Source organism: Pituophis catenifer, unplaced genomic scaffold (genome assembly GCF_029215685.1).
Source record: "Pituophis catenifer annectens isolate HBS135680 unplaced genomic scaffold, rPitCat1.0.hap2 SCAF_2, whole genome shotgun sequence".
In the NCBI taxonomy this organism is placed as follows: Eukaryota; Metazoa; Chordata; class Lepidosauria; order Squamata; family Colubridae; genus Pituophis; species Pituophis catenifer.
In genome coordinates this window covers 215784203-215894896 of record NW_027256882.1, presented here as the reverse complement: position 1 = coordinate 215894896, position 110694 = coordinate 215784203, and the positions used below count along the sequence as shown (strand labels likewise).

Genomic DNA, 110694 nt, shown 5'->3' with positions numbered 1-110694 from the left:
AGCTTTTTTCGGAGGTGGTCCAACGATCCTGGACCACGCCCTCCTCCTTGCCCGCTCCTTCGGGACTAGACAAAAAGCTTTATTGTTCGGCGCCTAGTCTCCAAGATCTCCTTCAGTTACCGACTGTAGACGCGCCAGTGGCCAATCTGACGGCTTCCTCTGTAATTTCCAACGACGTCGCCGACGGTTTACGCTCAGAGGACCGAAAAGCTGAGTTTAACTTCCGACGTACTCACAATGCGGCCGCATGGGCGGTTAAAGCAGCCACCTCTGCTTCCTTCTTCAGCCGTGCCTGCTTAATTTGGCTCCGTCAACTCCACGAGCGCCTTCCCTCTGCGGATTCACGCCTCCGCCAAGATGTCAACAAACTGGTGGCGGCCACCGAATATACGGCGGATGCCTCGCTCAACGCCGCGAAGTTTGCTTCGCGCGCCCTGGTGTCCTCCGTTACATCTCGCCGTTTATTATGGCTTAAAAATTGGAGAGCTGATGCCAAGTCTAGGTGGCGCCTCGCCTCAACTCCGTATAAGGGTTCCCGTCTTTTTGGGGAAGCCTTAGACCCCATCCTGGTTGAGGACAAGGATAAACGGAAGGTGATGCCATCCTCGTATAAGAGGGCAGATCGTAGACCATCGTCCTACTTCACCAGGCAGCCCTTTCGGAACGACTCCGGCCCTTCGGGGTCCTTCTCAAGGCCCTATTCTCAGGGATTCGACCGTTCCCTCGATAGATCCTCCTTCAGAGACCGTGGTCGAAAGGCCTCAGCACCCAAACGGCCATTTCGAGGTACAGGATCCCGTACCTTTCGAAGAGGGAAGTGACTACATCCATCTTCCCATTGGCGGCCGTCTGACTCATTTTCTTCCCCAGTGGGAGATCTCGACGTCGGACGCCTGGGTGCTCCAAACAATCCGTCTTGGCCTTACCCTGGAGTTCCGCTCCAGACCTCCCTCACACTTTGTCCAATGCCCTATTTCTCCCAACCTGGACAAGCGCCAGCTAATGGAGGCAGAAATCCGCCACCTGCTTCAAATCCAAGCCATCGAACCGGTTCCCCACCATCATCGCGGGACCGGCTTCTATTCAATTTTCTTCCTGGTCCCCAAATCATCCGGGGGTCACAGGGGCATCCTAGACCTCAAGAGGCTGAACGAATTTATAGTATATCATCAGTTCAAAATGGAGTCCCTCCGATCAATTTTGGCTTCCATTCGACCATCGGACTGGATGACCTCTATCGATTTGAAAGAAGCGTACCTCCACGTACCCATACGGCTGTCCCATCGTCGTTTCCTACGCTTCGCCTACAACAACAGGCATTACCAATACAGAGCAATGCCCTTCGGCCTCTCCTCCGCCCCAAGGACCTTTACAAAGCTCCTGGCAGCAGTGGCGGCCCATCTACGTCAACATCCGATCCGCCTCCACTGCTACTTGGACGATATCCTAGTGCTCTCCCCTTCTCCGGCCCGAGCATCCCGAGACCTAGCAGTGCTGTGTCGCTGCCTTCGTCATCATGGCTTCTCCCTCAACATCCCGAAGAGCCAATTGCAGCCCACTACTTGCATTCTCCATCTCGGGACATTAATAGATTCTGTAAAGGGCCAGGTGTTCCTGTCAACGGACCGGTGTTCCAGTCTCCAGGCATTAACATCCCAGGTCCTCTCCTCTCGGAAGGTGCCCTTGCTGCTCCTGTCCCGCCTGCTCGGCAAAATGATTTCCTGCCTGTCTGTCGTTCCTTGGGCGAGGTTCCATTCACGCCAGCTCCAGTGGTTCCTCCTCCCCTTTCAGAGAGCCAGGAGAAGCAACTCTCCCACACAAGTTTCCCTCCCGCCAGAGGTCTCAAGGTCTCTCCTCTGGTGGTCCTCCCAGAGCCTACATCAGGGCAGCTACTTCCAGAATCTACAGCGCCTGGTAGTGACAACGGACGCCAGCCTGACGGGATGGGGAGGTCATCTTTTATCCCACGTTGCCCAGGGAACGTGGTCAGCAGAGGAGAGCCTCAACGGGATCAATTGGTTGGAACTCCGTGCGATCCGCCTCTCCCTCCAACGGTTCCAGCGGATTGTGTCGGGGCACCATGTCCTGATACGCACGGACAATGTAACCGCAAAGGCGCACGTGAACCGCCAGGGGGGGACTCGCTCGGGTCCATTGATGGAGGAAACGACCCTACTGCTGATCTGGGCGGAAAAGCACGTCCTATCCCTTGTGGCGGAGCACATTGCCGGGACCGCGAACATCACAGCGGACTGGCTCAGCCGACAACACTTGGATCACGCCGAGTGGCGACTTCACCCAGATCTGTTCACCGAGATCGTCTGCAGATTCGGCACGCCTCTAATCGATCTATTTGCCAGCCGCGACAACACTCACCTACCCAGGTTCTTCACCCGGTACCAGTGCCCTCAGGCGGAGGGAGTCGACGCCCTCGCCTCTCCCTGGCCCAGGGGTCTCCTCTATGCCTTTCCCCCTCTACCGCTCCTTCCTCGTCTGATCCGCAGGATAATAGCAGAGAGGGCAGACGTCGTTCTGGTCGCACCCCACTGGCCTCGGAGGTCCTGGTTTGCGGATCTGGTGGACCTGTCGGTGGCACGGCCGTGGAGGATTCCAGGGGACAGGATCGTTCTCAGCCAGGGGGTCATTCTGCACCCAGACCCGCAGTGGTTGCAGTTGACCGCCTGGCGCTTGAACGGATCTTGCTAAGGCGAGCCAACGTGCCTAGCAATGCGATCCCCACGATTCAGGCGTCAAGACGGCCATCAACATGCCGCATTTATAACGCAACCTGGAACTCCTTCTGCTCCTGGTGTGCTAAATTCCACCTGGATCCAACGTCTGCTTCTGTCCCCGAAGTGCTGGGATTCCTTCAGCGGGGCATGGACAAGCACCTTGCGCCTAACACTCTTCGTCGCCAAGTTGCTGCACTTAGTACGGTCCTTTCGACTTCTGCAAAGCTTCCTCTCTCCCAGGACCCGACGATTCGCGACTTTCTGCGAGGGGCATCCAACCTGCGCCCCCCTGTTATACATCGATACCCGACCTGGGATTTGACTCTGGTCCTTCAGGCCCTCATGCACCCTCCATTTGAGCCTCTCGCCTCAATCAGCCTCCGCTTTCTGACTCTTAAGGTGGCGTTTCTGGTCGCAATTACTTCGGCTCGCCGTGTATCCGAACTAGCTGCACTGTCTGTGAGAAGTGACCTTTGTGTCTTCCACGCAAATCGCGTGGTATTAAGACTAGACCCCTCATTCCTGCCTAAAGTAAATTCCACATTCCATCGAGCCCAGGAATTGATCCTTCCGGACTTCTGTCCCGATCCTCGACATCCTCGGGAAGCAGACTGGCACCTCTTAGATGTCCGACGGGCCCTGCGCCGGTATATTAAGCGGACTGAGCATTTCCGAAAATCTGAATCGCTCTTCATTTCCTTTCTGCCCGCTTCCATGGGCCGGAAGGTTTCTTCCACGACAATTGGGAGATGGATTAAATCCTGCATCTCTAGGGCTTATTCGGCTCGGAACAAACCGGTTCCGCAGAGAATTCTTCCACACTCCACCAGGAGCGCCGCCACTACGGCCGCCTGGGCCACTAATGCCTCCATTCCCGACATATGCAGGGCGGCTACCTGGTCATCCTTGAACCCCTTCATCAGGCACTACAAGGTGGATTCCTTTGCCTCGGCGGAGGCATCCTTCGGCCGCCGGGTGCTCCAAGCTGTATGCAACTCTTCAGACGACGTACAGCAGCCGGGTTCCCTCCCTGTCTGAACTTGCTTGGGTAAATCCCGAAGCTTTGGATTCTCCAAGCTGCGCGTTGGAGAACGGACGTTGCTTACCTGAACGTCCCTTCTCGACGCGCAGCTGGAGAATCCAACCCACCCAGCTGGCTGCTGGACATTCCTTCCTGACGCTCTACTGCTCCTTACTTCGTGAACAAAACTGGGACTCTGTTGAGCAAGTGGGCGTGTCTGAAGAGAAATCTCTTAAAGGAACACACTCAGTGTAGGCTATCAACTACTGAACAACCCGAAGCTTTGGATTCTCCAGCTGCGCGTCGAGAAGGGACGTTCAGGTAAGCAACGTCCGTTCTCCCCTTCCTGGGTGGAAAGAAGCAAGCAAATGTTTGTAAATTCTCCATTTTTGGAAATACGTCCTTCAGGAGCCAATCTGGGTCGGTCACCGGGACCAGAGGTTTTGTCTTTCGAGCTATTGGACTCATGTTGGAGGCTCATCTTCAGGGTATGAGGCTCATCTTCAGGGGACTTCTCTCTAGCAGTGTGGTTGTTCTGTGTGTGATATTTATAGTGCCTCTGTTGTATGTGGCTTCTTAGATGTTGATCAGGGTGTGTTGATGAGTGGCTTTTAAGTCAGTTGCTTGTGCTGCCCAGCCCTTGCCTCCTAAGTACTTGGTAGGCTGATGGTAAATCAACACTGTTGACATCTTTCAATTTATATAAGAGAAATTATTATTATTATAGATTTGGTGGTGGGAGCTTTCCAAAGTTCCTCCAAAAGTCTTTTAAACAGCATGTCTTCTTGCCGTATATACACAAAAAAGCAAAACAAGGTGAAAACCAACAACCCAAAACATTTGCTTACCTGGAAGTTAACTTTCATTTCTTCAGACAGAACTTGAAACCCAGATCCACAGCTACAGGTCTGGACCCCAATAGGACAAAGCTATAGATTGCTTCAAAAATTCCAAGTAATTATTTGCCTGCAGAAAGTATGAACTAAAGCAGACATTAAGCAAGTTTCTAAGATGAATTATAAATTTTATACGAACAGTCACTGTAGTTGACATGGATATCAACCTTCATATAACAGTTTCTTTTCTACACACGATAGTTATCCAATAAATCAAGTACAGATAGTCCTGGACTTACAACAGTTCATCCAGTAACTGTTCAAAGTTACAACGGCATTTTAAAAAGTGACTTATGGCCTTTTTTCACACTTACAACTGTTGCAGCATTTCTGTGGTCACATGATCAAAATTGAGAAAGTTAAGCAACTGACTCATATATTTATGATAAGTGGAGGGTCCTGGCGTCATGTGATCACTATTTCTGACAAGCAAAGTCAGCGGGGGAGCCAGATTCATTTAACAACGGTGTTACTAACTTAACCGCAGTGATTCATTTATCAACTGTGGCAAGAAAGGTCGTAAAACGGGGCAAAATTCACTTAACAAATGTTTCACTTAGCAACAGAAATTTTGGGCTCAGTTGCGGTTGTATGTTGAGGATTACCTGTATATTTCTTTCAGATAATTAGCTGCGAATGGGAGGAAGGAGAGAGAATTGATTACTGCTAAAAATAATAATAATAATAAAAGGGGCTGTTGAAAACCGATGGATGGAGTAAACATGCAAATGACTGCAGATATCACTGGTGAAAATGTTTTTGAACTTTAGCCAATGCTTAGAAAAAACTGCTTGCCTGTTAAATTTTAATCCATGCTTAACACCTACAGTAAATAGGACATTTTTTTTCCCCCTGCTCATTTTCATTTTGCCTGTTGCCATAACTCCATTTTTCCTTTTTTTTTTTTTTCTATACCTAAAAGGAGGGATGGGCTTATGTATCTGTGTATATATGAAAGAGGGCAGTTTGTGTTTGGATAGAGATAATAGTTACTGTATTTTTTGGACTATAAAATGCACCTAAATTTAGAAGAGGAAAACAACAACAAAAAGTTTGTGGCCTACCTGTTTTCGGGCCTTTTCCAGTCTTTTCTCAGCCTGTTTCCAGGCCTTTTTCCAGCCCATTTTCGAGGCTTTTTTCACCCCATTTTTGTGGCTTTTTTTGGCCTGCTTTTGATGCTTTTTTGGCCCATTTTCAAGGCTTTTTTGGGGCTGTTTTTGGGGGGCTGTTTGATGCTTTTTTGGCCCGTTTTTGAGGCTTTTTTGGGCCCATTTTTTCCAAATAAACGGGCTGAAAAAAGCCCTAAAATGGGCCCAAAAAAGCCTCAAAAATGGCCCCCCAAAAGGGCCAAAAACAGGGCGTGTAGAGGCCAAAAAATGGCTGGCAGGTGGGCGGGGCTTCGGCAATATTCAGTCTATAAGATGCACAGACATTTTCACCCCCTTTTGGGAGTCAAAAAAGTGTGTCTTATAGTCCGAAAAATACGGTATCTGGATAGGACACTAGTATGTATTTGATTGGTTTCATACACTAGATATGCAGATAAATCTAGAAGAACCCTGAACCCTGCGTATTCCATTTGGAGAAAGAATTAAAATCTAACAAAAGTTAGTGCATCTAAGACTCAGGGAATGTGCACCTCACTCTAATCACTTCTAGAGGGACACAAAATCCCACAAAATAGCTTTTCAGAAGGCAAGAGTGGAGAAAAAATGAAATCAATAAAAATCATTATGAACTTGTTAACAGTATCCCATAAAAATATAAAGATTCTATATGTAACTCTAACCCTAGTTAGATTTTATTTATTTTCATTTCTCTGTTCCTGGGAAGTTCTGAACATTTCCTAAAGGTCCATCCAATGAACCGCCATCATATCAATGGATATGATGGTTTGGTCTAATGGTTTATAAATTCAGACATGACAGCAAATGAAAATTACTATAAGCTAGTGGTTCTCAACCTGTGATCCATGGACCCTGGGAGGGGGGTGCGATGTTGTCACAGGGGTTCCACAAAGGCTTGAAGAAATGTTATGATTTAAACCTTGACTTAAGTCTTGGGGGGTCCATGGCCACAAAAGGTTTTAAAGGGGGTCCCCGGTGAAGAAAAAGTTGAGAACCACTGCTATAAGCTATATTTTACAATTTCAAATGCTTGCTTCAAAAGCTTCAAAGACATTTCAATGCATAGGCAACCTAACGTTTTTAACAGAACATCATTTCCTAATGCATATAACCAGACAATGAATTATTACGAATTTTACAGAAAAAGTAAATTAAGCAACTTAAAATTACAGTTCAAAGTGAGGAATCTAAATCATCAGCTTAGAAAATGGTTTTCAGAAATTTCCATGCTTTTAATAAATGCTTCCCAGAATGAAGACACTCACCATTTAAATGCAGAATATATAATTGAATTTAATACCAAGAAACCTGCATGAAATATAACTACTCTGAATATGTGCCTGAAAAACGTTTTGAAAGATTAGTAATGGCCAATTTAAAGGTTGAATTTGAAATCACATTTATATCTTGTCAATAGAGTTACAAAGTTGTTAATATTATTACAGTGCCTTAATTTTTTTCTCTATTCTTATTGATAATCCAGAAAATTATCAAGCTAATCCAGAATCAATTTGTTTTTTCTTAAAAATGAAATGGAACTAACTAAAGAAGTTCTCTTTAAAAACATGTATTCAGTTATATTTATCTGGTCACAAATCCTCAGATTTTAATTTTCTCCCCCCCCCCATGTTTTATTTGTTTTATTTATATAACATTTAATTTCCATCAGTGTGTGATCTGGGTACAGTTATTTTTAAACAATCATAATCCACATATTTGTTGTAGTATTCATCACCATATTAATAATATTATAGTATAATAACAATAATTTTCTTGAAATATATTATTAAAATGCCAACAGCATCTTCTGCTATAATAGCTTGGGATAAATGCAGTGGTGTGCTGATAAATGAATATAACAACTGGCTGTGCTGACTTCAGTTGCCATTACAAGGCTACATAGCAATAGCAATAGCACTTAGACTTATATACCGCTTCATAGTGCTTTTACAGCTCTCTCTAAGCGGTTTACAGGGTCAGCATATTGCCCCCAACAATCTGGGTCCTACCTGGTGAGATGCCACACACTGATCAATTTAGTAGGTGTTATTGTTCAGTTCTGTTCTCAACTGGATTGCAAAATTCCTGATTTTTTTTTAAAAAATGGCTAGTATAAACTGGCTCCAGCACTCCGGTGGACAGATGACTCATCAGAGTGAAATATGAAATAAAATCCTTAAAACCATATACTGCTGATGTGACTGAGGGGAAAACAGAGAATAGGAGAACATACATAAATAATGAAGAGATAGTGGGCAAGTTAGCTGACAGCTAATCTCACAAAAGGCAATTTAGCTTCTCTGTCAAGAAACCTAGGAAGGAGCATATTAAATCATTTAGAGATGCTGCCTTAATGAATTCAGTAGAAATAAGAATTGGAAATTTTGATTCTGGTTTCCGATTTTATCGGCCTGAAAGTAGTGCAGTGCTGGTACAGTATTCTTAATCCTGTTTAGCTTAATGGGGTTAAATAGGCAATCTTCAATCTATATTGAAAACTTTTTTCTGTCAGACATACAAAGGTTGTAAGAAGAGTATTGCTAAAAAATCAACAGGGTGTTGCCAAACATTGACTGTGCAACTTTCCCTCTAATTGTGATGTTATTAAATCATTTTCACCTAAAACCTATTAAAATGCCCAAAACAGTTCTAAGCAGCTAAACACTGGGGGCAGTTTATCCAGATCTGTTTTTTCCCTTATTCCTTAACCCATAAAATGAATTTAGAATATTATTAATAATGACCCCAACCTAAAAGGAATAAGCACACACATTTTGCATATGTAGAAGTATAGTATGTGGAGTACTGTGTATAATACACAGCTAAAGGATCTTCTGAAGATCACTGCAACTTTACTTATTTCATTTAGTTTTGAAAGCAAACTGTTTAATTGTTTTATTATCGAGAAAATAAGAGCCAACCAGTTTAGTCTAAGGCATCTGGCTAGAAACCAGGAGACTGTGCGTTCACGTCCCATCATAGCTATAAAAGCTGGCTGGGTGACTTAGAGCCAGCCAGTCACTCTCTCTCTCAGCCCAACTCAGGGTTGTGGTTGTGGGGAAAATAGGAGAAAGAAGGATGTATTGGATATGTTTGTTGCCTTGAAATATTTGTAAACATAATAAAGGTGGGATATAAATAAATAAATGGCTAAACAAATACCAGCCTTATACATTAACACCATTGCTCTTAATTTTAATGTTATTTTAATATTAGTATTTTAATAATAGTTGGAGAAAAGTGTCCTCTATGACTTTTTGTCATATTGTAAGCAGCTCAGAGGTGCTGTATTGGGAGATGGGAGGCATCGGTGGAGATAGGAGTTGAATGACATGCAAATTTAATAAATACATAAATGGCTGGTGTTGGGTTTTTTTTTTTTTTTTTTTTTTTTTACTTACCTTACATTTATGTTCTAGTCTATCCTCTATTTGTAATCTGAGAATGAGCATGCTAAGAGATGTAAAAATATAAGATGGGATATTTTTCTGGTAGAAACAAATGACAACTGATTTTCATGCTTAATGAAAATAAATTCCAGGTAGATGCCAGCTCAGTGGTAGAGTATCCATAGCAATAGCACTTAGGCTTATATACCGCTTTACATTCCTCTCTAAGCAGTTTACAGAGTCAGCATATTGCCCCATACAATCTGAGTCCTCATTTTACCGACCTTGGAAAGATGGAAGGCTGAGTCAACCTTGAGCCAGTTAGGATTGAACTGCTGGCAGTCAGCAGAGTCAGCCTGTAAAACTGTATTCTAACCTCTATGCCACCATGTTATGCTGTGTATGTAGAATGCCAACTGACTCTGCTATTTCCCGTTCCACTGATTTTAGGAAGCTGCTGCCAAAAGAAAAAGTCTGACAAGATGGGAGCACAGTATGATTCTATCCAAAATTCTTTCATATGTCACCTATCAAAAATATGTTCAGTTACGAGAACCATGATTTCTATCAGATGAGAGAATCCTTCAACGGTACAATCCAAGAAGCGCTCCTCTACTGGTACAGAAAAAGATTGCCAAATTCTTGTGGAAAAACTGCTTCCTGGTCTTCATTTAAACTTGGCTCTTTTAGGTAAGGAAAAAAAAAACCCTCTCACTGGTATAAGCCATTTAGAAAGTGGCATTGATGAGAAACTTTAAGATGTATTAATAAAATACAGAAAAGGAGGGATGGTAGCTCAGCATTAGTTAAAGTTGATTATGGTCATAGACTAGCATAAATAGTTCACTGGAAAAGTCTTCTCTTTTGTACTCAGAAAATCCCTGGTGTTACTAGATAGGAGTCCCGTTGCCAATTTAGGGGGCAGTGCTCATCTCCATTTCAAGCCCATTGAGATAGCACTGTCCAAAGACATTTCCATGTTCATGTGGCTAGCATGACATCACAGAGCGCTGTTACTTTCCCATCAAAGTGTAAATTACATTACATTTAAATTGGCTGCTGTTCTCTTCAAAGTGGTACCTAGTTATCTACTTGCATTTGCATGCTTTGAAACTGCTAATTTGGCAGGAGCTGGAGCAAGAATGGGAGCTCACCGTGTTGTATGGAGCTCGGGTCTCGAACCTGGGATGCCAACTTTCCAGTCAACAAGCCCAGCATCTTAACTAATGAGCCACCGTGCTATCCTACTAGATAGTGAAGGGAAGGTGAAAAACCCAATCTGAAACTCAGGAAAAACTGTATTTCTGTCGATTTTCTTAATGATGCAGATTTAGAATAATAGTTTATTTCCTTTTCTATTTAGTGTTTATGCCAAATGTATCCTTTTCCAGAAGGCTACAAAGAGTCAAGGTCAGAAACAGAAGTCCCACGAACACCTTCCACATTCTTGTAGTCATGCACACTCCACTGGAGCTCACCCATCCATCCCTGACACAAAGCTTTGTATTGCAATCTGTACTGCGGATTAGGTCATTCCAGATCAAGGTTATAATTTGGGGTGAGGAAGAAAGAAGATGATCTTAGTCCTCTCAAAGTTACAAGAAAGCAACTTTAAGAGTTGTGTCATTGACTGAAAGTCAAAAGTTGAAGTCCTCTACGTCTAAGCCTTGGGGTGGGGTGGGGAGAAGACTACTTTTCATTTTGGCTCTCATGGAAATTGACAAGGAGAAAACGGAAATGAAGAAAGATTGAAGACAAGAACCTACTGTTCTTGTCTTCTTGAACCACACAACCTACTTCTTTCCATGATGTGTGTAAAGAAGCCTTGCCAATTCTACATAGTTTTGTGTTGGGCAAGAATGGGGACTGGAAGGAGAGGGAATTGAAGAGAACATGGGATAGGCTGTGTGAGTATATGTGTGTGTGTTTATTTATACACACACAGTGTGTACTAACAAGCTATAGGCTCCGGGGACAATTGATTATATAAATTACATTACATGCTTGAATTGGTTGTGGTTCTCTTCTAAACACTTCCTTACTTGATTCATGCTTGATCTTGGAACATTCCTACGCACATTAAAATTATTTTTGACGTTTGAAAATTCTAATGTAATGGTCTCCTTTAGATTATCAATTTTGTTTATAAGGTATGTCCTGTATACTGCTAATTTATTAAGAATCGTCTTCTGTATAATTTATTTTTCCTTTCCTGTAACTGTAACGCAAGAAGTATACTTAATTTACAGGCTAATTAAAAGTTACCCCTACCCATTAATTAGGAAGATTTGAGATACTAACCTACTGATTAAATGTTAAAGTTCTACTTATGCTTATGATAAATAAGCAACAGCAAGAAAACCATGTAGTTGTGTATGTGTATGTGCAGCCGTTGATGCACATATAAATAAGGAGACAGAAAACCTTACAATTTAATCTGGTTTAGAAAAGAAATCCTTTTACACTGCCTGAACCTAACACTTAACAGTGAAATTCTCTCTTCATGCAGATGGAAAACCCAGAGGCAGAACAAACTCTAGGCAGAGAGAGAGAGAAATTTTTTTTTTTTGCTAAGTTCTATTTCTTAAATTTCCAAGCCCATGAGCCAAGAAGGGCACTAAATGTACCATCACCGCTTGAAGTGGTACATAAAACTTCGTTTTAATAAAGGACAAAAAGCTCAAGTTGAAAGGAGAGAGCGCTATATGGATAATGTGAAGTTTGTAAGTCTTAAAGAAACAAACAAGTTGGCACTCAGATTGTCAGCTGTTGATAGGCTCTGCAGCTTGAACAATCCCAGCAGATTCCATATTTTACCTCACTTTGATAATCTTACATCACAGCTGAATATATTTTGATCCAGACCCCTATTCAACTGAGCCTTCTAAAAGAGAATTCTAAAATCAGTTTAATATACAAGGTTCCCCACATCAGATGTAACATTTATTCAGCAAATTAGTCAACAAATTTAGAGCATTATACATAATGTGAATTGTCTATGCTTGCCCAGTTAGAATTGTTAACCTATAATCAGAAATGGTTAACATTTCAAAAGTAGTAATCAGCAATTGTACCAGGTCCTCTTTAGTTGATTATGTCACCAGCCACTGAGGAATAGATGATTCAGATGAAATATCATTTTCTCAATTAAGGCTTAATGGACAACCCATGTACAATGACAAAAAATCTATGTGGTTCATTGCAAATTCTCAAAATAGAGACATTTCCAAAGTTCCATTAACAGTAGCAACGATTTTCAACTCAATTAGATGCTAAATGTTTTGCCAACTCTGGTCAAAAATGTCCTGCTTAGTATAAACAACTGTGCACCTGAACTCCAATCTGAAGTAAAGGCCTAGGTGGGACACCTGGAATCTCCCTTGGCACCATAAAGAGGATAGTTCTGAATATTCACTCTTTTTATGTAGGGGGCATTGAGGAAATTTAAGAATAAAATTCAATAAAACCTTAGCTATTAGCCAGGATCTACCAAATTTCCCAGGCAAAACAGAAAGTATAACTGCCCCTAGGCCGGGATGTCAAACTCGCATTGTCATATGACGTATCGTGACTTTTTCCCCTTCGCTAAACCGGACGTGGCCAGAATGTGATGCATCCAGTCCGCAGGCCGTGAATTTGACAGCCCTGATCTAGGCTGAAAATGATACCCAAACCTGATTAAAGCTGATGAATCAACATGCAGAGTTTAAATAGGATGCTTATATCCATAGTTCATTTCCTTAAAAATTGTATGTTATTTTATAGTAGGGCATTATAAACTCTTTATTTATAAAAACTCTTTATTTATTTATAAGCTTTTAAATAAGCTTCTTATTGCAATCGGCAGCAGAAATTCAGTTGATTGGGTCTATGGGTTTGGTTCAGGGAATACCTGTGGTGGGGAAAACGTTTGGGAAGTTACGCTAACCAGAGAATTCATTAACCAAGAAAGAATACAGCCAAATTTCCCTAGGTTCATGCCAAGCCTTATGTTTTTGACGATCCAGAATGTAGTATGGAGAATGCAAGCCAAACTGTTAAGTCAGCCTTTGCCTAACAGTAGCTTGCAAACTGCTTTCATGGGATATATTCTGCCCGAATGTATTTTCCTCTGAAGGAAAGGAAACAAAAACTTTGATCCCAGGTTGTGCATTACCAGTAGCTCACAACTGTTGAATGAGTTGCGCATATGGAGGCCTATGATGTAAGCATGAGTGAGAAACTGAATTAGTATGTAGTAAATGAGATTCTATCATTAGAATTTATATCTCAAAGAGGAAAGAATGAAAACTGATCGTATGGAAGTAAATCTTCTCATCCACTCCACTGCTAAAATCTACCGGATGATTGGTGTCAATTGAGGTCACTTATCCTTGTATTTACTAAAAATAACTCCCTCAAACAAGAAATTTAGCTTGCTCTTCAGGATCTTCTGATCTTCAGAGAAAATCACTAGGCATCCAAATTATATATATATGACATTAGATAAAAGTTGACTGTCTGTTTAAAGAAAAAGCTTTCCCCCAATTTTTTTGTCCTTTCATTCTTTTAAAAGCTTGCATTTATACTTTTTGATTTTTACTCTGCAGGCAATTGTTTTAGCTTTCATTTCATGGTATTTAAGTGCCATTTGAGGAATTACCTCCAAATCTTTGGGGATTCAGCTACCTATCAAACAAATATGTACAGAACAGTAGTGGGTTTCACTTACCTTAGCTACCGGTTCGGAACTGTGAGCATGCGCGCTTCGCACGTGTGGCGCTTCTGCGCGTGCACAGAACCTTCTGCGCATGCGCAGAACGTCCATGATGATGTCCAGGCGGGTGGCCAGGGCGAACTGGTAGAAACCCACCACTGGTACAGAAATGAAAACTATGACATCAGTACCATTTCTTTTGTGGCATATGTTGCTTCTGATTAGGTAAAGTTTTTTCTGTCAGTTGTGTCCGATTCTAGGACACGGTGCTCATCCCCGTTTCTTGTCCGAGTGAGCCAGCACTGTCCGAAGACAATTTCCATGGTTATGTGGCCAGACCAGCATGGCTATAAGCCAAAGGCACATGGAATGCTGTTGCCTTCCCACCAAAGTGGTACCTATTAATCTACTTCCATTTGCATGCTTTCAAAGTGCTAAGTGGCAGGAGCTGGGGCAACTAATGGGAGCTCAACCGTTGTGTGGAGCTCTGGTCCCAAATCCAGACTGCCAGCTCTCCAGCTGACAAGCTCAGCATCTTTAACCGCTGAGCTTCTGATTATCATGATGCAATTTCATAGATGCTTGGTTATGTATAATATGTAACCTATCTGTAATTTATAGATTCCTGTATAAAACATCCTGGAATCTCATTGCAGTTTGTAACCCTTCCAGCTTTTTAACATTCCACTATATATTGTCACTGCTATTAACTTTCTTTTTTGTGTGTGGGGAATTTTTGGGGGGACTGTATGAGGTGAAGTCACAATTTCACTTTTGGAATGAAAACACTGCTCCAAATCATAGAGAGGAAAATGTGCATGCAAAACTGAAGTTAAGGCTTGCTTTTACCTGTTTTAAGTGAAAACCAATATACTTAATTTTATAGATATGCTGAAAACTACATTGCAAATTTCTGCAAAAGCCCAGCTAGAGCCATGACTTCTATCACAATAAAAATTTATCTAGAACAAAATGGCTAGAAAGGAAGCTCAAGCTCTTTCATCGCAATCCATCAAAGTTGAATTATGGTGCATTTGACTTTGTATATAAAAAATATCTGAGCACAAGGAATAGTAAATATTTCTGGAATAATTATTAATTATCCCTATCTCAAAAGTGAATTTTGAATATAGTGAATTCCCCTTTAAATTCAATGCATAGCAAATTCTATTTCATATAATCCTTCATTAAGATAATTTACCCCTTTAAGCCTCACTATATGGAAAGATAATTTCTAGATTTTCATTAATAATTAAAAGTAGATACAAGTTGAGAATTAATCCAGGTTGCAGAAATAGGCAAATTCTGGATTCTATCATCTTCTCCATTGGCAGACGCGTTCCAATTTGAGTTTTCTTACTCTTATCAGTGGTATACACTGAAAATAATCCGAAATTTTGTTTTTCTCAGAAAGGTTAGAGTTACAGCAATCACTGTGTTTTTGAAAGTATTAGCAATCTATGTAAACTGATGCCATCTTCAATAAAAGCTTAATTTCTTAGTGTCATACATCAACACTGGATGCTAACCAATGAGCAGACAAGAATGCAGGTTGCACCAACGTGCTTTTGAAATGAGGGGTGTGTGTCAAAAAATGGAAAAATAAAAAGGACGGTTACATTAGCTAAACAAGTTGAGTTTAAGGTTGCCATTTTTATTTTAGCAGCTGCTAAAATGATACACTTCACAAATTTAATCAATTGACTTTTCCACCGTTGGCTTGCCACTTCATTACAATTTGAAGAAGAGATCATCATCTCTATTTTAACTAAGTTCTTTTAGAATGGTGTATATGCATATAAATTAGAGCTGTCTGTTCTATGATTTGATCTGATGTTCCTTGAAACGCTCCTCTTTCTTGATACAGAAGTCTCAAGTACTAATTCTTCAGAAAATAATGCATCCTAGGAAACACAGCTTTTAAAGTTTTCTTCTGATATGGGGTTACTGAATAGAAATACTGAGTAGGAAAGCTTACCATGCATGTAAGTATTAAGACTTGAATTTCACATTGTACTAGGACACCAAGATGCGGTGGCATATCTAAACCGTTTAGATTTTGAGGAGTGGCTCCTGCACTAGGTAGTTTGAATTTAATTTAAAAACCTAGAGGAAAAATAAACCCAGGGAAGGACGTTCAAAAGAAACATGAACTATTAAAAGACCTCTGCACCACAGTGTTCTTTCCCTTCAACTTTTGTTTATTGATGTACTGAACATGAAAAAGTACAAAGGATCCAAACACAAAAGAAAACATGTACAGCCTCTTTTAAATACTCAACAGAATATATTTTTCTACTCCAACAGATGTGAATTAAGTCATACTGTACAACTTCAAATAAATACCAGCCTTACATTTTATTAAGTGCTCTGTTAAACAGTGTAAAGTGAAGCCTGATAGACATGCCTTCCTCACCAATGCTTTGATCTTGCTACCGTAGAATATAGTAGCAGAGAGTATAGTTACGTTCCCCCCCCTCCCCAGAACGGATCTCTTTATTGTTGTTGTTATTACTATTGTTCTTTTCCAAAGCAGAGTGTTTGTGTTAGTACAGAACAATTGCTCATCGCACCTCAAGTGAACGTCTTTCAGAAAGTCAATCGATTTGAATAGCATTGAATGGGTCTAGCATGAACAATCACTTTCACTTTAACACTCTTCTTCCAACAGTTTTATGTACTGTACTATACTGAAAATTTATAACTACGATTTTTTTTTTAAAAAAAGAAATAATCAAAAAAAGCAACTGCAAAGATCATGTACAAGTATGTTATGCATAGCACATTGCTTGTTCTAAGGGGAAGCATGTGAGCATCTCAGTTTATACAAAAAGCAGGACGTAACTATATAGTTGTCAGGGCATCCCGGTGAAGGCACAGCAGCCTTCAGCTTTTTAAAAATTTATTATAAGCTAGATGCTAATCAGAAAATATTTGTACTTTTTGACCTTAAATTTCTTCCATACATGGTAAAGACTTTATTATTTCCCCAAATAAGTGATTTTAAGCATCATACAAAGTTAAATTTCAATAGCATACAGGTATTTATGATTCTGGTATGAAAAATGTAAGGAATTTGTTCAAAACCTATGGTTATACTCATTTTTTTTACCACAAACATATTTATAAACAAAAAAAGTAGCATCACCATAAACAGCTGAAGCTAGACTATCTACAGACAAAATTTGCAACGTATCTGATCCACTGTAAATTCAAGTCCTCAGGACAACAAAAATGAATAAGCAGACCTCAAGTAACAATCTTAATGCCATTTACAAAGAAAAAAAAATACAAAAACAGTTGAACATCACTTGGCATGTTAAGTAAAGAAAATAAAAAACCAGAAGAAAACTCGAAGTATTAGCTGAAAAGAGGTTCATCAACAAAAGATCTTATTTACATTACACAAAGCTCAGGTGTTAGCCTTGAACATAACTTTCAAAATACCTTCAAATATATCCAATGCAAGACTGTTTTTTTCCTGGTCTGCCACTATGCAAACCATGTGCAAACATCTTTTTTTTTTCTTTAAGACAAAACAATTCTTCAAACAATACTGCAAGTACATCACTAAACACCGTGAGCTCTATCTGAAGGGAATTCTATAGGAAGAACAGATTTTTCCCCCATCTCAGTTAATTTAAATTTCTTGCCTGCTCTTATATACTTTTAAATTTTCTTCTGTTTCAAAATCACAAGTTTAATGTGAGCCATCTATCACATAGTAACCAGGATGTTCAGAGATTGCACCAACGATTACAAAACCAAAACCAGCAGTGCTTTCTCCCAGTGATTCCATTTCTTGAGTAACAAAGATCTCTTAAAGAATTTCTACATCATAAATCGCTCTAAAGTCTTTTCCCCCAACCACTGCAAATTTCCTGGTAAGTTTTAAAAGCTCACTAGGTGTCATATGAAGAGATTTCTCAAAGTATTCAAGTCAAAATATTTGTTCCAGGACCTGTAAAAAGTTTCTCCAAATTTTCTCTTTTTTATAAAAATAGATGCTTTGTTTTTTTTTTAAACCCACATCAAAGAGGCTCTTATCTCTTTGGCAAGGTACAGCTTTACGAAAAGTTCTCCATTAATCTTACAATAGGCTTTTATAATGCACCACCCCCCTTCCCCAACCCAAATCATAATTACAAAATAAATATTCTTAAACTTTATAAATAAAAATGTAAACTTCAAAACACTTCTTGAACAGACTAAACAGCAAGGCATTAAAGTGTAACTCAAACACAACATAAAGTTAACTAACTCAGGAATTTTAACACAAAGCCTTAATATCTACTCACAGGTTCAAGGCAGTCGTGTAAAAGAAAATTTCTTCCCTTAGCTCAAACATTTTTTAAAAGGTCCACCTTCTTCAAAGAAGGCAATAGAATGCATTGTGACAGGTAAAAACCCTGTACCTCTTGTCCATATTTCAAACATAAGATATTTAAGAAGTTTAATTCAAATACTAGCAATAAAAAATCTCGCAATATTTCTTAGGATGCTAGTCTGTTATTCCCCCATCTCAACACTGACTTACAAAGACATTTACTAATGTATAAAGTTTCTTTTAACTTGCCTTTGTCGAATAGTTTTCAAATATAAATTGGGCTGAGGACACCTCATTAGGCTTTGTGCGTTTTGTTTGTTTTAAAGGAAACCTGCAAGACTCTGTCTCCAAGGCGGTATCCATTCAGGCTGGCTATTGCCATGGCGGCCTCGTCATAGTTTGTCATAGTCACAAATCCAAAACCTTTGCACTTGTTTGTGTTGAAGTCGCGGATAACCTTCACGTTTGTCACGGCTCCGAAGGGTCCGAACATTTGCCACAGGATGCTCTCGTCTGCATCAGGAGCTAAATTGTACACAAAAATGCACCATCCGGTTCCCGCGTGTCCTGGGATATTGATCCCAGCCAAACTGGTCATTCCATCAATGGTCATTGGAGAAAACCTGCTAACCAAGTTAAAGGGTAAAAAAAGAAAGAAAGAAAGACAAAATTCTTTTTTTAGAAGAAAACTTTTTTCAAGATTAGAATCTATTTTTATATATCAACATGCTTTAAGAAACTTAAACTAAGTGCCTTTCTGCTTACATCTGGTGGAACAATTGTTTCTTCCTTTAAGTATGCATTTTTGTTACATTATTTATAGACATATGCAAAGGCGGTCTGGTGTAGCGGTTAAGAAGTTGACCTAGAAAACAAGGAGATTTTGAATTCTAGTTCTGCCTTAGGCATGAAAGCCAGCTGGGTGACTTTGGGCGACTCTCCTTCAGCCCAATCCACCTCATAAGGCAATTGTGGGGAAAACAGGAACAGGAAGGATTATTAGGTGTTTTTGTGGCCTATGTTATTGATAAAATTTATCAGGTTCGCCTGATACGCCAGTTGCGCCCCTTTCTGAGTCGGGATTCCTTATGCACAGTCACTCATGCTCTCGTCACTTCTCACCTGGACTATGCTAATGCTCTCTACATGGGGCTCCCCTTGAGGAGCACCCCAAGGCTCCAACTGGTCCAGAATGCGGCCGCGCGGGTGATCACGGGAGCGACATGGAGCTCCCATATAACATCTCTCCTGCGCGAGCTGCACTGGCTCCCGGTGGTCTTCCGGGTGCGCTTCAAGGTGTTGGTTCTCACCTTTAAAGCTCTCCATGGCTTAGGGCCAGGGTATTTACGAGACCCCCTGCTGCTACCAATAACCTCCCACCGGCCAATACGCTCTCACAGAGAGGGCCTCCTCAGGGTGCCGTCGGTCAAGCAATGTCGGCTGGCGGCCCCCAGAGGAGGGCCTTCTCTGTGGGAGCACCTGCCCTCTGGAACGAGCTATCTCCCGGAATATGGCTGATTCCGGATCTCCGCACTTTCCGTAAGGCCCTGAAGACGTTTTTATTTCAGCAAGCCGGCCTGGCCTGAATAGGTTTTAGGGGTTTTTAATTGTATTGCTAGGGGTTTTAAATTGGGGTGGCCGTTTAATTTAATTTATTCTTAATTATTTTAACTTTTATATTGCATGTTATTTTAATTCTCAGCTGTTCACCTCCCTAAGTCCCTTCGGGGAGAAGGGCGGGATATAAATTTAATAAATAAAGTAAAATAAAATAAAATAAATAAATAAAAACAATAAAAGCAGGATAAAAATATTTTTTAAAAAAGCACTTGATTAATGTTATAGCGCCATTTGACCAAAGGGATGTGCCACTTATGTGACTTTAATACAAATTTACTGCGAACAATAAAATATAGTTGCCGTGATGTTCTGTAGTTAAGTCTTTCTCAAGTCAGATTATTCTGCTTTTTGCCTGGGCTGCAGATAAACTGACTAATCAATTACTTTCAATGCTGATATGACAGAAAAGCAAACTGTAGTCAGCTATTAGAAAGCCTAAGGAATATTGTGATTGCCACGTTTGGAATGTGGTTAACCAAGGTTCTTGAGAATTTGCATTTTGTGTGCTGGGAATAATCTAAACAAAAATAATATATAAAAACTAAGCACTTTAATTTTAACAACTAGCTTTGTTCAAAACTCTGTACCTATTAAAAGGTGAGTGGATCTCCCCCCCCACCCCGATGGCTCCAGATACCAGTTCTCCAGAACATGGGCTGCAGAGAGGTGCTGTTGAGAGAATCCATCTACTAAAAATTCATGTTGTGCTTTTCGATGGACACAATCAGACAGAAATCTCTATTATTTTAGCTAAGGACTGGCTAGCAATATCTTCTTTTAAAAAGAGAAAGGAACAGTAAGAGTTTTGTTTATAGTGCTAGTATTCAATTCCAGGAATCTTTTGTTTAGTTCCTTTTAAAAACCTTAGTAAAATATTAACTCATCTCTATGTAATTTTTTTTCAAAAGACAATTATATTAATAACAGAATGGTGAAAAAGTAAAAAGTACAAATGTATTGTCTTCAATTGTTCATATTCAATATTTATCATGTTGTTTCACCATGGATTTAGCAAATTATTTAACACAACTGAACACTTATTTAACAGAAAAAAATAGCTTCAGATTTCTGATGTTATGTCTAGGTTTTGGTTTATTTATTGTTGTGTACCTCCCTGAGTCGCCTTTGGCAAAATGGGCGGCTATATAAATTTGATAAAACAAACAAACAAATCCTACATGAAACATACATCTTGAAACTCAAGCTCTAAATGGCCTTATGGAATTATTATAATCCTTCTTCTTAACTTTTTAGATAATATAAAATATCATACTTGATATGGTATCCTTAATATTGCTCCAAATCTGTACCTGCTTGTTATACATACAGAAGATGACTAAAAAAACACACACCTGGTGGTGGCCTCTTAATTGTTAAAATGTCTTTTGAGTATATAAGACATCCAAATTCTTTCAAAGTGAAAGACCGATACAAAAGACTTCCAAATAAGTCATTTAAATGGCAGATACTGGGTGCCCTAAAAATGCTAGAAAGCTGATAAAGTGATAAATGGAAACAAATGACTGTTTAACCTTTGTACATGCAAAGATCACTCAATATCGCACACATGAAGTACCAATATTTTTAGTTCAAACAATAAGTTAATAGTAAAGTTAATTATGGATTTAACACAATTTGTTATTACCTCTTTACTCCATAAGCCATATTGAGCAGATTGTCCAACCTGCAAAACACATTTAGCAAAAGGTTTATTTAGCCTTTCAAACTTTTACTTTGTTAAGTTATGTTGCTAGATTTTCTGAACTGCACTGTATGCAAAATTGCAGTTGTGTAATGATTATACATTGACATTGCTTGAATTTTGCTGAAAAGATACTGTCCAAGAAACTTCATAAATACAGCTTCAAGTTCAGTTGACATTATATAATTATGTAAAAAAAAGGCACTCAGACTGAGTCTTTTAATTCTGGATAAGCAAGACCATTAGGTATGTCTGAAGTGATACAATATGCACATTAATCTAGTTCAGATGCTGTATTTTAATATAGCGATCCTTTTAGAAATATGAACACCGAAGATTAAACAATTTTGCCAATATTTTCATGCCTTTCTCTGAAAACTCGTTGGGATGAATGAATGAAAAGTATGTCTGTGTGTGAGTGCATACATAACATTATTCTGCAGAAAATCTAATAGCAATTTTATTTCTCAAGATTTTAGATTATGAATATATAATTACAATTATCTTGATGCTCTATACATTTTAAGCTGGCAAGATTTAGCCATCTATTGCCAGAAACTGCAGCTATGTTAGAAATCTACCATTTCAGCATAAAAGAACAAAAGGAATCCCAATTTTTTTTAGTCTTAACATTTGATTTATCACGAAGTATGAACTTTTTACAAACCAAGTAGTTGTTTGCTCCAATGTAATACAAATGATGTTTAGGGTAATGCTGGATTTAAATAATTGCTGAAAAATCAAAGCAAGTCAGGCTATAATATTAACTATATTCCTCAATGAAAATGATTGCCATCTTTAAAGACAAGTTATGAGAAGAGGACATATGGATTGCAAAACTGGCTCCCATTTTCTTTTAAATTCACATTAAGATATATTTTAGATGCATTTCGCCCATTTCCAGAAAAGCTACAATGTGCAACTTACAAGAGAATGCAAATATACACAGCCTTTCCGAAGTAAAAGAACATCTGGTGCTGCAGTGCTTGGTTAGACTAGATTGTGGACTGTTAACATTTAAAGTTGCTGCCAATTTTTCTTTTGTCTAAACTTTGTATGCCATAACTGTTATTGTCCTTTAAAACACCCTTATGGTGGTTATATCAGAATGAAATGCTGTCAGTATCAACAATCTGTCAGTATCCTGATTCTGAAATTCAGAAAAATAAGTAAGCAATCTAGTTTACTACAACTGAGTGGACAATGCCAAAATATTTATCATATATACCAAAACCTTTTCTTCAGAAACACTCACATGGATGCTGAGTCATTACTTTCAAAACTAGAACAGCTTTAGCTGTGACATAATATATAATAACTTGAAATTCCTAGGTTACGAATCTTATCTTGATTTTTATTTCTGGCTACAGCCTTCCAAACGACAAAGAAATTGTATCAAGATCTCAAATATCCTGATATGGCATTATTCCAACCCAAAATCTGCTTTCTGTATGGTCATCACCGTCTTCATCATTCCAAGAAGGAATTCACCTATCTAAAAGATGTAAAATGATCTATAAATTTGCTTCTGGCTTAATTAATACGGGAGGGGGGGGAGATGCTGATGATGAAAAGCGTATTAAGATTGTTCCATATTATTTATCAACTTATCACTGAAAGCAAACCAAAATGTCCTTTGTATAAAGAATAATGGGGAGAAACAAACATGGAATATTTTGGCTTGCTTTTCAGTCAACTGAAAAGCAGTTGACAAGAGTCATGATTTCTGCAGTTAAACTTCCTAATAACAAATTCAAAATCTGGGTATAACTTCTGCTATCTTCAGATATTGATAATTAGATATGATTTATTTTGCTTAAGTAGAAGCAAATGTAGAGCTCTTACTTTTATAACAGGCTTTTTTGGCCAGTCTTTAAAAGTCTTTCATTCCCTAAATCTAAAATATGTTAACTATTAATTAACAATTGCACAAAAGGGAGAGAAAAACACTGATGGAGACTTTTTCTTTTCCTTTTTAAAAATGGATTGAAAAATATGTGAGAAGTACCGATATTCATTAATGGGCTGTGTGCTTTACAAGTTTCTAAACCACATTGTAAATTGACAGGGTTTTTTTTTTTTTAAATCGATATTTCAGCTAATACTTGCACATCAACCAGCTCAAAAAATGTCCTAAAAGATGATAAATCAAATTATTTTTGAATGCATAGAAATATGTATTTTACCAGTTTGGGAACAAAGATGCAACTTTTAACAATAAGATGACTAGCAATATTTATGTTTTAATGCAAAATTCTAATAATTATCAATTTCACCTGGGATTGTTGGCATGTGAACTTAAGTCTTTCAACCAGCTGAATACAAATTATCACACGTTTAAGTTCCTCGAAAGAATAAAGAATGGGAAGATATTCACAAAAGGTAATACTGCTTTTGAATTACTGTATTGTAGTTATACATACAGAATATTTTCCTCTATATTTTAGTGAAGAGAGGACATTATTTTTGCTTTAACAGTAGCACTGCTTCCATTTAACTACTTCCACTTTCAAGAGCTTTATTGTAAAACACACAGCTTCTAACAAAACTGTCATTTATATCCATTACCAAGTAGTAAGAATTGTATAGAAGTTATCATTAAAACAGTCTCCATCTATCTATCTTTGTGAATAACAGTAGCCAATAATTTGAATCCTACCATCTCCATCTCCAGGATGTTATGCAAATATTAATGACTGAACACCAAACTAGCACTGGTGAAATATGAATTGCCATTTTAAAAAAAAAAACTTTGTATAATGGTAGCTTCATTAAAAAAATCACAGACTGACTTAAGGTTTCAGTTGCTTCTGTATTTCCAAAACAAATCCAGGCAGAAAAATGTACAGATCTTTTAAAAAAAAATAAATTATGCTTGTACAAGTTTATATATTAATTTGTTTCCCAATGTGAAATAAGGAACATAAAAACAATAGCATTTTTTTCAATGTTGTATGTTTAGAAGTGGAATCTAGTCAGATATTAAAATGCTACTTTGGTTGCTGCACATAATTAACCTGCTAAGATTAGCTGACATTTTTGGCATCTTCTTTAGGCAGCTGCAGGTAGATATGCAATGGAATGAGTTAAAACTACTGATTTAATATTATTGGTTTCTGCAACTCAGAATGAGCTTTTCACAGACTGGATTCAGTACCAGCTTTGCTCCTTCTCTTAAACTCCCTAGAAGGAACTTAACATTCTGACAAAAAGAAAAAAAAAAAGTGATGCAATTTACTTCTGTCTTTTTCTCAGGAAATAAAACTCCAATAATGAAACAGTGGAAAATACCCCCAAAGCAGGGGAAAAGAATAACAAATTTCAGCACTGTGCCCTCTGCTGACTTTCTTGCATTATTGCTCCCCTGTACATTGTCGTTCTCAATAGTAAATTCCAAAAAACGTATATCTGCCCACGGAAAAGGTTAGCTCCCCTGCCAAAGCTAACCTGAATCATAGCTTTATTAAACTATCAACACTCTTGATAATGGCAATCCAAGGAATCATTTTTATTTACCAAGTAAGCAACATATAAAAACATATTGTATCAAGCATTTTAGTAACTGTTCTCTCCGTGCTGGTGGAAGACTCATATTCTGAAATCTTAGGATGTATTTTAGAGCAGAGGTCTCCAACCTTGGCAACTTTAAGACCTGTGGACTTCAACTCCCAGAATTCCTCAACCAGCTTTGCTGGTTGAGGAATTCTGGGAATTGAAGTCCACAAGTCTTAAAGTTGTCAAGGTTGGAGACCCCTGTTTTAGAGGATATCCATTTAAAGCCTCCAGTACAATTCACGCACCTCTAATACTTCCAAGCTTCAACCTTTTGCGAAATTTTCACTGCATTATGAAGCACCATGCACTGAAATGACTATCCTTAAGGAAACCCTTGAAAGAGACAGAAAAACTGGTATTCCTTGACTCAGCCGTCTCACTTCAATACAAGACATGAAGATTTCACCTGTATGGTTTTATATTACAATGCAATTCATCACCGAGGATTGTTTTCTGGAAAAATATCCAAACCAACCCATTTAATCTTGTCTCTACAGACAGTCATTAACTAACAATAGTTCGTTTAGTGACTGTTTGAACTTACAACAGCACTGAAAAAAAATGACGTAACCATTTTTCACACTTACGATCTTTGCAGCATCCCCATGATCACATGATCAAAATTCATACAGTATTTATGACCATTGCAGTGTCCCAGGCTCATGTGATCATCTTTTGTGACCTTCTTACAGGCTAAGTCAATGGGGAAGCTAGATTCATTTAACAACTGTGTTACTAACTTAACAATTGCAGGAGTCCCTTAACAATTGTGGCAAGAAAAGCCGTAAAACAGGGCAAAACTCATTTAACAATTGTGTTCGTAAGTTGAGGACTATCTGCACAACCTTTGCAGTAACTTACGACTTGTGGAAATACTTTCCAGTGTTCTAAAGATCCAGATTTTAATTTACAGAATGGCATGAATAATAAAATCGCCTAACAACAGTCACACAGACTCAAGTTGTGTACTCAAGCTAAAGTTGCTATTTTATGTGAGTTTCTGCTTAAAGTCTGATGCTTATTAGAGCCGGTGCCAAATAAAAAGAGAGTTACAAAGTACGCATATACTTTCCCAGCCTCTGAGGCCCTCAAGCTTTCTTTAACTGCCTTTAAAACACTTTGACTAACAATAGTAGTAAGAGTACAGCAATGGCAAGCATAATGTATTTGCCTCAGTGTACTAGAGCTAGATCTAGTACACTAGATAAGGATCAGATACCCATCGAAGACAACTGCAAAGGTAAGCTCTTTAAAATCTATGCAAACACACACACACTTCTAGATTTTGTGTGTGTAGCAATGTCTTCCTAAATTTCAGAGAGGAACCCGAACAATGCCTAAGTTAATATGAACCAAGCAAGCAACACCGTTCTCATTTGGAATACACGGCTCTTTTATTTGACAAATCACCAGAGCAGAACGGATTAAAAACTCAAGCAATCCTTAACATTCGATGTTAAAATTGCTCTAGACAACATGATCTAATGTGCTGCTTTAAAAAGAAAATGAAATGAAATGCAGTGAAGTCTATTTTTGTGGAATGAAAAAAGCGGTCAAAAACTAATGGCAACCTTAGGAGTCGTTCCTCCATTTCCGAACCTGTAACGCGCATTTCCAGCATTCAGGGCCTATCCCCTTCAGAGTCATCTACCACTACCGCTGATATAATGAACATTCTTTAGACGATAAGCCGGCAGCCCATGGCACTGTGAGAAAGATCTAGTCAGGGTTTTTTAAGGCCACTGGAGATTGCGTGCCCCAACCCTGGCACCAGCTATTTCTGCAAAAGTTCATTTACCTCTTGTTCAGGTCAGTGCAGCAACAATTCCCCAGTGGCCTTACTTCAGGCACGAGGCAATCTGGAATTCTTCTTCTGACCATTGCTAACTCTGCCCTGGCACTCAGTTCTGGAGCAGGCAGTCTGCCTATGGAGAAAGGGCAAGTCTACTTTTATTCAATATTCAGCGGCTTCACAGAATATCCTTTGAACAACAAAACAGAGCAGAAACTGAATACTCCAGAAATCCACTGAATACTGAATAAAAAAACCATTTGGGTTTTTTTCCCCCTTCTCCAACAGAATGGTTCACTAGAAGGAATGTTCCCCCCCCCCGGGTGAATAAATTAATAGCACAACATGCAAAGAAGCTGTTTGGATTAAGTTGTTTAGGTGAGACTGCCATTGGCCAGGTGTTTAAATAAGCACGTTGTTTGTTTGTTTTTAATTAAAGTCCCAAAGTTTCTACAAAACAAAGTTTATCTGATTTTTCTGCTACTTAATGAGCACAACTAATCTCTCTCCCTCTCTCTTGCATTCACACAGGAAAATAGCATCAAGTTCAAAATAAGCCTGTTTATCCCATCTCCTGATCTCCCCCTCTCTCGAACACAAATCTTTCATAAAACAACACTAAAATAAAAGCCCCGAGCAGTTAGTGAATGTAGATTAATACAGTATTTGTTTCAATTCACGCCATCTGTCTTTTTCAGTGCACTAAAATATGACAGGGAAAAACGTATGGTTGATAGCACGGTGTGTCATGAGAAGAGAGATCCATACAAAATAATGGAAAACTACTGGGGGAAAAAATCCATTTCTCCCCATTCCAAAAAGGATGCAGAATAATTACTAAGACTCCACTGCAGGGAAGAAAAAAAAAAAAAAAGGATTTATTTCAAAGTAAAGAAGACTTTGTCTAGAAATAGGATTTAGACAGGTTTTTCTAACTCTGTAGAAACGTCTTATTCTAACAGTTTAACAAATATCCCTAAAAGCATCGCGCAAATTGAACGACAGATACTTTCCAGTTAAATATTACTACCTACCTACATAAAACTCTCTTCTTTTTATAGCTACCAACAGATGGCAGTACCTCAAAGTATTTTCTGCTATGTCTGTCAGATATTAAATTTAACAACCAACAGTTCTCATGTGAGGAAAATATATTTCTAGAGTGATACTGGTTGGGGAAAAAAATTCCAGAATGGTTGAGATAGGAAACAATGTACAGTTCCACGTACCTAAAACGTTGAGCCTGCTGAGCAAGAGGTCCTGGATACCTCCTATTTGGAGACTGGTACAGCTGGGAGAGGATGGCCTGATTTGTTTTTTGGCTTGGATTGTTGGCAAACTTTACAGTGATGGGCTCCGTGGCCCCGGGAGGTTTCTGCCCATTCAAGCCCTTGATGGCTTCTTCAGCTTCAATCCGCTTGTCAAACCGGATAAACCCCACACCTCTTGAAACTCCTGCATAAAAGCACAAATGAATCCGACCATTACTTCCAAGCATTATAGCAGCCTCCTCCCCAAAAGAACTGTTCCCCCCCCCCCCCCAGGCATAAGTAAGAATCACAGAAAGCAAAGCACAACCCCCCCCCACCCCAGATTCAACAACTGAAGTGGATTTTTGGGAAAAACAATATAACATATAAAGCATTGGCAAGGAAGCAGGAACACAAGAGATGGGAGCCAACAGGGTGGGTGAAACCACATCTGTTTATAAATAGAGACACAGCAAAATGAAACAAGGCATCAAAATACAGGCAAAAACTCTGTTATGCCCTCCCATACCTTTTCTCCTACTATTTAAACTTTTTAAAATAATGGCTTTTTAGATGTGCATTTGGTGATTGTGGGTGATGCACCCGAGTTGGAATGGATCTGGCTGCTTAATTATTACAAGATGCTAAATATTTTAATATTACCACTAAGTTGAATTTATGCTGATAATTCCTATTGTTTTTACTATATTTGACAATTTTTAATTATTTATTACAAGCTGCCTAGAGCTGCCTATTTGAAACAACACAGAAACATCTATACTACTGCCATAACAAATAAATACCATACCCAGCTTAATATTAAATCTAGTTATAAAGATAGCTCTGGGTTTTGTATAATGTGACATATTCACATTAAGCTATTTATTTTAATTTAGATACTTTCCAAGTCCAAATAACTCTAGGCGGTTCACAAATAACTACATGAAAACCAATGCAAACCAAAACCAAGATGGGATCCAGACACAAAATACAGACAAAATAAAAATAACAAGAGGGAGAACAACCACGACTGCAAGGTTTTATGAAATGCGAACAGGCTGGGAGCCCACAGATTTCAGGGGAATCTCATTCCAAAGGATGGGTGCTACAACAGAGAAAGTGGCTTCCTGGGTCTCGCTAGCTGACTCAGAGCATGTCAACTCTGCTAGCATGTACCGGCCATGCAGAAACCATGGGAGCTAGGTGGTTCCTTAAATAATCTGCCCACATGCCATGAAGGGTTTTGTAGGTAATAACCAGTAACTTGAATTGCACCTAGAAGCATACTGGTAACCAGTGCAGCTCATGGAAGAGATGCATCATATGAACATACTGTCCACCAATGCCCAAATCATTGCATTCTGTGGTGGAAACTTCCAATTGTTTTTCAAGGCTAGCCCATGTAGAGTGCACTGCAAATCAGACCTTGAGGTGACTAAGATTGAGACTCATTGAAAAGCTTCCTGAACTACTGCATCAGATAGAGCTAAGCAAAGGGTAGAGTTGGATAGAGTTGCCACCTACTATTTTGAGCAAGAGGTGTGAGTCCAAGAGGACCCTCAGACTGCACAACAGCCTTAATTGGGAAATGCTACCCCATCCAAGAGAATGGATGAAAAGTCCTCAGATCCGGGCAGCTTTAACCCAACCAGTAGAAGGGAATTTTTGTAGCAGATAGTAGGATCAGACATTTCTATTTTGCCATTCAACTTGCACAAGAAATTTTACTACAGAAAAAAATCCAATAGGAAAATGAATGTTGCAAACTAATATATAGGGAGACACCCAGAACAGTGTATTGAAATTTTCATGAATTCAAAGTACATCCAGGATTATTAATTGCCTGCTTGCTTACAGTTAAATGCAACATCAGTCTGTGACATGAAGAGTTGCAAGAGAATGTGTGTATGTGATCGTGTATGGCTGGGAGCAGGAAAGGGGAATCTATTGGACACACTTCATCCTGAAATACCTGTGAAGGACTAGAGACAATACAGCCTAATTCAGGGGTGAAATGCTACCGGTTTGCACTGGTTCAAGTGAATCGGCAGCGGTACGTGGTTTGGTGAACTGGTAGTGGTGGCAGTGCAAAGTTCTGCCCACCCACCTGGACATTGTTACTTCCTGGTTTTAACCAGGAAGTAACTTGTTTTTGACCCTCTGCGCATGCACAGGTGGCTTTGCACATGCGCACAGGGTCCAAAATAGCACATGACGTGCACGCACTTCTGAACCGGTAGGGAAGGTAAGTATATTTCACCCCTGGCCTAATCGTTATAGCACCATAGAGACCATTGTTCAAATCCCAACTGACCACAGAGCTCTTTGAACAATTTTGCTCTATTCTTTGTCAGCCCATCCTACTTTGTGTAGCTGTGGTTTAGAAGCAATTCTAATTTAAGGAAGATTCCCTGACATATTTCTTGAGCTCTCAGGGGAACGGACGGACCTGGGTATCGTGCAATTTAAAATATATATATAAAAAATATTGTACAAATGTACAAAAATATTGATACAGATGAAAAGCCTATGGAAACTAAGTTCAACATATTGAAACACAAAAACTTCTAGATATATTGTTGATTTTCATCTGTGCTGTAAAATGACAACTTCTCCCAAACCAGCAATAAATCTGAAGTGAGAGGACTGAAATGCAGTAAATAAATACACACATACAAAAACGTAGTTATACGTCTATTTAAAGTAATACAAGTGACAGTCTTGGAAAGCTTATAGGATATCTGCATTAAAACTGTTGCTATTATTACTGGGGGAAAGACAGAGAAAAGATTTAATAATCTGAGGGGGGGGGGAATAACTATTTTGATGACTTTAGAGTAGACTTTTATAACAAGTAACCTTATAACTACTTAGGTAACCATCTGTCTTATGCTATCACCGCATACTTCTGCCAGCTTGTCTCCTGCAGCAAAACACTTTTATTCTCAAGGTAAAGAGATATTATCCTCAGAAGCCTGCAATCTCCAAACAGCCTTATTTCTCTTAGTCAAGGAATATGAAGGTTTTAGATATTTAATTTGGAATTGAAAAAGGGAGCAAGGCAAAATGGACAGACCTGCTTTTTTCCTTTTTTTCATGCAAGGAGGATATGTGGCTTCCCCCCCCCCTTTTCTTGTTGCTTGTAAAGTGCTATTTGCTTTGTTCTGCTAACTTCTGATCTAATCTGGCGTTATTAGAGGAAACTATCCTTTATTAGATGCCGTTTTGATCTAGTAACAGACCTTTTCATCTCTCCCTTAAAATGATTATGATGAAGGCAGCTCCGAGAAACCCGGCACAGCAATCCTAGGCTTCCTTACTTAGAGAAGAAACTCCTGCTGTGTTCAGTGAGACTTATTCCCATATCTTATACACAAAATTGTAGCCAAAAGAATTAATACTTGGTGAAGCTACAATTCTATGTATATTTACCAAGGATCAATTCCGCTGAATTCATTAGGATTTGCATAGCATTGTGCTATTAGAAAGGTAAAGGGCATTATTCTATTTATTTATGAATATATCAAATGGCAATTTTGTATTACGATAGAATTTATACTGCTACATTTAATATAGGAATATTTACTACACTATAAAAGTTTATTTTGCAAAAACTATTTTTCTAAAAATGTCGTTTCTTTCCCCAGAGCTTCAAAATTTTGGAGATGTTTTTTGTCTTTAAAGAGGCAGCTCATTTAAGTTCAGATAAGTAGTTCTGAAATCTTGGCTGCAGCAACTTGTGATCCATTAATCAATTCTTTCTATCAACAATGATGACTAAGAAAGAAATAAGATATTAGCAATATATAGTAATTTTAAGCAGTTAAGGGGCCAAGCAACCATGAGGTGACCACACTCGCCGCCTCCTGTACCTCCAAAAAAATAAGACCTCCCTGAAAATAAGCTCAAGTGCTTATTTTCAAGCCTAAAGAAAATAAGACCCTGTCTTATTTTCGGGGAAACATGGTAGTTGTTTGCTTGCAATCAAAAACTGTTTTTAAAAAATCCTAGTGGCTGATGTAACCCCATCAATTTAATGCCAAAAATAAAAATAAAAGATAAAATAAAAATCTAATTATACCATCATAGAAAACCTTGTTTTTTGAGAAGCAGATTTCTTTCGTCATTCCTGTGGGAAACAAAATGATGCATGCTATTTTTGCACTAAATGGAACCCAAGTGTTATTTTAAAATTGTTTTATTAAAACAAGCCACAGATGTACCCCCCTTTTTTTTTGCTTGAAACTTGGTTTAAACTTTTAAAGGAACCCAATCAAATTAATTGTTAAAATTTAAGTGCTTACAGAAGCCTAATGAATACTTTCCTAATATTTTATAATTTCTATGAAAATAAAGCACTCAAATTCTAATATAATCCGCCCAATGCATTAAATTGCTTCATTCATATCATATATCGAAAAATAACAAGACCAATGTATTCACTGAGCTGGCAATACCTGGAGAACAAAAATCGGGTTCAATAAAAATGACCTCAAAATTAATGTATCTTCCTTTCAGTCTTATTTTTTTAAATTAATTAGTTTTTCTCAGGATCTTGCATTATCCTAACATTGAAAAATTGGAATTGTAAGATTTGTTTTAAAGCCTAAATGATGATTATGAGTTTACATTTCACATTTTCTTAGTTTAAGGAAATTGCTAAGAATCACTACAATACAAGGCTTTACTTTTTTCCCCCTTTTAAAATATACACTGTTTTTTTAGCATTTTACAAGGAACATTTTCTTCATTCAATGCTTGAGATTACAGCAACTATAAATTTATTACAAGGCATGAAAGAGGCTTCAAATATGCAGCTTCAAGGTGGAAATGACTCAGCCTTGCCTGACTACAAACCAGGAGTTATTTTTATCCATGCATATTTATGAACAAATCCAGCAGAAAATTGTATTTTCTGCCCCACATAAACTTTTATATATTCAATATTTTGAAGGCTGAGAAAGACAGGGCAGAGCAGCTTTCTACTTACCAGTGACTTGGTCAACGAGAATGCGGGAAGTAATAATACGTCCATATTGGGAAAACAGCTGTTCTAGCTCTTTCTGAGTCATAGTTTTTGGGAGACCACTGACGTACAGGTTTGCATCTCTAATAGAAGCTGAGCTTGGCCGTGCATAAGAAACCTGCACAATGAAAAAAAGCAACTTGATCATGCAAATGACCGTATAGTTGGACTAGACGGTTGCCTACTTTTAAAAACACATGAGTTAACTCGACTTTCAGATCATACATCCTTGGCCTGTTTTGTCTATTACTGTGTCATGGAAGGAAGCAAGGCAGAATGCCATTTGTATAGAAACCTAATGGAATTATATTAAGCCACAAGGAGACCCGTTTGTTTGGGATCAGCACGCTCTCTGTGGCTATTCTTCTTTGTTGCCGTAGAGCAGAGGAACCATGGCCCTTTTATGACTTGTGGACTTCAACTCCCAGAATTCCTGAGCCAGCCCACAAGTCATAAAAGGGCCATGGTTCCCCCACCCATGCCCTTGAGTTTCCTAGGAAAGTAAAAAAATGCAAAAGTGGACAAGAAGCTTGGCATGCCACACATTAATGGTGGTACCAAATCCTACTGTGCCCCTGCAGGTTTTTTTTAACCCTTTACCAGAAAGAAGTTAAAAACCCAGGAAGTGAGAAGGCAAATACAACCCTTGGACTTAGTAACTGGCAACAGAGAGGTTAAAAAGATACAAATATTCAATATTATATCATCTAGAATGCATCAAGGCACTTCAAATGTATGCTGGCATTATGAACAACATGAAGGGACATTTTATCACGCTTGATGAACAAGCTGAAAAGGCTGAAAATTTTTGGATCCCAATATATACTTTGATACACTGAATTTTAAAGATTAATATTCCGTTGAAGCCAGAACTTTACAATTAATGAACAAGCAGTTAGAAAAAACACCCGTAAAAGATTATTTCAATATATGATCCAGCAGAAAGATTACTTTAGGCACAGAGAAGGAAAGATTCAACACCAGCCACTAAGGAGGAATAGTTGGTTAAGTTGACAGATTTGCTGAAATGGATAAATCAACTTATTTGATTACAGAAAAAGCATTATTTACATTTATTGGTGAATGGAAGCCTCTTACGGACATTTGCATAAAAATGAGAGAAAAGATGAACTTTTGACTTAGGGTTTTGACAATTAGACAAGAAAGACTGTAGAAATATAATGTAACTTTAGAAAGAGAGGTTAAAATATATTTGCACTTATAATTGTCGTGAAGAATACTGAAAGTTACGTCTTTATACCTTTTTCTTTATTTTTTATTTTCTTTATTTTTTTTTCCTTTTCTTACGTTTTTTGCTTTTACTTTGCTTTTCTTTTTCTGTTTACTGTTACCTTCGATTTTATCTATCTGTTTAAAAGTCTTAAGAGCTTTTTTTAAAAAAGGATTATACTATCATATACTTGCAGGGCAAAGAATGGAGACAGGGAAGTAGGGCAAAATTCAGTAATATTTAAGTTTAGTTTTGTCATGAGCGATGCTGTCAGATTTGTTCCACCATAACTCTACTGCATAACTCCTTCCTTTACCTGCTGGTGTTCTGATGCTACTACTGAGCAGGCCCCGAGTAGAGCTATCACTGCATGCGCTCAAATGCCATAGACATCTTATTCCTTGCTTGCCAGGAAAAAAAAAACAAAACAGCCCAGCCAGCTGGGTGTTTTTTTTTTTAATCATAATTGCCAATTACCAGCGAAGAGCAGGTTTTTTTATTGGCAAGAAATAATTAAAGCATCTTTATTTCTTGTTGCCTTCTACTTGGATTTTTTTTTTCAAAAAAAAATTTTTTTTTCTAGGAAATGAAGTTATGTCAATTGATTTCACTGGCTATATAGTGTGGACACCCTGCTGATAAAACTACTATTAAGATATCATTAATTTCTGTCTTGTTATGATTGAAGCTCAGGAAGCCAAAAATGTTTTCTGTTTTAAGCTGAAAACTGAAGTATAAACATATTTCAGGAAAGCTTTAGTCCCCTGCTCCCTTATTTGTGCTTTTCAATTATTATATTACAGAAGGTTGGCAACAAACCTTCAGACCCAGTTTGTGGGGGCAATAAGCTGACTTTGTATAAATATACAAAAGTATGAAGGCTATTGCTTAACGCATTGTAAGCCGCCCTGAGTCTCCGGAGAAGGGTAGCCTATAAATCAAATTAAAAAAAAAAATTACATGTATGTACGACAAATGCAAAAATATAAATAGTGGTACCCGAAGTGTTAGCAATTGCATAAAATGTTCTATAGTTTTTTATTATAAAAAAGGTGACTTTATTTAAAGAAATTATTTCATACGGTTTAAAATACATTTTTTTAAAAAAATAAGGAAGTGTAACCTGAACTTTGTGAAATTGGTGCCAGTTTGGGAAAAGCTGCTTTAACTAATAATCAATGTTACAGCAGAATGAATATGATAAATAGTAAATATAGCAAATATATAAAACTGCTTTATCACACATTTTCCCCATGTAAGTCAGATTATTTTTTTTAAAGTATTGCTTTTCACATAAAGGATTTCTAAAAGTCAGTGCAACTCCTTAAGATTTTCATCAGTAAGGTTTCATAAAATATTTTTTCATCTATTTTAATCCAGTTGAAATACACAATCCTTTTTACTGAAACCCTAACTTTAATTCAGAAGCAGGGCATGGAATTCCTTAGGTTTGTCTTAAGAGTCTTCATCAAAATTTCATTTACAAAGTTATATAACATTCTTACGTGATTCGTTAAGATACACTAAATTGTCTAAAGAACACTGTTTGGCTTGTAAAATTGCTTGGAACTAGAACTGCCAGCTAATTTATTCCCAAGCAAATTGGTGCTTTGGAGCACTTTTCAGTCACTCAAAAAGATACTCTGTGGCTCTAAATCAGAGATGCCAAAGTGAATAAGAGCTCCAAATACAAAAATATTTCAAAGAAGGAAGAACGCTGACCAAAATAGCACACTGTCTCTGACATGTAATTCAGCAATAACTGCATTGTTTGGGACAATATAACTGAACTCCTTATCCAGCAAAGAGTATTAGTGATACTAAGTAGGAAGCAGGTGGAAATTCATTCTGTGTTTTTATTTTGAACTTTTAGACATATTTTTGAACTAAAATTTAGTAACCTGAAGTTACTAAATACGTTTTTGAAATTTCCATATTAAGAAATGGGAAAAATGAATTAGGGGATAGTCAGTACAGAAATGTGTATGCCCATGAAAACGGTATTTGAAGAAATTGTGCCCAACAGAGAAAACTGCAAACAAAAATATGCGCCATAATGATCCAGTGTGAATTCAATTAATTCTTAAAAGATCAACCAGTCCTGTCTATCATTAAAATGACTACACTGAAACTGCTTAGGTCTGTTTTGGGAGAGTCACAGCACTATTCAGAGGAAGTGATAAAAATCAATAATCAACCTGCCCAAAGTGCACAGGGAAAAGATAAAGTAATATATATATATATATTTGAAAAAAACTCTTCCGCAAAGAAATGTTGCTGTTGAATTTTGGGGTAGGAGTCCCTCCAAAAGAAAAAGGGAACAGTTGAGCTCTGGATAGCAAAGTTTGATTGGTGTCCCTGCCTCAGTCCTGCATTTCAATCTGTTGTCTTCCATTCTAAAATACCAATATCTGTTCGTGAAAGAAATATATTCCATTATACGCAGGTTAGCTAGCATCCAAGAAGCAGAACAATTTATAATTTAATGATATTTAAAGTTCAACATCATGTCATCGTTTCAGAATTGCCAATTTAATGGCTTATTTTAAAAATTGGTTTTCATAATTTTGTTCGTTTGAAAATACATTTACACATAACCACAAATTGTTTCTATTTGAAAAAAATATACATCTTCCAATAAGATGTAATCGCCTTTGCACATTTCACTACACAAAATTTGAATACATTTTGTGAAATAAGAGTAAGGCCACTGCATAAATAAATATAAGTTATTAAAACAACATTTTGTAAATTTGGCAGTTTAAATTTCTTAGTTATTATAAACCGATTGTAAACTTTTCCAATGTAAACTGAAAATTGTATGGATTCAGACAAATGCGTTTAATTCACTGGCAAATGTCCTGTTCAACTTTTTTTTGGGGGGGGGGAAGAGAATTCATATTACTATTTATTTAAAAAAAAGAATCTGTTAGAATAAGGATAATTGGATATAGATTTGAGTTTGTTTTAAACCAAATATATTCTAAGTATATTTAACCCAAATATATTCTAAGTAAGTATGAAGACTTAAATTTCATACTCACACCAGCCATGTCTATGGAGATTCTCAATCATGAGCTCATGGTTATCAGAACTGAAGAAGCTTCTTGGATGAGAAGCAAAATATTTGAAAAGCACCTTTGGGACACACCAGCCACGATGTAACTCACAAAGTTGGAAGAACTTTGCCTTCAAGCATACTCTTAGGTTTGAATTGGTTTGCTTGTTAAATTGGAAACATTTCCCCAACACAGCAAACTTGTCATAGCAGTTGTGCTATCAGTATCAATCCACAATTAAGTAACAGTGTTAAACCTAAAGATTAGCCAAAGCAACAATTATTGGGCTTCATCCAAATAAAATTTCTGTTCCATCTTTCCACTGTATGAGGCAGGCCCTTGTTAATCAACAGCTCTGCTTTATTAAACTGCATTTTAATACATGCCTTTCACTTACTCGAGCCATGAACCTGGGTGAACGTGAACAAGAACTTGGTATATAGGCTTTACTAATTTTAAATTTCCCCAAAAGATAAGCTGCCAGTGCAATATTCTCCATCTTAGTAAGGCTGCTAAGGCTATTCGGAATTCTGAAGTGAACCTGGCTGAAGCCATCTTGCGCTGCCTCATAGTTACCATTTGAAAGGCAACAGATCTGCGTCTAAAAGCAGCCAAGCTACCAGGTTGAAGGGGTGAAAGACAAGCATTCGACAGTCATAGTTAAAGGATCTAAGGCTTTATCTGATGCATGAAACCAGCAGAAAAAGTAACTGATTTAGCATAACTGAAAAACCATTGAGGCCAATTTCACAATTCCTAAACTTCAACAAGCAAGCATACCAAAGAAGAAATTTCCTGACAGTTAGAACAATTAATCAGTGGAATGATTTGCCTCCAGAAGTTGTGAATGCTCCAACACTGGAAGTTTTTAAGAAGAGATTGGACAACTATTTGTCTGAAATGGTATAGGGCAGGGGTGAGCAAATGTGGCTCTTTTACAACCTGTGGACTTCAACTCCCAGAATTCCTGAGACAGCCAAGCTGGCTCAGGAATTCTGGGAGTTGAAGTCCACAGGTTGTAAAAGAGCCACATTTGCCCACCCCTGGTATAGGACCGTGATAGTGAACCTATGGCACGCGTGCCTAAAGTGGACATGGAGCCATGTCGCCCGGCACGCACAGCATCGCCCATTCCTCTTCCGGGTTTCTGGCGCACATGACCAAGCGACAATCAGCTGGCCTTTTTGCATGTGCAGTGCCAGAAACTAGAAGAGCTGGTCTTCCATTTTCCTGCGTGAGCATGCGCGCCGGCCAGCTGATTGTCACATGTGCATGCACCCCAGAAACTTGGGAGACAATGGAAAAAATATTATTTGATTTGGAATGTATGGCACAACTGGTTAGATATTAGATGTAAAGATTAGGAAATTAGCAAGGAAAGATGACTAACGAACTAGTAAACAGAATTAAGTACAAATATAAAGATAGATGAAGAATATGTAACATTATAGTTTGATAAGATGTGATAAAATGGAAAATATACATTGTAAAATGTAAAATGTAAAAAATAGTGAGTAATAAATACACATTGTATGCATATTAGCATACTAGCAAATATAAAGGAATACATATATGTATATATGTATATGTATATATGTGTGTGTGTATATATTTATAAATGTTTATGTATATATATTGGATGTTTACTGATACTGAAGTGTTGTAAAGATGAAAACTATGATATAAAATCAAGACAACTGTTTAATAAAAATTTTTAAAAAAGAAAAGAAACCCGGGAGAGTAACTTGCTGAAACTGGAAGTTCATTTTCGGACGTGCGCATGCGCCCTGGGCAGCTCCTCCATTTTCGCATGAGCGCTCCCTTTTCGGCACTTGGTGCTGAAAAGCTTCGCCATCACTGGTATAAGGTTCCCTGCCTAAGCAGGGGCTTGGACTAGAAGACCTCCAAGGTCCCTTCCAACTCTGTTATTCTATTCTATTCTGTTCAGTTCTGTTCCTACAAAAAAATATGTGCTTTGTAACATGGCGAGGACTTAAAGCCACCCCTTATGTAATCTTTCAGTGTCTTAAACTCTAAGATAAGGTTTCTTTAAATCTGCAATACAGTGTAAACCTGAGGGCAACTGAGGACTCTCCAATAGCTTCTCTAAGTTCCATACTCCCTCCTTACTTTTTTATTTCGTGACTACGCATGACAACCATTCTAAGAAAGGACATCTCTCCCACATTCCATCGCAGCTACACACCCACAAGTTCACATAATTCAATATGTGCCTACTGCTGAAACAATCTTGAAAAAAAAAGATTCACACATGTGCAATTGTACCACCACATCCTTCTATATATTCTTCTACAAGTTAGTAGTAGGGTAGAGGCTTGCAATATGGTGTATTGGAACATTCTGGAAGGAGCAAGATCAATTTTTATTTGTTGCCAGAATCTAGCAAAAAGGAAAGTCACTGCTTTGTGGGGATTACTAACCTTAGTTCAATGAGCTTTATCTGCTCCTGTTATTTGGAGCAGAATGAGAGATCTCCAGGATTATCTTTGTTAACCGAATTATAATAGGTGTATAGTTAATATGATATTTTTTGGGCAGCACACCATTTCAGTTCTTTCAAAATGAAAAAAAACCCCAAGAATGTGCTGTACGGCAAAGGAACCCAAGATGTGGTAATATAGCAGAAATATGATACAGAAATTTTGATCAGCACCTCAATGCAGGGAAAAAAATACAGATTCACTTTTGAATCTCTTTTTCTTAGGACAGTAAGTATGTGATCAAAATGTCCTGAAATTCTACACATACCCCGGCAACTATATTGGTAGGCAATCTGAATGGAAAAATTATATCAAAATATACTTATTTTAGCTTTCTTCCCTCACAGTTCCTTGGTCTCAATTCCACACATATAAGCTGCTACCAACAAAGGAATTATATCTTTATTTACCCTTTTCTAGATTAATTAGAGCTTCAGGGAAATGTGCCCACTTACATCTGGGAAATGACAGAGAAAAGGGATTATAAATCCCTTTCTGTTTTTACAACTGCATGCAAGTGCTTTGAAATTAAAAGACCTAGAGGCACTTAGTTGCATAATACCATATAAAGGTTTTATCTAGTTATAGCACAGACCAAATTATTTTCTTGAAGTTTAACTGATGTCTTTCCACAAAGATTTACTGGCATAACTTGTTTCCTATCTATCAGCAATGGATTAGTTATTAGATTAGAATACTTTTGTTAGCATTAACAATATAATCTATTTATTAGTAGCAGAATCGAATTCTTAATAATAAAATTTGTAGATGAAAATGGATTTGAACACAATGCTAAGCAATGGCATGAAGAAAAGGTTACCTTCCTTAATCCTTATCTACTTCTTCTCTTTCCTTGCTGACATGAAGGAGACAGGAAGCCTAATTTTCAATTTCAAATAACTTGCAACTTCCTTCCTGTTATTACTTATTACAGCAGGCATGTCCAACCTTTTGGCTCCTGTATTTGACCTATTGACCGTGGATTGAACACCTGCATTACAGCATTAAAATGTAGTTTATTATGAAAATATAAAGGGGGAATGTGTGGCTCTATTTTTTCCTATAAACCTGTACATTTATTCTTATAAATTTCTGAGAAAAACGTACGGTCAGCCATAATTCTGACAGAAGAACAGCAAACAAAAATATGTATTATTACTTTATATTATTTTTTAAAAAAATACAAGAACTTTCTTGTTTATACATATGAGGATAACAAATCTAAGCAAGCAATAATTTAAACCAAGTCTTGGATATATATTTCAAAACTGTTAAACCACTGTTTAGTACAAATAGCTTTAAAATCTGTATTTAAGCAAGCAAATTTTTCATGTTGCTACTTCTGTATGGCACCTACTAAAATCACCTTCTTTTCTGGACTGATATGTTACTACTTGTTGGGATCTCTTTTTGAAGAAGGCAAAGGTCAGCTAGAGTACCTATTACAGTGGTGAAATCTGAACGGGTTTAGTACCGGTTTGCTGGCCGTGCATGTATGCCGCGCGCCAAATGCACGCTGCTTGCGGGCATATGCGTGCTGCGTGCCAAATGTGTGCTACATGCGCATGTGCAGTACGGGACAAAAGGAGGCTTGGTAAGGTAAGTAAAACAGCGGGGGGGGGAATTAGCTGTGCCGTCTGATTTAGCTTCGCTAGAAAGCAGGATTTAGAAAGCTAAACCCCGCGGCACAGCTGATTGTCGGAAATACCGGTTGGGAGGAATTAGTAGCTTTTCAAACTACCAGTTCACCCAAACTGGTAGTTTTTATCACTACCGGTTCACTTGAACCGGAGCAAACTGGTAGCATTTCACCCCTGACCTATTACCATCCCTGTGCTAAGGAGGGGTTTTCTGCATTTAGATTTTATCAGAGGGTGCATCTTGAAGTAAGCTAATGGGAGAAGGTGGTTGACTAAAACGATCCTTAAAAAGGAGGCATGTTAGAAGTATATAAGAAATATAAAGTTATAAGAACCCTCTCTGGACAGAGAATGATTTACTATCTTTGTTTTGCTCTGGACCATGGAAGCCTTTGTGTGTCTGTAGTAACTGTCTTTTTGCGATTAGAAAACACATACAAAAAAATCTTTTATTTTCAGGATCCATAGTTGGGTGGAACTATGAAAAACTTTTAACATTAGTGACTGTATATGGGTAGTCCTTGACTTACAATATTTTGTTTAGTGATCTTTCAAAGTTACAATTCACTGCAATATCACTAGTTACTCTTGTTTAGCAAAGAACCTATTGTACCAACCAAATTCATTGTTTTCTTCAATCTCTCTCTCTTTTTTTTTTTAATTTTGTGGGCTTGCAAAAAGCAGGGACTCCAGAAATCCAGATTTATTAACCCAGAAAAAGGAAGATATAGCCAGCTGTGATTTCAAATATCAAAGAGAGGGTCATCCAACTTTCCCCATACCTTTTTTTGTTTAAAATCTACAGTATATCTCAAATAACCAGAAAATCAATGTATTATTTTAAGAAAGTGGACAACAACTGTGGCTCAAAGGGACTGAAAAAAGTGACTTACGACCTTTGGAGCATCCCCATGGATATGTGATTAAAATTCAGATGCTTAACAACTGGTTCCTATTTATGGCCGTAAGCAAACTCAATGGGGAAGCCAGATTCACTTAATCACCAGGTTACTAACTTATCAACTGCAGTGATTCACTTAACAATTGAGGCAAGAGAGGTTGTAAAATGAAGAACATAAATTCTAGGCTCTATATGTTCTTATCTTTGTGCCTTGCTAGGAAAATACAAACTATGGTGGATGATTATCAGTTACTAAAGAATTTTCTCAAGAGGATGATGGCAGGATTTGGTATTCTGGATAAATTAAATAAAAATCACCAAATGGATCGATGTATGCATTTGACTGTGTTTATTTCCTTATTTAAATAAAATGATTATTGTTCTTCAGTTATAACACTGCTTTAATCTTCTAGTGTCTTGCTTAAAATAACACAATCAGCAAAGAAAGTATTCATCATTATTCGTCCTGAAATAAGGCTGAAAAACAGTTACTTGGCAATGATGTCCCAACAAACTTGATGCCAATGTCTCAATTGGTACCAATGTCTCAGCCAACTTATACAGCCTTGCCAGGTTGGGATCAAAATAATAATTTGCAGCAATTCAAGCATACAAACAGATGACTCAGAACTTTTAGAACAAGAAACAGAGAATGCTGAGTTACCTGCAATAATAACAAAAGCAATTGTCCCACCCCTGTCAGTCACATTGGGTTGAGCAAGTATTTTCTATTCTGACATTTCAAGTTGCTGGTTTGAACAATGAAAACTAAATATGAATTAAATGATTTATCGGGTGAATCATCATGCACTAGCAGGTTCTGTGGTGCAAACGTTTCTCAAATTCTGATGAGCAGCTAGTAGTTTTAACATAGAAGGGGCATTGGTCTTACCTGATATGCTCCTTCTCGTTGAGTGGAGATAGCATCCAAGAATGGGTTGTCCTCGTCTGCTAGCCAATAGGACTGAGTCTGTCAAAGCTGTGAGGACACACCTATCCCATCGGTCCCCAGCTTTTGGCGAAAGCATAGAGACAGACCCGATGTGCCATGGTCAAATGTTCTTTCCCCGATGAGCCGAGGACCAGCCCAGCTGTCAGCCCTGATGCGCCAATGCTCGGGGCTGTCATTCAGGCAGGCCCAGGAAACTCACATACAGGTCCAGTGCCACTTGTGGATTTGTCCGGCCCACGCCAGCACTGGTGCCGCTGTCGCCATGCCAGACACAGTATGAAGCCCTTGTCGCTGCTGCGGCCACAGCCATGTGCCCGGAAGCCGATGCTGCAGTCTCCACTCCGCAGCTGATGGGCGGGGCCACTACACAGCCAACAGAGCCAAGCCTTAGTGTGTTTGCTGAGTCTCGGTTTGTCTAAGGAACTAGCTGGCCAGCCTGGATTAAGGGGCGGGGTATTGGCTGAGTTTGCAAGCCGAAAGCGTGTTAGGGGCACGGCTAGGGGGTGGAGTCATGGGTGGAGCCTGGGAGACATTAAAAAGGTGGTGGGAGCACTGTGCGATAGTGCTATTTTTTCTCAATGTGATTGATTGTTGGAACGTGCCGGAGCACCAGATAAAGATTGCTACACCCAGGAACCTGGTTTGTCTTCTTTCCAAGCGCCAGTCCGGAACCTGACACTGGTATCAGGGTGGGGCTGAATACTATCTTCACTCAATGAGAAAGAGCGTATCAGGTAAGACCAATGAAGTGGTCTCCATTGCAGTGGAAATAGCATCCAGGAATGGGCCATACCAAAGCGGTCTTGTCCTTATGGGTGGGCCGCAACCTAGTCCGAGGTCCTGTCATCCACTCGCACCCTTTGGAGGGCCCGCCTACCAAAGGTTGCCTCAGCCGAGGCATAGCTGTCCAGTTGGAGTGCTTGATGAAAGGAGATGGTGAGGACCAGGTAGCTGCATGGCAAACCTCTCTCAGAGAGGCTTGTGTTGCCCATGCCACACTTGTGGTTGCACTCCTTGTGGAGTGTGCTATTATACTCTTGGGCAATGGAAGGGTCTGTATCTCGTAAGATTTAGCGATACATGCCCAAATCCAGCAGCGCAGGGTCGATAATGAGACCTTGGCTCCTAGGGAGGCTGGCTGCAACAACTTCTTCCAGAATGTGGAAGTTTGTTTGATATAAATCCAGAGTGTCCTCCTGACATCCAGCGTGTGCCATGTCTTTTCCAGGGCGTGCACTGGATTGGGCAGAAGTTGGGCAAAATAAGCTCCTGGGCCCTGTGGAACCATGAGTTCACCTTCGGTATGAAGGAAGGGTCCAAATACAAGATCATTCTGTTAGGGTGGAGCACACAGAGATCTCCCCGGATAGATAGTGCCACCAACTCCAATATCCGCCTGGCCAATGTTATGGCCACCAGGACTGCTACCTTGTAGGTCAGGAAACGCAATGTGGCCTCTCTCAGTGGTTCAAATGGGGCCTCGGTCAGCACCTGCAGTACCTTAGTGAGGTCCCAAGTAGGATATTGGTGAACCACTAGAGACCATAGGTTCGTTGCGCCCCTGATGAACCTGCGGACAGTCAGGCATGCAAAGGAAGTCCAGCCCCCTACAAGTAAGGACTGATGACAGGGCAGCCACCTGGTGACGGACCATGTTGGGCGATAGCCCCTTGTCCAACCCCGCCTGAAGAAACTCCAGTATCTGAGGCACGGACATTAAAGTAGGGTTCAAGCGCGACCTGGAGCACCAGGAGCAGAATGCCTTCCAGGTTGCGTCAAAAATTCTGTTTGTGGAAGCCCTCCTTGAGGCTTGTATGGTGTCTATCACCTTGGAGGAATAATTGTCAGAGACCTCCGCTCAAACGTTAGGCGGTCAACTGGAGCCACTGTGGGTCCGGGTGAACCAAGGTCCCCTGGCTGAGGGAGATTCTGTCTGACAGTATCCTCCAAGGGCTGGCCACCGAGAGGTGACTAAGTCGGCAAATCATGGTCGCCATGGCCAGTGTGGCGCCAGAAGAAGCACCTCTGCCTGTTCCACCAAAATCTTTCGTACTACCCTCGGGATGAGGAGAAGGGGGGAAAGGCGTAGAGGAGCCCTGGCAGCCAAGGGCTGCAAAGTACATCGGCCCCTTCCACTCCCAGAACCGCAAACCTCGCAAAACACCTTGACAGCTGGGCATTGTCCAGGTTGCAAAGTGGTCCATGATTGAAAGTCCAAAGCGCTCCGTCAGCTCCTGAAATAAAGCCAGATGCAGGTGCCACTCTGTATGATCAAAGGTGGCCCTGCTGAGCAAATCTGCCTGTATATGTGGCCCCTGAAATGTGCTCAGCTTGTAATGATAAATGGAGTCTTTCTGCCCAGTGACATAGCCTCTCAGCTTCTCATATAAGGGACCTGGATTGGGTTCCTCCCTGCCTGTTAATATGTGCCTTAACCGCCACATTGTCAGTCAGAATTAAGACATGCCTGCCCAATACTATAGTCTGGAACTGTCAAAGGGCCAGATGTACTGTCCTGAGTTCCAGCCAGTTATGTTGTGGCTCAGGTCAGCCTGTGACTACCGCCCTTGGGCCATTATGTTTTGGAGATGTGCCCCCCAGCCAAAGAGACTGGATGCTCTGGCTCTTTAAAGAAACGTCCCTTAGTGATTGCTGGGGAATTCCACCATTCCAGGGAACAGATCACCTCCGTTGGTAACCTAACTTTGAATGAGGAATTGCTCCTGCGTGCCCTCTGGTGAGGGAGAAGGAACCATTGGAAAGACCTGGCGTGCAGGTGTGCCCAAGGCACGATTGAAATGCAGGACACCATCTTGCCCAGGAGCTGTGAAAGTGTGGCCAGGGGCACCGTACTGGCTCATAATTATGCTCACCTGTACCTCCTGGGAGAGGTGCACCGTGCACGCCAGGGTGTCAATCTCCACACCTAAATGCAGTAACCGGTTAGTCAGTGACAAATGGCTCTTGGTGATGTTAATGGAAAACCCATGGTCCTGAAGCACCTGGATGATGATTCCGAGATCCTGAGGTTCGGAAGTGGACTGGATCAGAATATCATCCAGGGAGCACTGGACCCGTACAGGGAGAGTCCGTAGGTGCACAGCCAAAGCAGCTAGTAACTTTGTGAATGCCCTGGGCGCTGATGATAGGCCAAAAGGCAGTGCCATATACTGATAGTGACAGCCTGCGTAAAAAAACCTTAGATATTGTCTATGGCCTGGTAAAAGCCTTGGTAGTACAGGGGTTTAAGGCACCCTGTTATTAAGCTGGTTATTAAGACCAGCTGCCTGCAATTACTGCAGGGTTCGAATCTCGCCAAGGCTCAAGGTTGACTCAGCCTTCCATCCTTTCTAAGGTAGGTGAAATGAGGACCCAGTTTGTGGGGGCAATAAGCTGACTTTGTATAAATATACAAAAGGATGAAGGCTATTGCTGAGCACATTGTAAGCCGCCCTGAGTCTTCGGAGAAGGGCGGCATATAAATCAAATTAAAAAAAAAAAATTGGGACATAGAGATAAGCCTCTGTAAGATCAATAGAGGTGAGGAAATCGCCTTCTCTGATGCCATCCAAGATGGACCGAAGTGAATGCATTTTGAACCGCTTTTAGATGACAAGGCAGTTCAGCCTTTTCAGGTCCAGAATTGCCTATAACACACACCCCATCCCGAGGGTTTCGAAATCACAAAGAGGATGGAATAGAATCCCATCCCTTGCTGGTCCTCAGGAACCGGTTGGATCGCATGGATCTCCAACCGATGTTGAATAGCGGTTTCCATGAGACTTTGTTTGATTCTGTTCCCTGAAATGGGACAGTGAATGAAAAACTTCGGGGGTGTGGAGAGGAACTCTAAAGAGAGGCTCGAGCGGACTGTCTTCCGAACCCATGCATCCGTAGTAATGCTCTCCTGTTGCTTGGCAAACATGGCCAAGCGTCCCCCAATGGGAGAGTCAATGATGGAATTACTTCTGACGTCTGAAAGAATGGCTTTCTCCCCCTTGAAAGGGCCGTTTAGGGGGAAATTGCTTATACATCCCCACCCTATCCTGTTGCTGGTCCTGTCTCTGCATAACATCTGCCTCAGCGTGTGGGCGCTGCAGGCCAAATCCGCCGCCCGAACCCCCTAAGAGCTGGCAACGGAAGTAAGGCAGCAGGCGGGAATCCACCCATCGGGAGACAGATAGGAAGACCTCTCTCCGGTTAGCTTTCTTAAGAGCCTTGGCCACCTCGATTGCCTTTTGGCACCTGGCCACCTCCTGGTCCGCTGCCTTTGAAGCCTTCTGAAATGCCTTTGATCTCTTAGAGATCTTAGCCTTGGCTTTCTGGCTGGCAGACCTCAATCCCGAGGCTCCTGCAGGTCCGCCGCTTCCCACCTGGCAATCTGAAGCTTCCTCCGTCAAAGCAACTTTTTCGCTGACAGCGGCAGCCACGGTTGCCATTTTAAATGTGCTGCCAAGCAGGCTCGTCTTAAAAGGCTCTGCTGCTGATTAAGGGCGGCTATCGGAGACTTCGGAGTATGCCCACAAACGGGCAGGGACTCAGCTCTATGGGGTAGAAATCCACAGTGGCGGCTGTCAAACCGACAGTCCAAGCCTTACCTGACAGCCCAACCAACCTTTGGCTAATAGCGAAGCACGAAGTTCTCGCCTAGCCGGAAAGAAACGGAGTGTTGTCCCCAGCTCCGTAAAGCCCCTGGATCAGCGCGCCGAGCAATGCCCGACCTGGCTGTCCTGTCAGGATCACCTGCCGGTGATCTGACCCGCCACAATGCGGCCCGCAGTGGGCTCAAGCTAAAAGCTCTTCTCGTGGGAATTTGGTGGTAATACAGCTAGCAGCTTTGGTGGTATAGCTGTCACATTGGCAGTATAGCTGTCAAAAAGGAAAATTGGAGAAGTATCCAGAAATTTGAAAGCCCTCAGTAAAAGCATGTCTGTCTTTAGCTAGAACTGAGTCAAAAAGCTGGGGACCGTTGGGGTAGGCGTGTCCTCACAGCTTTGACAGACTCAGTCCTATTGGCTAGCAGACGAGGACAACCCATTCCTGGATGCTATCTCCACTCAACGAGAAGGAGCATGTCAGGTAAAACCAACGCCCCTTCTATTTTAAAACTACTAGCTACTCATAGCTAGTATATAATTACATAAGATAGAAAAAGAATGTTAAAATGTGCCCTTTATTTGAAGAGTTCTTTGCAAGGGTATTTGAAGAAGGCATTCAATATATTTCCTACCTTAGCATTCCATAAATCCAATGCTGTGCAGCTGTGTTGGATGATGCACTATGGCTATTTTAATTGCACAGGATAAGGAAGGTGGTTTTAGATCCTAATGAACTAGTTAGAATCACCTTCCATGGAATAGTTATCATAATCTCCAGTTACCCGCTCTTGCTTCTCTTGAGGAAAGATTATTGATCTCACAGTCAAGATCTCCAGGCCAGAACAGACTTACTGTTCCTTACTTAATAGATAGAGCTGACTAAATCTGTGAACATGAAATCAGACAATGCACCTTTCACAGTTAAGACAGCTTTTGAAGAAAATGTAAATCATATTATGTTATTATGGCTACCTACATAAAGTCTTCAACTGACTTTAATGCTTTACTGGACCTACACCTTTCTATAGTCCTGTTAGGTAGAAGCTTCAGTCACTTAGAGGCTGTTCTGATAATCAGGTAATTTTGTGTCTTGATTTTGCACTCTATTCTGATTTATTTGCTTTTCTATTCAAGTCTGACTGACTTATTCCAACAGACTCTGATATGCCACCTCTGACAACTCTAGCATTCTCTGTAAACCTCAAATAACAACAGAATATTCAACAATCAGGTTAACTAGGAAAATCAAAAGCAGGCAATACTTAATGGTCCTATTAATGAATGTTCTTAGAAATTATGCATTTTTGGAGTTTAGACTGGTGAAGTTTAATATTCTATCAGGTTCGCCTGATTCGCCAGTTGTGTCCCTTTCTGGGTCAGGACTCCTTATGCACGGTCACTCATGCCCTTGTCACTTCCTGCCTGGACTACTGTAATGCTCTCTACATGGGGCTCCCCTTGAGGAGTACCCGGAGGCTCCAACTAGTCCAGAATGTGGCCGCGCAGGTGGTTATGTGAGCGACATGGCGCTCCCACGTTACACCTCTCCTGCGCGAGCTGCACTGGCTCCCGCTGGTCTTACGGGTGCGCTTCAAGGTACTGGTTACCACCTTTAGAGCGCTCCATGGCTCAGGACCTGGTTATCTACGAGACCGCCTTCTGCCACTGGTAGCCTCTCACCAACCAGTACGCTCCCACAGAGAGGGGCTTCTCAGGGTGCCAACAGTGTCAACTGGCGGCCCCCAGGGGGAGAGCCTTCTCTGTGGGGGTACCTGCCCTTTGGAACGAGCTCCCCCCAGAGATACGGAGGATCCCAGATTTGCGCACTTTCCGCTGTGCCCTCAAGACCTTTTTATTTCATCAAGCGGGGCTGGCCTAACCCTTTTTAATTGTTTAATTTTTAATTCGGATCTGTTCTTAAAAATAGGGGTGTTTTAATTAGTGGGCCAAATCTATTTAATATGTCTTTTAACTTGTTTTTAAATTTTATATTATATTTGTTTTATTTATGGCTGTTCACCGCCCTGAGTCCTTCGGGAGTAGGGTGGTATATAAATTTAATAAATTTAATAAATAAATAAATAAATAAATAAATAAATAAATAAATAAATAAATAAATAAATATTGCTATGTTTTTCAAAAAGCTTGAGTTTAACTTAAGGGCAACCCCTCCCCAAAGTCCCAATTTTAAATTACCATGCATTCTAAAAGTCTTTTTATTTAAACATTATTTTTATACAAGTATTTTATGCAAACCCTTCAAAAATGCAAGCTGACAAAAATCAACCAATTTGTATACGAGAAATAAATAACAAGCGGTCATTTTTTAAAGTCTTCCTATATACCATTTAGGAAAGGAAAACACCTTTCTTTTGTCCCAACAAAAGAATCACATCTGCAAAAGGCTCTTCACTTTATCTTGAGACTAGAGTCCTGTGGTATTTAATTACCCTGTCAAGAGCACTAAATGGTTTGGCACCAAGCCCTTTCACTCAATCTCTGCTGATTGATAGCATCAATAAAATTCACTCACTTTAATTAAACTTCCAAATAGGATCTCATTTTGCTACTTGCTAGGATCAATGTTCTATGATATGGAAAGAACAGAACACAAAGGTTGTGAAGGTGCTTCTTCCTCACCTTCACACTTCATTTCCTTCAGATATTCTAAAGGGGTTTTATACAATACATACATATTTTACAGTTCTCTTGTCACATTCACTAATCAAAAAAGAAATCACCATTGAAAACTCTCATCTACCTATGATTATGTGACACATGTGCACATATGCAAATATATACATTAAGAGTATAGTATTATTTTCTTGCAAAGCTGTCTTATCGGTCCTAGCGATAGTTCTATTTTAAGCAATTAACTCATTGAAAAAGAGATGCATATATTAAAAAATAAATAATATAGAAGTCTCTTCAACAGGATAATTGGTATATTTAGTTTGAAAAAATTGTTGCGAGTGCTGCATGCTGAATGTTGTATCGTGTTGAAATTCATTAAGTCATTTATTTATTTATTTATTTATTTATTTATTTATTTATTTATTTATTTATTTATTTATTTATTTATTTAATATACCGCCCTTCTCCCAAAGGGACTCAGGGCGGTGTACAGCCAGCATAAAACACACAAATATAAAATTTAAAAACAATTTAAAAAATATTAAATAGTTTGGCCCATATCTAATTAAAATAAAACTATCCAATTAAGACATTTAAAATTAAGAATTGATGATTAAAAAATTTAAAAATTAGGCCAGCCCGGCTTGTTGAAATAAAAGCGTCTTGAGGGCCTGGCGGAAGGTGCGTAAATCGGGAATCCTCCGCATCTCATGATATGCTTTTTAGGGTTTTTAGGCATGTATCGTATTGCGTCCGTCAATATATTTATTTTCTCCAACTTTTAGAGAATTAACTCCCAGAGGCAAATGACTCTTTAACTCTGATCACTATGTGCCTCTTCCACAGTGAAAATTGTTGCAAAGAGAAACTGAGATTATTATTATTTTTTTTAATCTTTGGGTTAGAGGGAGTGGGATGAATTTTTCCTCTTACTCACTCCTTCATGATAATGCATTTATAACTTTTAAATACCAGGAAGTGGGAAGAAAACCTACTTAATTAATTTGATTAAAAATAACTATATTACTTTGACATGTAATATATGTTACATAAACATTAATGGTGGTCAGTTCTAAAATATTACATAAATACAACTTTGAAAAGAATTATCTGACCATCCTTAGCCCTATAGAAAACTAACATGCTTTATAGAGTAAGGTAGGAATGGATAACTTATGGCCTGTAGACTAATTTTAAAAGTTCTCTGCAAGAAATCAGTTCTAGATTTTGCCAAGAGCCATTTCTTTCCTCCCTGTAACTTGCTGCTTGGGAGACTGAGATGGAGAGAGCAAGAACAAGAAAAACTGTATCTGAAAAGAGAACAGGTATATGTACCCATTCTTTAAGTAAGTTCCATCCACCGCATGCCTCCCCCATAACCTGGCCCTGAGAAAATGCTGTACAGGTTGTCCTCGACTTACAACAGTTCATTTAATGACCGTTCAAAATTACAACAGCATTGAAAAAAGTGACTGTTTTTCACACCTACGACCGTTGAAGCATCACCATTGTCACGTGATCAAAATTTGGAAGCTTGGCGAGACTTCCGGTTGGCACTGCCGGCGTAGCGGACGGTCTTTTTGGACCGCCAGCCCCGCGATTCCGTTGGAGCCGTTCTGACAGCGCTAATCAGCTGTCAGACGGCTTGAAAACCTCTCCTTCGGGAGAAGAAGGAGAGGAGAGCTGGTGGGCGAGGGTAGAGCTCCCCGGAAGCCCCTGGAGTAATTCCAGGAGCTTGGAGGGTGAGAGCTCCCCACTCAGCCCACTGAAGCTCCGGATCCGTGGCGACTCCATTTAAATGGAGCTAGACGCCGGCGACTGACTCTGCTGTCAAAAAGAAGATTAATTGATTTCAAAAGCAGACAGAACGGAAGCAGGAGAACAAGCTTTTGCAAGTATGATGCTTAACTCCTGGGATACATTGTTTCTACTTGATTTTGCTGAGCTGGAGGTGGAAATGGCATCTTCGTTGTGGGTGTAAAAGTGAAAGTTAGAAATGAAAGTGCTTGTTAACAGATTTGTGCTCAGAGACTGGATTTAAACTGCTGGGATTTGAGAGCTGGGTGTAGAAAAGACTATCTTGCTTGATAAATTACAAATAAAGCTGAGAAAGCTGTTCAAGAGATTTTATGGCTGTGAAAAGAAAAATTCTTTTAAAATAATATGGCTTCCAAGCAAGGAGTTCCTGAAAGTGGTGGAGGCTCTCTAATGGCGTCAGAAATGACACAGAGAACTGATTCACAGAGCCAGGAGGATTTTTTTTAGAGACCTTACAGAATTTATAAAGGAAGCCATGAATAACCAAATTGTAATTATTAATAACCTAACAGCAATCATAGAACAAAAATTTATAGAACTGGTGGAGGATATAAAAGCAATTGAGGATGTTTTTGAAGGAAAGCACAATGACAATGTAGGAGACATTTTGACCAAAACAGAGAAGCTGGAACTGGCTGGCTCTCAAGAATCTTCAAACTTTCTTCCTGCCCTTTTGGAATTAACTGACAGAACTTTTCAAAAATATAATTTGGAGCAGAAAGAAGAAGAAACTGACCAGCCCTACGAGGTTTCGGAGGATAAAGAAGATTTGGCAGAGGCTTTCACACAATTAATTGAAATGCAGCAACTGGACTTTTCTTTGCAAACTGATCGAGTTAATTCTTCGTTCTATGAACTGACTGATTATATAAGCAAGAAGAGTCGATATGGGGGCTCTAAATCCCATTTCTTGGAAATGGTTCCAAGAAAGGGACAAGTTTTAAAGATACATCAACCCCCAGTTAAAGTTCAAAACCTCCTCAAAATAAAAGTAGGAGGGACGAAGAAAGACTGGAAAAAATACAGAAAGAAAGGAAGAATGGAAGATTAACTTTCTCTGGTCTAACTATTGATGTATTAATTATTAATTATAATGATTAAGTAAATGAATTAAGAGTTCAATTAATGATTAATTAAGGTTTAATTATTGTTGTATTAAGATTTTTAAAAATATTTGAATTTTGAGAACAAAAGTAGGAGGAAGAGTAAAATGATTAAGTAAATGAACTAAAAATATCTTACAGATGTATTAAGAGATTTTTAGGCTTTGAATGATCTATTAGTGTTTATTAATGGTTTTTAAAATTCTTAGGGCTAAAGGATTATATGCTATTTTGAGTTTAAAGGGAGGTTGATGAATAATCTGTAGAAGGGGAGTTAAGGGGTCTAGGGAGTTTTAAGTCTTGCATTAATTTAGCATATTTTAGCGTATGTTCGGTAAAATTTATACCCTGTTTTTCTTCTGGGAAGTCGGGGGAGGGGGGTGGGAAGAGGGGGTTGAAGGTTGGGTTTACAAATGTTTAAATAGATAAGTGAAAATGTTATTTGTTTGAATTTAAAAAAGATAATAAAAACTTTTTGTTCAAAAAAAAAATTTGGAAGCTTGGCAACTGACTCATATTTATGATGGCTGCAGTGCCGTGTGGTCATGTGATCACCTTGTGTGATCTTCTGACAAACAAAGTCAATGAGAAAGCCAAATTTACTTAGCAACCAAGTTACTAACTTAACAACTGCAGTGATTCACTTAACAGCTGTGGCAAGAAAGGTCATAAAATGGGGCAAATTTCACCTAACAAATGTTTCGCTTAGCAACAGAAATGTTGGTCTCAGTTGTTGTCGTAAGTGAAGGATTACCTGTAATTCCCAGGGGGAAAATGCCTTTTGATTATGTGATTTCACTGGTTGAGAAACATGTGTAAAATGTTATTTCAACAATTCTACATTGCACGCTTTCTCTGTGACTGATGATGACTTGGCCCTCCTCATGTTAGATTTCAATCTCCATTGAAAGTCGATGAGTAGAAATATTGGATGTTGAAATCCAATATAGCATATTAGTTAGTTTGTTTATTAAACTTCTATACCGCCCTTCTCCCGAAGGACTCAGGGTGGTGTACAGCCATGATTAAAACACACATAAACTCACAAAATTTAAAAACAATCTAAAACGAATATATAAAATTTGGCCCACAAAGTTAAAACATTGACAAACAGTCCCATTTAAAATTCATATTCTAAGCCAGCCCGGCCTGTTGGAACAAAATGGTCTTAAGAGCATGGCGAAAGGTATGAAGGTCGGGGATCATACGAACCTCCAGGGGCAGGTCATTCCAGAGGTCAGGTGCCCCCACAGAGAAGGCTCTCCCCCTGGGTGTCAACAGTCGGCATTGTTTGGCCGACGGCATCTTGAGGAGTCCCTCTCTGTGGGAGCGTATTGGCCAGTGGAGGCTACTGGTGGCAGAAGGTGATCTTGTACATACCCAGGTCCTAAGCCATGGAGCGCTTTAAAGGTGGTAACCAGCACCTTGAATCGCACCCGGAAGACCACCGGGAGCCAGTGCAGCTCGCACAGGAGAGGTGCTACATGGGTGCGCCGTGTCACACCCATAATTACCCGCGTGGCTGCATTCTGGACCAGTTGGAGCCTCCGGGTGCTCTTTAAGGGGAGCCCCATGTAGAGAGCATTACAGTAGTCCAGACGGGATGTGACAAGGGCGTGAGTGACTGTGCGTAAGGTGTCCTGGTCCAGAAAGGGATGCAACTGGTAAATCAGGTGAACCTGACAGAAAGCTTCCCTGGCCACAGCTGTCATATGGTCGTCTAAAGACAGCTGTGCATCCAGGAGAACACCCAAGTTGCAAGCCCTCTCTGAGGGGATCAGGATCTCACCCCCAATAGTCAGTGATGGAGCTAGCTGGCTATATTGGGATGCTGGAAACCACAGCCACTCAGTCTTGGAAGGGTTGAGTCTGAGCTTGTTTCTCCCCATCCACACGGCCTCCAGGCACCGGGACATCAGATCAAGGGCATCATTGGGGTGGTCCGGGATGGAGATGTACAGCTGAGTATCATCAGCGTACTGATTGCACTTCACCCCAAAACCATGGATATCTCACCTAGCGGCTTCACATAAATGTTGAACAGAAGGGGCGAGAGGACCGACCCTTGCGGCACCCCACAAACAAGGCGCCTCGAGGTCAACCTCTGACTCCCTGCCAACACAAACTGCGTACGGTCAGAGAGAAAGGAGGAGAACCACCACAACACGGTGCCCCCCACTCCCAACCCCTCCAATCGACGCAGCATGATACCATGGTCGATGGTATCAAAAACCGCTGAGAGGTCTAATAGGACCAGGACAGAGGAACAACCCCTGTCCCGGGCCCTCCAGAGATCATCGACCAATGCACCAATGCTGTTTCCGTGCTGTACCCTGGCCTGAAGCCCGACTGGTACGGATCTAGATAGACAGCTTCATCCAGGTACTGGGGAAGTTGTCGCGCCACCACACTCTCAACAACCTTCGCCACAAAGCGAAGGTTGGAGACTGGACGATAGTTTGCTAATACAGCTGGGTCCAAGGAAGGCTTCTTGAGGAGGGGCCTCACCACCGCTTCTTTTAGGGAGGGAGGGAAGAACCCCTCACTCAACGAAGCGTTAATAATCCCCTGGAGCCAGCCTCGTGTGACCGCCCGGGAGGCCAGCACCAACCAGGAGGGACATGGGTCCAATAAACATGTGGCAGCGCTAAGTCTACCCAGAATCCTGTCCACGTCCTCAGGAGTCACAAGGACAAACCCCTCCCAGATAACATTCTCAAGACCCACCTCCGTCACCCCATCTGAAACTACCCAATTGGAGTCTAAGCCTTCCCGAATCTGAGTGACTTTATCATGCAGGAATTGCACAAAATCCTCAGCCCTACCCTGCAAGGGGTCTTCCCTCGCTCCCAATTGAAGAAGGGAGCGGGTCACCTTAAACAGGGCTGCTGGGTGGTTCTCTGCAGATGCAATAAGAGCAGAAAAATAATTTGATTTTGCCGCTCTTATCGCCACTAAGTAGGTCTTAATATGAGACCTCACTAGTGTTTGGTCAGATTTGGAGCAGCTGGACCTCCAATCGCTCTCCAGGCGTCTTTTCCAGCACTTCATCTCCCTCAGCTCCTCGGAAAACCAGGGAGCCAATTGAGATCGGCACCGAGTCAGAGGCCACAAAGGCACGATGCGGTCCAAAGCTCCTCCTATCCCAGGCGGCCACCAGTTCTTCAGCCGAGTCGTGAGCCAGAGCCTCAGGGAATGGCCCAAGCTCTGTCGGGAACCTATCCGGATCCATCAGGCACCTGGGATGGAACCACCTGGTCGGTTCCGACTCCCTGCGGCGGAGGTTAGAGGCTCGAAAGTCTAGTCGAAGGAGTGAATGACTGACCATGACAAGGGCTTGATAACTAATTACCAGCTGTGATTCATGGGGAGCACACAAATGCCATTTATGAACATTTAAGGTATACTTTACCCATTCAAGGCATATTTTGCCTTCCCTTAATGTGTCCTTCTCGGAGGTTGTTGAGAGCGTGGTGGCACGACAACTTCCCCGGCACCTGGATGAAGCTATCTATCTAGACCCGTACCAGTCGGGCTTCAGGCAGGGGTACAGCACAGAAACGGCATTGGTCGCGTTGGTGGATGATCTCTGGAGGGCTCGGGACAGGGGTTGTTCCTCTGTCCTAGTCCTATTAGATCTCTCAGCGGCTTTTGATACCATCGACCATGGTATCATGCTGCAGCGGTTGAGGGGGTTAGGAATAGGGGGCACCGTTTTGCGGTGGTTCTCCTCCTTCCTCTCCGACCGCTCGCAGTTCGTGTTGGCAGGGGGGCAGAGGTCGACCTCGAGGCGTCTCGCATGGGGAGTGCCGCAAGGGTCGGTCCTCTCGCCCCTCCTGTTCAACATTTATGTGAAGCCGCTGGGTGAGATCATCCGTGGTTTTGGAGTGAAGTGTCATCTGTACGCTGACGATACCCAGCTGTACATCTCCACCCCAGACCACCCCAACGATGCCCTTGATGTGATGTCCCGCTGCCTGGAGGCCGTGCGGGCCTGGATGGGGAGGAACAGGCTCAGACTCAACCCCTCCAAGACCGAGTGGCTGTGGCTCCCGGCGCCCCGATATAGTCAGCAGGTGCCATCGCTGACTATTGGGGGTGAATCTTTGCCCCCCACGGAGAGGGCTCGCAATCTGGGTGTCCTCCTGGATGCACGGCTGTCTTTAGAAGAGCATATGACGGCCGTGGCCAGGGGGGCCTTTTATCAGGTTCGCCTGATTCGCCAGTTGCAGCCCTTTCTGGATCGGGACGCCCTGCGCACGGTCACTCATGCCCTTGTTACTTCCCGGTTGGACTATTGTAATGCTCTCTACATGGGGCTCCCCTTGAAGAGCACTCGGAAGCTCCAGCTGGTCCAGAATGCGGCCCGCGCGGGTGGTTATGGGCGCAACCCGTTATGCCCATGTGACACCCCTCCTGCGCGAGCTGCACTGGCTCCCGGTGGTCTTCCGGGTGCGATTCAAGGTGTTGGTTACCACCTTTAAAGCGCTCCATGGCATAGGACCCGGGTACCTCCGAGACCGTCTTCTGCCACCAATAGCCTCCCACCGACCAGTTCGTTCCCACAGAGAGGGTCTCCTCAGGGTGCCGTCAGCCAAGTTATGTCGGCTGGCGACGCCCAGGGGGAGGGCCTTCTCTGTGGGAGCCCCAGCCCTGTGGAATGAACTGCCCCCGGAAATTCGTAAGATATCTGACCTCCGGGTGTTTCGCTGCGCATTGAAGACCCTGTTGTTCCGCCAGGCCGGACTATCAATACAATAGTTTTAAATTGGGGTATTTAAATTTATTGGGGTTTTAAATTTGAGCCATTTATTTAATTATTTTAAATTTTATATCATTGTTTTGTTTGTGTTTTTAAATAGGCTGTACACCGCCCTGAGTCCTTCGGGAGAAGGGCGGTATAGAAATAAAATTATTATTATTATTATTATTAATGAGGAATAAATGGCTAGCCTCATTAAGGACATGAATTCCTGAACAATAATAATAATTTTATTTCTATACCGCCCTTCTCCCGAAGGACTCAGGGCGGTGTACAGCCTATTTAAAAACACAGACAAAACAGCAATTAAAATTTAAAATAATTAAATAAATTGGCTCAGATTTAAAACCCCAAAAAATTTAAATACCCCAATTTAAAAGTATTATGTTGATAGTCCGGCCTGGCGGAACAACAGGGTCTTCAGTGCGCAGCGAAACACCCGGAGGTCGGAGATCTTACGTATTTCCGGGGGCAGTTTGTTCCACAGGGCTGGGGCTCCCACAGAGAAGGCCCTCCCCCTGGGTGTCGCCAGCCGACATAACTTGACCGATGGCACCCGGAGGAGACTCTCTCTGTGGGAGCGAACTGGTCGAACAATGAGCATTTTACTTTGTTTTCATGAGGATTAGAGTACAGGTAGTCCTCCAATTACAGCCACAATTGAGCCCAAAATATCTGTTGTTACTGAGACATTTGTTAAATGAGTTTTGCTTTTGCTCCATTTTATGACCTTTTTGCCACAGTTAAGTGAATCATTGCAGTTGATAAGTTAGTAGCATGGCTGACAAGTCAATCTGGTTTCGCCACTGATTTTGCTTGTCAAAAGGTGATCATATGACCTAGGAACACAGAGACGGTCATTAAGTATGAACCAGTTGTCAATCATCTGAATTTTGATCAGGTAACCATGGGGATACTGCAAAGGTCTTAAGTGTGAAAAATGGTCATAAGTCACTTTTTTCAGTGTCATCATAACTTTGAATGGTCACTAAATGAACTGTTGTACGTTGAGGAGCACCTGTACTTGCATCTGATGTTTCACTGATATATCACTATTCACTCTTGCCTAAGTAAAGAATCTATTGTACCAATCAAATTCATTCAATATCTTTTTTTAAAAAAAATGTGCAAAAAGCAGTAACTCAAAAAAATCCAGATTTATTACCTCAGAAGAAGGAAAATATAGCCGGGTATGATTTCAGATACCAATGAGAGGATGATCTAACTCTCCCCATACCTTTTTCACTTAAAATCTACAGTATATCTCAAATGACAAGAAAATCAATGTATTATTTTAGGAAAGTGAAGAACAATTGTGGCTCATAGGCTAGAAGTCTCCCCAAGCACCCCATTTGTCACCTCCAAACCTCTCTCACTGCAACAAACACATTTCAATGACTATTCCAAAGACATAATCAGCTGTGCCTCCTGCAGCCCTCAGGCAAGGCAAAAAATGAATTTATTTAGAACTCTTCTGTCTATGAAAACCATGAGACAATGCACAAGGGAATTCAAAGAAGGAAAATTCAGCTGCTGGGAACATTTATCAGGGAAGTCGTTTTCTGTTTTATATTATTATCAATATTAATACAGTATCACATAACTTGATAGATACTGGGATTTTCTTTTGATATGGTTGCAAATAGATGCAAACTACCTGTGTAAGCTCCAGCAAACAAAGGCAATAATTTGTGAACAAATTATAATTAGTTCCCAAACTATATAGCTTCTGGAAATACACAGGACAGGTTACTCAAGCTATTTTATTCTAGCATTAATTTTAATCGCAAAGGTTTACATACTTTTATAGTTTTGGTTTGAAGTCTCAATCCGTTCAGAGTATTGATTGCCTTTTCAGCATCCTTAGGGTCAATGTAATTCACAAATCCATATCCCAAACTCTGTCCTGGAGATTAAGAAAAGATAAGAAAAAAAAGTTACATGAGTACATAAAGAACTCACATTCGCGTTTGAATTCTGTATTAATAAAAAACCATTTAAAGGTACTATGTGAGAAAAAACAACTTCAACAATTTGGGGAGCACGCTCAATTGAGACAGGAAAAAATGAAAACACATTTAAAAGATGTTAACTATAGTGTTATATTTAACAGTTAGTAAGTGTGTTTATGAACAAGTTAAGATATTGGTTATATTTCTATTTTTCATTCTTCCAATTCATCCAAAATCCATAATTTGCTATCCAGAATTTGCTGAAGCAGTAGCTATCAACAAACCAAGAAAAGGACTGACAAAAAAAGAACACTATTTCACCTCCTGCCTATAAGAAGATTCTGAGGGGTCTATGACAACTCACCACGGCCAACTTGCTGTGGCCAACTCACCACGGCCAACTTGCCATGGTCAACTTGCTCCAAGACAACTTGCCATGGCCAACTCGCCATGGGAGAAGAGTTACACTAATATCAAAGAAATGGTGGAATAGAATAATTAAAGAAAGGCTGCAAAAGGAGGGACCAAATGAAATGTGAATGACAAAAATTAAAATAAGTTTTTATTTATTTTAAATAATTAAATTGAATTGTTAAATTGTCCTGCAGTGAGGTGTCCCCCAGGTGAGTTGGCCATGGCAAGTTGTCTCACAGTGAATTGACCAACGTGAGTTGGTAGTGGCAAGTTGTCCCATTCCGATTCTGAGGACCAGAGACCCCTACCGCCATAGACAAACAGATCAGGAATATAGCCAGTAGAGGTAGTCCTCGACTTACAATAGTTCATTTAGTGATCGTTCAAAGTTATGACAGCACTGAAAAATGTGACTTATGACCATTTTTCACAGTTACGACCTGTATAGCATCCCCACGATCATGTGATCAAAATTGAGATGCTTAGCAGCTGGTTCATATTTATGATCAATGCTGTGTCCCAAGATCATGTGATCCCCTTTTGCAACCTTCTGACAAGCAAAATCAATGGGGAAGCCAGATTTACTTAACAACTGGGCTACTAACTAATCAATTGAAGTGATTCACTTAACAACTGTGAAAAGAAAGGTCATAAAATGGGGCAAAACCCACTTAACAATAGAAAATTTGGACTCAATTGTGGTCATAAATCAGGGACTATCTATATCTAAATTTTGTGAGTGATGAAACACAATCCATTAGAAAAGGCAGATAAAATATTTTAATAGCAAGAATCAGCAAACTTTTTCAAGTAGTGGGCAATATCACATTATTGATTTTGTTTGCTGTATGGTCATAGACCCCAAAAAATCAGGGTAAAATTAAAAAAGCTGCTTGAAAGTAACAAAGAATAACAATCACAAAGCAATCACACTTCCAAGTCAGCATGTAGAGCAAAAACTGCTACTATATAGAGATCAAATCTAACATCTTCTGCAATGGCTGAAGTTGAATCTCAATAAACTGCAGTGGCACAAAATCTCACTATTTTCACATGGATCACTTAATAGGAAAGTCATTCTTAAAATTACACAATTTCACATAATTTCATAGGGACAAAGTAACAACTTTAAAAATGATTTCATTTCAAAATGCCCAGAATTTCATGGGATAGTAGGTGAAATCATGAATATGTTCGAGTAAACTAGATTCCTCATAAAGTTTTGGTCCTTTAAAAATAAAGTAAACATTGCTAGCTCTGAGAAATTCTGCAAGTTGTGAACAAAGTCATATTTGATTCCGTGAAAAGTAAAAGTAAAGTAAAGGTAAAGGTTCCCCTTGCACATATGTGCTAGTCGTTCCCGACTCTAGGGGGCAGTGCTCATCTCTGTTTCAAAGCCAAAGAGCCAACGCTGTCCGAAGACATCTCCATGGTCATGTGGCCGGCATGATTAAATGCCAAAGGCGCACGGAACGCTGTTACCTTCCCACCAAATGTGGTCCCTATTTTTCTACTTGCATTTTTTACGTGATTTCGAACTGCTAGGTTGGCTGAAGCTGGGACAAGTAATGGGAGCTCACCCTGTTATGTGGCACTGGGGATTCGAACTGCTGAACTGCCGACCTTTCAATCGACAAGCTCAACATCTTAGCCACTAAGCCACCATCCATAAAGGAAAAGTACCATGACTGAAAACCTGCAGAAATTACTGAAACAAGGCTATTTCTGTATCATGAAGTTTGATAAAACATATGGTTTTTAGATTTGCATTCTACATTTCCAACAAATGGTGGCAGACAAGAATAATACATTTAAGTATAAATCAAAGGCAGAGTAAACTAAAGCAAGCTAAGGAAAGATTCATGAAAGAAAACTCAACAATCCTAGGTACAAACAAATTGCATTATATTTCTGCATCACCTCAGGAAGCAAAGAGCTACTCTGGGCATCTAGCATTGTCTAGCTACTTAGGCCTCTTCTACAAAGGATTCATCGACTCCTACTCTATGTTTTAGATGTTTCGTGAGGGATATATAAACCTCCCAAAAACATCTCAGAAAATATCCGAAAGCCTGCATAGAACTTAATGGGGAAAATATGGACTTTGCTAAACCAAAACCCAATGCTTGAATAAAATAGTATCTAGTAAAGTTGCTGTTTTATCCTTTTTAATAATCCCTGCAGTTTTCTAAATAACCTATGAAAACATATTCACACAGAAGAGAATGCTAACACAGAATGTTAGAGTTTTTGAAATCTTTCTGATCTGGAAACTTTCAGATGTGTGAACTCAACTTTCAATCTTCTCAATAAAGGAAAATTACAGACCACCTAGGCACAAGCAAACCATTAAATAATATTACCGTGTTTCCCCCAAAATAAGACCCTGTCTTATATATTTTTTGAACCCCAAAATAAGTGCATGGCCTTATTTTCAGGGAGGACTTATTATTTTGGGGCATGGAGCAAGATGGGGCTCCTCTTGCCATCTTACCTAGCTCTGTCTCCCTAACCCTAACCAGGAAATGGCAGGGACCAGCTGTGCATGCAGTTAAATATTTTCAGGGAGGGCTTATTTTCAGGGGAGGGCTTATTATCAGGGACTGTCTTATTTTCGGGGAAACACGGTATCAGAAACCTGTAATTTCATTACTTTATGATTCCATTTTGAATCATCTTCCCTTTCCCTTTTAAAAGATAATGCTTCAAGGATTTAACAAAACGGATTATAGTCACTGAAAGGCAACCTCATAATAAATAAGCTAATCTTTAAAGGATCAGAGGAACTCTACTTTGGAGCAATATACTACTATTCTCACTGCGGTGGAAGCTGTTTATAAGCAGACAGAATTAAGACATATGTGATTCACACCTATAATTGAAAAAAGATGGCACAATATGTAAATAAGATGCAAGAATAATGTATAGAAAGCAGAAACAAAAGCTATAATCTAAAAAATAACAAGCATATGCATTGTCTAATGATAAGTAATAACAGCAAAGATATAATATCCAAGAGAATAGTAGGTGTTGTAAGCAGAATTCAATTAAGGAAACAACAAAGCAAGAATACAATCCATAATACAAGCTCCAGGCAGACATCAAAGCATTAAAACAAGGAAGCTGTTGATACATCAAGGTATCAGTGACACTGGAGGTTCTTGAAAGAATAAAATATTGGGTCCTTGGACTCCCAGATTTCATTACTCTGATGATTAAACCTTGGAAGATCAACAAGGGGCAGATATTTTAGAAGTGAGTCATCAATTTTTGTGTGAACTGAACACATGCCATATTACTGAAACAGATCAAAATTAGAACTACGCTGACAGAAAGCTGATACATTCTCCTCAGCAGCTGGCTTGACAAGTTCCTAAAGAATCTATACAAGTAGAAAAACCTCAAATAACCATTTCAATAGCTTGCTACAAGCAAAATAGAAACAGAAATAAATTTAATAATTTATTGAACAGGATTTACATCCTCCCCCAACTCATGGTGAAGGAAGCCCCTACGCACACTTAGGTATTAGGTAAACTGGTCCTCGACTTATGACCATAATTGAGCCCAACATTACTGTTGCTAAGCGAGACAGTTGTTAAGTGAATTTTGCCCCATTTTACAATGGTCTTGCCACAGTTGTTAAGTGAATCACAGCAGTTGTTACGTTAGTAACACGGTTGTTAAGTGAATCTGGCTTCCCAATTGACTTTGCTTTTCAGAAAGTCGCAAAAGGGGATTACATGACTCAGCATTCATCATAAATGTGAGTCAGTTGTCAAGCATCTGAATTCTGATCATGTGACCATGGAGATGCTGCAACAGTTGTGTGAAAAATGGTCGTATCACTTTTTTCAGTGCCGTTGTAACTTTGCACAGTCACTAAATGAACTGTTGTAAGCCAAGAACTATTCATACATTTTACACAGGGAGGCTTATTTCCCCATATATTCAGGCTGAAAATAAAGATGCAGGACAAGTAGTATAGGATACACACACAGAGGAAGAAATAATTACAAAAAACAGCCAAAAATAATTATAGTTAAGTATGCCTCAGAAGGGACCCAAGAGACTTCTGATTCACAGATGACAATATGAGAACTGCTAACAAGCAAAACCGGGGAAATGCAGTGTGACCTTATTACAGGCCGGATGTTTGTCTAGCTCTAGACTGTTTTGCTTTTCAGCAGGGAAATATTTGAACATGTTAAAGAAAGCGTATGATAAAGTAAACAGGCTTCAGTTGCAAAATGCCTTGCATTAATATGGAGTTTCTGGATGCAAGAAGAACGTTTGTGAGAATACCTATTATGTTTAGCCAATGGTTTGATTCTGAGCAGGGAATTAAACAAAAATCTAGGATAATCTCCTCGGTTCTTCATTGCATTTTTGATTACACAGAATGAGGATCATATTGCAAACAAATATACAAAGGAAGAATGACTGGGTTGAAAGGAAGGGGAAGATGGAGACAATCGTAAATGGATGAAAATGATGGATTTTCAAAAATATGCCTGTGAATTGTTTAAAGAACAAAGCCAATAGATGAAGCAAGGTACGGATGTGGTAAAAATAATGGTGGGCTCCAAAAACATACAAAAACATCTTCTTGTATCTTTCTGATTTGGTAACCATGTAAGTCTAACAAATAGGCACTGAGAAATACACTAAAAGGTATACATTTGATTTAGCTGCACTTTCGTCTCTCCCATCCTCTGTCTCATGCTTTTAATTCGGCTATTATTTTTTACACTTTTTGTGTGCTTTACATGATATTGCTTACTCTGAAAAGGAGCAGAGTGATGGCTATGTACCATATTTTTCAGAGTATAAGATGTACCGGAGTATAAGACACAGCTTAGTTTTTGTGGAGGAAAATAGGAAAAAAAAAAAATCTGTCTACCAGGTATTCATCTGGCTAGCATCCTTAGTCTGGTCAGCTTCAGCACATTCGTTTGTTGGTTTTTATCCCCTGCTTGGGGATAAAAAACAGCTTCTAAAGCACAACTGATCTTTGGAGAGAGAAGCAATGAGAAAAGCAGGCAAACCACGGAGATTGCTTCACTCCCTAGTGCCTCGTTAGGGCTGAAAAAAAACCTTCACAGCTGAGAGTCGGAGGGAGCAGGCAAAGCGTTTCACTGCTAGCACCTGTTAAGACTGGAAAAAAAAGCTTCACAGTTGAGAGCAGGCAAAGCAGGGAAGCTGAGATCGCTTCACTTGCTAGTGCCTCATTAGGGCTGAAAAAAAGCTTCAAAAAAGCTACATTTGGAGTATAAGACGCAGCCAAATTTTCAGCCTCTTTTAGGAGGGAAAAAAGTGCGTCTTATACTCCAAAAAATACGGTAAGTACGTCTAATCATTAAAAAAAAAAAATACAGAGGTATACAGATTTAAAAATCAGAAGAACATTAAAAATAATCCAAAGTAGAAAGGAAAATACAAATATCTAATAGATTAATCTAAGATTAAAGCCTAGAACTGGTAAACCCAAGCACACTTTATAAAGAAAGACATTTCACTGTTCTGTTAGCATTCCTGAATTGGTCCTGTTCTTTTTCCCAAATAACACTGTCTCAAAGCACAGTAGAATAAGCCCTCAGTTGACCATGGTAAAGGATGGATTTGTTCATGAAACACAAAATGTTATGGGGAAGCCAGTTCTCCTGTTTTTCTGTATGTAACTGGAAAACTACTCCAGAGTTGGTGCACTGCTTACTCTGAGCAATATGAATGAGGCAAAGTATAAGGCTACTAAATGAAACAGATAACAGAAGTATGGGAACCTGAAGGAAAATGATTGCTTCATCTTGTCTAGACTAGATGGTCAGGCCCTTCCATAAAATGTTTTATTTAGATCAAAATAACCTGAATAGTAACATAGCTATTAGAAAACCAAGGTGGACCTGTGATGACCCTTTGGAAATGAAGACAACTTTCCAAGAGTTGACACAAAATATTTGCAAGTCTTTAGAAGATTGAAACATTAGTTACGTATCGCCCGCCAATATGCAATCTGAGCATGAAATGCCTTCCTTTAGTTAAGGTTTCAAAACATTAAAAAGGGCATCTAGCAACCATTTTGTCATCTTATGTCAATTGGAACAAATAAAATAGTAATGTTGCACAAATGCAGTTTCATCTACTCCTGACAACCTCAGTAAAATCTACCATCTCTATAAAGATAGTACATACAAGAGCTTCCAAGACCACCCTTATTATCTGCTCAGAAATATCCTAGTTGTTTTTCATCAAATACATAATTTTCTTGATCTCAATCTAACTGCTTGTATTATATTTTGGGCCTGCAAGATGCAGTGTTTATTCTATGATTGAATCTCATGATTCATCAAGATAATCTCTATCTTTCCTAATAAAACAACGTATTAAAATAGATTTGTCTATTTCACGTTGACCAACGAATACTGTCTGGGAAGGAGATTAGCACCTCCGTTGATTAAGCTTCTCTAGATACTGTCGCTTAAGTACAGCATCACTGATGAAAAATTTAAACTCCCCTTAATTTAAATTTAAACCATCTTACCCAATATGTTTAGATCTTATTATTTCTATTACATCATTCTATTTCTATCTTACCTATTAATAAGAGATTTCTAATGTGTTTTTCCTTTTTCCTGCAAGATGCATTTTATCATAGTCTTGACTTTGCGATAACTCATTTAGTTTGTGTATTCTTTGCTTACATAAATTATTCAGCAAGGTGGTTCTCATATCAATTAAACAAAATATGATAGACAATAAAAATAAATGTTAAAATATGGGTATTATACAAAGTGGAATCTATTCTTAGAGAATTATAGTAATGAGATTTACTCCTAAAAGCTATAGCTGTGATAAAGTGATATGTTATAATGGAAGCTCAGAGTCCATTATGCCTACTAGCTAAAAATTGTGACATGACATAGCTACTACATTTCAGAAGGTTTAGTAATTTTGAAGTGACAGTACAAAGATCAGCTTACAGTGCAACTGTAATAAGTACTGCTGCTACAGATCAAAGCAATCTCTTAATCATGGTTTTTTTTAAAAAAAAATTATAGATGCCCATCTCACAAAACATATGAATTTGGGTTGTCTGCTACAAAGTTAAAAACCAATAGTTAGCAAATTATAAGAGGTGAGTAGGCAGAGCTGGGGATAGAGTTAAGTGTGTCATCAGTTTAGAGTTGTTACGTTCACACAAATGACCTTAATCCAGCCCCTCTTAAATTCTGTTGACCCTTATTTGGCACCAATTTAATCCTGGATTTTAGTTGATTAGATTCTTGTGTATAGGCTTTAGCAATAAATCTTTTGAACAGCAATTTACTATGGTCCTGATCCTTCGTGCCTGACACAAACACCAATTATTATAATTATTATAAAAACAATAAAACACAGGTAAATGATAATAGGCAAAGGGATGTTAATAATACCGTTTCCCTGAAAATAAGACATCCCCTGATAATAAGCCCAATCGGATTTCTGAGTGCATGCGCTAAAATAAGCCTCCCCCTGAAAATAAGCCCTCCCCAAAAATATTTAAACGCAGAGCTGGAAATCAGGTAAGATGGCAAGAGGAGCCCCATCTTGCTCTACATACCCCAAAATAATAAGACCTCCCTAAAAATAAGGCCAAGCGCTTATTTCGGGGTTCAAAAAATATAAGAGTGTTATTTTCGGGGAAACATGGTATTGGAACCATATTTTTGAACAGCGTTCTAATGTTTAGGAAATTCCACAGAACTATTTACACTGTCCAACCCAGTGAAAAGTTATCTAAATCAGGGTTCCCCCACCCCCAGGCCAGTGGCCCATTGGGAACTGGACCATGCAAGCAGTGAGGGAGTGTGCAAAGCTTCATTTACACATGCACAGAATTAGGTTGAGCACATGAACCTACCACCTTCACCCCCCCCCCGGTCTGTGCAGTCAAAAAGGTTGGGGGACCGCTGGTCTAGATAAGATGGAGGCATTAAGAGAAAAACTGAATTAATGTCATTAACAGTTCCTTGTTCAGCATAGCAGCAGACCGTACAGCTATTCCTACAAGCTAAACTCAAATTTAAAAATTCATAAGGTCATACTGAAGTTACTGTTATGATGTAGTTCAAATATTCCTGAAGGGGCTTTACAAAATTGCTAAGGCCTAAAAATCAACCTTGGCAATGACAGGCAAATGCCATTAGTAAAAACCAATTTTTATAATGTCAGATTAGTTTACAAAAGAGTATAACAACCCAGGAAGGAAAAAAAAAAGATTTATTCAGTTAATTAAAAAAAGTGCAGGATATGTAATCTACAAGGCACTAAGTATTACAAGAAAGACCCCAAATCCAGATTTCGCTACCCAAAAAACAAAGGAAGTGAAAGCAACTGAGTAGAGGATATTTCCACAAGGGATCAGATAATTCTATAGCAGTTTCATACTGAGGACATTTAGTTTCTATTTTGCAAGACAAAAATGGAATAAGGATTTCCTGAAGAGACAAAAATCAGATGTCTCAAATTAGATCTGAATTACCTATGAAAATGCAAAACCTTGTTTCTTCAGTTTTACATTTCAAGGACAGAAGGATAATTCAGCACCTCTGCTCACCACTTCTAGACTTTCACTTTTTTAAGAAAAAACCTGTACATGCACAAGTTATCTGACATATGTTCATTTGTGAATATGTGCGCCACATTATATACAACCTCATGCCAATTATTTCAGAGTAATAATTATAAAAATATCAAACTTTGACAACTAAAAGATAGGGACATCACTAGGAATGTCAGCTGTCATGAGTCAAACATGATTGCTGTACACCAGAATTTGAACACAATATAAAAGTTCAGACATGGCTAAAGTCACCATTGGCAAACTATTTGAACTTTAATGCTGAATTGTCACCTTCATAAACAAGACTTTGAAATTGAACTACTGAATCCAACAAAGTTATGTACATCTTAGAACACCTCTTAGTATTGTGTTAATGTCTAAGGCAATGAATTTTTACTCTAAGGCAGGGTAGATTTGATTTAAATCGATTTAAATCACAATTTAAATCATGATTTAAATCACTAGTAAAAAGGCTTGATTTAAAACAACTCGATTTAAATCATAATTTTTAAAGAGCAACTGTCATCCCTGTCCCGCAGCAGCTCTTCCTCTGACCTGCTGTTGACTCACCGACATTCCCAATATTGAAGAATATACAGCCTCATGCTACATAACTAAGCTCCATTTCATGCTGAATAAACTAAATTATTAATGTATCTTAAATAGAAAACTATCTTTAGATAGATTTTTACTCCAAAAGCATTTTATTAAAATAAATTCAATAAAAATTTAAAAAAATCTGATTTAAATAAAAAAAATCTGATTTTTTAATTTATTTTTTAAAAAAATCATAGATTCTTATCCACCCTGTTTAAGGGTAAGCAGAAAACAATCTGGATACGACCCACAGATGCACAGAATCAAGGCGTTAAAAATCTACAAGCAAGAAGTAAGTTAGTAGAATGATCCAACTATCTTCCTGCTTCCATGCTTCTTCTATGAATAAATGACATTCCCAAAGGAAATACAAATTAAGAAAATAACAGTGTAAATGTAGTGAGGTCAAGGAAAAACTGATGTCGCCACCAGTCATGTTTCTCAAATGTCCAATGGTCAATTCTGTCTTGAGTCCTTCATGTAATCTTCCTATGCTTCTTCTAAGCTTAGAAAGCAAAACCTTTTCCTAATAAAAACATAAAAACCAAGCTAATCATACTCCTCTTTTCGATTTAAATTAAAAAGCATTCAAGTTTCTGACTTTAGTACATCCAACATGAAAAGTTATAGTCAGAAACCAAAATAACATTAAGAGTCTAACTGGTTTTTAAAGAAAGGCTGAAAGCAAATCTTCTTCTTTATTAATATCTTTAAGGATGGATGTTTAAATTTTTTTTTAAAACAAAACTGCATTTCTTAGAATTTTTTAAATATTCTAGCCACTGAACTATCCATACTTACATTAACAACTTTTAGAAAATCCACTCAGAAAATTATAATGCAATACTATGATATGGTAAAAATCAATGAAGCTATTATTAATCTATTACTTAAGTTATTATATGGTGTTTGAACAAAGGAATGATCCTGTCTTCCAAAATGAACAGTTATTCACTGAAATAAAGTTTTTCATTATACAATCATCATGCCTTGTTCATGAAATGTCAGATGTGATGAGTCAGGATAACATGTTAAGTTCCAGTTAAGCTGCTTTATTGCTCATGCCTATACAAGAAAATCTAGTCAACTCAGCACTAAATTGGTGCTGGATAAAGGAATTCAAGAGGAGTTGGACTTAGACCGTTTGTGGAAGCGTAACAGACTGATTCCTCTCTTGACTCTACCTCTACTTTCTGCGACTCCTTCTTCTACATGAAATTATATTTGGAAAGGAGAGGTTAAGTGGCTGCACTTTATTTTCTACTAATAACCTTCTGATGTTTTGCCACTATTGATCATCTTTGTGTTACTACTTATAGGAAAAAGTCAAGAAAAAATATGCAGAGTTGGAGCTGTATTTTCATTAGTAACTTTACTAGCTATCTAAGCCTCCTTATATTTAAGAGTAGCGTGTGTATGTCAATGGGTGGCCAGTGCAAAATTAAATCTGATATAATTTAAAAGTGAGCCAACTTGCATTAAATACAGTCCATATCAATGTTTCCCATGTATAATTTCCCTTTTTTATCCCATTAAAAACTACAACTCATTAGCCAACGTTCTGGCTTAACCCCGAGAACACAAGTTGTGCATGATATGCATGAGAGTCTAGTCCAAGGGTGTCAAACTCGATTTCATTGAGGACTGCAGCAGCATTGGGTTTGACCTCAGGAGGCCCGGGTGGGTGTGGCCAGGGTGGTCATGGCCAGCTTGAAGTCACTCCTGTCGGGGTCGCCTGTGGCGGCCCGAGCACTCTGCCAGAGAAAACGGGTTCCCGAGCTCCGTTTTTGGCTGCCACGGCTTCCTGCAGCCCTCTACCAGTGAAAACAGAGCTCGGGAGGGCCGCACTGGCAGAAGCACTGTAGGCCGGTCCTTTGCCGTTTCTTTTGAGTTTGACACCCCTGGTCTAGTCAATGATTGTTTCAATAGCAATACCACTTTTTAAAAATATGGTTTGGATTCTAAGCCCATTTCAAGGAAATATGGTACCAGCCCTATGGAAGGCTGTTAAGACCTTTCTCACCAGGCCTTATATTAAACCCCAATATAAGTGTGTCTGGTTTATAAGCTTGTTATACGGTGCCTTAGGGTTTCCGTCCTCTTTCTGGAATATATTAGCATTGGTTATTGGGTTCTTTTATGTTGCTGTTTGCAAATGGGTTCTTCACTGTGTAGAATTAACTATTTAAGACAGGTAGCCACATAAATGTTTGACATTAATGAACTGATGTATTTGAAGTAGCAAATAGCCAAGAACATCTTTATCTCTCTTTGACTATAGGTAAGATATTTACTAAATTTGAGAGAAATGTAGAAAAAAATGTACAGATTTGATAAAGTAACAACAATTGTTATAAACTATTTTTACCACTATAAAGAGCATGGAATACTAATTTACAACTTAACAGTTGGTGAGGGAAATAGGACTATGCCTTTAAATCTGTTACTATTCTGGTGACTTGGGATGAACATGAAGCTATTTAAGGAAAGTTGATATTTAAGTGTTCTCTGTTCTTGCTGGAACACTTATACCTGGGAATTGTTTGGGATGCTATTTTAAATATTTCAAAAGAAAAATATATGTTTACTGAAGTTATCATCAAGTGACAAAAAGCTTGGTATTAAGATATGAAGGATTTTAAGGGTCACCCTGCATTTCTTTTTTAAACAGCTTCCTCTCTGCCTTCCTATAATTAAAATCACTTAATCTGTCATTCAATATTCACTTAAGAGAAAAGAAAAGTCCGCAGATAAGTATAGAAAAACTATTGGCAGTATTACAGCATTTCCTTCCATCTTGTGCTACTATAGCTTTTTATTTTTATTTTTAACCTTGGTTCAAATGTTTCCAGTTAGTAATGAAAAATTTAAGACACACCAACACTGTAGCAGACAATGAGAGACTAATAATATACTATAGATATTATTCTGTAGTTCAGCAGTTCTTAAAATATGCTCTAGGGACCATTGAGAACCCCAAGATCATTTCAGGGCCTCCATGAAGTCAATTTTTAAAAAGATTTGCTGTTTTAATTTCTATTACGTATCGAGACTAAAATGTTTGAGAACTATTGCTTTTGATCAGTGGTTCTCAACCTTTCCTTCACTACAGACTCTCTTTTACATAACTTTTGTGGCCACGGACTCCCAAGACTTAAGATTCAAATCATAACACATTGCTCTGAGACAGTGATGGCTAACCTTTTTGCCATCGCGTGCCAAAAGCGGGGGGAGCGCAGGGGGTTGTGCGTGCGCGTGCTCACACCTATAACTCAATGTGCCCCATCCCCCTCGAACTCCCCCCGCTTTTGGCACACGATGGCACGGTGGGCCTGGTAGGCCCATTTTTCTCCCTCCCCAGGTTCCAGAGCCTTTCTAGGAGCCTGAGGAGGGCGAAAACAGCCTTCCCCACACCCTGAAGGCCCTCCGGAGGCCAGAAACAGCCTGTTTCCCGACTTCCAGTGGGCCCAGAAGGCCTGAAAATCAGCTGGCCAGTGCGCGTATGCGCGGAGGACCTGAGCTCACGTGCCCACCAATATGGCTCTGCGTGCCACCTGTGGCACACGTGCCATAGGTTCGCCATCACGGCTCTAAGATGCTAACCAAGAGCCTTGGTAGTACAGTGGTCTAAAGCACCCTGTTATTAAGACCAGCTGCCTGCAATTACTGCAGGTTCGAATCTCGCCAGGCTCAAGGTTGACTCAGCCTTCCATCCTTTCTAAGGTAGGTAAATTGAGGACCCAGTTGTGGGGGCAATAAGCTGACTTTGTATAAATATACAAAAGGATGAAGGCTATTGCTTAGCACATTGTAAGCCACCCCGAGTCTCCGGAGAAGGGCGGCATATAAATCAAATTTAAATTAAAAAAAAACATGCGAACACACAAAGTTATCTTGAACTGATTTACGATCTACCAAGGCTAGTTACTCTATTAGAGAAGTGATCATCCAAGGTTGGTTCAAGTTCTGTTATCCCAATCCTTTTTTAACTGAAACGACATAGACCTAGAATATGTGTGATTGTAATTGTTCTGTCATTGTGCTTTATTTTCCCACCCCAAAAGCAGAAGGAACTAGATGTATTATAAAAATCCAAATTCTTATGCTGAAGGCATAAGGTACTTCATGAAAAATAGGAGATTATTCTGCCTTATTTATCCCTAGCTGCCATACAAGGGGTTAATGAGTCCAATGAAGGAAGCACAGAAATTAGTATGCATTAGAACAATGTAGGAGAACGGTCATGATTTTTGATTCTTGGACTTTGCAACTTATGGCAAAAGATTTGCTTGGTAAATCTTTGGGGAAGATCAATCACTGCCATCCTTCAACCAGAGAATGTAAGATGGCCATCATTTTCAGAGGATTAACCCCTAAGCAGAATCTTTTGAAGGAAAGGGACAATTCTGTACATTACATTATGTCATTTGTCTATCAATCTAGGATAGACTACTCTAATTAAGGGCTGATCTCCCAACTCTTTTAAAACAAGAGTTGGAAGGCTATAGTCAACTGAAAGGGTTATCATACATTGAAAGACTATATTCAGACAACACTTATGTAACTCAGGGGTGTCAAACTCAATTTCATTGAGGGGTGCATCAGGGTTGTGTTTGACTTCAGCAGGCCGGGGTGGGCATGGCCAGCTTGACATCACTCGTCGGGGGGTGCCTGTGGTGGCCTGTGTGCTCTGCCAGCGAAAACGGGCTCCAGATCTCCGTTTTTGGCTGGGACGGCCTCCTGCAACCCTCTGCCAGCAAAAACGGAGCTTGTGAGGGCCGTGTGCAGCCCTCGCGAACTCTGTTTTTGCTGGCAGAGGTACCATAGGCCAGTGTTGCTGTTTCCAGGGCAGCTCTGAGGGCCAGACATAAGCACCCCATGGGCCAGTTATGGCCCACAAGCCTTGAGTTTGACACCCCTGATGTAGCCCATTAAGCAGAACATCAAGCTCCACTGATAATTTCTCTAGAAAAAAAATGCCTAAAACAGACTCTTTCATAAAATGGAATGAAAACCAATAGGGGAGAAATGCAAAATAAGCTTTGGAGAATTCAGCAACAACATCCTTCAACTATTCTAACCGAAGAAAAGCTGAGCCATCAAAGCTGACTTGAATCTCTCAAAAGTCCTGTTCCAGTAACCTCATCACTAAGAAGCCCGACCTTGCCAGTTGTTGTTCTCTTCATTGAAATTCCTGATTTTTCATGCCAGTTCCGATTTCTTCAAACAGCCTCATACAGATAACAAAATGACTGGACAGCATTCTGCAGTTATAATGTATGAGATTAATAGAAGCAAAGATTTTTCCAGAAGGGAAAAATACTATAGAACAAGTTAAAATAAGGCACAATCGTGATATAAATTTTTAAGAATTTGAAGAAGGAAGAGAATGAAGTGAAGTGAAGCAAATTTTTACTGGTATAAAGGGGTTTCAATCCCAAAGACAGCAAGAAAAACAGGGATAATTTAGGATCATAGGGCTGGAAGGGATATCAGAGGTCTTCTACTCCACACACACATACCCCCACCCAAGGCAGGCATCTTTATTTAATAAATGTTTAATTCATTTTTTTAAATTTTAATTTATTTAATAAATGTTCATTGGACAAACATTTCTCACTCAAAATACCTAAGCTGCACATCAGCAAGACTGCTCTTTTAAAATCCAGGTTGCTCTCGTAGCTTTAGCCTTCTAGAAATTTTGGGAAAACAGACTTATTTTGAAATGAATGACAAGGTCCTCATGTATGCCTATTACGTTTAGCCTCTATTGTACTTTAAAAATGTGAATGCTTTAATTCTGAGTGCCTTGCCTTGCTCTTAATTACCACAATCCACTGAGAGCCCTCTTTTGATTGCGGCAGGCACAAATGTGATAAACAAGTAAGAGCAGTTACAGTCTCCAAGACAGAGGCAACCAATTGGTAGGAAAATAAGAATTTACTTCCCTGGGGAATGCTCAAGGTGGTCTATTTCCCTGTTAAATGGAAGGTCATACAACTACTGACAGCTCTTCACAACCCACCTGATCTATTGTACAATACTATCCTGACTGAAAGTGACGCGGTGGCTCAGTGGTTAAAACGCTGAGCTTGTCGATCGAAAGGTTGGCAGTTCAGCAGTTCGAATCCCTAGTGCCGCGTAATAGGGTCAGCTCCCGTTACTTGTCCCAGCTTCTGCCAACCGAGCAGTTCGAAAGCACGTAAAAAATGCAAGTAGAAAAATAGGGACCACCTTTGGTGGGAAGGTAACAGCGTTCCGTGCGCTTTTGGCATTTAGTCATGCTGGCCACATGACCACAGAGATGTCTTTGGACTAGCGCTGGCTCTTCGGCTTTGAAATGGAGATGAGCACCACCATCTAGAGTCGGAAACAACTAGACATATGTGCGAGGGGAACCTTTGCCTTTATCTTTATCCTGACTGAATTAAGAAAAGACTGGCCTTTAGTAAATTCCAGATTTCCAAGTCCAGATTAGAACATAATATATCTAATTTCTACAGGATTGCACAAGCAGTGGTAACTTCACTTCTTAGCCTATTCTGCTGTATTCCAATTGAAAAAAGCTAACTAGTTAGCTGACCCTTCTCTTTTCCATGTTAATTCCAAATATAATTCAATTTTAAGACCTTCCAGAGAATCATGTCGAAAATCTCATGAAGCAAAGAAAGACCATGCTACCACATTTTGTTTTTAATTTGGTCCTGCTTATCTCTGCACTTTGAAAACATTTTATGAACATAATAGATATATTTGAGAGAAGCGGTACCTTAGTGGAGTAAGGCCTATGCAATTAAGAGACCAAAGTCAAATCAGATCATTACTTTCCCTAGCAATCCAAGGAGTTACTGTAATGTGTCCGTAATGAGCTAGTTACATTTCAAGATAGGCTATGACTTTGCCCATTAAGTCACTGCTACATCTTTAATAAAAGCAAAGTCAGGAAACGAATCTACTCTTACATCTAGCACTATTCATGCTATTCTCGTAAGTTTTACATTAGCCTGTACCTACTGAATCCCAGTGGATTCTCAATGGAACTCAATCCCAGTGGATTCTCCAATGGAACTCAATGAAACTCCAGTAACAAATACGAAATGTTAAGTGTTATTTGGACTTTCATCCATTTACATCTATTAGGATTATTCAATGGGATTTCGAGGGAGAAGAAAAGGCACATTCAAGGGAGTCATCCTTAATTATACTAAAAGAACAAAAGTTGGTCCTGTTAACAAAAACCTCCACTGAATAAAACAGCTTCAATAAAGGAAAAGATAAAAGGCATATAGGACATCATATCATAGCACAAGGGTGTCAAACTTGCATTGTCACGGCGACGTCATGTGACATATGGAGACTTTTTCCCCCTTCGCTAAACCAGATGGGGGCGTGGCTAGCATGTGATGCATCCAGCCCGCGGGCCGTAAGTTTGACACCCCTGACATAGCATCTTTGAGATTCTGCCATTATATTGCCCAATGCTTATGAGTATTTTGGTAAATGCCCGTGTTTACATCAATATAATATAGGTGTTTTGCATCAGAAAAAGCTATAATATGAATTTTTGGGTTTTATTGGTTTTGTTTTGGGGATGTGTGTATGTACACATTTATATTCCCTGATCTCTTCCAATTTGAAATACACAGCTGTGATTGGAACTATTTAACAGATGTTAAATTTTGAAGAAACTGGTTAATAACCAAAAAATAATAATCCTGTTTTTTAACAGAACCAACTTAATACTTTGTTCATCTTGTTGAAACACTTGAAATCTATGACAGTCTTGATAACATTTTTTATTTCAGATCATCATTAAAAATGGAAAAGAACAGGGAGTCAAAATTGGAAGGTGCTTTGAATAGCTTTCTTTACAAAGTACTCTAATAAAATCTTATTTTTCTGAAATTGAAAATGTCAAAACTAGTGAAGTTTATAATTTTGAGTTTTAAGTCTGACCTATTAACTCAAAGCCAATTTTATGTGGCACATAATTAAAAACCAGAACAAAGCCTGAAACAATATGAGAAAGAACATCATGTGGCAGGGAAAAATGCATATCGCAAACATCATAAGGGGAAATTTTAACTTGCACCATATCCTTTCTTGCTCCAAGTCTCCAGCTATAACACAGTGAAAAGCAGGAAGGTTAAAAAAAAAAAAAAAAACCCGATCAAGCCAAGCATTTATTGTTTTTTATTTATTGGTTCGATTTGAAAGAAATGCTTCATAAAGTTTCTTCATAAACTGTGTGGAAGCTCTAAAGCTTCACTTCTCTTTTGCAGCTTTAAAGCAACTGCATCCTCTGGAATTCTTACTGACTGCTTCAAATGTTGTCTGCAAGCACTATATATATGGTTACACCAGTGGTAGGTTGCTCCCAATTCTGTCTGGTTCTATAGAACCGGTAGTAAAATCAGCGGGAGGCTCCGCCCACCTGCCTGGATATCATAAATGACGATCTGTGCATACGCAGAAGCTTCTGCGCATGTGCAGAAGTGCACATGCGGCCCCGTTGCGAACCAGTAGTAAAGGTAAGTAGAACACACCCATGGGTTACACTTATTGTTCCAGCCCAATTTGCACTGCATACCTGGTAGAAGAAGCTGCTTTAATACTTAAAGGGGGCACAGCTGTTCTGCTAGTACTAAAATGCTTGGAGGTAAAGCACTTCTTTCAAATATTTTTCATGACCCCAGAAAAATAACAGCTTGGATTCTTAAGAGATGCCACCTTGATAAAAATAATCACAATCATGTTGATGCCAGAGATTCCTTTACAGCCTAGTATATAGTAAGATGGTGCTGAAATTCCTTTGAGAATGCATCAGCCTTCAAAATCTGCTCTAGAAAATTCTGGAGAGAAGATGATGTGTCACCTTCTCAAGATAGGCCTGAGCAAGAAGAAGAAACATAATCTCTCTGGCCCACTAAGTAGTTCAACCTTATTCTCTTAAGAAAAATGAAGCAATTGAACCTGCATATCTTCTATAGAGTAGAAATCAACTGTGCCGCCGCAGGCATCATTCATAGAAAATTAATTATTATTGCCACCTATATATCTAGTATATGCAGACCAGAATGCTAAGTGGACGACTTTAACTATAAAGGAAATGAATGGTATGGCTGCTCAACCCCAACAAATAGAATTAAGACACCATTTAACTTTGTGGTTTCATTTTACTAGTCCAGTTTGATAAAATAAGTAGTCCATTGAGAGTTGATTTGAAAGCACATTCTACTTAGTAACGGGAACTTCTATATATGTCCCAAGGCCATTTTCAGTGCAAAATGGGATAGACTATCAATGTAGCAATAGATTGCAGTTAATTTGCCCAGGTCTGCAAAACACAAACCACCTTACTATGTGACTTATTGTACAACTCCCAACAACTTATTTATACGGAGTTGTTGTGAGTTGAGCAGCATAAAAAAAATAATCAATCATGTTGATGCCAGAGATTCCTTTACAGCCTAGTATATAGTAAGATGGTGCTGAAATTCCTTTGAGAATGCATCAGCCTTCAAAATCTGCTCTAGAAAATTCTGGAGAGAAGATGATGCGTCACCTCCTCAAGATAGGCCTGAGCAAGAAGAAGAAACTAAATCTTTACTGTAATTCAGGAACGGTCACCATTACAGCCAGCCATTCAGGTTGTAGTGGTCTCTTTTTCCAGGCCTTCCCCTAAGTAACAAAGCTTTGATTTCCCTTTTATCATGTTCATTTGATGATCTCCACTGCATGGATACATGCTCTGCATTGCTGCTCTGAGGATTTTTTTTCTAATGGAATACTATAATAAAGCTCTAAGTGGAACTGCTGATCTTAGCAATAGCACACAGACTTCCAGTATATACCACTTCACAATGCTTTACAGTACTCTCTAAGCAGTTTACAGAGTCACCATATTGTCCCCAACAATCTGGGTGCTCATTTTACCGACCTTGTAAGGATGGAAGGCTGAGTCAACCTTGAGCTGGTGAGACTCAAACTTTTGGCAGTCGGCAGTCAGCAAAATTAGCCTGCACTACTGCATTCTAACCACTGCGCCACCATGGCTCCATCCAATTGTAATCTTGCAATTACATAGGATGGAACCAGGGGTGAGTTCTACTTACCTTTACTACCAATTTGCAATGGGGCCGCACGCGAGAGCAAAGCGAGCACGCATGCTTTTCTGCGCATGCGCAGAAGCATTTTGGTGATGTCGGGGACGGTGGGTGGGGCTTCCCGCCGGTTTTACTACCGGTTCTATAGGACTGGTGCGAACCGGGAGCAACCCACCACTGGATGGAACTTTGGCAATTTCCAGGTGTCTGAACTCCAAATCTCAGAATTCCACAGCCAACAAGAGAACAATAGCTGTGGCACCAGACCCACTGCATGTGATTGAATGTATGAATGGTACACCACTGAAGAGTTTCTATTCATACAATGAATAGCACTAACTGAGCATTAATTTGCTCAGTGCATAAAAGGCCACGATTCCACAAGCAATCAAGAAAACATCAAGAAAAATCCCTAGAGAGTGATTGGTTTAGTAATAATTCTCTGTGAAGAATGAAAATGTATGGTACTTCCATTTTTCCACTATTATAATAATAGCCAGCAGATGACTAGGCTGAAGGAATTGGGGTGGGTGGGTGTGGAGGCAAGAAACAACCCCAAATCTTCATGTTAGCTTTTGTATTTGTGAAAAATACTACACCTTGTTTGTATTTGCAACTCAAAGTCCAAACAACTGCTAGAAGACTGGCAGTCTTCAGTACTGTACCATTCACCATTACTAAACCAGTCTTGCAAAGACGTATCCCATAGTTACCAAGGAAAACACACATATACCTGTTCCTCAGCAGGTAAGAACAGTGAACTGTAAAGAATCTTCTAGTAGACAGTAGGAAGCAAGTCTTACAATCAGCAACTTATCACACAGTAGTCTGCTTTAATTAGTTATGGTTTGTTCATAGTTAGATAGCATGCCATATAAGGATTAAATCATATGCTGCACTAAGCTATGGTTTATTTCCAAGTAAAGGCATTGTTCAGTGCTTAAAGGTTAATATATTAGTATTTACAAGAGCAGCATGGAGAAAGAAGAAACTTAGTTATCCAATTTTATCAATCCTCTGCATGAAAAAAGCATGACAAATAAAATTTAAGATGGCTATATGTTGCATATTAATCAAACAGGTTATTGTCAAAGTATTGATATCCTCTGTAGAGGGAAAAAAGATTTCACCCAAGATGTATGGTATCAGAACTTGAAATGAGAGAGAAAAAAGACACTTTAAACAACAGAGTTGAGTTTTCCCCTTGTCATATTATTTACTTAAGAAATGGTTGTGCCAATTCATTAACACCACCATCAAATCAACCAATCAACAAATCCAGAACACAGTGAAAGCTTACTAATCTTTTCTAGCAGATAACTATACTGGGTAGTAAATTAGCTCCCTCTAGTGGTTTATGTAAGTAACCCATTCAAAACAGAAATTGACACATTACTCTTTACAACAGAGATGGAGACTTCTTGTTACATAAAATTTAGACTCGTGTGTTTTGGAGAAAATGTAAAAACACGTTTTACAAAGAGACAAATATTTTGAAACAATTTATAACACTTAGCTTATTTATAGCACTCCATTCCCTTCATATCTTTTATAAATATAAAGATAAAACTTATTTTACAAATCAGCAGTTTCTGACTATTCTAAAACAGTGCTTCCTAAACTTTTTCCTTCAGTATCCAAAACCATTTTCAGGGTTCAGCAAACAGTTGTGTTCTTTGTAAAGGTAAGACTGGAAAATCCTACTTCCACATGTAGGTGTTTGCAAATAACCGCCCCATTTCCCACAGGATGTTCCTTGTGAATTGTTAATCAAAAAGATTCCACAGGATTCTTCTTTTCTTCAAATAATACCTTTTGCAGTTCTGTAAAAGTTCTGTAAAAGCATTAATGGTTTGTGTGTTGTTACCCAAAGAAAAACCACTTTTATCCAATTCTGGATCATTTTATTACCCAGGTTTGAGAAGCACTGAACTAAAAAGTTTATAATATTTTTAAAACCTAGAAGAAAAGGAAGAGATCCTATTTACAAAGTTAAGAATGTCTCAGGGACTGAACAGTATCTAAATGTATTTAAACAAAATGTCAACATGGACATAAAGCTGTTTACATGGAACCAGAGAAGTTTATACAAACATTGAGTAAACATTTGAAAAGGACAGAAAGGCTGCAAAAAATAATAAGCCGAAGAAATTAAAGCTCTGGAAGATAAGAAAAACAGCTAAATTTGGTTTACATGAACAATATCTACAATAAACATACACCTTTGTATTTCTACGAACCATTCTTTCCTCCACCACATTTCTAGGCCACTTCTTACAATGCCTTCCCTTCCTTTTTGTCATTTTAAGAATCTTATCTAGGCACAATTTTTCCTCCTCTACATGATCCATTCATTCTTTCATATATTTGTTTTGTGATTTATGACATTCATTCTCTCTGTATGACTAAACCATTTCAACTTACTTTGCATTCAATCACATTCATTCAGCATCTATTTGTGGCCCAACCAAAACACCAGTGTAATGTAACTACAAGCACTCCTTGTACACCGATGAGTAAATAGAATGCATAATCTAGTAGACGTCACTTATTTTTGTCTTACTCTTTGGTCAATGTTGAACTACTCATTAAGCATTCTGTTTTTTTCTCATGCATGCTTTACTTTCTTCATTCATATCCTATCTTTCTCAAATTTTTCAAGTGCATTTTCATATAAAACACATTACAGTACAAGTCGATTCACTGTGTCTATCATATGCTTCCTCTACATCATTAAATGTACAATAAACTTGATTTCTCACATTCATACATTTCTCAATGATCTGCAGAAGAATAACATCTGGTCTCTACTTTTCTTTATTACTTTGCATCATTTTTTTTAAAAAATGAATTCCATCTGGATAGCTCTCTTCACAAACTTTGACAACAATAAATCATTCTGCATTTTCTTTCTGTCTTTTAATCTTCACCATTCCTTGATCTCTGACTACATTCTTTACCATTATCTTCTATGATACCGCTTAGAATACAATCTTATCTTCCTTGTTAGCAGCCACTATTCTCTTGCATACATTTTCTCATCCACAGCTTCTTTCATTTCATCATTGTCCATGCATCCTGTTTCACACTTCCCATTAGCATAGCTTCCCACACCACGATTTTGCTTGGTAATTCTTTCCACTGTGTGTTTTCTTCCACATGCTTTTTTTTTTTTCTTACATCCACTTTGCATTCATTGTCCTGGGGACGATGGACAAAGACTGATCTATCTTTTAATATTTTTTTCTATACACAACTCACAAATTCTATTCCTTCAGTATTACTCTTTTCACCTAGAACACGGCTGTCAAACTTGCGGCATCACGCTGTCGTCACGTGATGTATCACAACTTCCCCCCCCTTTCACTAAACCAGGGTTGGGCGTGGCCAGCTTGTGACTCATCTGGGCTGCGGCTCGTGAATTTGACACCCCTGACCTAGAATGTATTCTTATTTTTACTTTTCTTCCATGTCCATTTTCCCAAGCTCTACTCTTCATCATACTATCAACAAATGTTATCTCTTACACTCATCACCTATCACCCCCATGTGTCCTTCATTGTTTCTATCCATTTTATCATAAAATAAAATCAATCATGCATTTAACTTGATATTCATTTCTTTACCTTGTATATATGCATGAATAGCCGAATGCTTAAAATATACATTCAAAACAAAGATAACTTTTTCTGCATAGATATTTACCACTCACCATTCTCATTCATACTTGGATTTCCAAATGATTCAATCACTGTTTATGAACTCTCTCATCTTATTGTCATTTAACAGAATCCCTTTCTCTTCCCTGATCACATTCTTATTGTACATTTTCCTCGAAAATGTATCTCTCATTCTTCCTTTATCAACATTCAGTGGAATCATCATTTTAGCCATTGTCTATACACTGCAGGATGAAGGATGAAGTGGAATATAATATGCATTTACTAACAATGTACAGATTTCTATATTAAAAGGCCCTCACATTAATCTGTATTATACCAATTCATGTCTTCTAACATACTTTTTATTCATTGATTCATAATTAAACTTAGCCTTTCAGTTCTGTGCATATATTAACTCCACTCCATCTTCATTCAGAATTATTAAATCTTTCCCATTTCTGTTAACTTCAGACATACAGCATAATGTTTGGGGTTTTTTGCTTTAGCTTATTTCCTACACTTTACCATTTATTCCTCTTATATGTCACATAATAATCTTTCGTACGATTGTCATGTCGTGCCTAGAGTATTGACCTCCACCACTAACACTTTATAGTAGGGGGTAGAGTAGGTTACTAGCCATAGTTGTACCTATGTCATGTCGCATTTCTTGCTAAGAGAATGGTCAGTTATGACACATTCTCGCCAATATGCCACAAGCATAACCAAAGCTCAGTGTTATTCCAAGCATGCTTGTCTTGTTCTTTGTAAGAAGTGTCTCTAATCCTGCAGCATAGCATGTGTGAATGACTTTCGTAGACAAGAGTGAGACCCAGCCAATGAAATGGTCAAATAAAAGGCAATTTAGCTTGCAGTAGAAATATGGACAAGGCAAGAGACTCAGAGAGACCCTCAGATTCAGAAGAGACCCTCCCTAGTTTCTTGGGCTGTAAAGGGAATGGGGAAAAGAAATACTTTCAGAATGTTAATGTAACTTTACAATAAAGCAGAACTAGCTCATTTGGTCATATTTCCTGTCTGGCCTACATAGCAATTACTCTTAGATTTATATAGCAACAGCAATAGCACTTAAGACTTATATACCGCTTCATAGTGCTTTACAGCCCTCTCTAAGCAGTTTACAGAGTCAGCATATTGCCCCCAGCAATCTGGGTCCTCATTTTACCCACCTTGGAAGTATGGAAGGCTGAGTCAACCTTGAGCCGGTGAGATTTGAACTGCTGAACTGCACCTAGCAGTCAATTGAAGTAGCCTGCAGTACTGCACTCTAACCACTACGCAACCTCAGCGCTTGCTTCATTGCAAAAATCTGGGTCCTTATTTTATCGACCTTGGAAGGATGGAAGACTGAGTCAACCTTGAGCCACTCAGAATCGAAATCAAGGCTGTGGGCAGAGTCAGCTTGCAATACTGCATTCTAACCACAGCGCCAACATGGCTACTACATACTAAGGCTAACAAATCTAGAAATTATTTTTCTAATTTATACAGTGTGTCTTGTTGGAAATATACTTAGTGGAAAGCAGAGTTTTTCCTTTTATTAAACATTTCATCCAGAATTAACTTTGATAATTCTCTAAATTAAATGGCCCAAAATGTGACATTCATGAATAGGATATTCCTTAATGTAGCCTCTTTGACTATTGGAAAAATAAAAGATCGATTTCTATAGACTCTGCATTTTAATATTCATAATCATAGTGGAAAACATGATTCCACGCTAAATAGACTAAAACCTAAGTTGTTATTATTAAATATTCTTCTATTATGGACCCAGGATTATGAAACAGACTCCCTGTAGATACTAGAGTTGCATACAGTCTGACAGCCTTTCAGAAGCATTGAAAATCAAATTATTCCAGAGGGCCTTTGGTGTGTGAATGTTTTCTTGCTGGTGATTGCTACTGTAAGATTGATATAATTATGACTTTTATATTAATCATCCATTCTGGATGTTATAGGTTGTTCACCACCGACATTTTATTCTGATAGCCATAGATATTGTTCCTAGTTTTTATATATACATTCATACATACATACATATGTACACACATACATATATACATATATATATATATATATACATACACACGTGTATATGTGTGTGTGTGTGTGTGTGTGTGTGTGTCTGTGTCTGTGTCTGTGTATATTATATGTGTGTCTGTGTGTATATGTGTGTGTGTGTGTGTGTGTGTGTGTATACACTGCTCAAAAAAATAAAGGGAACACAAGCAGAAGACATCCAATATCTGAATGAATGAAATATCCTTATTAAATACTTTGTTCGTTACATACAGTAGTTTTGTGTTCCCTTTAGTTGTTTGAGCAGTGTATAAACTACTATATGTAAAGAACAAAGTATTTAATTCTATTTCATTCTGAAATAGAAGCACGAAGCCGAAATTCTGAAATAGAAGCACGAAGCCGAAAACACCAGCCTAAAGATGACGAATGAGACTTCGTCGAAACGTCACCAAGACACTTCCAATTTTACACGGGCCAAGCTCCCACCCCCAGCCAAGCTCCCACCCCCACTAGCAGTTAAAAGGAAGAAACAGCTGTGATCACACATTGCTCCTAGAAGCACGAAGCCGAAAACACCAGCCTGAAGATGACAAATGAGACTTCGTCGAAACGTCGCCAAGACACTACTATATATATTATATATATATATATATATATATATATATATATATATATATATATATATATATATATATATTTCTGTCTTACTGAGAACATTTTGAACTGTTACCCATAAGCCATCATGAATCTAAAAAAGCAGTGACATTTTTAAAAAGTTGGCATAACATCCCTTCACTTCCTCTGTGTAAATATACAAGAGACTAGCAGAAAATTAAATTATATTGTTATACCCGTTTATCCCCTATTCAGAACACATTATATTTACTTACTCATTGCCCTGGTTATTAGTACACACACACACAAAATCAAAACTGCTCACTTCCTTCATTCAGACCTGAAGATTTCCAGAAATGTTGCCAAGTTTCTCCTAAATCCCTATTAGCATTACCATTTACTTTAAAAAGGTCTTAATTTCAACTACGCTGGCTAATTTTTCAACTTTTCTTCATTACATTGCTTCGTTATGCATTCTATTTTTATTTTATTTTATTGTTTCTTCTTTTTTAAAGTAAGCAGAATAAGCACTTCATTGTAGTACACTATAAAATGAATCCTCCTAGCTGGAGACTAGCATCAATTATTCTGCCCCAATACAGGTAGTCCTTGACTTACAGAGTTTGTTTAGTGACCATTCAAAGTTACAACGGTACTGAAAAAAAGTGACTTATGGACATTTTTCACTCTCATGACCATTGCAGCATCCCCATGGTCACATAATCAAAATTCAGACACTTGGCAATTGATTCATATTTATGAAAATTGCAGTGTCCCGGGGTCATGTCATCAACTTTTGCGACTTTCTGGCAATGGGGAAGCCAGATTCATTTAAAACCTTGTTACTAAATTAACAACTAAAGTGATTCACTTAACAAATGTGGCAAGAAAGGTTGTAAAATGGGGCAAAACTCACTTAACAACTGTCTTGCTCAGGGTCAGAAATTTTCCACTCAATTGTGGTCGTAAATCGAGGAGTTTCTGTACAACGAAGCCAGTAAAGAAATGGGCAAACTAAAGCTTATATGTTTCTCAAACCTATTTTGCAGCTGCCCAGAGGGGTCTCTGGTGTGAGCACCTCCAACTTGTTATTCAGGGATTGAGGGGCTAAAGGGAGAAAAAATATGCCCAAGAATTCCCTCAATGACATTCATTTTTCCCATTAAAAGGCTTTAAGAACAAGATGGAAGACTTTTGATTATACAAAAGAAATAGAACAAAGCTATGCTCAATTATCCATAAAAAGATCCCATCTCAGGCCTTGTTCTTCCTACTGATCTTCAAATTTGTTAGGATTACAATATTCAGAAAACTGGTTGGAATTTCTGGAAGATAGAACCCAAAATATACAAAGGGTGCCAGGTTAATGAAGAGTATTTTAAAGCTCAGAGCAATCTCCATGATTCGAATCCTGAAACAAGATCTTTCAGGACAGATGTTCTACTACAATATTATGCAATATACTTTTCTGGAATTAAAAAAAAATACCCATAATAAAGTGAGCATGCTTAAGAACATTAAAGAGAACCATAAAACAATTAATTATGCTTATCTTAATTATAAAAAACAAAAAGGTTCTAAGCCAATTATATGTTATTCCTATTCCTGTTGCTAATAAAGTTTTTTTTTAACTAGACCGATTATTCCTTGAAGAGCTGTCAACATTGTGTTGATTGAAAGGAGATATTTTGATCTCTGATTAATATTAATGTAACGTATCAACCATCATGTATTTTTTTTAGGTTGAGGGGATCTTAAAATGATGTATCAAGATAAAGTATCAAGCTTGGTGGACTTAGTGGAGGAAGGTAATCACTCCGATTCTCAAAGTCTTCCCCACGACCAGATAAGCTTTTTTTTTTTTTAAGATTGCATTAACAGAATCTTGCAGGTCTGAAAGTACTTGTCTCCGTCACATTTCCTTTAAAGCCCCCAAACTCTACCCTATCCACATTGGTCTTCCAGGTTAAGCTGCCTTTTATCTAGATCAGCGATCACCAACCGGTGGTCCGTGGACCACTGGTGGTCCATGAGAAAATTTTGGTGGTCCACAGAAAAATTATTTGCATTTTTTATATTGCACTAAATACTATTTATCTTTTTTTAAAAATCATATTAGTGGTCCACGGGACTTAAAATTATGAATTTAGTGGTCCCTGAGGTCCGAAAGGTTGATAACCCAATTTAGATCAGGAGTGTCAAACTCGCGCCGTCATGTTGTAGTATGTATCACAGCTTTTTCTCCCTTCACTAAACGGGGCTGGGCATGCCCAGCACGTGATGCATCTGGCCCACAGGTGTTGTGACCTAGGCCCAAGTAGTTATTACCAGACACAATCAGTCCTAAACAAACATATTTTATTAGAACAGCTGAGAATTACTTCATTCTCAGCTTAGTCCAAATTAATTCCAAAACAAGTCCTTCAGAAAAAGTCCTTTGGCCTTATCATAAACCTTTGTCTTCTTTGGCACCCTGCCAAAGGCTTTTCTTGGCAAAGCCCCACGAAGTTCAGAAAAAAGAGATGCCGACAAGAAAGAAATGTAGCAACGTTGCTTTCCTACAAAGAGCCCAATAGCCTTGCTGCTCTTTTAAGCCTTCTGGGAGGGGCCAATCATCTCCTGGCCTTACTCCCGAGTCGTACTTTTTGCTTTAGTTGCTCTTGCCTTCTGGCAGCTCTTCGCATGTGTGCAGTAGTAACAGGCTCCTCCTGTTCCTCTGCCTCTCTGCTGTCCACCTCTGGAGGCTCTGGAGTTCGTGCATCGCTCCCAGATGGCCCTGGCCCCATCTCTGCCTCTGACGCAGAGCCCTTGTCCGGGCTTTCCCCCGACTCCAGGACTGGCCCATTGTCCTCCCCAGCCTCCTCACTGTCTGTTGTGACCCAGGCCCAAGTAGTTAATATTAAATGCAAAACAGTTCCAAACACAAACAGATTTTATTAAAACAGCTGAGAATTAACTCATTCTCAGCTTATTCCAAATTAAATGAAAGCAAAGTTCTCAAAACACCTTCAGTTTATCTCTGACCTTGGGATAATTAGGCAAACTGCCAAAAGCTTTTCTTGGCAGCAGTTCAGGAATAGAAGACACTGACAAGAAAGAAATACATCCAAACACAAAGCAAATCTCTCAACAGTTGTTTTCCGGCAAAGACGCCAAGAGCCGTTGCTGGTCTTTTAAGCCTTATGGGAGGGGCCAATCATCTCTTAGCCCTACTCCCGAGTCGTCCTCTCTGCTTTAGCTGCTCCTGCCTTCTGGCAGCTCTTCTCATACGTGCACTAGGAACAGGCTCCTCCTGTTCCTCTGCCTCTCTACTGTCAGCCTCTGGAGGCTCTGAAGTCCGCGCATCACTCCCCGATGGCCCTGGCCCGATCTCTGCCTCTGACACAGAGCCCTCGTCCAGGCCTTTCCCAGCCTCCAGGACTGGCCCATTGTCCTCCCTAGCCTCCTTACTGTCCGACTCCACAGCCAGCTCCACAGGCTGCTGGCGGACCATAACAATGAGTTTGATACCCCTGATCTAGTTGTTCTTATGGTTATATTTCATTGTCCCGTTTCCCCAGGTCATTGCCGCATACCATTACATTTGTAGAACATCCTCTCTCCTCTCATAGGCCCTCCACTCTTTTAGCTTTCTGGAAGGCCATCAAGACCTGCCTTTTTAAATCAAGCACTGGGATAAAGTGCTGGAGCCTGTGAGAGCTGTGGATGTATCCCAGGGAAATGAGTTAGTGCTGGATGTTTGTTTCTCTGTTGTTGTGAAACACCCAGAATTGAACTGTAAAAACTGATATGGAAATATTTTAAATAAATGAATAAATATTACCATATATACTGGGAGGTAAGCCAAGGATTTTAAGGACAAAAATACACCATCAATATTAGATTTGGCTTATCCATGAATATACATACCTTAGATTTTTCCCTAAGCTTTTTCAAAATACCTATAAATGCTTATATATATTGAAGGATAAGCAACATCCCAATAAGCCAACCCATAAAATGGTCATGTTTTAATTTTCACAATTTTTCATATTTTAGTTAACATTTTTGAAGGTTGGCTTATCCACAGATGGGCTTATATACAAGTGTATATGATATCTTAAACTCCTGTAGGAAAAGCGGGATATAGATCTAGCAAACAAGTAACTAAGATAATACTAGAGTGGCTAATAAATTGCATATGGATAAGTAAGACACTTTTAAAACATCAAATACCGTATTTTTTTGGAATATAAGACACACCAGAGTATAAGATGCACCTTAGTTTTTGGGAAGGAAAATAAGGGGAAAAAAGCTAGTGTCCTTAGCCTGGTCAGCTTCAGCACATTAGTTCGCTCGCTGGTTTTGAGGTTGGGGCAGGTTGGAGCTAAAAACACCTTCTAAAGCACAGCTGATCGTCGAAGGGAGCTCCAGTGACTAAAGCAAGCAAAGCGTGGAAAGGGTAAGAGAAGGCATCAGCTGTTCCAGGTAACCATTTTGGGCACCGCGCGCTGCATTTTCAGCCTCCAAACACATCATGTTTTCGGGTGGTGATCGGTGGCGATGTGCTTTGGGGACCCCCCACAGCCTTGAAGGTCTCTCCATCGGAGTGTTTGGAGGCTGAAAACGCAACACGTGGAGCCCAAAAAACACAAGCCACATTGTCGGTGGCAATCTCTGCAGCCAGGAAGAGGACACGCAGAGACCGAAGGGTGGGGGCCGGTGGGTGGGCGGGATCACATTTGGAGTATAATATGCACCCAAATTTTCAGCCTCTTTTAGAAGGGAAAAAAGTGTGTCTTATACTCCAAAAAATACAGTAATTTGTTTCTCAATGTTACCTTGGAGTTGAGCAATAGAATAATAGCAATAAAGATGGCAACAAAAACCACAATCCTATATCCAAGGAAAAACACCACTGAATTTAATGGGCAGCTCTGTAGGATTATATTAAGAATGAAGGAGTCCTGGGGGACAGAATAAAAATGTATTTGTCCAGCATTTTATTCCTACCATGCCCAACCAATGGAACCAATATGCAGAACTCTCCCACTTGTGCTAATTTGAGAGCAAACTACAGTAAGAAACGTAACACATTTCAAATATCCTTTCTGATTCTTCTTTCCTCTAGATTTGAGCTTCAGAACACTTTACAAGCAGGGTGATTTTTTTTTTTAAAAAAAACACAATTTTAATTTAATCAAGAAAGTTGAAATTAATTAAAACAATAAGTTATAATTAAATCCCTCCATAAATATTTAACACTAACAGCCACATAAAAACAAATTAATGGTTCTATTACATATGCGTAGGTAACATGCAAATTACCTATCAAATCCCTAAATTCATCAGTTTTTCATCTCATGAAAATGTTCTTTTTTCATCTTAGTTGTCTGCTGTTGCTTCAACCAGAAGTTCTGAGCTTTCAAAGTCTGCTAAATCTGAGTGTGGTTTACATATGCAAAATGGGGTTTTGTTAAAAAAAAATCTGTCCTTATGTGGGAGAGCAGCGTGTGAAGCAAAACAAGAGGGGAGATTCTTATGGCACTACATCTAGTAAAAAATGGCTATTGGTATTCCCACAATTTAAAAAATTACACTCAAGTCCCACTTTAGTGTGAAATGTTTGCTCATTGTAAATTAATGTGTTTTCATTATTAAACTTTCAGCATGCAAGAAATGTCAGAAATGTGAACAAATCTCAGTGGCTCACTTTATTTAAGTCAGGGATGAGCAATGAGCAATGAGTATTGCCTGCAGGCATCAGTATGTTACCAAGTATGTTGCTTGCTGCTAACCAGGTTCCTATCTCACACAACCTTTCATTTAAATAAATATATATAACTTTTAATTTTTTTAAAAAAGTACAGGAAACCACAATGCTCCCAGAAGTACAGCTATGAGGCAATACTTAGGGGGCCTCCAGAAATCTTCCATCAGAATGAGAAAGAACAACTGGGGAAGGGTATTGAGGGAGCAAGTTCACCTTTTAGAAAATGGGTTAAGTGTATAGGTTGAAACCTTTTTGCAAACTCCTATCTGAAACTGCATATATGTAGTTCTTTCTTAGCAACCTTCTGAAGTCAAGACAGACCTTGTCAGAGCTATTTACAACCTGATTTCTAAGTTCTGAAGAACTTAGCTATATCCACTCCCACAGTCATGTGACTGCATTTTGGGTGCTTGGCAACCTGTTTGCATTTACACTCATTTGCAACATCCCACTATCATGTGACTGTGATTTTTGGGGAAACTGCCAATTCCAACCAACCACTGGGCATAATGGCTTTGTTTAATGACTGCTGCATTCATTTAACGACCAGTGTGTGTGTGTGTGTGTGTGTGTGTGTGTGTGTGTGTGTGTGTGTTTGTGTTTGTTTGTTCAATGACCACCATAATTTACAACTGTACTTCCAGATCAATTATGGTTGTAAATTGAAGACTATCTGTACAGGGTATATAACGTTGCCCTAATATAGAATACCCCTACCTACAAAGATGTAAAACAAGGTGTGTCTTGGTATTGATGTTCTTCAAATTCTATGGAATGCCATTCCAGAATTCCATTTTTTCTTGGTATTGTGTGTCTTGGTATTGATGTGCTTCAAATTTTATAGTATTCTTGGTATTGATGTTCTTCAAATTCTATGGAATGCCATTCCAGAATTCCATTTTTTCTTCAGTGTCCATATGCCTAAAATTTCTAATAAACTTCTTAACATTCCTTCATACACAGTGATGACATGGTTCTGAAGGCAACTTCTCATGGTTGGCCTGAGAAGGCTTCTCCTAAAACTATCTAACGATTGAGTTGTTAAAATATGACCAAGTTCACAATGGTAGTATAGGGCAAGAGGTATACAAAATATGCTGAGCATCTAGATTGAGACTCTATAAGTTACATCCTTTTTCATACATTGGTATGATTTCTACTGACATGGGATTGCAGGTAAGCATTAAACATACTGGCTTTCTGACTCTATATCAAATATACATAACATCACAATCTTTGCTTGTACTATCCTGTGGAGCAGAGTTGTGGGACCTATGAAAAGCCTCCCTATTTGTACAGAAACAGCTTTTCTTAAGACGTAACGTAGAAACTGATAAAAATACTCCAGCTTCTGCATGTATTCTTTTCAATGACAAGTCCTAATCAAAACCTCTAATTATGAGTATAAGACCTATCAATGGATCCCAAGTTATCCTAATTCTTACTAGAAGAACAGCTAAGCATGTCTCTGTGCTGCGCTTAGGTAAACCACTTTTTTTAAAGTTATGACATTGCATGGGTCAAGAGCCGTGGTGGCATAGTGGTTTGAATACAGTATTGCAGGCTAATTCTGCTGACTGCCAGCAGTTTGATTCTCACCGGCTCATGGTTGACTCAGCCTTCCATCCTTCCAAAGCCGGTAAACGAGGAGCCAGACGGTTTATTTATTTTTATTTATTTGATTTGATTTGATTTTTATACCGCCCTTCTCCAGCAGGACTCAGGGCGGTCAACAGCCAAGGTAAAACATAGCATACAAAATTTAAAACAATTTAAAAAGATATTAAATAATTTCGGCCCACAATTTAAAAACACCCCAATAAAATCAATTACAAATTAAAACCGAAAGATGGGATTCAAGCCAACCCGGCTAGATGAAATAAGTGAGTTTTAAGGGCCCGACGAAAAGTCCGGAGATCTGGGATCATGCGTATCTCTGGGGATAGGTCGTTCCAGAGGGCGGGTGCCACCACAGAGAAGGCTCTCCCCCTGCGGGTCGCCGGCCGACATTGTCTGGCCGACGGCACCCTGAGGAGCCCCTCTCTGTGTGAGCATACTGGCCGGTGGGAGGCTATTGGTTGGGGATAATATGCTGATTCTATAAACTGCTTAGGGAGGGCTGTAAAGCACTGTGAAGTGGTATATAATCTAAGTGCTATTGCTATTGCTAAGATGGACAGTTTCATTTAGCGCTTTATTCTAGTATTCCATTAAAAAAAATCCTCAAAGCAGCAGTGTAGAGAATGTATCCATGCAAGTGCTATTGCTATTAGAAGCCACTGTGGCTTCTAAAAGGCAATTACACTGAGCATGAGGTTGTACTCATAATTATCCATGCTGCTGTTTCCTAGACGAACTAGAGCTTCAGGATGGTCTTCAAGGACAGCCCTGTGCATAGCACACTGCAATAGTCTAAGTAGAAGGTGACCAAGGTATGAATATGAATTCTTCCAGATTGTTCAGATCAGGAAACAGACTCCATCAGAAGATTGGAATTAGCCTTTATATTAGAATTTAGGGGGTCCATTTGCGTTTTTCCTTTCCTTCCTTTCCTTCCTTTTTTCTCTCTAACAGTTTCTGAATATTTCACTCAAGACCATCTCCACTGCTCTTGATATGTGTAGAAATCATGAAGTGCCCAAAATTGTCTAGGCTACTGCATTCTAGAGCAGTTACAGCTTCTAAATGTCCATCAAGGATAGACAGCACACCACAGTAATCCAGATAGGTGGTGACTAGGGCATGAGTAATCATGGGTAGTGCCCCCCCACATCAGTAGTGAGTTCCTCTTACCTTCGCTACCGGTTCGGAACTGGGAGCGTGCTCACTTCGTTTGTGTGTGGGCCTTCTGCACACGAGCAGAGCGTCTGTGATGATGTCCGAGCAGGTGGGCGGAGACTCCTGCTGCCGCCACTACCGGTTCACGTGAACCGGGGGGAACCCACCATTGCCCCCCCCCATCCAGAAATGGGCACAACTGGTACAAAAGATGAACCTGTGTAAAGACCCATGTTCTTCAAGCAGGAGCTGTGAACAAAGAAGTATCCCACATTTGGCACCAACTTTGGAGTGTTAGAGATAAAGATGAAAACTCATTGGATGCGGTGGGTGGTCAAAATTCAAGAGTGATCAAATCTTACCAAGGTAAAGTTGAAGTCTGTTCTTTCCCATCCAGATCCCCGCAGCCTCCAGATATCTAGGCAGAACCTCAACAACATGGGTCAGTCCAGCAGGTTCTGACCAGTTCTGGAGAACCGGTAGCGGAAATTTTGAGTAGTTCAGAGAACCGGTAGTAAAAATTCTGACTGGCCCCGCCCCCATCTATTCTCTACCTCCCAAGTCACAGCTGATTGGGAGGAAATGGGGATTTTGCAGTATCCTTCCCCTGGAGGGGGAGAGAATGGAGATTTAACAGCATCCTTCCTCTGCCACGCCAACCAAGCCATGATCACCAAGCCATGCCACACTCACCAAACCACACCCACAGAACCAGTAGTAAAAAATTTTGAACTGAGTCAGTCTAGGGCAGAGATGCACACCTATGTATACTGATGATGTGTTGCCCCAGGTCAAATGGATAAAGCTTCAGAGCTTTATATAGATGTTAAACAGAAATAAGGAAAGAAAGAGACCTGAGGAATCTTGTAAAGCAGAGGCCTCAGGCATAATTACTCCACACCAACCAATACTGATAAGAACTGAAGGAAAAAGGAAAACCACTGCAGCACCATGTGTCCTCCACTTAACCTTCTGAGCCAGCCCAGAAGAATACCACAACTAATGCAAAGAGGTCAAGGAAGGCCAGGATGGATGTGCTACTTCTATCCTGCACCTGCCAAAGGTTAATAAGTCAATCAGTGCTGCCTCAGTGCTGTAAGAAAGTCTCGAATGTGACAGAAAATAGTCCAGATAAAAGAATTTGGCTACTCACACATGCAATCTACCTAGTCAAGGTAGGGAAGAAAGTTATCCAAAGCAGAATAAGATATTCTACCTTTTAAAAAAATAGGATTTCAAAAGAAGGCTCTGCTACGCTTTCATTCTGCTGACCCAACTGTTTACCTATTTAAACCATCACTTAAGCGAATTCCATGCCCCGATTTAGAGTTCATTTCTGAAATAAAGGTACAATTAAGAGCTCAACATGACTCTAAATGAAGTGAAAGAAAGCAAAGAAAATTGTGCATCTAAAGAACAAAATTACCTCTCTGTAAAAAGAAATAAAACTCAAAGCACCGGTCTGAACTATTTTGCAGAGAAGAAAGAAAAAAAAAAGCCCATTTTAGAAGGTAAGGTCTAAATAGACAAGAAGTAGCTATATGCAGAAACAAGCCAGCAATCCAGTGTAGATTTCAAAGTCCTCTTTTTTTCCGCCTGCCATGTTTGAGAAATAGCTTTAATTTCCATACTATTGTCAAGAAAACAACATGAATATGTTCATATAATCACCAGAAGCTTGACCTGTTTACTTTCTATTTAAAATTGTAAATAGCATTTAAGAAATAAAATAAAAAGGGGGCAAGAAGAGAAGAGACTAAAAAATATATCAGATTCAGACCCTTAGACCCTCTTAAACTTGCAAAATTTAGTCTAAAACTCAAGTGCGGGGGATCTCTGAAAAATTAAACCAGACAGAACGTGGTCATGCAACATAGCGAACAGTTTGGCATAGAAATACAATGCATAAAACATGGTATCTCTGGAATGACACTTTTTATACCTCACTATGGATTGCCTGCCTCGCATACATACAGGTGACTTCCATCCAAGATTGTGCAGATTTAACTTGTAATTTAGCAGGTACCAGACATTTATTTTATTTATTTGTTTGTCAAATATGTACAAGATGACAAGTACAGGTATGAGCATAAACATAAACAAAGGAAGTCCCCAAATAAATGGGGACAGTAAGACAAGGACAGTAGGTATGCTGGTGCGCTTATGCACATCCCCTTTACGGACCTCTTAAGAAGGGAGTGAGGTCCAGGGTAAACAGTTTGAAGTTGAAACTGTGAGGGTTTCATTATTTACCTTAAGCCAGGTAAAAATAAAATAAACATTGGGATGAAAAATAAAGCTGATAAGAGAAAGAACCTATGGATGGTCAGATTAACCAGTCTTTATTAGGTTCTCATTCCATCTTCCTAGGTGTAATGCATAGCAGTACACAAGGCGAGCTAGGAAAAAAATGGGGTTTTCCTCATTGAAAACCATGGGACAAGACAGAAAGCCAGACAATTAAAGTATCAATACAGGTGGTCCTCATTCAAAGTTACAACGGCACTGAAAAAAGTGGCTAATGGCCGTTTTTCACAATTGCAACCGTTGCAGCATCCTTGTGGTCACGTGATGAAAATTCAGGCCGCTTGGGAACTGGTTCGAACAGGATGCAGTGTCCTAGGGTCATGTGATCACTTTTTGAGACCCTCTGACAAGCAAAGTCAATGGGGAAGCCAGATCCGCTTAACAACCGTTAAGCCTTCTACCGCATAACTCTCAATGACCAGTAAGATCCCACAGAGTTGGTCTCCTCCGGATCCCATCAGCTAAACAATGCCAGCTGGGGGGCCCGCGGGGAAGGCCTTCTCTGTGGCTGCCCCAGCTCTCTGGAACCAGTTACCTTCTGAGGTCTGGACCATCCCCACCCTATTTGCCTTCCGAAAAGCGGTGAAGACCTGGCTTTTCCGGCAGGCCTGGGGCCGTTGATCTTCCTCTTGCGATCCAGCGAGATCCGGCTATGAATGGTGTGTATGAGTTTTAATGTTTTTAATGTTTTTAATGTTTAAATGTTTTTTATAATGATTTTAAATGCTTTGTGAGCCGCGCTGAGTCTTCGGAGAGGGGCGGCATACAAATTGAATTAATAGTAGTTGTTAATAGTAACTTAACAACTGCAGTGATTCACTTAACAACCGTGGCAAGAAATGTCATAAAACTGGGGCACAACTCACTGTCTCGCTTAGCAACGGAAATTTCGGTTCAATTGTGGTCGTACATTGAGGATTACCTGTATATTTCATGTAAAATGTGCAGACAATATCTGATCATCTATATCTGATCATTTTTGCTATTTTATGGTGATTATTGGGACTGGGTCCTGTGTATGATAGCAGTATGTCTGAAATCCTTTTTTATCTACTCTGGTATTTGAATGGCAGCAGCATTTTATTTGGGGCATCTTTTAAACATTTATGTCTTCACACAATGTCTTCAACATTATGTCTTAGTTACGAATGAGTCCACAGAAGGGTGGAAAGTTAAATGTTTAAGTGCCTTTAAACATTTAAAGCATTACAAGTAAATCTATATCATACTAAAACTTTCCTGTCTATTTGTCACCTTCAATTGGAAGGTAAACAAATAAAGAACAAGCAAATTATGTAGGAACAAAATTCAATTGCTCTAGGGTCTTTGTTCTATTTTCTGCTCTATGTTATGTATTGCCTGACCTCCTATTTTGAATGGGTAAGACAAGGTCAACATCACTATATTAAAAACTTTAATTATTAAGAGAGAAATCCATATCATCATATTAAAGCAAGGGATTTAGGCCAGAATGAAATGGAATGGGGCAAACAGATTTGCATTATTTCTAGACTTAAACAAAACAATGCTTTTAAAGCATCACCTAATTAGAAAGCCACCAGTTTATTCAAGCCAATTTTCAATTATAAAGTGTATGATTTATGAAGTATTAGATTTTTGCAACGTATCAGATTCCTAGATTGACTCTTGAGTCTGAAATTTCAGGAGATTTGCCAAAATAAAAACAAACAAACAAACAAAGTATTGTCTCGCCAAGATTCCAATGTGGAAATGAGTGAGAATAAATACTGGACAAAATGAAATGCAGTCCTAGAAGGTGCCAAGAAAATTCTGCAAATTCAGAACACTGAAGCTAAGAGAGGTATCTTACTCCTTGTTACTCTGAAACACAACATTCAAAATTTGAGAAAATGACCCAGATGAACAGTACAACAATGGTAAACTATGGCCAACTGGAAACCACACAGAGAATTTGATAGAAAAGAGATTATGTAGGATTTGGAGACTTAAGAATTCGTGGATTTCACTATATGAAATCACATGAACAACCTAAACGTATGTCCAGAATAAAGTTAAAAGTGAAAGGGAGGGAGGGATAGCAACTAACACAGATATTGCAGTAGGAGTACGCAAAATATTTCAATTTTTCCAGTGATGAAGTATTGACCATTCAGAGCTCAAATCAAAATGTACAAACAAAACTTTCAGTGATGTCCCTTACAGTACATTAAAGAGTATTACAGTATTGATTTGCGGCTTTTAACTAGATTGCTTTTTCTCCCATTTTTCCAGTTTAGCTATTATAGTAAAAGGGAACAATCATGTTATAGATACTATTAGTTTAGACTGGATGGGGAATGCTTGATATCAAAAACTAATGGTACAATGCTGATTTGATGGCACAGGCTGTGTCTCCTCTCAGGACATGACTCTCAGGACTGAGTCTCTCAGATAGGCTCAAGATCTTGACAATTTGAACACTGGGCCCTATCTAACAAAATGAAATTCAATGGGGAAAAAAGTAAAGTTCTACATTTAGGCGAGAAAAACCAAATGCAAAGGTATAGAATAGGTGGTATCTGACTCCATAGTAGTAACTGTTAGAAGGATCTTTGAGTCCTAGTGGACAATCACTTAAATATGAGCCAGCAGTTTGCTGCAGCTGTCCAAAAAACCAACACGATCCTAAGCTGCATTAACAAAGGTATAGAATCAAAATCACATGAAGCGTTTAGTACCACTTTATAAGGCTACACTTGGAAAACTGCATCCAGTTTTGGTCACCACAATATAAAAAAGATATTGAGACTCTGGAAAGAGTACAGAGAAAACTGACAAAGATGGTTAGGGGATTGGAGGCCTATGAAACTATAATGAAAACCGGTTGCAGGAATTGGGTATGCCTAGTTTAATGAAAAGAAGGATTAGGGCTGACATAACAATGTTCAAATATCTAAGAGGCTGGGAGCATCTGTTACTCCCAAATGCACATTAAAATGCAAATTATGTCATTCACAATTTACATCATTTGTGTAATGACATCATTACACAAATTACGTAATGTGTAATGTGCATCAATCTGCATAATGATGTCATTACTATCTCATCAACACAACTTCAAAGAAAATGTATTTATCCATTATTGGGGGGGGTGTCAGGGAGGAGGATGTCTAAATTTTGTCTGGGTCTAAATGTTACAAGTTCAATTGCTGTTATCTTTTTGTGTAGCAAATTTAATTTAACAATGCTGACAAAGATGGAAGATAATTAACCCGTACAGAGACATGGGTGGCATGTAAATTTAGTAAATAAATGAAATGTCTTCTTAACCAATTCATCTCAACTATATAAAAAATCATCTAGGTGCAGGCAATTTTATACGCCTTTATTTCCTATTCCTTTAAGAAGCAGACAAATAGCGTGTTGTCTTTGCAACTAAGTAATTTTATGCAAAAGACACTGTCAGCCCATACAACTATTTTTTGAATATATTTTAAAGCTCATTTCTCATATTGTAGCTCACAAGAGATATTAATCCATCTTCTAAGGGAATGTGACACTGTTCTGCCATTCACAAGTAATGCTATTAGAAATGTTCAATAGAGGGCATATATTATGTAAAATTGCAAACGCCTGTTGTTTACATACCTGTGATTTTGTCCCTTACAAGTTTGCAGGATTCTATTTCACCAATGCTCCCAAACAGACTTTTGAGCTCTTCTTGTGTCATATTCTGAGGGAGATAGTTGACTATTAAATTGGTTTTGCTGTCCTCTGTGTTCCCAGAATCAACTGGTGATGAGCAGTTGTTGTTTATGGTAGTAGGGCCATTGGCTGTGTTATTGCAAGTTGGCCCATTAGACAGTTGTGTTTCCATGGCAGCAATTACCTGCTAAAAACAGAGAAAATAGGAACTGTCAGAATTCATATTTCACCATCTATTAGTGATTCTAGCTATGAATTTAAAGCTTTGACATTATGCAAGAGTGCCCAATTGTCAAGACTGCAATTATCGTTCTATAATAAAAACAAAGCTGTTGTAATTCTCTCACAATAAAGCCGATTTAGAAAAAATAAAGCTACAAAGGTTTACTGAAATGTTTTTTCTAAGCCAAAGCTAATTCAGTAAACCCCAAGAAATAACTGGTTAAGTATTAAATTCTGATAAAGTTTCAACGTTGTTCAAATAAATGTCTCATAAAGCTTTCAATAATTATTGCAAATGATGAACTGACAATGACAATCAATAGTAGACTTCATAAAATACATTATTAAAGACAAATGTACTGTTTTGGTTACTTTTCAAATATTAAACTGGATTGGCCACATTAGTTATATTGCTGGCAAAATAAGAGTTTTCTCTTCCAAACTTTGTGATTGACAAGGATTAAGAAGTACCAAATGCTGGAATAACCACATGAACACTTCCTTGCTTCATCACCAATTATTATCAACTACTTTTGACCTCTATTGCTTCTTGCAGTGCCCCCCAAAGCAGTGAATTCAGACCTGTATAACTATGTCTTCAGTTAAAGTGAGCTAATAGAAAACTGAAGTTATTGACAGAAGGGTAAAAGATTTTGTCATTTGAAGCAAGAGCTTTCCTAAATATAGAAAAACTTTTATTTTAGGAATGCTACTGTAGAAAACCTGTTAGCTATTATTTCCAGATAAGAATGGAATTTAAATTTTAATCAAATCTGAAAAGACAGAATTCATTTTAGAAGTCAAGAACTAGTTTAGTGTGCCCATAATATTGCTTCAAGAAGGAACTCAGCCTCAGATTCTGCTCAGCTGGCCTTTTGATAATCCATTATTTTCAATCTTAGGTAGTTTAATAAAGTCCAAATTATTATCTCGGTAAAAAAAAATGGAACAACAATACTTGGAAATTATAAATATTACCCTTGAAAAAGGGAAGGTAGGAGATTATGAGCTATCAACCCGAGAATGACCAATTCCGGGATAATGAGGCATGCCTTCAATGTTTGTTTTAAGAGGTCCAAATATCTTCTAATGAACACTCCTTTCAGTTCCTCTAACATATGCTCCCTTATGAACCTCTTTCCTCTGATTTCAAAACAGAACTGAATTGTTCGTGTACAAACTATCCAAGGATATTTTAAGCAGTTTGTTATTCAAATGTTCCTCTGTATCATGCAGAACATATGGGCCACAATATTGCAGACTGAAGCTTTCTAGAAAGTTATTTTAAGCATTATTAAACTGATCTTTTCTTAAAGGATAACTAACCATCTTCACATATCTGCATATTTATTTTTGTGCTTAGATGGCAAGAATGAAATCCTAAAGCAACATTCAAATGAACAGCTGTAATACCCTATATAATCTGAAATTACGGTGTCTCAGTTACAGAACCATCTGCTACTCAAAATAAAACATACCAATATTCTATCTTTTAAAGAAATATACCCTATCCGTAAATAAAGTTTTCACCTGTTGGAAAAATAGGTTTTTCAGCAGCTTTGAATTTTAGTTTTTTATTTCCAGCCAAGAAAATTTATGATTCAAATGGAACTCTATAATTTCTTTAGTAACCAAAAAAATACACAATGTAAAGTCATTTCCAGAGTTATGGTTATTCAGCATTCAGACCATACCAAAGCAGATTTAATACAAACTCTGTTCTTTTTATTAGAAAATTGTACTGGAGCAAAACTCAAGTTATTATGAAGAAAGGTAGCATTAGAAAAAGTTGTATCTATATTTACAAGTTTCAAGTATGCCATGAACCTTGCCCCAAGCCAGAATATAGTCTAATAGCTATGCCAGAACTTGTAAGAGAGCGTACAAAATTAATTCAAATATAATTTAAAGTGTTTGGTATGGCCTCAGCACTAGTGCAACATGTTAATAATAGCCTACAGAATTTAAGAAAAATCCCACAGACCCCAGTCCAAGGCTCTGCTGCCCACGAACCACTTCTAAGCAGAGAAGCCACATCACACAGTCTGACTGCCATGTTAGTTTGGAGTTGCCGTCTGCAATATGGACACAAAAAGTACCATATGTTAGATTAGCAAGATAATGCAACAAATCAGTTCGTACAAATTTACATTAATTGTATTGATATTCCCAGCACGTCCATGCAGTGTGGCTTAATAGAATTTCAGGCAATTCCAATCTAATCTTTTCAAATTCATTCAAAGTCTTTTTCTTTCAGGAATTAAGATATTTTTAGAAGCCGGGTTTAAAAGAGCAGAACAAACTAATTACTTTGCATCCATCTTTAAACCTATATACCGACATATGGCTACAAGAACTCTATCTCAGCTAAACAAAGATCTGGTGCTGAAAAACAAATCGGTTGGGTGAGGTAGAAATAATGGCAAAAATATACAGCTGGATTATTTAATTTTTTGTGCCAGAGATTGCTTTCATAGTAACCTTTTATGAAGTTTGTGAGATTACATCAATTGCTGTCCAGCTCTGTAGACTAACCTGTTTGCACAGTTATGCCATAACATCAATATCATTGATTGTATGAATTCAATTGATGTTGCAACTGAAAGTTTAATTCAGTATTTATTTACAGACAAAGTTTAAAGACTCGAGCAGTATTACTGAAATAATTGAGCTGATAAAATATAGAAACGTCTTCAATAATATGCTGTCCCACACAAATTATAAAACCAGACATCTGAATTTTGCACAGCTAGAAAGGGACTAATGCATCAGCATGCCACTTACATAACATGTCATGATTTTAACATAACCTTGTAAGATGGAAAGCTAACACTGATATCTATATTAATTCCCTGAGGTTTCTGAGGCACCATTGTTCTGAAAACCAGTCACTGGGCCACACCTTAAATTCACATGGCTCATTTGATGGTTTTATAAATTTATATGGTTATTTATAATAAGTAGGTTATTTGTAGGAAGAAATAAAATGACTGATTAAGACAGGCCTTCTTATGGATCCACCCAAAAAATATTACCCATTTTCTTTGGCCAAAACAAAATCTGCCAGATCCAAAGTTTGAATAATGTTTACTTCCATTACAAATTTATTTTAAAATTAAAGCATTACTTGCAACAGAACTACATACTGATTCATTCAAGCAGTTAGATATTAGCAAAAGGGTTTTTTTTCACCCCTTCTAAATGCAGAAATGCACACACACTACTGTAAAACAGTGAATCTCTAAGGACAGAAGTTCCACGTAGAATATGAATTAGATAAACTGAGAAAAATCCAGCATGAAATGGAATACATTCCAACCAAAATTGAATTTATTAGTTGACTGTATAATACCTTGACAAACTCTAATAAAACAGCAGTACATTTTGTGTTCTATCATTGGCGATATTATCTGGTCAATATATCTGTATCATCACGTCCTCTCATTCCTCCAAAGAAGTAAAAGTTATTGCCAATTTTCTTTGTCAACATGGGCCTCAGTGTTACAGCAAGAAAAGTTTAGATTTAGCACATCATAGCAGTTCAAAGACATAAATGGGTAATCAACTGCCGAGTATTTTATCTCATTAAGAATGTCAATCAGAGTTTTGTTTTGTGGCTTTCAAGTCAGTTTTTGACTCCTGGTGACTGCTTGGGCAAGTTCCTGGATATTTCTTGGCAAAGATTTTTGGGAAGTGATTTGCCATTGCTTCTTTCCCAGGCCTGAGTGTGTGTGTGACTGGCGAAAGGGCACCCATCTGGCTTTGTGCCCACTACAGGATTATAACTCAGAGTCTCCCAGTTTCTAGCATGGTGACTGAAACATCACATCAAACCAGGGTTATACCCAGTGGTGGTATTCAGCCAGTTCTATCCGGTTCAAGTAAACCGGAAGCATGTCCCGTTTTTGACGCTCTGCGCATGTGTGGAAGGCCCTCACATTTGCGAACCATTAGCGAAGGTAAGTGAATACCACCCCTGATTATACCTATGTTACCCCGGTAAAATCCACTAATAATTAACCGGGGGGGGGGGCAGAAGATTAAAAATAGTTCACATGATTCACTATGGAAGAAAAAGAAAGCAAGCTTTTATAATTGGAAAAATATCATTTGGTAAGATTCTGCATTAGACCAATTTGCAACACCTTTTGTTACGTTGGTGCCATATAATTCTTTCCTTTAAATGTAAATATAATATACTTGAAAAGCAGCATGCTTCTTTAAGCATGCTCCTTTTTTAAAGAAAGCCTAATCCTTGAAAAACTGCAGGGAAAGTTTCCTAGAACAACAGAAAAGAATGCAAAACATCAATAGGCCTAATCTTAAATTCTGTCAATATGCATAGAAGCAACACTAGTTATAACTTAAGACTAAAGAAAATACATCTGGGCAATTAGCTGCTTTCAAAAAATACATTCTTTCACAACTAATCATTACACAAACACACACAGACACACAACTAACTAAGAACTAAAGAGTTTACATTTGACTGTAGTTACTGAACTGGAATATATAGTTGGGAGAAAATGGGAGATATACCAAACATCTATAAAAGAAAGGATAAAAATGCCAACACCAAATAAAGATTTCTTCTTGAAATCAGTTACTTCTTACATCCTGGAAACCTGGATCACAAACTGTTAACTCTCCCTTTGAAATCTGATAAATATTTAGGAAACAAAAATATATTAGAACTATAGTAGGAATACAATAACATGTTAGGCAAAGTCAAGAATTCTAAAAATATATATATAGTTTTTTTCAGAATGGTAGAAATGGGGATTTAGTAGGATTTCCGAGATAGAGAAGAAGAAAAGCTGGCACTGTCATTTGGGTGATATATTTTAATATTTGAAAACACCTATAGTATCAACTTTATCATCCTATTTATAAAAGCTTTAGTACCAAAGTAGGGAAGGATGGATTTTATCCAAATAGAAATTTAACTGGATAGGAAATTAATACTATAGCCACTCTCATAAATAAAAACCAAATTAAATATTTTGCAACTAGCATACAAACTAAGGTTTTGGATTAAGAGTGAGACTCAGGACTCGCTCTTAGCCCAAACTAAAGAAGCTCTATTTAGGAAACCTTGAACTCCTGGATATCAACACAATAAATAAATAAATAAACTAGACAATAATCTAAATCTTATGCAGTTTCTGACCATTTTATATATCTGTGTATTTGCTTGAGGCACCTAAACAAAATGAAATTCAAACTTAAAGGCACATTAATCTTCAAGTCAGCATTAAAAGACCCACCAGAGTCAAAGTTAATTTATGATTGGTAAGTCTTCAACTTGTAATATATTTCATTTATCTGCATTGTTGAAGCTCAGGGGTAAAGCTCATACTTCCAGCAGAAAAACTGAATCCTTAATATGTGCAGATGTGGCTAAAAAACAGGTTAGAAATCCAGGAAAATTATATATAATACTAAGCAAGTTGGATCAAACATGTCAGCCTTACAATGGCTATGAATACTGGCAAACTTACAATAGCTACCAAGAACATGTATGTAGGACTACAAGAATGCTGGGGTTTATCACTATCATCATAATCACCATAAATCAGAAATGGAAAACAATGTCTGGTTTCATATATAGGTATGCATGATTAGACCAAAAATTTCAGCACAATATTCTATCATAGATACTATGCCCAGTTTTGAGAAATTCACAGGCCACGAATATGCTGTGAAACAGCAATCTTTACCATTACGTTGCATTGGGTATTTCCATATTTTAATGTTTTTTTAGAAAGATATTCATCCTCTACATAATAATTTTATCCACATTTCTCTCATGTGTCATTTCACTTTCTATTTGCCATTTCCTCCTCTAACTTAGAATCTCAAACACTGTAATCCTTTTTAGCATGCAAAAGTGACTTAAGCGCCTTAATAAATCTGATTCTCCATTTCAATATATTTTCCAGCTCTACACTATCCTTTGAGGTATGAGAGGAACATACTGCATTGCAAAGGTGGGTGTTATATGCATTTTAATGTAGATAACAGTTTCATTTGCAATAAATGACTTTTTATTTTTAATGATTCCCCATATGGAACTAAAATGTCTTCAGTCACTAAACACTGAGTGGCTGTTTCACAGAGATATGCTACAAAACATTTCAAGTCAGTCATCAACAGCCCTTACCATTAAGATTTGTTTTTCACATCAATAAACATCTATTTATATATGTCCTTGGAAAACTTTCAAAACCGTTGCTTTGTTTGTTTCCTCCTCATTCCTCCCCTCTATATATTTGAGAACATTAGCAGATTTGAACCCCTTATTGCTCAATCTAACACAAAGTCATTTATCAAACAGCAATCCCAGTAACATGTTGCTGTTTATAATCTTTTATAAAACTGTAGTTATTCCACCTTTATTTTCTGTTAAACAATTAGAATTCAGTTAAGAATACCATCACCTGTTGCCCTTGGCTACCAGCATTTTTCAACAATTCTTGAAAAGCAATAACCAAAGCCCTTTTGAAAAATCCAGATAAATAAATGACTAGAGGACATTATTTTTATTCACTGCATGCTGCCGTATTCAAAGAATATTTTTTAAAAATTACTTAAGCAAGCCTTACATTTGCAGAAGCGCATGTTTCTTCTGCATTCTTCAACAAGACATGTTATATACAGTATGTGCTATAATTGGAAAAGCTAGTGTTTTACAATACCTGCATATCTCCATTTTAAAATCAGCGTTTATATAGGGAAATCCTCATTTCTCTAATAAAAAAACTTTCATTACATTGGGAAGAAAGTTTTCTCACTTTTTAATTAAGAAATTTCAGAAGGGTACCATTTAGACTTGGTGAATTGCGAACAATTTGTTAGCAAGATCCAGAAAGAGGATCTCTTTTCATTATTACTACCTCAGTTTAGTCCAATTTTATTCAGTATTTCCCTCAGGCTGTCTTCTTACTATTCTTTCCTACCCTGTAAGATCCGGAATGAAAACAGAACCAGAGATTTCTCTGAAGTCTTCTTTAAAATCCAAGAGATCAACATTATTGCTTTCGTTTCCATTCACTGAATATATTTTAAGGTTCTAGAAGTTAATATTATTTGCAACTGCTTCCATGCACTTTTTTTTTTTTTTACTTTTTAAATTCCCTGTGTTAAGGTCTATGTTACTGTTTGTTCTTTGAGGAATATTTTATTTTTCTTCTAACAAAATCCTTGATACCACACAACTCTCATATTGATGATTCCTGGGTTTCCTGATACCTATTTATTGTATACATTCTAATTCAGGGGTCTCCAACCTTGTCAACTTTCAGACTTGTGGACTTCAACTCCCAGAATTCCTCAGCCAGCTCTGTTCTAATTGATCATCCATTGTTGGGCATGTCTCCCTACTTTTCAATTAATCCCTCATTTCTTTTTGAGTTAAATGTGACTTTCTTGATCATTCTACCTATGCTTAAATTTATCAGTACCACAGTTATGTAACAAATCACTACAGGAGCAAACATCTTGCACAATGTGTTTTGAAGTCACAGAAAGGCAACCTGAGATTTAACTCTGTTGAATTTTGGACATATTACTGCTGATAACAGACAGTACATTTTTCTGCACTTTGAAACATTAGATGTAAAAACTGTAATGTACACTCTAAGACCAAGATGGTGAATCTATGGCATGTGTGCCCAAAGTGGCATGTGAAGCCATGTTGCCCAGCACGCGCTGCCTTGCCTGTTTGTCTTCTGGGTTTCTGGTGTGCATGCACGTACGATGATCACCTGTCCTTCGCGTACGTGGAAGCGCTGAAAACTAGTCTGCACATGCATGCCAGCCAGCTGATTGTTGGGTGCACATGCACGCCAGAACCCAGAAGTTCGGCTTTTCCAGAGTGCAACCCCTTTACATGCACGGCAGTGCCGAAAATCGGCCTGCTCACGCGCGCTGGCCGGCTGATCATTGGGCACGCATGCACGCTATGACCTGGAAGTTCGGCTTTTCTGGAGCGCAGCCCCGATGAGCGCACATGCACGCACACGTTTCAACGTGACCTTTTTGGCATTCGTGCCGAAAAGGTTCTCTATCACTGCTCTAAGACATGTTTCATGATAGAAACATTCTTTAGAGGGGAAATTTTTTTTTAAAAGCCCTACTCATATAACCAATACTGCCGAATTCAATCCCTAGCCTGCTAAAGTAAGGAGTCAGCTACTAAGACTACTCATTACTGATTTAGGGCACCTAGAAATGTAATCCCTTTAACTGTGACCAGATTACATATTGGTAATTCAACTGGAAGGTGCATGGTAATGGTAATTTAAGAATATAAATTAATTCATTTTGTCCTCGTGATTTCTTCTTTGATTTTATTCACAATCTTAAATTCACCCTGAACATTCTGTCAGGATGTCTAAAGCATATCCTCAGCAGTAGCCTCTCTGTGAGCCTCTTTTTAAAAGAATTATGTGGAGGAGTGTTTTTAAGCCTTTAGGTTTTTATTATTATTATTATTGATCATCGCACAGTCAGCCAGATGTTCAGACTGGGTTTGGCATTTTTGTCTACCTATGGAGTCCTTACCAAGGACCTGGGATAGGCAAATCTGGTGTTACAGATATCGTCACAGGATAGAAGCTGTTCCAAGTAAAGCTGCCTTCTGCAATTGACTGATGGCAAATTTGTAAATGCCTATGGTGTTCATGGTCAAGAGTGCGTATAGTCAAGGCTATGGTTTTCCCAGTTGCAATGTATGCCTGTGAAAGTTGGACCATAAGAAAGGCTGAGTGCCGAAGAATTGAGGCCTTTGAACTATCGGTCAGTCCTAGAGGAGATCAACCCTGACTGCTCTTTAGAAGACCAGACACTGAAGATGAAACTCAAATATTTTGGCCACCTAATGAGAAGGAAGGACTCACTGGAGAAGAGCCTAAAGCTGGGAAAGATTGAGGGCAAAAGAAGAAGGGGACGACAGAGAATGAGGTGGCTGGATGGAGTCACTGAAGCAGTAGGCGTGATCTTAAATGGACTCCAGAGGATGGTAGAGGACAGGAAGGCCTGGAGGAACATTGTCCATGGGGTTGCGATAGGTCGGACACGACTTCGCAACTGACAACAACAAAAATGGTGTTCAAGTGATGCTCCAGTTGTTTTGGAATTACACCCAAGGCGTCTATTACTATTTGTACTACCCTTGCTTGCCTTTGCCATAGTTGTTCTATTTCTGTTTGTAGGTCTTTGTATTTTGTTATCTTCTCCAGTTCTTTCTCTTCTATTCTGCTGTCTCCAGGCACTGCCATATTCACTATTCAGACTTTTTGTCTTTCTTATCGACAACTGTTAAGTACGGGGTGTTATGCAGCAGGTTGTTGTTGTTATTGTAGTTCTTAATGTACCTGATGGCAAATGCTTTTTCATGCACTCTTACAAAAGTAATATAAAGAAATTATAACCCACTGTATCTTTTTATTTCACTGTATTATAGATTTATATGCCCATTCTCACATTACTACAAATTTCTACTCCATTGACAATAGATGAACAATCCCAGAAAAGAATAAAACATATTTTAAAAAGATAAATACAATATGAAATTAAAAAAATAAAACAATTAATATACCATATGTTTAGAACCATAAACCATGTTAAAGTTCTACAACAC

The 110694-nt window shown here is 39.0% G+C and overlaps 1 protein-coding gene across 7 annotated transcripts; it reads right to left on the bottom strand.

Moving 5' to 3' along the window:
• Positions 1-18483: 18483 nt before the first annotated feature.
• ELAVL2 (ELAV like RNA binding protein 2) lies at positions 18484-103107 on the bottom strand. Of its 7 annotated transcripts, none has more exons than XM_070935521.1 (7): positions 103036-103107; positions 100773-101016; positions 60135-60238; positions 33098-33251; positions 28087-28312; positions 21454-21492; positions 18484-18814 (listed from the first exon to the last, which is right to left on the bottom strand). In XM_070935521.1, exons 1-7 carry the CDS (start codon positions 103105-103107, stop codon positions 18484-18486), a joined length of 1170 nt encoding a protein of 389 aa, XP_070791622.1. The 7 variants fall into 7 exon arrangements, with proteins under 7 accessions (XP_070791622.1, XP_070791620.1, XP_070791624.1 ...); XM_070935519.1 differs by having other exon boundaries at positions 18484-18811; XM_070935523.1 differs by having other exon boundaries at positions 100773-101013.
• Positions 103108-110694: the final 7587 nt, after the last annotated feature.

Bases quoted from the DNA above. Each gene is read 5' to 3' on its own strand.
- ELAVL2 (XM_070935521.1), bottom strand. From the start codon at position 103,107: ATGGCAGTCAGACTGTGTGATGTGGCTTCTCTGCTTAGAAGTGGTTCG. The intron at 33,252-60,134 runs GTATGTAAACCT...TTCATTGTGCAG, and splicing joins TTCAAACCAAAACTATAAAA to GTTTCTTATGCACGGCCAAG. The intron at 18,815-21,453 runs GTAATAACAAAT...TAACTTGGTTAG, and splicing joins ATGGCTTATGGAGTAAAGAG to CAGGTTTTCTCCAATGACCA.